Consider the following 139,773-nt stretch of genomic DNA (forward strand, 5'->3'; position numbering starts at 1 on the left):
TCCAGGACGGGATAGAGAAGGCTCTGCGCCACTCCCGCCGCCTTTGCAGGCTTCTTGGCCCTCCCTCTGCGGTCCAGCGACAGAGGCCCGGCTGTTCCCCATCTCCAGCCCCCTGGCAGGGACCGCTCTCCCTCCTCACCTCCCTCTTCCGCCCTCCTCCAGGAAGCCTGCCCTGGTTGCTCTTCATTCTAGTGACTGCCCTGCACCGACACATTCCCCATCGATCCTCTGGTTCGCTTGTCCGCGGAGGCTCGTTGTCGTCAGGGGACGAGCTCCGAGGGCGGACCGGCTCGTCTTTCTCAGTAAAGTTGCCGTTCCTGAAGTCCGGACTCGAGTTCAAATTCCTAGCTCGGTGACAAGGCCTGGTGCCTAGGCCTGTGCTCCCCATTCCCAGGGCGGGGGTGAGCGCCTCTGCCCGAGGACGCCCGCCCTACCCGGGCCCCTGGGCCCGTGGCCGGCCCCTCGGGGCTCTGGCCTCCCTCTCATCGGACAACACTGGCTAACAACGGCAAAAAGGTTTATTTGAAAAATTACTATGTATGGAAAATAGACAGTAGAAACGCCGGCCTGGTCCCGTGCGCAGACGCGGCTCCCACCGGCCGCCTCGGAGCCCCCAGTCCCCGCGGGGCCTCCCGCCTCCCCGGACCGTCAGTAGGTGTTGAGCAGGTCCCAGTCCTCCATGGTGAGGCAGACGTACTTCTGCCTGGACGACGTGGCCGCGCTCGGCGCTTCCTTGTCGGGCTCTTCCAGCGCGCGCTTCTTGGCGCTCTTGGGCTCCTGGCCGGCCGCGGGGCCGGCGGCCTCCCGCCTCCACGCTGGCCCGTGGCCCTCCGCCGCCTTCTCCTTGTAGAACTGCAGCTTCTGGCCGGAGCTCACGTGGGCGTCGGCCAGCGGACACTTGGCCGGGGCGTCCGTCCGGGGCCGCTTCCCATCTAGGGCACAAGCACAGAGCGGCGGCTCAGCCTGCCGGCCCGGGCGCGTCTGCCTCTGCCACCACCTCCCTCCCTGCCCACTAGGCCTCCCCGTGACACGGCCTCTTCAGAGGCTCACGCCAGCCTCCTTTCACTTCAAGGGGCCTCCGGACGCCCCGCTGCCACGTGACCCAGACGTCAGAGAGGGCCTGGGCGAGGAGCAGGCCGGCCCGGCTCCTCCCAGCCCGTGGCTCCCGCCGAGCACCAGCAATCAGCCGTGTGCAGAGGACGGCGTGCAGGAGCGCCGGGCTGGCGGGTACATACAGAAACACGATGCCGCCGTCCGGGGCTTCTCCTGGCCTGCAACCGCTCCGGAGATCACGCGCTCCCACTGCAGGACGATCTGAGGGCAACGAGGCGAGAGCCGCGTCACGTGACCCGCCCCCTCGAGAGCACCCAGGCCTGCCAGGGCTCCCCGGGCAGCCTGCTGCCACCGTGCCGGACCGCCAAGAACCTGGTCCAGACGGCAGCGGTCGGAGCAGGGCCTGCTGTCCTAGACTGGGCGAGACGGCAAACGGGGGGCCCGGGGACTCTCCACCCAAAGCGAGGCACACGCTGCCTTGGAGGGTGCTCGGCCGGGGAATGGGGAGGGCACAGGAAGGGAGGAAGGGAGGAGGGAGGGAGGGAGGGGAGGGAGCAGGGAAGGAGGGAGGGAGGGAGGAAGGAGGGAGGGGAGGGAGGGAGGGTGGGAGCGAGGGAGGGAGGAGGGAAGGAGGGAGGGAGGGAGGGTGGGAGCGAGGGAGGGAGGAGGGAAGGAGGGAGGGAGGGAGGGTGGGAGGAGGGAAGGAGGGAGGGAAAGAGGAAGGAGGAAGGAGGGAGGGAGGGAGGGAGGAAGGGTGGGAAGAAGGGAGGAAGGGGGGAAGGGAAGGAGGGAGGGAGGGAGGGAGGGAAGGAGGGAGGGAGAGAGGGAGGGAGGGGAGGGAAGAAGGGAGGAAGGAGGGAGGGAGGGAAGAAGGGAGGAAGGAGGAAGGGAAGGAGGGAGGGAGAGAGGGAAGGAGGGAGGAAGGAAGGAGGGAGGGAGGGAGGGAAGGAGGGAGGGAGAGAGGGAGGGAGGGGAGGGAAGAAGGGAGGAAGGAGGGAGGGAAGAAGGGAGGAAGGGGGAAGGGAAGGAGGGAGGGAGAGAGGGAAGAAGGGAGGAAGGAGGGAGGAAGGGGGGAAGGGAGGGAGGGAGGGAGGAAGAAGGGAGGAAGGAGGGAGGGAGGGAGGGAGGGAGGGAGGGAGGGAGGAAGAAGGGAGGAAGGAGGGAGGGAGGGAGGGAGGGAGGGAGGGAGGAAGAAGGGAGGAAGGAGGGAGGGAGGGAGGGAGGGAGGGAGGGAGGCTGGCTGGTTCGGAGCCTAAAGAGGGGTCTCATGACTGTAGCCCCCTCCTCTGGCCAGACTTACAGGGCAGACCTGATGGGACTGGGAGAGCTGCATGGGCGCTGCATGGCCTCCAGGACAGGCTCTAACCAAACCCTGTCTGAGGCTGTCCCTAAGTACAGCGGGGAACCCCAAGGAAAGATCTAAGACGCCCTCCCTGGCTTCCTGGCAGAGGTGGGGGAAGACAGGGGAGGAGCACAGCCTACAAGGCCAGATCTTCAACATGTGAAGCTTGGTTGGACCACTTTTCAAAACGCAGCCCAGCATCCCCGAGGCCCAGTGGGCAGCACGCGCAGCACAGGGCCCACCAGGGGAAGGGGACGGAGGCTGGGGGCTGGAGCACTCCAAGGCCCTCGGAGATAAGTGATGGGAAGCCAAGTGGCCCAGTGGAAAGAACATGAGGTTTCTGGAGTCAGGGTGACCCTGGGCGAGTCACTCCGCCTGTCTGCCTCAGTTTCCTCTCTAAAATAGGAATAACAATGACACTTCCCTCCCAGGGGGTTGTTGTAGGGGTCAGATATTTGCAGAGGGAGCTCTCTACAGGCGAGCCTGCAGATTCCTGCTGGAGCTCTGAGAGACGGCGGCCCATTTCACAGGCTCGGGGACAGAATTCTGGGCAATCCTGGAGATTCATAGGGAGCCGCAGCTGCCCTGGGCCGGGGGAAGAGAGCGCTCCGGGGCCGCCGAGGAAGGGAAGTGGCAGGGTCTGCCCTCGGGGAGCGCGCAGGCTGACCCGGAGACAAGCAGCCCATGTCAGAGGCCGAGTCGGGAAGGGGAGCTTTTAGCAGGGATCCAGGAGGCAGGGCCAGAGCCCGGAGGGTCCCTGGTGTCAGGAGGCGGCCTCGTCCTGAAGCCAAGGAGGGGATTTCCTATTGGGCTCCGGAGGCCCCAGGGAGCCACCACGGCTGCGGAGGGTGATGGAGGCGGGAGGGCTGAAGCAGGCCCGGAAGCAGGGCAGAAAGGAGAGCCCTGGCTGCCTGGGGAGGCGCCGAGCAGTCTGCAAAGGGGGAAGGCTGGAGGGGACAAAGCGTGGCTAGGGGACAGCTGCTGTGAGAGGGCTGAAAGGGGGGAGCCCGGGTGCTGAGGAGATCCATGAACGAAGGGGTGCAGAGGGGCCAGGGGACCCCCACTTCCCCATCATCTGCAATGCTTTCTGATCAAAGGATCAAACCCTCGAGGGGGGCAGGCAGAGATCCCAAGTTCACCTAACACTCATCCGCCCCCCATCCCCCACCAGTCTTTCCCCCTCCCTAATAAGACCCTCACCTTCCATCTTAGAATGAGTACAGAAGAGTGGTCAGGGCCAGGCAATGGGGGTGAAGTGACTTGCCCAGGGTCACCCAGCTGGGAAGTGTTTGAAGCCAGATTTGAACCCAGGACCTCCCCTCTCTAGGCCTGGCTCTCCCTCTGGTCCCTCCCAAGCAAGATGGGGAGCAGCGGGGTACCTGGTCTGCCCAGCCCTCCGTCTTACAGCTGCTGTGGTCAAACTCCTTCAAAGGCACTTTGGAGTGAACGAGGCCGATGTGGGTCTGAAGCTTGTGCATGACGGCCTTGACGTCCTGCGCGGGGCAGACACAGGAGGGGGTGAGGCCCCCGCCGGCCTCCCCCCCCCGCTCCCCCCCGAGAAGCGAGGGCTCACCTGAAGGCCCGTCCCGGAAATATCCAGGCAGTTCAGCTTTCTAAAAGAAAAGAGGTAGCCGATCCCGGCGTCTGTGATCTCTGGGTTACCTAGAAAGCAGACGAGAGCCGGGCGTCCGTCAGGAGCCTGAGAAGCCCCCACTTACCAAGCCAGCCCTCCCCCCGCCTCTCCCTGCAGCCCTGAAGACCCGTCTTCCTGCCCCCCCCCCCCGATTCTCCCAGAAGCCCCTTCTGCAGAGCCCCAGCGCCCAGCGGGCCCTTCAGAAAGGCCTGCTGAGGTGAAGTCATGCAGCTCTGGCGACCTCGACGGCGCCCTCCCGGGAACATCCGGTTGTTTACAGTCTGGGGGGGGGGGGGGCTGCGGGAGCCACGGACCGCCCTAGGCCGGGCCCAGGCGAGCCCCTCTCAAGCCCGGAATGGAACCCTCGCTCAGCCCCAGAGAGGCGCCTCGTCCCCTTTCCAGGGATCCTCCAGAGAAGACGGGCCTTTCTCTACGGCTCGCTGGCCTGGTCCAGCTTCCGCTTGTTCTTCCCCAAAGACTCAGCACAGAAAGGGGGGAGCCTGTTGGTGCCGCTCGGAGCCCGGAAAGGGCACGCGGCCGACGGCCGAGCGAGGCCTGCTGGGAGGGATTCGGGATGGTGGCGAAGCCTCTCTGAGCAAGCAGGCAGAGCCCAGGAGCCCGTCGGTGCAAGGGCCAAGAGGAAGCCTGACTGGGGAGCCCAACGACGCCCAAAGCCCAGAGAGGAAGGCCGCGGAACAGGAGGAGGAGGGAGGGAGGGAGGCCTCTGGGCCGAAGCCTCGCGGAGCTCTCCTGGCCCTGAAGGCGACGACTCCCCTGAGAAGTTCCGAGGCGCTGCCCGCAGCCTCCCAAGCAGCCACAAAGTGTGCAAAGAGGAGAAAGCCAAGAAGCCCCCGACGACCACCAACCCCTGCTGACCAGACTCTGGATGGACTGAAAACAGGACTTTGGATCCTGAGCCTTCGCTGAGCTGATTCTGTGAAAGGAGGCCCTGTTCCTGCTTCTTTTCTGACAGGAAGAGCTATGTGACTGGCGTAGAGAAGGCAGGCAGCCTCCTTTCTGCCTGAGAATCGATACTGGCTCTCGGGCACAAGAGGGATCGGGCCAGGCGATGGCGTCTGCGGCCAGCTTTGAACCCGGGACCTCCCATCGCTTGGCCCGGCTCTCCATCCACTGAGCCACGAAGCTGCCGCCCAGCCTCGGCCATTCCTGTCATTCATGTTGTTCCCTGGTACAGGCGCCCTCACCGACGTTCTGCCCGAAGGACCCTGGACGACGCTGCCTCGGGCTGCCCCTTGACAAGTCTCCAGTACATTTTCCAAGCGTGTGGACTGTCAACAAGGACTGCAAAACCCCGGAAAAAGGTCAGGGAAATGGCACAGAAGAGGAAAAGGTCACTTCAGCCCCGTGACAGTCGGAGCAAATGAGAAGAAACCAGAAAGACGGATTAGAGTAAAAGCTGCCCTTCACAATAATAGATCTAGGAAACCCTCACAGTCTGGCCATTCTCTTTCAAAAACGGGACCCTAAAAGCTGCCCAGAACTTGGTCCTGATGGCAGGATGAAGACACCAAGAACGCACGGATGGCCTCCTAAGAGGAGACCCAGAAGTAGAGTCTGAGGACCAGGAACCACGCCAGAATCCCGCACGCCTGGTCAGCTTCGATGGCACTTGGGCTCTCCCTACAGACAACAGATGGAGACTTGGGGCCGAAGGGCCGAACCGGCAAGGCTGAGCACAGCCCTGTGAGGGGAAATGGGTCTTGAATGGCAGAGAAAACTTGCAAGCAGCCATGATGAAGACACTGAGCTGAGCTGGGGCGGTGACGGCCAACACAGGAGGGACACAAAAAGCAGCTTCCGGGAGCAACTGGAAGGAGCTAGAGACGGTCGAGGCCTACCCGGGTGGGGACGAGACGTGGGCCACGCGGACTCTTCGAAGACGTTCTCCGTCCCCCGAGAACGAGCTGTCGCAGTAGGATGCAGAGGAAGCACCTGGGTTTCCACTGAGTTTATTTGGGTTTTGTTTACAGGATTGTCTCTTACAGAAACGACCACCACGGAAACGTTTTGTGTGATAATAGAGGTAAAACCCCCGTCGAAGCGCTTGTCAGCTCCGGAAGGGGGGACAAAACGGATGTGGAAAGTTGTTGTTTCTTAGGAATTAAAAAAAGAATCTTCTTGTCTTTAAAGGAAACGAAGAAAGTGCAACAAGATCATCTCAGAGTAAGTGCGATCTGTTCTAAGGAATCGAAGAGGGATAAAAGAAGACGGCAAAATGAGGCACACACTAGCGGGGAAAGGAGGAAGGAGGGCTCGTGCTCTCCTAATTGGGGTGCAAGAAGAATTCACCAACATGGAGGGGGAGGGGGGCTGCTGGGGGTTCAGCGGATGGAGAGTCAGGCCCAGAGAGGGGAGGTCCTGGGTTCACATCCTGGCTGGGTGACCCTGAGCGAGTCACTTGACCCCCATGGCCTGGCCCTGACCACTCTCCTGCCTCAGAACCAATACACAGTATTGATTCCAAGAGGGAAGGTGAGGGTTAAATAAAATGCAATGAAATGACCACAGGGGCATGGACGAGAGCCGGTCTGAAGGAAGCACCAGAGCTGTGCCCGGAGCTCTCGGGGCAGCGTGGCGGGGGGGCGGGATGCCAGGGAGGCAAGCCCCGGCGGGCGCCCCCCCCCCCCCAGCCCTGGCCTGCCCCCCAGGCCTCCCTCGGCGGCACGGCCACACTTACAGGACAAGTCCAACAAGGCGAGGTTTTCCAGGCCTCTTCTCATCACCCGGACGGGGGCCGTCATTCTGCGGACGCCGGCGTCGGAGAGGCAGTTGTCCTTCAGGCGCAGCTGAGTCACGCTGTTGGGGCGAGGCCACAGACGCCCGCGCTGACTTTGGGGCTCCCTCCCGGACCCTGTGCCCTGGCCCCCCCTCCCCGGCCTAGTTAGGGTTTGTGCTGCAGACACGCGTCCGTACACACCGGGCTGTGCCCGGCCAGCCAGCACGGTGCCAGGCTCTGAACGCCTAACGGGGTGTCTTCAAGATTCTCAAAAGTGGCGGATTTGGTCCTTCATCCTCGTTCACCGGGTAACATGGGCCTCCCCCTGCCCTGCTCCCCGAGCCCCGCTCGAGCGGGCCTCCAGGCCGCCCAGCCTGCAGAGGCACCACTCCCTGCCCCAAGCCCCGCCCGGCTGTCTGCGAGGCTGTCAATTCTCTCAAAGCTAACTGGCCCCCTGGGGGGGGGGGCACCGGTGCCCGCAAAATGGCCGAGCAGCTCCCGCTGTGCCACACAGAGAGAGTCTCACCAGGCAGAAGCCACGAGGCCCCAGCGCCAGGCTCTGTGCCCGGGGCGTCTCTGGGTGACCCGGAGGAAGGTCCGATGCGCGTCCTTGTACCAGGCCTGCGGCAGGGGCAGGGGAGAGCGGACGCCCCCGAGGAGGCTGTCGGAGCACCCAGGCAGGGCGCTGGGGCAGCGGGAAGGGCCCTGGCTCTAGTCAGAGGCCCTGGATTCTAATTCTGCCTCTGGTACCTACTATACCTGTGCGAGCTAGGCCTCAGTCTCCTCCTCTGTAAAATGAGGGCCCAAATGGCCCTGAGGTCCCTTCCAGCTCTAGGTGGACGAGCCTAGGAAAGGCTCGCTCTGGACTCTGGCTGCAGGGTGGGATGGCCGCGGTTGTAGCATGGCCGGCAGGCCCTACCTGGACAGGGCCTCATTGGTGAGATGCTCCAGGAGCTCATGCTCATCTCCAAGCTTACAGCAAGAAAGATCCAAGCAGCTCAGCTCCCGGAAAGACTTGATCTCTTCGAGCTTTTCGGAAATCACCAGGTACCTGCAAGCAGGGGGAGGGGTCGGCGCGGGGCCCCCCGGGGGCTCCCCCCCCCCCACAGGCGGCCCCAGGCCTCAGGAAGAGGGTCCGCTGGGAGGAGGAGCCCCTGGACCTGCCTCATTTGCCCCGCCCTGGCTTAAGGGCCCTGTTGGGCCTTGGGGGGAGGAGGGCCTACAGCCTGACAAAGTGGCTGCACGAGGGCCTAGGCGGGCCCACAGGGCCGGATCTGGCGCCGGACTCCCCACGCCCTCCCTTTGGCTCCCCCGCCCAGGCCGCGCACCTGTTCCGAAGGCAGAGTGAGCAGAGTACCAGGCGCCCGTAGGCCTCGGTAAACTTCTGCAGCGCGCGCAGGCCTGCGCCGGGCTCCGTGAACTTGTGCCTGGCTTCCGCGGCAGAGAAGAGCTTCTCGGCTATCTGTTCGGGGAAGCCGATGAGAGAGTCGATGTGGTCAACGTTGTCAGAGATAAAGCCCAGCGCGAGGCTGAAGAGGGACTTGGCGGAGTAGCGCAGGTTCCCTTCCCGCGTGTAGGTGAAGATGAAGTGCTCCGTCTTCTCCTTCCTGGCCGCGTCATCTTCCCTGTTCATGCACAGCTCCACAGAGAAGCCTTTGGGGAAAAGCCTCAGCGGCTTGGGCTCCCGCAAGCCGCTCGCGACCCCGTCCAGGGCGAGGCTTACCATGTGCAGGCGGCCATTTTCCCTGACATAGATAGGACCTGGATCCGGGCAACTTCGTGATCTGAGGTAGCAAGACATTCCTCTGGCTGAGCCTGCGGGGAGCAAGACCCAAAGTGAGGAGGCTGGCGCGGGGGAGGAGGCTGGAGGAGGGGAGGAGGCTGGCGCGGGGGAGGAGGCTGGACCTGGGGAGGAGGCTGGACCTGGGGAGGAGGCTGGCCCCACCAGCAGTCATAGCTTAATGTCCCGTGCAGGACAAGGGAAACACGCTCAGGGTCTCAGGGCCTCTGTCTCCCTGACGCCAAAGGAAAGGGCCCCCCTGCTGGAAGTGCTTCTGATGCCTTCTCACAATAGCAAAAACAAACATCCCAAAGCATTCCGGAAGCCCCATCTATGGAGGCCCTCAGCGCTTACAGCTCAGCCAGCCAGGCCTGCCTGCCCTGGAGGCACGAGCCGCTCAGTGGACAAGGTAAAAGACACAAGCAGTCAAGAAGCTGTCCCTACTATGTGCAGCGTGAGGGGCTCCCGACCCCCCGCAGGACAGCCGGCAGGCGGATCCACGAGCCCCAAGGGCCCAGAAAATTAAAGCTGTCAAATGGAATCTGGGTCCAAGAAGCCTCAGAGGGAGGGCGTGGAGGCCTCGGCCTCAGCCTCTTCTCCAGTCCGAGATGTTGCTGCGATGGTCGGCCACTTCCTTCTCCAGCTCATTTACAGATAAGAACGGAGGCCAGCAGGTGAAGTGACTCGCCAGCAAGCGTCTGAGGCCGGATTTGAACCCGGGGCTCCCGGGCTCCGGGAGCCGCCTGCCGCCTCGTTTCCTGTAGAATGAAGGCCGTGGGGGCCTCTCCAGCTCTAGGCTTACAATTCAGCAACATCCCAAGAAGCTTCTCTCGGCCTGAAGTGTGCCTTGCGGGAAGGGCCCAAGAACGCTCGCAGGCAGGAAGGCCCCAAGGGAAAAGCCCGCCTTTTCCATCAGCAGACAGGAAGTCTCCGCTCCTCCTTCCCGGCCTGCTCAGAGCTGGGGTGGCCCCAGAGCCCAGCAAGCCCAAGATCCAAGGAGCAAACGCAGCGGAGGTCGTCGAGAGGGGCAGCCCGGCCGGCGCTCCTGGGGGTGGGACAAGGGAGCGGCCGAGGCGGGCAGCCCGTGCCCGTGGGCACTGCCAGGGAAGGGGGCCGGCTCCCGGCAGCAGCGCCCTCTCCCCGGCTCTTCTGCTCTGGCCCAGCAATGCGCCCCTCCAGCCCGGGACCCCGATCCTCTAGGAGCTTCAGGGGGGCGGGAACTCTGCCCGTCTACACGTTTATTAACCAACGACTGTATACAAGGTACCGCGAGCAGTTCTGCGGGCCTACAGGCTCGGTCTTCCAGGAAGCCTCTCCATTTCTGTACCAGGAAAAAGCAACCTAAGCCGGCCGGCGGAGGCTTCCCCTCCTCACGGCCCAGCACTCACGACTCCAAACTCCGCCTCCCAGCTGGGGCCTCCGCAGAGCTTCTCGGCCAGGGCCTGCACACAGCAGGCGCTTAATGAGGCCCCCCCAGGAGTAAAAAAAGCTTTCCTTTGTGGAGAAGCTTCCAGGAGGAGGCCGGAAGGAGCAGCCCTGGCTCTGCCCTGGGCCCCCCCGGCTCTCCTAGTCTCCCTGGCCGGGTCCTGGGCTATCTGGGGAAGGCCGGAGGGGCTACTGCAAAGCCCAAGTCCAACCATCAGGCCACGAATGGCCTAGAGAGCTAGAAACACCGGAAGTGCTCGAGAGCTCAGCAGGTAGCAGGTAGAGAGGGGAGGTCCTGGGTTCAAATGTGGCCTCCGATACTTCCCCGCTGGGTGACCCTGGGCAAGTCACTTCCCCCGCCTGCCTAGCCCTTGCTGCTCTTCTGCCCTGGACCCAATACACAGGACTAAGACAAGGGGGGGGCTCCAAGAGGCTTGTGGACCAAAGTCCGATGACGCAGAAGTGACCTACCCAAGGCCACGCAGGTACGAAGCGGGCCCCCTGCCTCCAGCACCGCACTGTACGGGTCCCCCAAAGGAGCGGAGCCCAGCTCAAGGGCTCGCCGATTTCTGGCCGGGCCTAGAACCCAGGACGAGCCTCCAAAGGCAGGAGCCGTCGCCACCCCCTGCCCGGAGCCCCCGAGCAGCCGCCAAGGGTAGGGCTCGGCCTCCCGGCCTCCTGGCCTCCCTCCTGGGCCCCACATGGGCCAGGCTGGCTGGGCTAACTGCCAACTTCCTGGCAAACTGTCTACACCAGATAAGCAGGAAAAAGAAAAGCTCTCCTTTTGCTCGTTTTCAGGCCCCACGAACAAGCCCCCCCAGCCTAAAGCCCGTCCGTCTCAGGGGCTCCAGGGCAGCCCAGGCGCCTCACACGTCCCGCCTCGTGCAGGGCCCACAAAGGAGGCTGCTGGGAGCCGGCGAGGCCGCGGAGAGGCCCTGAACGAGGGTTCAACAGGAAGAAAGGGGGAGGCCCCGGGCGCCTGGGGGGGCCACAGAGTCCAGCGCCCGCACTTGGCCAACGAGTAAACCGAGGCCCCAAGAGGGGCAGCGACCCGGCAGGCTCCGAGTCTGAGGCAGACGAAGAATGGAGAGAGACTAGCCAGAGTGCCCAGCTCAGACTTCTGAAAAGGAGCAGAAGTTGGCAGGCCTGGGCAGGAGGTCCCGGGTTCAAATCTGCCCTCAGACATTCTAGCCGGGTGACCCTGGCTGCTCCGGGGTCTTGGTTCCAAGCCAGAACGCGAGGATCAACCAAAAAGCCACGCAGGCTAGGAGAGCACAAAGAGCTCATTCCCGCGGGCCTGGGGCGCAGACGTGCCAGCCCCCAGGGCTTGAACCCCAACTCCACCACTGGCTGTGGGAGGCGGTGGGGGCTGCAGCGTGCTCTCTGCCGAGCCCCGTCCCCCCCAGGACGAAAAGGAAGCCTCCGGCAGGCCGCCAGCTGCTCCAACGAAGGGCCTCCTCCTCCAGGAAGTCGCCCCTGATTTCTGACCAGACCTCGGTCCTCCTCCGATCTCCGTCCCGCCGTGCACACGGGCTCTGGGCCTTCCCCCTGAGCTCTCCAGGACCCGGCCCGACGGCGGGGTGCCGCCTCCGGTCTTGCTGCTGCCAGCGATAATGCGGCTCCTCTGCCTCCAGAGCCGCCGCCCTGGGGGGCTTCTTCTCCCACCTCCCAGCGGCGCCTCGCTGCGGTGCCCCCCCAGGCTCTGCCCTCTTCTCTCGTGCGACCCCAGCTGTCGGCCTGAAGCAGGACGGCCTACCTGGAGGGGGCTCCGACCCTCCATCTCAGACAAACGAGGGTCCCCTGGCGGCGGCCCTTCCTGAAGGCACCATCTCGTCTGTGCGCAGATGACTGCGGTAAGGGCTCTTCTTACCCCGCTTCCCAGAGGGGGACTTTGGGACAGCCGCGAGGGGAGTCCCGGGCCCAGGGTCACCCCGCTAGCACGCGTCTGGGGCGGGATTTGAACTCGGACCTTCCTTACTCCAAGTCCAAAGCCCTGTGCGCTCCGGCAGCCTCTGCCTGCCCAATCCCCCTTTCCCCAAAGCACTTCCGCCCGGCCCGCTTGCAAGGGCTCCCCGTCCTCTAGCCGTAGCCTCTGGGCCCAGCCCAGGCGTCCTCGGGGGCTCCTGCTGAGGGCCGAGTGCTCCGGGCAAGGCCTCGGGGGCCGCCCCCACCCCGGCACGGCCTCTCCAGCGGAGCTGGAGGGCCCGAGGAGGGGCCGAGACTTGGGCCCTCTTCCGGGATCTCACCACGAGGACTCTGTTCCCCGACACTCCGGGGTGCCGGGCGGCCCCGTGGGGGGCAACCCCCGCCTCCTCCCTGGTAGCACCTCCTCAGAGCCGCTCCGAGGCTCGGACGCTCCCCGTCTCCACCGCAGCGCAGAGGCTCTTCTGGACCCTCCCGGCTCTGCAGGCCCCATCCTGGGGCTCCGTCAGACCCCGGGACCCCGGGCCGCTCCGGCTGGGAGGGCCCCGCTTCTCCAGGCCCAGGCGGCCGTGCCCGTGAGCCGAAGCCATCCTCAGGGACGGAAGAGCCGAGCCACTGTGAAGCCTGCGATCAGTCCTGGGCCGCTCCCGGCTGACATGGGGCGCCCCCCCCCCCCCCGGAGCGGACGAGCACACCGGGGCCCCCACTTCATCCGCCTGGACAACAGGCCCCCCACTGGCCCTGGCCATCCTGAAATCCTCTGGGGGGACGGAGGCTCCTTGCAGGGGGGCGGCGGGGCGTGTCGGGCCGTGTCTCCCCAATAACAGCTGGCTGTCCTGCCCCCAGCCCGGGGACCAGGCCCGGATCCACAGAGGCGGCCACTCTCCGGGAGAAACAAGCCGCCCTTCTCTGCCTGCCCCCCCCCCCCCCCCACGCCTGCTCTGTCAACGGGGGCGCCAGGTCCGAGGCTTCTGGGGCTCCCGAAGGATGAAGGATGGAGGCGGAGGCCTGGCCCAGCTGGGCCTGCTCCCCCCCCCCCCCCCAGAAACGGTCCACGTTGGCACTCAAGGGAGAGCGGCTGCCCGAAGCGGCGTCCCAGCCAGAATTCAGGGAGAAGAGCCGCCGTGGCCGGCCAGGAGGGGCTCCAGCCTCCCACTCCTGGGTCAGGGTCAGGCTTCCCTCCCTGGGAGCTAACAGCGGCCCCAGGGACGTCCGAGCTTCTCCTGACCTCGCACTCCTCTCATCACTTCGCCTTCTGGGGCCACAGCCTAGAACCCCTCCCCCTCCCAGGGGGCTGCCCATGGACCCCGGCCTCCTCCCAATGGCCAGCTTGACCTCTCCTGCTACCTGGGCCCAAATTCTGCTTTCTTTTCTTTGGGGGTCCCCAAGACCCCCAAATCTCCCCCAGCCTCCTTTCTCCTTCCCTTCCCCCTCGGCCCTGCTCCCCTTCTCCTGGGCCCCCCAACCTCCAGCGTCCAGCCTCATTTCCCACTTGGCCTCCCTCCCCACCCCCCTGCAACCTCATTTTTCCCCTCCGCCAGGGCCCTTGGCCTTGGTTCAACCTCCCAGGGTCCACAGCGCCCCAAGCTCGGGGTGGGAGCCCTCGGTGGTCCCCCTAGACCCCCTGCTGCCCTTCTGGGCTTCCCCCAAATGCCCTCTGTAGGGGGGCTCCCCAGGGTGGGGCCATAAACAGTAGGTGCTTAATTCATGCCGCTGAGACCCCTTCCCCCCAAATGGCCACACCCATTCTCCTCCCCCAGCTTCTCTCAACGAACACTCAGGACCCCCCCACCCCCATGACCACCCCATTCCGCCCAGCTCGCCTTCCCCCACCATCAGGTGCTACCGGGCACACAGTTGGGGGGCTGGTGTCTGGGGGGGGCCGAAGCGAGGTGCTGGGATGACCTTGGCGAGTCACCCCACCCCTGGGCCTCAGGGTCCCCGTAAAGGGGGCGGTTGGCTCCCCAGGCTCCCCCCTACCGCCCCCGAGCAGCGCCCCTCCCCCTTACCTGCGCCCGGCGGGCTTGGGGGCAGCTGCTCGGACCCCGGCTTTCGCAACCTCCTCCACGGCTTCGGCCTCGTTCTCCTCGCTTCGAGGGTGGCGCTGGCTCTGGTCCCTGGCCTCCCGCTTCGGGTTCGCCCTGTCGGTCCGCCTGTCGGGCCCCGGGACCTGGCCGAGGGCAAAGGAGTAGGGGGAAGGCAAGGGAAAGAAGGGGGGGCGCGGGCGCGGACGCGGGCGCGGGCGCGCGAGCGCGCGAACCGGGCGGCCGCGGGCCCGGGTGCGCGGGCGCGGCCGGCGGGGCAGAAAGCGGCAGACGCGCAGGCGCGGCAGGGGCTGGGACGAGACGCAGAGGAATGAGGGAGAAGGGTGGCACGTGCGCGGCTTCGTGGGCCGGGGAACAGCCCGGGCCAGGACCGGGACCAGGACCGGGACCAGGGGAGGGCGGGGCTCGCCCGGAGGGCGGGGCACGAGCACGTGTGCGTGCGGCGATGAGCCCTCCCTTCTTCTTCTCCTTCGGCCCCTACAATACTCCTGCGTACACGCGTTCGGAAAGAGGTCGGGAGAGAGGGCGGAGCTGCGAGGGGGCGGGGCGGGGCTGGGAGGGGGCGGGGCAGGGCAGGAGGTGGGGCGGATTGAGCTCAAGGACCGCGGGAAGTGCCGGGGCGTTTGGAAGATCGGGGCTTGTCTGGAGGCGAGCGGCGGGACCTGCTGAGACGGGCTGGACCGGGACAGAACGGGAAGGGGCAGGAGGGAGGCCCGGCCTGGGATCAGAGGGTTCCCGGGCATGGAGGAGGGGCCGGAAGCCGGAGGCCTGGAGAGGCGGAGACCGAGGCCGAAGCCCTGGATCCTTGGGCGGGGCCTTGCGAGGAGGGAGGAGCCGGGGGCGGGGCAGGGTCGGCCGAGCGAAGCGATGCGAAAGGAGGTGCGTGCCTGAGGGCGGGGCGGTGACCAAGGACCGCTGTGGGGCGGGGCTAAGATAGTATCGAAGAGGGGATTGGAGAGAACTTGTCGGGGGCGGGGCCAATGTGGGAGGTACGCGCTAAGGGGGGCGGGGCGGAGATCAAGGACTTTCGCTAGCGCGTGCCCAAGAGGGCGGGACTTGGAGCAAAAGGAGGTGATTGGTGAGCAGGTCTGGGGGCGGGGCGCAAGCTAAGGACGGCATTGAGCGTAGGCCGGAGGAGGGGGGCAGGGCGAGGGAGCCTCGAGTCTAGGATTGGCGTGGTGAACAATGTGGTGGGGGGAGGATCCTGGGAAACCGTTGGGAGCCCGGGAAAGCCGAAGGGGAGTGGGCAAAGGAGGGCCGCTGGGGGAGGGGCCTGAAGGAAGGCGGGAATCGAAAGAATGAATGAAGGGAACATTTTTTTTTTAAACCCTTACCTTCCGTCTTGGAGTCAATACTGTGTATTGGCTCCAAGGCAGAAGAGTGGTAAGGGCTAGGCAACGGGGGTCAAGTGACTTGCTCAGGGTCACACATCTGGGAAGTGTCTGAGGCCAGATTTGAACTTAGGACGTCCCGTCTCTAGGGCTGGTTCTCAATCAAAGGGAACATTTTTTAAGCGCGTACTCCGTGCTCTTAGCTGGAAATACAAACCCCTCTGGGGCTCACAGCCTAATGGGGGAAATGACAATATGGGGGCTCCAGCTGTGAGCCAGATGAAAAGCTCCCCTGGCCCTTGGGAGGGGGGCGAGCAGATAGCATCTTCTTTAATGTCATTTTTACTGATAAAAAATCTTATCCGTTTCTGAAGTTACCATCTGACTTGAGGGTCAAAGACTGTGGGGATGACAACTTTCTTCTCGGGGGCTTTTCTAGCAATGGCTCCTGGAGAAAGGCTTAAGGAAGAGGAAAGGGGTGGGCTGGAGGTTCTTGTGGGGGAAAGGCAGCAGAGGGAAGCTGACTTGGTCTAAGACTGGATCCCCAGATAGGCAGGCTGGAGGAGAGAGCCTTTCTGAGTCTGTTGAGCAATTTATAAAAATTCACCTTGGCTCTTCGGGTATGTTAGCCCCCCATTGAAGGTGTGCCTCGAGAACCTTCACTGGAGGAGACTCTGGAGACTGGCTTTTGAGCTATTGGGTAGTAAGCAGCAAAGCTGATCTAAATCCCTTGAGGCCAAAACCATCACCTTCCACTGCTCCTTTTAGGAACAGGAATCTTGAGACCCAGAACTGTGTCTTTTCTTTGTATCCCAAATCCTAAGCACTGTAGCTGGCAGATAGTAGGTGCTTAATGAATGTTTATTACCAAAAAGTATCATGATATATTGGTCAGAATTCTAGATTTTGAATGGAGAATTTGGGGTGCCAGTCTTGCTTCCTCTACTTACAACCTAAGTGGCCTTAAGCAAATTGCTGTTTTTACAGTCCCTCATCTGCAAAACGGGAAGGGGTGGATTAGAAGGTCTCTGAAGTCCCTTTCAGTTTGAAACCTATAATTATTGTCATCTCTCCTGTTAATAATAGAGAGGCAATCAATCAAAAGCAAACTAGGTATGAATAAGCATTTAACCAATTTGAAAGGCTCATTGGGGCTTTGAATCATTGTCTAAAAGTGCATATAGCACTGCAAACCAGTTCAGAATTAAGATTCCAGTAGCCTGTCAATGGAAAAATAGATGAATCCAGTGGTCCAAGGACTGCTGGGAGGAAAAAATTGCCATGGGGCAGAGAGAATATGGAGTTCCTCCCCTTCCCCTGGCCTTTGACTACTTGATGTCTTTAAGAACCACAGAAGATCCGGGGTTCTCATAAAAGAGGATAGCAGTATATCCAGAGCAGTGATAGTAAATCTTTTAGAGACCAAGTGCCCAAATTGCACGGGGGAGGGGGAAGCAGCCCCACTCTGTATTCCTCTGGCTTTCTAGTAAGAACTCTGTTGAATTCTGTGTGGGGGTGATGGTGAGCATGCCCATAGAGAGGGCTCTGAGTGCCCCCCTGGCACGTAATCCACAGGTTCACCAACACTGACTAGAGCAACAGTGACCAAAGTCAGTAACAAGAGCTGAAAGATATACAGTTAGGACAAGCAAGACACACTGAGAGACGAAAGCCCTACAGAGAGCAGAGTTCCCAAACGGAGCTAGCTACATGAGGACACTACAAAGGGAGAGAAAGATTTCTGAGAGTTTTGGGCAGTTTGAACCCACCCTTCCCCCAGGATCTTGTATATGCAAAGGGAGAGTGAATTCCTAGTTGGGGGGAAAGTTTTATAACAATTGTTTTGCTATTCCTGCTTAGTAAATTATCCTATCTAAAATCTAAGTCTAGCTAATAACCAATGTGGAGTGAACTCATTCAGGCTCATGAACAACTAGCCCCTCCTGATTATCCCTGGAACATTGTAGAGAGTAATCAGCTGCCTTCTGGGGACCTGGCCTATCTCTGGGAGTTAAGAAATGGGGGACAGAGGGCAGCTGGGTAGCTCAGTGAATTGAGAGCCAGGCCTAGAGATGGGAGGTCCTAGGTTCAAATTTGGCCTCAAATACTTCCCAGCTGGGTGACTCTGGGCAAGCCACTTAACCCACAATGTCTAGCCCTTACCACTCTTCTGCCTTGGAACCAATCCACAGTATAGATTCCAAGAGGGAAGGTAAGGGAGGGAAAAAAGAAAGAAAAGAAAGAAAGAAAGAAAGAAAGAAAGAAAGAAAGAAAGAAAGAAAGAAAGAAAGAAAGAAAGAAAGAAAGAAAGAAAGAAAGAAAGAAAGAAAGAAAGAAAGAAAGAAAGAAAGAAAGAAAGAAAGAAAGAAAGAAAGAAAGAAAGAAAAAGAAAGAAAGAGAAAGGAAGGAGGGAGGGAGGGAGGAAGGAAGGAAGGAAGGAAGGAAGGAAGGAAGGAAGGAAGGAAGGAAGGAAGGAAGGAAGGAAGGAAGGAAGGAAGAAAGAAAGAGAAAGGAAGGAGGGAGGGAGGGAGGGAGGAAGGAAGGAAGGAAGGAAGGAAGGAAGGAAGGAAGGAAGGAAGGAAGGAAGGAAGGAAGGAAGGAAGGAAGGAAGGAAGGAAGGAAGGAAGGAAGGAAGGAAGGAAGGAAGGAAGGAAGAAATGACCAACCCTGAAAGACAAGCTATATTATGAGTCAGTCACAGCTAAGTTTAACTTCCAAATTCATGTAGTCACATAATGCCTCTCCAAAATTCTCAGAATTTTTGGTGGGTAAAAAAAGGGTTTGAGATGACAATAAATGAAAAATTAAAAAGCAGAGGGCAAGAGTGGAACCTTGGAGTCATCCTTGCCTTCATTTAATAATATCTATTCATTTATTTGATAAGTAGTAAATCCCTACTGTGCACAGAATAATGCAAAGGTCCGGTGAGATCATTCCTTCTCTAGAGGTTAGAGTGTAGCCAGGGTATAGGGCATAAACATAAGGAGCAATAGTATGCAACATTTCATAATGATTGCCTTTAGAGAGATCTTTTTCCTCCTCTCTCATTTCTCTCCTACCAGATTCAGGTCCTCAGCTCAGACCAGACTGATCGCAAGTCTCCTCACTGGTTTTCAGACTTGTAGTGTCTGCCTGTCCAAATCATCCTGGAACACTACAGCCAGATTAGATTTGCACACTTCAGCCCCTCTGGTTCAGAAGCTTTTTTTATGTCTCGTCATTGCCTTAGAATGCTATCTTTACCCTTTCGCCGTTCCAGGTCCTTGGCACAGTGTATTTTGTACAGTAGATGCTGTTTGCATTCATTATTTAAGTCAAAACGTTGGCCATCACCAGTCACTGAGGATGATGTAAAGATACTCCCAGCTATATCAAAACTTTATCCATCTAAGCTCGTGGAATTTTCTAGCACTGGCTATACCCCTTCCAGCAGCAGCCAGGTGGTGCTGTGGATAGAGTCCGGGGCCTGGAGTCAGAAAACTTGAGTTCAAATCCAGCTTTAGACCCTTCCTAGCTCTTCTACTCTGGACAAGTCACACAACCTCAGGTTCTTCGTTTTTAAAATGAGCTGGGAAAGAGAATGGCAAACCTTCTAATACCTTCGCCAAGAAAACCCTCCAAAGAGTTGGACAGGCCTGAAACAACAGAATAAAAGCATTGCCAGTGAGGTTAAACTGGCCTCCCTATCACCTGGACTTCCTTCTCAGTGGCCTCCCATCTCCAATCCGTTGCCAAGGCTTAATGATTTAGTATCTCTGGTATTTGGCCCCTTTTCTACACTCACACAACTACCCCCCTTCAGGCCCTTCTTGCCTCTTTTTTGGATTACTACAAAATCCTTCCCATCAGACTCCTTGCCTCAATTCCCTTCCTTCTCCATTGCATCCTCCACAAGGCTACCCAAAAGATTTCCCTAAAGTACAGGAATAACCAAGTTATTGCCCTGCTCAGGGAGCTCTAATATTGCCTCTAAATCAAATACAAGTTCCTCTGCTAAGAATTTTAAACCCTTTATAATCTGACTAGGACCTTCTTTTCCAGGTTCATTATTTATTACTTTTTTTTTAACCTTTACCTTCTGTCTTAGAACCAATACTGTGTATGGATTCCAAGGCAGAAGAGTGGTTAGGGCTAGGCAATGGGGGTCAAGTGACTTGCTCAGGGTCACACAGCTGGGAAGTGTCTGAGGCCAGATTTGAATCCAGGACCTCCCATCTCTGGGCCTGGGTGTAATCCATTGAGTCACCTACCTGTCCCATATTCATTACTTTCATGAACTCTATGGCCCAGCCAGATAATGGTCTATATGCTATGCCCTCCTTCCCACCCTCCACACACACAATATATTCACTCTCTGACCTTTGAATGGAGCCAAGCATCCTAAGAGGTGAAAGTGAAGATGGAGCTCATTCCATGCATGAGCACAGCCTGGGCAAAGGCACGGAGATGAGAAATGCAATATTGTGTTCATCTAAAGCATGGGCTGAGTGCTCTGTCACACTCTTGGATGAGCCTAAGCATTCGCCCTTCATGGGAGAGACGAATGGAAGTTCTGGTCCCAGGTTGAGCCAGGATGCCTGGCCCGCCTCTGTCCACTTACACACACTTCCATTTCCCATCCCCAAGCCTTTGTCCAGGCTGTGTCCCATGCCTGCAATGGGCTCCATCGTCGGTTTTACCCCTTGCATCCTACTTGCATTCAAAGTTCAGTCCAGAGGCCACCTCTGACCTGAGGCCTTTCAGGTTCCCTGCCCAGCTCCCCGAGCTCCCCCACCCCAGTTACCCTGAATGTATTGTTCTCTAGGACCAAATGTCATCTCCTTGGACCTGAGGACCCCTCACTTACATCCCCAGGAATGAGCACAGTCCCGACCATCCGTCATCAGAGCTGGTGTCTAAGCAATGCTTGAACACTTGCCAAGCGCAGACCGATCCCAGGAGCTACACACTATTAGTGTCCCCACTTTACAGAGGAGGAAACCGAAGCCGAGTGAGGTTAAAGTGACTCACCCACAGTCTCGTTGCTAGTGAGTGTCTGAGCCAGAATTTGAACTCAGGTTGGACTCTGGGTCCAGGATTCGCTCCACTTCCCCCCCGGACACTCTGTGCCTGACTGATGGTTTGGCACCTTGGGATCAACTAGTTCACCCTAAAACCATGGAGAGGGCATGAAGGAGAGTCCTGGGAAAGGAAGCTGGAAAGGCCGGGGCCAGAGCAGAGAGGGGCCCTTCATGTGGGCTTAAGGGTCTAGATTTTAACGCCTGCTGCCTTCCAGAGAAGACCACTGAAGATTTCTGATCCGAAAAGGGCCTCTGTGGGGTGCCGTGGAGAGAGTGCTGGGCCTGGAGTTCAGGAGAACCCGAATTCAAACCTGCCCTCAGACACTTCCTCGCAGGGGGACCCTGGCCAAGTCACTTCACCCTTAGTGTCTTCATCCGTCAAATGAGCTGGAAAAGGAAATGGCAAACCAGCCCAGTGACTTGGCCAAGAAAACCCCAAACAGGGGCACGAAGAATGGGACCCAACTGATCACCAAAAGAGATGTGAGTAGAGCCGTGTGAATAGGATTTGAAGAGGAGACCAGCTCCGGGGCTTTTACAAGAGTAATAAAGGTTTGAACCCAGGGACGGAAAGGAGGGGAAAGGTTCAAAGAACTGTGATTGGATTCTAACTCTAGAGCTAAACAAGACCTCAGAGGTCATTTAGCCCAACCCCCTCATTTATAGATGAGCAAAAAGAGGCCCCAAAAGGGTCACACAGGCATCTGAGGTGGAATTTGAACCCAGGTCCTCTGACTGCAGAGCCAACAAATACCCTGTCCTCTGCACCACATTGTCAGTAAAACAGGCCACATGTCTTTATTGTTTCACAGTTTCCAAAAAGAGCATTCTCTGCTCCATAACTCCCATTTCCCAGATAACAATAATAACAGTGATGAACAGTGACATAGGTTTGCAAATCACTGTAGCCAGGCTGTCTCCCTGGAGGGGAGCTGCCTGGCCAGGGTCACCTCCTTAGTGCTAGAGGGGTGGGATTCTAAGCCAGCTCCTCCTTCCTCCAAGTCCGGAGCACATTCCACGAGGCCCCTGATGCCTCTAAAATGAGTTCTCTCGATCAAGAAATGGAGAGAAATAATGAACAACTTCAGCAAAGTCCCTGGATACAAAATAAATCCACACAAATCATCCGCTTTTCTATTTACCACCAACAAAATCCAGGAGCAAGAGATAGAAAAAGAAATTCTATTCAAAATGACGCCAGACAATCTCAAATCCTTGCCAAAACAAACGCAGCAGCTATACGAACACAATTACAAAACACTCTTCACACAAATAAGGTCAGATGTAAACAAATGGAAAAACATTCGTGAAAATACCTGTTCAGGACCACATAACCAAAGCACCCAAAATGATTTCATAGGGTGAGAAAAAGTAACCGTAAGAACCAAAGGCCAAGAATATCAAGGGAATTGATGGAAAAACATGAAGGAAGCAGACCTGGCCGTCCCAGATCTCAGACTACACTCTCATGCAGTAATAACCAAAATGGCTAAGCAATAGAGCGGTGGATCAGTGGACTCCATTACATACATAATCAACACATGGCTGTTAATGGCCGTAGCAACTGAGTGTTTGATAAACCCCCAAATCTAGGTTTGGGGGGAAAGAACTCACTATTGGACAAAAACTGCTGGGAAAACTGGAAAGCAGTAAGGCGGAGGCTGGGCGTGGACCAGCATCTCATACCACACAGCAGGATAAAGTCGAAATGGCTACTTGGTCTAGAAAGAAAAGGGGGACATGGCAAAGAAATGAGGGGGACATGGAAAAGTTTACCTGTCACACGTATGGATAAGGGAAACATTAACGGCCAAACAAGACATAGAGAACATTATGAAAAATGAAATAGATACTGGCAATGCATTCGTGTCCTCATTTCGCTGCATCCCCTCCAGCATTTATTACGTTCCTTTGCTGCCATGTTGGCCAGTCCACTAGGTCTAAGGGGGTACCTTTGGCGACTCCTCTTTTAAAAATTCAGGACATTTTGCTTCAACAACAAAAAAGAATTCATTCTTTTTTCTTAGCAGGCCAGTGAGGGGCCCATTTGTTGTTAGCAAACATATACATCTGTTCACAAACAATATTATTCCTGGAAAAATAAAAATAAAATGGCGTTCTCCTTGGAAAGTTACCTATGGCCTTAGAACCCTCAATAACTCAGAGCACTAAGAGAGCGGAAAAATGGACTGGCCGAGCTATGACTGCTGCTAAGTGATGAGGACGGTGGTGGTGGTGACGATAATGATCTTCGGAAGTCTCTGGAGGAAAGAAGAGGTGCCGCAGGACTGGAGAAGGGCAAATGCCATCCTGATTTTCTAGAAAGGAAAGCGTGAGAGTCCACAAATGACAGACCAGCAAGCTTCCCATTTAATTCCAATCAACACTTGGATGGGCATTATTGAAGGGACGTCCTCAAGACCAGGCCACAGCGATTCGCCTTCTTTTCTTGGGCCAAGGTGGCCTGGCATCAGATCATAGAAATGCCATCCATTTCACCAAAGGAGCTGGCAGTGTCGTGCTGCAGAGATGGGCTAGACAAAGCTCGACTCGCTGGATATTAGTGAGTGCAGAGAGAGAGGGAGATGTTTAAGATGTGAGTATCTTAAAAAGGAAATGGCGGTTGCAAAGCCTGGCTTCATTAGTAACAAGGCATGCCCTATTAACCTCATTTTATTTCTGGACAGGGTTGATAAAGCCAAATTAATAACTATAGACACTTTAAAAACCCCATAAGAGAAGTTCACAGTTTTACATACAATCTTTTTTGTGCTTTAGATATTGAAATGCTAACTTCAAAAAGAATTTTTTTTTTTTACAAAATGACTGTTCAAAAAGGGCAATATAGCTATATTTACTTAGATTTTAACAAAGCAATTGGCAAAGGGTCTCATACTATTTTTGTAGAATAAGGGTTAGAACATTAAATAATGATAATAGCTGGCATTCATATAATAATTTAAAGTTAAACAATCATTTTACACACATTTTCTCACTTACCAACTCTTCCAGGTAGGTCCTCCTAGAACTATTATCCTTATTTATAGATAAAGAAACTGAGGTTCAGAGAGGTCAGTGTCTGAGGGCAAATTTGAACTCAAGTCTTTCAGAATCCAAACCCATTACCATCCTACCCCAAAGGCTTGATTAATCATTCCTGATAAAGATGAATCATTAATGGTGTCTGATAAAAATTAAAAAGAAGTCTGTGCCCCAAGGATCTACAGTTGGCTTTGTACTGGTTAATATATTTTACCAATGACTTGTACAGAATATTTACCAAATTAGCAGATGACATAAACCTAGGCAAAATTAACTAATTGGCTGACATAGCATCCAGATGGTTTGACAAACTGGAACTTTAAGTCTTTTTAAAAAATTTTTACTCTGGACTTATGATTTCATAAGGAACTCTCAGTGTGGGAATTTCCATCCTCCGTTGGAGACCAAACAAACCAACATTTGTTGAGTGACTGCTATATGCTTTATGTACTGAGGATTGTTGTTGCTGTTGTTGTTTTTAAACCCTTATCTTCTGTCTTAGGATCAATATTAAGTATCCCTTCCCAGACAGAAAAGCAGTAAGGGCTAGATATTGGGGGTTAAGTGACTTGCCCAGGGTCACACAGCTAGTAAGTGTCTGAAGCTGTAGTTGAACTCAGTCTTCCTGATTCTAGTCCTAGTGCTCCCTCCATCCATTATACAATGAAGCTGATTATAATCTTTAATCATTTCAAATGCCCTCTGATGACCCAGAACCTTGTTCTTTATCTATATCATGACTTCTATGTCTTCATAGCTAAGTTCTTTCTCAGGCTCACTTCCCTTCCTTGTCTTGAACCCTTGGTAAATCAATCCAACTTTCTACTCTCTTCTCTTTGGAATTCCTAGTCCCAGTGCCAATCACTCCTTCCCACACTTCATTTTTGGATTACTCCCACCATCTTTATCCCTTACTTCTGCACACAGGGTATTGAACAAACCTAGAGGAAGTCCCCGAACTGTTCTGACTGGGTCCAATGTGGCCTAATCTCAACTCACTGAAACAAGGCAATGATTCTCTTCCTCCCTAACATACAAACACACACACACACACACACACACACATACACACACACACACACACACAAAGACAGAAGGCAAGGGTTTAAAAAAAATATAGATAGATAGATAGATAGATAGATAGATAGATAGATAGATAGATAGATAGCCTTCTGTCTTAGCATCAATTATAAGACAGAAAGGCAAGGGCTAGACAAAAAATGACTTGCCTAGGGTCACCTAGCTGGAAAGTGAGGCCATATTTAAACCCCTGTCCTCCCAACTCCAGGTCTGGTGTTCTCTCTATTCACTGAACCACCTAGCTGCCCACCCCCCAACAGATTCCACATTTTCTCTTCTCACCTCCAACTTCCCATCACAACCTTTCCCATGGGCCTCTCAGCTAAGAACTTTATCTCATATGTCACCAAAAATATTGAGGCCATTTATTGAGAACCCCTTTTCCCCTTCTCCTCAGCTTCCATAATTGAGATACCTTTTCCTACTATCTCCTCCTTTGCTCCTATCTCACATGCAGAAGTGGCCCTTCTCCTTGCCAAAGCCTTTTTTTACCTGCACAAGTGACTTCATCTTTTCTAGCAGATTGCCCTCTTCCTCTCATCCCTATCTTCTCACTTCTCTCCAGTCTCTGCCAGTCCACTCTCTTCTTCTGGGCCTTCTTTTTCCCTCTTTCAGCTTCCTTTCACATCTTGTCTTCTCCTGTTGGAATATAGAATTAGAATCTTCCCCTTTGAATGTACAAGGTCACCTCTAAGCTTTGACATCTCCATCTTAGGACAGATACTCACTCTCTTGAGATTGTAAAGATCAAACATAATAGGAAAGGGAAGCCAGGGTCCCAGGGGCCAGTTTGCTTAGCCAAGACTACCATACTGGGATGGAGAAAGGCCAGTCCATCTGCTTAGCCTGCTCCACTGAAAGTTACATGATACTGCCCAGAGTATCAAAACAAGAGCATTGGCCTAGCTCTCTCTTCTGTTAGTACAGGGCAGAGACAAACCAAAGAAACACTCAGGGTTTCCCATGTCATTCATATAAAAATACATAGTCCAGTTTTTGTTGATTATGTACCTGCTATATGCCAAGTGCTGCTGTGCTAAATACTGGGGATACAATTGATAAGGATAGTCTGCCTTCAACAAACTTTCAATTTACAGGGAGAGACAACATAGAAAAAAGAGACAAGAAAGGGTGGGATGGAATATCAGGTGATCCCCAGTTCAATGTAGTTGAGTTCAATGGAGACTGGACAAATGCAAAAAAGGAGTAAGCTGAAGTCCAAAACCAGCCCTCCATAAAGGAAGGCATTGGGAGGAGCCCAGCCTGCCAATCATAGGGGAGAGGAGGTGAGGGAGGTAGTAGCAGCAAAGACTTTAGCAAAGAGTTAGCATCAAAGTTAGGCAGCTAGGTAGCTCAGTGGGATTGAGAGCCAGGTGTAGAGATGGGAGGTCCTCAGTTCAAATCTAGCCTCAGATACTTCTTAGCTGTGTGACCCTGGGCAAGTCACTTAACTCTCATTGCTTATCCCTAACTACTCTTCTGCCTTAGAACCAATACATAGCATTGGTTCTAAGGTGGAAGGTAAAGATTAAAAAGAAATAGAGTTAGCAGGAAAATGGTGAGTTTAGAAGTGGTGAGCTTATCCTGGGAAAAGCATTTTGTTCTGTGGCAGTCAGGATAGCAAATGCAAAGTGGAGTGACTTGGGGAAAAGCAGACTGCTAAACTCTCCTACAGTTGTATGGAACCAGAATGTTCAATTCTGTGAATCCTCCATGGGATGGATGTGTAAAGGTACTGAATGAGAGGAAAGAAAGGAGATTACTCTTCTGATGTCTTCCTGAACTGATGAGCTCATGCTGAAAGGGGAGGCAGATCTAAGAGTGGGCCCATCACATACAATAGCTAGCCCAATTCATATGAAAGGCACTCCCCTTTCCTTCTTCATCATGTGCAGCTCACAACATCTTTAGCCTAGAGGGTGATGGTTTGGTTTACATTGGAAAGCTCTCTCTGCCATGTCTCTTTCCTCTCATCCTGACCTAGCTGAGGAATATCATCACAGGCTAACCACAGGCTAGTGATTTCCCAGGGGGGAACAAATGATTACTTTGCTGTGTCACTAAAGGGCTATATATGTCTTCCACTTCTATTTAGACTGTCTGTTGTTGTTGTTGCTGTTGATTTCTGAAGTGTAAATCCTCACACTGAAAATTTAAGAGTTGTTATATGAACAGGCTTTAATTAAATACACAGCACAATAATATTAGTAATTTTTAAATAGTAATTAGAGAAAGAAGAGAGGGGGAAGGGAGCAGTTGGGGTATATTCACAGTCTATAGGCTTCTCTAAACTCTTTCTCAGGGAGAGAAATTGAGGCAATTGCTTCCAACTCCAACTTGGAATTAGAGGAGAAGGGATATTGACTTTCCAAGAGAGCTAGGCCATTCATCTGATTTTTTCTTGTTCAGCCATTGTTCAGTTGTATCTGGCTCTTTATGACTTCATTTGGGATTTTCTTGGCAAAGAGAAAGTGATTTTCCATTTCCTTCTTCAGCTCATTTTATAGATGAGGAAACTGAAGGGAACAGAATTAAGTAACTTTCCTACAGTCACACAACTAGTGTCTGGAGCTAGATTTGAACTCAAGATAAGTCTTCCTGACTCCAGCTTTGGTGCCCTATCCATTGCACCACTTAGCTCAACTAGTACAATCAGCTCATCAAACACATTCATAACTTCAGCCACAATAATAGCACTTGGATATAATGGTTTTAGTCTCTTTCTTTGGGTTGGACATTGGTGAGTAGAATGTCCTGGCCACATAGTCCCATGAAGAGGGAGCAAGTTAAATGATCATCCTCCATTCTACTTCTTCTCTTCTGGCCTCTTTTCCCCTGAATTCTTCATATAAACTCTCTCATTATTCCCCAGTATTAGTGCTCATGAATTCTGGAGAATCTGCCTCCATCTCTATGGTGGCTGTAATGTAGAATTACATCTATAACTTAGAGTCAAACTAAATCAAAAATATTGATTAAACAAGCACCTTTGAGGCCATATACAAAAGGCTGCTCTCAAGGAGCTCAAAGTCTAATAGAGATGCAGGCAAATAATTGTCTATAAACAAAGATAAACTGGGAGAAATCTCAGAGGGAAGGAGAACTGGGATAAGCATCTTATAAAAGGTGGGAGACTTTAGCTGAGACTAGGAGGAAGCCAGGAAGCAATGATAAAGAAATGGCTGAAGCCAAGAGATTACGTAAGTTGTTTCTGGATCACCCAGGAGGCCAGTGGCACTGAATCTCAGAGTATGTGGAGGAGAGTAAGGCTGAAAGAAGACTAAAAGGGTAGGAGGGGCATAGGGGATGAAGGGCTTTGAAGACCAAATAGAGGATTTTATATTTGATCCTGGAGGTGATAGGTAGCCTTTGGAATTTATTGAATAGAAGAAGGTGATATAGTTAGACCTGAACTTCAGGAAGATCACTCTGACAAATGAGTGACAGATGACCTGGTGTGGCAGAAAGACTCAAGGCAGGCAAACACCCCCACCCCCACCCTCCATAGCTTACTGCAATAGTCCAGGCATGAGACAATGAGGAACTGCATCAGGATCTGGGCAGTGTCAGAAGAGAGAAGAGAGCATCTTGAAGGGATGCAGTCAAGGTGAAATCAACAGATCTTGCCAATAGCTTGGATATGAGGGGGAAAGGTGAAAGACCACGTGAGGAATCCAAGATGACTCCTGAGGAATGGAGAGGAAGGCATTGCCTCTGTAGAAAAGTTTGAAAGGGGGAGATTTGGGGGGAAGGGACATAATGAGCTCAGTTTTAGACATATTGAGTTGAAGATGTCTACTAGAATTCAGTTTGAGATGTCTGAAAGATATTTGGAAATGGGAGACTGGAGGTCAGCAGAGAACCTCAGAAATGATAGGTAGATATGAGAATCATTAGCAAAAAGATGATAATTAAATCCATGGGAGCTGATAAGATCCCTAAGCAAAGTAATATAAAGGGAGAATAGAAGAAGTCCTAGGTCAGAACCCTGAGGGACACATAGTAAAAAGGTGTGATCTAGAGGAGGATCTACTAAAGGAGGCCAAGAAGGAGCAGTCAGAGAAATAGGGGGAAAACCAGGAAATGGGGGTTGAGTGGGATGTTGTGTCCTGAAAATCTAAAGAGAAGAAAGTATCAAGGAGGAGAGAATGATTAACAATATCAAAGACTGCAGAGAAGTCAAGGAGAATGAGGACTGAGAAAAGGCCTAGCAACCAAGAGATCACTGATAATTGCAGAGGGCCACTAAAGTGGAATGATAAGGTCAGAAGCCAGAATTTAGGGGGTTAAGAAGAGTGGAGCAGAAAAAAAAACAAAGGCCCCTGGTATAGAGTTTAGTTGCAAAGGGCAGAGGAGTCATAAGAGGAGAACAAGGATGGGAGATCAAGGATGGATTTTTTGAGGATGGGGGAAGCATGGACATGTTAGTAAGCAGGAGGAAGGGAGCTAACAAAAAGGAAGAGACTGATGATAAGTTTAGAGAGTGGGGATGACAGGATCAGGATGTGAGGGTGTATATCTATGTGTAGATACATAGGGAATTTGTTGGAGATGACAAGATGGAGTGGGCTCACTTGTGTAAGTTGAGGCGTTAGCCTTGGAAAGGAGTATGGCCACCTCTTTCTTTGAGCCCAGAGGGAAGGAGAAGAGAGTGGCAGAAGTCATCAGGGTGATGGGAGATGAAGAAGATGGGAGGAGTAGGAGCTCATGTCAATTGGCCTCAATTTTTTCCATAAAAGATGAGGAAAAATATGAAGTTCTCAGCTGGGAGAGTAGGAAACAACTTATTCCATCTCAGCTGTAAAGTTTTGGAAGAGCTGCTGGGGAGAGAGAGAGAGTGAGTTGACAAAAGAGGTAACATAGGATTGCTGAGCAGTAAAGAGGGCCCATTTGAGGAGGCACAGCAGTTGATAGATCATGCTGGACCTGGTGCCAGGAAGATTAATTTTCCTGAGTTCTAATCTGGCCTCAGATACTTACCAGCTGTGCGACCCTGGAAAAGTCATTTAACCCTATTTTCCTCAGTTTCTCAACTGCAAAATGAACTAAAGAAGGAAATCGCAAACCACACCAGTATCTTTGCCAAGAAAAACACTAAAGAGGTCACAAAGACTTGGCCACAATTGAAACAATTCAATAATAACTACAATAACATAAATTTGTAGCAGAACAGCCAGAACAGTCTATGATTTTTTCCATTAACCAATGTTAGAACAGAAAGAGACCTTAGGAAAGAAAGTGAGTACTGGATAATAATGAGACAACATATCAAAACTTTTGGGATGCAGCCAAAGCAGGAATCAGAGGAAAATGTGTATCTCTAAATGCTTAACATCAATAAAATAGAGAAAGAGCAGATCAATTAATTGGGCATACAAGAAACTAGAAAAAGAACAAATCAGAAGTTCCCATTTAAGCACCAAATTGGATATACTGAAAATAAATTAATAAAGTTGAAACGTAAGAAACTCATTGAATTAATAAGTAAAACAGGAAATTGGTTTTATGACAAATTCAATAAAATAGATAAACCTTTGTTTAAAGTGATTTTTTAAAAAAGAAACTAAACCACTAGTATCAAAACTGAAAAGGTTTAATACATCACTAATGAAGATGAAATTAAAGTGATTATTAGGAGTTATTTTGCCCAATTTTATGCCAATAATTTAACAATCTAAGTGAAAAGGAAAAATATTCACAAAAATATAAACTGCCCAGATTAACAGAAGAAATAGAATATCTAAATAAACCTGTTTAGAAAAATAAATTGAATAGGCCATAACTGAATTTTGTAAGAAAAAAAGCATCAGAACTGTATGGATTTACAAATGAATTATATCAAATATTTAAAGATCAACTAATTCTAATATTTAAAAAATTATTTGTATTAATTGGCAAAGAACTCCTACCAAACTCCTTTTATTGAATAAATATAGTACTGATACCTTAACCAGGAAGAGCAAAAATGGAGAGAAAATTATAGACCAATTTCATTAATGAATATTTATGTAAAAATATTAAATTAAATATTAGCTCAGAAACCATGACAATATATCACAAATATCATATATTGTGATCAAATAGGATTTTTACCAGGAGTGTAGGGCTGCTTCATTATTAGGAAAACTTTTTAAATTATTGATTATATCAATAACAAAAATATTATATCAGACCAAAACATCACCATATCAATTGTATCATATCAACAATTATATCAATACATTCAGAAAAAAAACTTTTGACAAAATATATACTCATTTGTATTTAAAAAATACCATAAAGGCATGGAACAAATGGATTTTTCCTTAAAATGATAAAAAGCATCTACCTGAAACTATCAGCAAGCACTATCTTTAATGGGGGAAAATTTGAAACCTTTCCCAAAAGATCACGAATGAAACAAGGGTGCCTATTATCACCAATATTACTAATATTGTATTAAAAATGCTAGCAATAGAAATAAGTGAAGAAAAAGAAATCAAAGGAATCAGAATGGACAATATGGTAATAAAACTTTCTGCAAAAAATATGATAATATACTTGGAAAAGTTAGAGATTCAACTAAAAAGTTAATTGAAACAATAATTTTAGCAAAGTAGCAGGATATAAAATAAACTCATATAAATCATCACCATTTCTATGTATTGTCAACAAAGCTCTGCAAGAAGAAATAGTAAGAGATAGTTCATTTAAAATAACTACAAATAATATAAAATACTTGGGAGCATCTTTGCTAAAACAAACCCAGGAACTATAGGAATATAATTATATATAGTAGTAGTAGTAGTAGTAGTAGTAGTAATAGTAGTAGTAGTAGTAGTAGTAGTAGTCTCTCGGTAACCGAGGATGACGATTGTCTTTGTGCGTTTTCATCTGTGATGTAGATGAGTGTGCACAAAAACACTTGTGTGTGAAGGAGATTTAAGTGCACAGAGACAGTCCCACTCTCTCGGCGTTGGAAGCCTGGGTCCATTAGCACAAAAAATCGTTACACCTGGAGACTTCCTCAGCTGCATTGGATGGCCGTGTTGTCTTTTGTGCTCCAACACGCCCATAGCACTCCACAGTGCTTTGCTGCGTTGCCCTCTCAGCTGTTGAACCTTCTTATTGGTTTAATAAAATACTTTTTATATAAATTAAGTTAGATTTCAATAATTGGAGAAATATTTATTTTTATGGACAGGGCAGACAATATAATAAAAATTACAATTCTACCTAAATTAATCTACTTATTCAGTATCATCCCAATTAAATTACCAAAAAAATTATATTGAGCTAGAAAAATAATAACAAAATTCATTTGGATGAGTAAAAGATCAAGAGTATCAAAGGAAGGAAAGCAGGAGAAATGTAACAGAAAGGAGTATAGCAGTGCCAGATCTTAAATTGTTGATAATTAATAAAAAAAGATTGATAAATAAGGTGATAATTATCAAAAATATCTGGTACTGGTTAAGAAATACAATGCATGTAAGTGATTATAGTAAATTTGTGTTTGATAAAATAAAGATTTAAACTTTTAGGATAAGAATTCAGTGTTTGATAAAAATTATTGAGAAAACTGGAATGTAGTCTGGCAGAAACTAGGTATAAACCAATATTTTACACCATTTAGCAAGATAATATAAAAATGAATGCATGACCTAGACATAAAGGAAAACATAATAAGCAATTTAGAACACAGAGCATATTACCAATCAGATTTATGGGTAGAACAATGTGAACTTTAGATTACTCTACCCTACTTAGTCTAACAAAATCAGGAATGTCTACATCCATACTTAAGGATTAAGTATCTATGAGGATGGCCTATGATAGCTATGTGCTAGCAAATGACAAATCAGAAACAGCTGACAGACCCCTGGGCTGTCCTAAGTCAAGCTTAAGCTACCATTGGTACAAGTGAGAAGCAGGAAAGTGATGTAAAACCGTCTATATATTTCGCATTACTTCCTCTCTCCAGCCTCTTTTGCCGTAGAGAGGTGGCTGGTGGCAGCATGCTGAGCCTTGGTGTCTTGGCATGGCGGCAGCTATTGGCTGGTTTAGCAGTTTAGCAGTTTTCCTTGATACCATATTGGAGGAAGCCTAGAACCTAGTTCAGGTGAGGCATCTTCTCTGAGCTCTCTTGGAGTTTAGGCTGATTTGTCCTCCATTACCTTCCAAACACTATCCACTTAGATGCCTCTAATCTTCTTCAGAAATCTTGTGGTGGAGGACTTTGAATTCTCCCTGGCACAGGCCTGGTGGGAGAAATCCTATACCCTTTCCCTCCCTCTTCTCCTTGATTTCTCCCCTCTATATTGATTAAACCACCATAGATTTCCAAACTGACTTGAGTATTTTATTTGGGATATCCCCTGGTGACCAAAAATTAAATACAGACTAGATCACTACCCTAAAATTATCCTTACAACAACCTGTGAATAAACAAGAGATAGGAGAATATTGTGAGATGTAAAATGGATAATTTTGACTATATAAAATTAATAAGTTTTTGTACAACAAAACAAATGTGGCCAAGTTTACAAGGAAAGCAGAAAATTGGGGCATGTGTGTATAATTTTGATGGCAGCTTCTCAAAGGCTTCATGTCTCAAATACATAGAGAACCATGTCAATTTTATTAGAATATGAGTCATTTTCCAATTGATAAATGCTGAAAGGATAAGAGCAGGCAGTTTTTGGAAGAAGAAATCAAAGCTATATAAGCCATATGAAAAATTCTCTAAATTATTGATTAGAGAAATGACAATTAAAACAACTTGAAGAAATCATCTCCCACCCAGGCTGTTCCAATATATTTATAGCATCTCTTTTTGTGGTGGCAAAGAGCTTGAAATTTAAGAGACGGTTATCAACTGGGGAATGGCTTAATACATTGTGATATATGATTGTGATTGAATACTACTATGCTGTGAGAAATGATGAGCAGGTGGATTTTAGAAAAAACATGGAAAGATTTGCATGAAATAATGCAGAGTAAATGAGCAGAATCAAGAGAACTGTGTATACAGGAAACAGCAATATTGTTTGAAGAGTAACTGAACGTCTAAACTAATCTGAATTGTATAAATATTCAGATTAACCACAAAGGACCTAGAAAGGAAGGTGCTATCTACCTCCAGAGAAAGATCTGTTACGTGGAAGTATGTATTGTATGGTTTCACATATAGATCTGTGTCAAAGTTGACCTCTAATACGGATTTGGGAGGCAGGGAAAGAAACAGCTTGGAAGAAAGAAAAAAAAAAAAACCAGGGCAGGATGGACAGGACCTGCTAATAGCTCCGAATATGACCTTGGCCTAGTGCCTTCCCTTCCCTGGGGCTTTGCTTTTCTCAACTGTGAAGTGAGATAGATGGTGTTCAATGACTTCTGAGTCCCCGCCCAGGGCCACTGTATGATGCTATGTTCTCAGAAGAAAGGATGCTAAAACTAAAGGATTTTATGTCACGGCGCCTTAAAGCAGAGAGGAGCCTGAGAACAAGGAATGTCAGAGCGGGGGAGGCCCTTAGAACAGGGAGTGTCCGGGCAGCGAGGGAGCCGAAAACTGATCTGTCCGAGCTGGTTGGGCGGAGCCTTACACTCAGAACAGACTGGCCCAATCCGTGCTCAGTTCCAGTCCAGGCCGGAGAGGGAACGCTGGTGCGAAGGGCTACAGACCCGGGCGGAGGCCTTTCACTGAGACTCCAGCCTCAACTCCCATTTCAAAGAAGGCTCCTTCCTCCCGGCGCTTCCGGTTTGTTCTGACGTCTTCTGGCTCGTTGGGTACCGCCCCCTGCCCCGGGCCCCAAAGCTCTGGCACCGCCCTCAGTTACTAGGAGACGCGTCACCACCCTCCCTTTCCCACTGGCTTCTCTTCGGAGCCTTCTCCGGTTACCCAGCCTCCCTCTCGCACCTCCCGCCCTCCTCACTTTGGCACCACTCAGGGGCCTAGCTTTGGCACCGCCCAGCAGCCTCGCTCTGGCACCGCCCCCTGGTTGCCAAGCAACTGCTTCCCTCCCCTGTCGCTTGGCCTCCTTACTCTGGCGTCGCCCCCTGGTTGTAAAGCGACTGCTCCCCAGCCAGGGGCTTCACTCTGGCCCCTCCATGCGCGTGGTTGATCTCTCCCTGTCCTCCGAGGGCACTGAGGTCATTTTGGCCACATCCAGCGATGAGAAGTATCCTCCCGAGAACATTATCGATGGGTGAGCCCGGGGAGGGGGCGGGAGAGCTGGCCGCGGCCTGGGCGGAAAAGGAGACCAGGCCCCAGCGATGGACACGCGGGGAATGTGAGGTCGGGCCAGGGAGGGTCCACGGTGAGGCAGAGCTTGAACCCAGAGCCCGCTGGCCTCGGTGCTTCTCGTCCTGGCCGCCTGGGCCCCTTCCAGCGCTCACATCCCCTTCCCTGGTCCCCTAAGGAGGACAGAGCATCCTGCAATGGATGAGCCAAGCGGGCCTATAAGGGAGGATGAAGCCTGGCTTTTGCCTGACAGCATCCTTGCCCAGGAGAAGGCATTCGAGGCCCTTCTCCAGCCCTGTGGCCTCTTGCCTGCTCTCCTCACTTCCAAGATCACTCATCCCAGCTCAGCTTCACACCCACAAACTCTTCTTTCACTGGATTCGGCTTTAGGTCTGGCAGATTGAACTCATCGAGGGCAAAGAAAACAAGAAATGCGCCCATGAACCATAATAAGTAGACACGCAGGGCAGCATAAAGGGTCATTGTAGCTCGTGGTTCATTGGGCCTTGTATGTTTGTAATTTGCCATTGATTTAATTAAAAAGAGGAAGAAGGTACAAAACAGCTTGTGCAGAGGCAGCCTGGAGTGGAAAGTAAGGCCTGGGTTCACACCCCATCTCCGAGGCTTCTTAGCTGTCAATCCTGGGCAAGTACCGTAACCTCTCGGGCCTTCAGTCTCTTTGCCCTTCCCAGGAGGCTTTTGGACTTGGCCTCTGAGCTCCCTTTCAGCTACAGACCTATGTCCTTTGGGCCTAAAAAAAGACCCAATTATTTAGAGTGAGTGTCTGTGTTTCAGCAATGCCAACTTAATCTGAATTTAGTGCTATACCAGCTTCCTTACTCAAAAGATGCTGTATAGAAGGAACAAGATAACACAAAATTGATCTGCAAGAAATTTTAATTGAAAAGATAGGAAGGATGTCAGATATGGGATTTCAAACTTTATTCCAAAGCAATAATGATTAAAAACCATCTGCGACGAGATTTAAAAAACAAAAATAGCTCAGTGGAATTAACTAGATAAACTTAGCCCAGGGCCTGGCACATAGCTGAGGCTTCACCAGAGTTTATACCTTGAAGCCCTGCTTTGTAGCTCATAAAAGGAGTCTAAATGAAGTGAGCTGACATGAGAGAGAGGAAAAAGAACCCTGGGCTTAGTGACCAGTGGGAGAGCCGTGTCTAGGCCAGTCTTAGGACCGCCTGTCATCCTCAGTCTCCTCCTCTGTGAAATAGGGACAGTAATATTTGCAAACTTCCCCTGAGGAGTCCTTGAGATGGTGCTGTGTAATGGTAGAGAGCTAGGCTCTCTCAGGCTCCCTCTGTGGGCCAGGCAGTGCTCAAATTCTAAGTGGAAGAGGTGGAAAGCATTTCCTCCCTGGGGATTCCCTAGACCAAGAAGCCCCGGTATGCTCAGGCCACACACTGTATGTGAGAGTCCTTTGTCCAGTCTCGCCTCTCTCAGTTATAAGAACCATTACTTTGTGGAATTGCATTATAGGCCTTGCCCAGCCTCTTCAAAAAGCCCCCCTCTTTGTACCCCCAGGAATGCTGCCACATTCTGGACCACCACGGGGATGTTCCCCCAGGAGTTCATCATCTGTTTTCACAAACACGTGAAGATCGAAAGGCTCTCCCTCCACTGCTATTTTGGTAAGGGTGGCCAAAGACGAGCCTTTCTGAAGAGCTCCGCGGAGGCATTTTTACTGCGCATTCACTTGGCATCAGGGCCCAATTCCTGTTTAAAGCCGAGAACCCGTCTGGGGCCCCAGAAACGTGCCTAGCCAGAAGGGAACGCAGCAACAAGGATGCCCGTGGGAGTGGGTAGAATTCCTTGGGGTGTTTGGGTTTAGGTTCTGGGAAGACCCCAATTCTGGATCATCCCTGGATCTAGCTGTTTTGGTCACACCCCCTAGTCTCCTTCTGGGGGTGGACAGAAAGATCCTCTCTGCCAAACCACAGCCCAGAGATGACCCCAGGCGTGGGAGGCTGAGTGGACGGATGGTGGCCCAGAGAGAAGTAGTGAGCTCAGAGGCCTGGGTTTGGGAGAAAGATAAGAAGTTCAGTTTGGAGCCTGCGAGCCGGCTTCCAGGGACAGATCCTCTAGGCCAGCAGAAGGAGTGGAGCTCAGAAGGCATGCGCCTTGGAGAGCGCTCCTCAGAAGGGGTCATTGACATGTGGAGCGGGTGAGAGGACCCCGGAACGGGAGGTGAGGACCGAGGGAAGGACTTCGACCAGGAGCCTCTTCACCTCCCACCCTGTCCTCCCTTATTTGTTGGCTCCCCGAGGCTGTTGGGAGTCCAGCCTCCCACGCGTCCTCCTCAGCACTACGCTGGGCCCTGCTGAGCCATCGCCTGCTTCCTTTGCCTTGGCTTCCTCCAAAGTCAAGTTGGGGCTTTTCAAGCAAAGCTATCCTGGGGGCCGCTGGATGGCTCAGTAGAGGGCGAACTCGCCCTGGAGATAGGGCAGCATGGGGGGGGGGTCCTGGGTTCAATTCTGGTCTCCGTTACTTCCTAGCTATGGGCCCCTGGGCACGTCTCTTAACCTAAGACTGCAAGGTGAGGTCCTGCTGGTGATCTGCATCCGTACATCTGATCTAAGGGAGTTGTTGGGGGCAGGCCTTGGTCCGCTGCCTAGTCGACTTCCCATCAGGAAGAGGGGAGGCTGGCTCCTTGGGATTCCCAGGCACAGAAGGAAGGACAGACCCTCCATTCCCAAATGCACCGGCTGGCTTTGCCATGGGCCACCAAAAACCACGCGGGGCCCTACTGGGCAAGACGGACCTCCCCCAAAGGGAGGCTTGCCGGGGCCAGAGCCCGAGAGGGGGCGGCGTGTCACAGGGGAGAACCTGACAGCCGGTGAGCGGGGGCGGCCCAGCCCCCTGACACCGTGCTTGTTTCTGTCCTTCCCTCGGCAGTGCGCAGCTTGCGGATTGAGAAAAGCAACGCCAAAGAGCCGGTTGACTTTGAGCGGTGGGTAGAAAGAGGTAAGTGTGGAGAAGGGAGGCCCCTGGGGAAGGGTGAGGGTTTGCGCCTTCCCACCCCTCTGCACGAGGGCGCTTCCTCCGTGCAGTGGAGGGAGTCCTGGTCCCGTCCCCTGAGAATGAGGGAGTCGGCCACGGCCCTTCAGCCGGGACTGGCTCCAGGGGCACCCTCTGTCCCAGGGGCCTTCCGGTTCTGAGCTCCCTCTCGGCGCTGGCTCTGGCTCAGCCCGGCTTCTAAGGCCCCCCTAACCCGGATGCAGGCTGAGGCCCTTGGAATGACTGCTTTTCTGTAGGAACCCACTTCATGGACATGTTGAGTAACCCAGTGGGAGGAACTTCTCAAATTGCCCAGGCGGGGTTTAACAGCCCCCGATCCGGCTTGCCTGAAGACCCCCCCGTGCCCCAGAGCCGCCGGGCTGGCCGTTAGGCCCTCACCCCGAGCCTCCCTTTTCATCGAGGTCATCTTGGACTTGTTGAAAGTCCCATTTGGCTAAAGCAAAGGCAAGACCCTTGGCAGGCCTGGGCCTGCAGAGCCAGGCTTCGGAACGCAGGAAGCAGGGAGGCAGAGGAGAAGGGGTCTGGGCTGGGGGGCTCGAGGGCTGCCCATGACCGGGATGGCCGTCTTCGTAACGCTCTGCCTTTGGATGACTCTTGCAGACCTGGTGCACACAGAGGGGCAGCTTCAGATTGAAGAATTCATGGTAAGCTCACGCTCGGGCCCGGCTGGTTCAACGGGCACGCACGTGTCCCAGCCCTGCAAACCAGCGGAGGCTCCTGCAGGCCCTTCACGAGGCCAAGCCCACAATCCGCGTCCGGGGCAGCGCAGCTCCCAGGCCTTTGGGGCGCCTCTTTCTTGGGGCCCTGCAGAGCTCCCTGTGTCGCCCCAGGACTAGATCACGGCACCGGGCCTGAAGCGTTACGTTAAGGGCCGCCACACTAGGCCTGACTTTGGCCAGAGGGCCTTGCTCCTAGAATGCCACAAAATATAACATTATATAATTTCGTTGTAGGGGGGAGTGTGAGGGAGAGAACATATTTTTGTTCATTGAAAAAAATTGATCTAAAGAAAAAACTCAAAATTAAAGAAATCTAACAGGGAGGCGAGCTTCCGTCAGACCCAGAGCATGACAAAAAATTGGCCAGAAAGTCACAGAATCCTTTTCAGATGCTCAGTCGGCTCTGGAGATGGGACCCCAGAGGCTTTTTGGAATGGGGGGAAGGTGGGGTGCTGGGTACATTCCTACATTCGATTTGGGTTTGGAGGCCCTGGGCCGGAGGTGCAGCTCTGCTTGTGTGCTCTGGGTGGCCTTGGACAAGTCACTTCTCTTGTGTGTGCCTTAGCCTCCTTACCTGCAAGGTGCGAAGGACACGGACTCGGTGGTTTCTAGGGTTGATCTCCTTCAGCCCTGCCTCCCGTGATCCCGCAAAGGGAGGAGAGTTTGACTGACATAATCATAAGCGGTTGGGGAAGTGAAAGGTCCAGAGATTCTGGGCCGGCCGAGCTCAAGGGAAGGCCCACAGAGCAGGAGCAGGACTGCCTGGTACCTGCCAGTGGGCTGGCGGGTCAGAGAATCGGGACCTGTGGTGGGAGATCCTGCTCTCCGTTTTGCTTAGGCCCAGCACCAATGCCAGCCTCATTCCTTCTTGGCCAAGTGGGCTTCGGGTTAAAAGTCCCCCTAAATTCCGTATTTCACCCTCTGCCAAGTCCGACCAGCGGTTCTGGAGGGACTTTTGGAGAGGTCAGCGTAGGCTTCTGAGGCCCAGCTATGGGCCGTTTGTGGGGGCAAACAGAGGAGTAGAAGAAGCCCTTTGACGTCTATCCTCCTTTCCGAACAGGCTCCCTGTTCCCACCCACATCCCCTTGGTCACAAACAGTTCTGAAGCACCCACTATGTGCAGGACCTTGGGATGGGGCTGGGGGTGGGGGGGCACCTGGGCGCTGCCCTCCAGCAGACTAGAATCAAAGAGGTCAAGTGAGCCGTGAAATCTGAGAAAGGAAAGCTGATTTCTCCTGGAAGGATTAGGGAAAGAGACAGAGAGCTGCCCCGGCAGCCAGAAGACCGTGACTCGAACCCAGGCCCTACCTCTTGATGACTAGGACCCTGGTCAGTTACTTCGATGCTCATCCCCAGTTTCTTCATCTGTGAAATGGGATTAGAGATGCGCATGCTGAGCAGAAGAGATGCTGGTGTATGTCAGTTGTGTTCATAGGGCTGTCCTCCCCCGTCCCTGTAAGGCAGGCCCGGAGAATTGGGACAACTGGCCTAGGGTCCGCCGGACCTCTCTCCCCTGTCACCTCGCATTGGCTAGGCCTCCTGCCGTGTGTGTGCTGGCACGACCCCGGGCCCTTCCCCCCACCCTCAGGGCGGCACCTGTGCTCCAGCCCCTGGCCTGAGGGCTCACCCTGGCAGGGCCATCTTGGAAGGGGCTGGAAGTCCAGGGAGCCTGGCGGGCTCGGGCTGGCAGGTGGGCTGCCAGCGTGGCTGTTGCCAGTGCTGCTCGCTGCTTTCTCTCCCACAGTTCCGGGACGGCTACGCCACCCACTTGCGGTTCATCATCAAATCGGCCTACGACCACTTCGTGTCTGTGCACAGAGTCTCCATAGAAGGGATGAGCGTTTCGGCCATCACCTAGGCGTGCCGGAAGCCCGCTGCCCGTCTGCCTGTACTGTTTGTATAAATAAAGCGAGCCTCCTAGCCATGCCGGTACGTTCTGTAGTCGTTCTTAGAGCCACGAGAGGAGTGTGGGGTCAGCTGGGCTCTGCGGTCATCGGCCAGAGTCCGCTCTACCCACCGCTAGCCTGTGTCCCTCTGGGTGGGGGGAGGCTGGCAGGAAGGGCCTCGTGGCCCCTCCCTGGCCTGGCCGGGCCGCCTTTCTCTGAGGTGCCCTTCAGGAGGGGAGGACTAGCCGCTCGGGTCTGCCCCGGCCCAGGGAACCCTCCTAGGCCGAAGGGGCCCGCCTGCGGGCAAGGAGGAGGCTTCTCCCAGAGCTGACCGCAAAGAGCTGGCCCCCGGCTTTCCTTGTATTTGGGAGTTCTAACTTCTGCCCCTTCAGACCTTTCTGTGCCCATCGAGAAGGCAAGAAATGGGGTCTCCAGCAGGCAGTCGCCCAGAAGCCTTTATTAGCCCCGTTTCCCCTGAAAGCCAAGAAAATAAGGGACGGTCAGTCCGTCAGTCATGCATGGCTCCCTCGAGCCTTTCTGGGTGGGAGAGGGAAGGGGAGAGGCTTCTTGGGAACTCCGAGTCCCTTCCACGCGTGCTCGCTGCCTCTTACAAACTTTTTCTCCCGTCGAATCCCAGCTGCCCTGAGCTTTAGGCTGTGATTGTCATAAATAAATATTTGTAGAAGCAGGATGGAAATGCACGCGATGGCTGCCTCATGGACCTCCCGAGCTGGGGGAGTCTGGAAGAGGTGCAGAGACCCTCGTGGTCAGAGGGGGCTACTGATGCCTCTGGGGCTGGGGCTGGGCCTGGGCTCAGCCAGAACATCGGGCAGGAATGAGGGCCGACAGGGTGGGAAGCCCCAATCATCTCTGCAGCTGGAGCAGAACATCCCCAGGGTTTATCTGCTCAGTGTTTCCAAGACGGCCCGGACCTCTTCTGGGTTGTAGCTCCAGGGGCCTGGTCCACCCTGAAAGAGGAAGGCACCATCGGAGGTGGACTGGCCGAAATAGCGCTCTTTGCTCCTTACTAAAGCTCTGATGCTTAGAACTGGAGGCACCCTGCAGACTAGCGGGCCAAATGCTTCATCTTCTTTTCTAGATCTGTCTTAGAATTAGTACCAACGGGGGCAGCTGGGTGGCTCAGTGGATGGAGAGTCAGGCCTAGAGATGGGGGGAGGTCCTGGGTCCAAATCTGGCCTCAGATACTTTCTAGCTGGGTGACCCTGGGCAAGTCACTTGACCCCCATTGCCTAGCCCTGACCACTTTTCTGCCTTAGAACCAATACAAAGTATTGATTCCAAGATGGATGGTAAAGGTTAAAAAAAAAAAGATTTAGTACCAAGTTTCAGGTCCAAGGTAGGAGAGTGGTAAGGGCTAGGAAATACGAGTTCAGTGACTTGCCCAAGGTCACACAGCTAGGAAGCTGAATGCTGGACTTTCCACATCCAGGCCTGGCTCTCTATCTCCTCAATCACCTAGTTGCCCCCAACCTCTTTCTTTTACAGGGGAGCAAATTAAGGCCTGGGCAGCTAGGTAGTGCATTGGATAGAGCATTGACCCTGGAGTCAGGAGGACTCGAGTTCAAATCTGATCTTAGACACTTTCTAGCTAGGCAACCCTGAACAAGTCACATCACCCTATTTGCTTCCATTTTACCATCTATAAAATGACCCGGAGAAAGAAATGGCAAACCACTCCAGTGTTCTGGACAAGAAAACCCCCAAAGGAGTCACTAGGAGTGAATGAAAAACAACCGAATAACGAAGCAAGGCCTGGAGAGTAGTCAACGCCCAAAGTGGGCAGCAAAGCCAGAACGCAAACCCGGATCTCCCAACTCCCAAGATTTCTACTTCAAGTCAAAATCTCCTTCTGCAAGTTCTGCCCTTGGCTTTCTTCCTGCGGCACGTCTTCAGAAAGTGGAAAACAGGGATCCTGTCCCTCCTGTCCACCCCCCCATATCACCAATGTGCAGTTCATAATTTAGAGTACCTTTCATTGTCCTCTGCACCCCTCAAAGCCAGGATTAGCAGAACTATCAGGGGTTCAGCAGAAGCCCTGCCCCCTGCCCGAGGGTGCACAGTGGAAGTGGCTGCCAAGTACCCCAGGAAGGAAAGGAAAGAGGATCGCAGCGCTCCAGAGTAGGAAGCCTTCAGGCGTCATCTTGTACCACACCTCCATTTTACAGATGAAGAAACCGAGGCCTCGCCATTTGTCCAAAGTCACCCCGGTGGGAAATGCCAGAGCTAGCATTTGAGGCCATCTCTAATACCTCTAATGCCACCTTGGCCCCAGAACTGGGGATTCCATCCTGATTTCTTGCCTCTCCCTCGGGAGGCTGTTCAAGATTGAGAGAAATACAATGGGTCTGCCTTGGCACTTGCTTACTTTATGTACTTTGGCTATCTGTAGGACACAATGCGAGTTGGGACCACTGAAGAGGAAACAGATTAGTCTGTATTTAGGTTTTCCTTAACTCTTACCGTCTGCCTTAGTATTGATTCTAGAGTGGCAAGGAGTAGGCAATGGGGGTGAAGTGACTTGCCCAGGGTCACACAGCTGGGCTGTGTCTGAGGCCAGTCCTGGCACTCTCTTTACTGAGGCCCCTCCCTGCCCTTGTCTGTATTTCTCTTAGCACTTCCCAAGAGTATATTAATTTTGTAGATCGCCGCGGCATCTTGTTAACTCCCATGGGGCTCCCTCAAACCGACAAGTTCTCTATCAGAGCACCCAGGTGAAGCCAGCCCCATACCTTGTAGAGGATGTGGCCTTCCAGAAGGATATAGAAGCGCTCTGGGAGGGCAGCATATTTCCTGGTGGCCAAGTTGTCCATGGTGTCTACAACGATGGGGCACAGCGGCTTCCTGTCCATCAGCAGCCGCGCAGCCTCCATGCGATCCTGGAGGGTGCGATGCTGCTTAATGTCTATATTGTTCGCAAAGGCCCAGCCGTCTAGAAGAGAGAGACAAGTCAGGTTAGGTAGGCCTGGAGGACTTCAGTCTGAAAAAGAAAGCCTTTAGGAGAGAAGCAGTGGGCGGCCGGTCCTGGAGGAGCCCCTTCCCCCACCCGAAGTCCTCTAGGGCACCTCTCACCCATGCAGTTGCTCATTTGGGAAGAACTAATAGGAATTTGCAGTATTTGGAGACAGACAACCATTGAGTTCAGAACCTTGGTAGGAAACACACTGTCGAGGGGCCCTCCAGAAGCAGGCTGAGGGCATGTGAGCACGACAGGACTTGGGGAGTCAGAAGACCTGGGGTCTGCCCGTTATAGGAGCAGCTAAACCGAATCATAGATTTAAAAGAGAAAGGGACCTTCAAGATAAGCTAGCTGAGGGAGTTTTTAACCTGGGTTCCCTAGATAGATTTCGGGGGGGGGGCCTACAAGCTTAAATACATATATACTTAAAAAAAAAGTCCCTTACCGTCCATCTAAGAATCGACACTGAGTATTGGTCCCAAGGCATACCCGTGGTAAAGTCTAGGCCCTTGGGGTTAAGTGACTTGCCCAAGGCCACATAGGTAAAAAGTATGTGAAGTAAAATTTAAAGAGAAGAAAGAAAGAAAGAAAGAAAGAAAGAAAGAAAGAAAGAAAGAAAGAAAGAAAGAAAGAAAGAAAGAAAGAAAGAAAGAAAGAAAGAAAGAAAGAAAGAAAGAAAGAAAGAAAGAAAGAAAGAAAGAAAGAAAGAAAGAAAGAAAGAAAGAAAGGAGGGAAGGAGGGAAGGAAGGAAGAAAGAAAGAAAGAAAGAAAGAAAGAAAGAAAGAAAGAAAGAAAGAAAGAGAGAGAGAGAGAGAGAGAGAAAGAAAGAAAGAAAGAAGAAAAAGAAAGAAAGAAAGAAAGAAAGAAAGAAAGAAAAAGAAAGAAAGAAAGAAAGAAAGAAAGAAAGAAAGAAAGAAAGAAAGAAAGAAAGAAAGAAAGAAAGAAAGAAAGAAAGAAAGGCAGGAAGGAAGAAAGAAAGAAAGGAAGGCAGGAAGGAAGGCAGGAAGGAAGGCAGGAAGGAAGGAAGGAAGGAAGGAAGGAAGGAAAAAGGAAAGAAGAAAGGAAGGAAGAAAGAGAGGGAGAGACAGAAGGAAGGAAGAAAAAGAAATAGTTTGCTTCAATCTGCATTCACATTCTATCAGTTCTTTCTCTGGAGGAGAATAGCATTTTTCATCATGCCTTAGATCATTATATTGCTGAGAATGGCTAAGCTTTTCACAGTTGTTCATGTTCTCTTGGTTCTGTTTATTTCACTTTGCAACTGTTCATGTAAGCCTTTCCAGGTTTTTCTTGTTCATCATTTCTTATAGCACAATAGTATTCCATTACAACCATATACCACAACATTCTAGTCATTCTCCAGTTGATGGACATCCCCTTACTTTCCAGTTCCTTATTACCACAAAACCAGCTGTCATAAATGTTTTTGTACAAGTAGGTCCTTTCCCCCCTTTTTTAAATCTCTTTGGGATACAGACCAGTAGTGTTATTACAGGATCAAAGGGGGTGCACAATTTTATAGCCTTTTGTGCATGGTTACACATTTTTCTCCAGAATGGTTGGATCAATTCACAACTCCACCAACAGTGCATTAGGGTTTCTATTTTCTCACATTCCTGTCAACATTTATCATTTTCCTTTTCTGCCATGTTAGCCAATCTGAGAGGTGTGACATGGTGCTTTAGAGCTGATGTAATCTGCATTTCTCTAATCAATAGTGATTTGGAGCATTTTTTTCCATAGGACTACAGATAATTTTGACTTCTTTGTCTGAACACTGCTTTGACCTTTTGTTCTTTCAGGTGAATTCTATTATTTTTTCCAGTTCTATAAAATAATTTTTTGGTAGTTAATATCACATTGAATAAGAAAATTAATTTGGGTAGAACTATAATTTTTATTATATTAGCTCTGCCTACCCATGGGTAATTAATATTTTTCCAGTTGCTTAGATCTGATTTTATTTGTGTGGAAAGTGTTTCATAATTGTGTTCATGTAGTTCCTGGCAGGTAGATCTACAAGTATTTAATATTGTCTACAGTTATTTTAAATGAGATTTCTCCTTCTAGCTCTTACTTTGTTGGTAAAATAAAGAATAATTAATGTCGGTTTATTTTATATCCTGCAGCTTTGCTAAAGTTGTTAATTATTTCAACTATTTTTTTAGTTGGTTCTCAAAGATTCTCTAAGAATACCATCTGCAAAGAGTGATAGTTTTGCTCCCTCATTGTCTATTCTAATTCTTTTGATTTCTTTTTCTTCTCTAATTGTTATAGCTAGCATTTCTAGTTCAGTATTCTGTGAATTAAAGAAATATATTTTGCTAAATGTATATCAATGTAAATGATGGATTTTATTTTATGCACATAGAAAGTGGTCTAGTTTTCAGTAACTAGTTGCTAGAGGGGTCATGACACACACAAAAAGTGAAGAATCTCCTATCTAGTCCAAGGAAGGTTCAGAGATGGGAAGGAATTCTACTAGTAAATATTTAGGCAGTAACTAACAGTGAGCCTGAAACTTTGGTCCTTTGATTCCAATCCAAAGGACTTCTCATTCAAACTAGCTGTTTCAGGTTTGAAGCTGGTCTAAATATCACCCAAAAGGAGCATTTTTTTTTTTGTATCAGGGCTTTGTGGAAAGATGCTAATTACCAATAAAATATGTTAAGTAGCCTAATATTTAGTTATTTAAACTGGATTTTATTTTTTTAATCAACAAAAATCCACCTTCTCTCTCTCTTCCCCCCCTTCCCCTCACTGCCTTTCCTACCCCTTTGAGGATGAAAGAAAAACAAAACCCCTGTTACAAACGTGTATAGCCAAGCAAAATGAATATCAGCATTTTTCTTTGTTAAAAAAGAAGTATTACATGGAGACTATTGGATGGTGAGATATAGATGGATAAATATAATAGATATAATAATATAATGTAAAATTAATTCTATATATATTATATATAATAATTAATATTAAAATTAACAAAATAATAATTAAATAATAAAAATTTATTTAAAATAAAATTAATTAAGAATATTTTTCCATGGTTACATGAATTCATATTCTTTCCCTCTCCTCTTCCCTCCCCCCTCCAATGAGTAATTCAACTGGGTTTTACATGTGATAGATATAAATTTAAAATTAAATTTTATCAATTAAACCTTTTAAAAAATTTGGTCTTTCCTACATGAACTGATGGGGAGTGAAATGAACAGAACCAGGAGAACATTGTACACAGGAACTGAAACATTGTGGGATGATCAAAGGTGATAGACTTTACTACTAAAAGCAATTCCTGGACAACTCTGAGGGACTTAGGAGAAAGGATACTATTCATATTGAGGGAAGGAACTGTGGGAGTAGAAATCCAAAAGAAAACATATGATTTATCACTTGTTTGTATGGGTATGGGATTTGGAGTTTTGGTTTTAAAAGATTAATACAAAAATGAATACTATGGAAATAGGTTTTGAACAATGATACATGTATAACCGAATGGAATTGCTTGTCATCTCTGGGAGGGGGGGAAGGGAGAAGGGAAGGAAGAGAACTAGAATCATGTAATCATGGCAAAAAAATTTAAAAATAATTTTTTAAAGGGAAAATGAAAATAAAAAGATGGTCTTTGGGGGCCCCTCATCTCCGAGAGTGTGATATACAGCAGCTTCAAAAAAGAGAATTAGGGGAAGGAAAAAAGCATCCATACTATATGCCAGGCCCCATAGCACTTTATATATAATCTCATTTGATCCTTATAAAAACCCTGGGAAGTAGGTGCTATTTATAATTTCCATTTTACAAATAAGGAAGCAGAAGCAAAGAAAGATGAAGTGAGGCGCCCAGAGTCTGAGGTGAGATTTGACCTCACGTCTTCTTGACACCTGACCCAGCCTTGAGAGTTGGAAGGGACCTCAGAAACCATCTTTTCCAACATGCTTCTAAGAGTCCCCCCTCCCCCCTCCCATCCTTGGTGGTCCTACAGGCCTCCTTAAAAGAACACAGTGATAGAAACCCAGACGTGGGCCGGCTGGCCAGCCACCCACTCAGGACTGTGGCTGTGTACCTGTGGCATGCGCTTCTTCAATGTAGATAATGAGAAAATCTGCTACTGAGCTGAAGTCTTCCATGATCCTGTGGAACTGGTCAAATTTGAAGATAAAGGAGGGTCAGGTGCAGCTGCCAAAACTCAACACCAAAGGCCTGTTGCCTGCAACAGAAAGACACGCGTGAAACCCTGGAGTCCACTGACAGGGCGCCAGGCAGCGAGAAGCCTCCGGGCCTCGGCTGCATACAACCTGGATCATCAAACGTAAGAGCGTCAGGGCTGGGAGAGACCTGAGAACAGGGGAGTCAGAGCGTGGAGGGGACCGAGTACGAGGGACGTCAAGGTGGAGAAGGACCCTAGGTCGGAGAATGACAACTGGAGAGGAGCTCAGAGCACAGAATTCCAAAACCGGAGAGAGGATGTCAGAGCTGGGAGGGACCACAGACCCGAGGATGCTAGACCGCATGCTGGACCGCACAATCCTGAGTATAGAGGAGAAAGCGGCCGTCATCATTTTTTCCAACCTCTTGGTTTTACAGATGGGGAAACTGAGGTTCATTTTGTGGCAGAGCTGCAACTAAAGGGCCCTCTGTCCAGAGTGGGGTGGAGAAATAGAAAGCTGCCCCATGTCCTGTGAAGTGAATTCAATTCAGCCGGTACCCCCTTGGTGCCAGCCATTGTGCTAGGTGCCGAGGACACTTCATCATAGCGTGGGGACAGGCGGGGCTCCGGCCTGATCCGCCCAGGGTGATTCTAACCACCGGGCTACCAGGCAAGGCGAGTTAAGGCAGCTCTGGCCAGTCCATCTGCCCATGGCCCCAATGGGTACTAACGATCATATCATAGCATTAAGGAAGCTTCTTTAGCCCAAAAAGCAACTAACATTTTCAGCAGGGACTTGGCCCAAAATGTCCGGGACAAGTTTAGTTCTGAGATTTCCAGGGTACGCCCAGTGGACCTCTGCAGCCTGGCGGAAGGGCAAAAGGCCAGGATTGGAGGCCCAGAAAGCTGGGTTTGGACTCCAGGCTCTGCCCTCTGGGAACTGGGTGACAGGCAGGCTGGCCCCTTGGCCACCAGGAGTCTCGTTTGCTCCCCTATAAAGTAGGAGGGGAGGAGTAGGGCTGGATTAGAAGGTTTAAGGTCCATTTCCAAGGAGAGGCTGGCATTGCTCCCAAGCAAGCCGCCATCCATAACTATTTAATTAAGCCTGTCTTTATTTATTAAAAGAATCATCCACCCAGCTGCCCCCACACCTGTCTTTAAGTCAGTGCTTTCTGGACTGGGTCCTGTGTGGCGGCCTTGGGCTACGAAGAGATGAATCGAAGCCTGGCCACTGAGCAGTCCCTAAGATGCTCTCACAGACGGTCACCCCGGGTTGGCCCCACAGCCCACCGAAGGAGGCCATTTCCCTACTTTGAAATTGGGGAATCGTGACCAGCCTGGCAGCAGGAGCCGCCCCTCCCCTGGCCCGCTCGGACCCTTCACTGACCGTGCATGAAGTCCCAGAGGCGGCGAGGCTGTCCCCGCAGGCTGACCACAGGGCAGTCCGGGGCCGGCCCTCCCTGCAGGGCCTGGTCCTCCAGCCGCTGCCAGCGGACCCTCAAGACGAAGAGGAAATAGGGCAGCGTGAAGAACGTGGGCCCCCAGTTCTCATACTTAAAGTTGGGGTTCTGGAAAATGCTGCTCTTCTGGCCCATGCCCAGGATGTGCTGCTTCATCCTGTCCGGGGACAGCATCTTCATCAGCTTCCCCATCAACACATGCCCCACCACCTGCAGCAAGACCCAGAGGCGCTGGAGCCTGAGCCAGAGCCAGAGCCAGAGCCGCAGCAGCTCCGCCATGGTGGAAACGGGCTGCAGCCTGAGCAGGAGGTGCCCGGAACGGGGATCAAAAGGGCAGCAGGGGGGAGGGCACAGCCCAGGATGGGTGTGGAGCCCGGAGCTGGGTGCTGGCCCCGTCTGGGGCCCGACCAAGGGCCTGGGGGTGGGAGTGGCAAAAGAGAGGACCCGGAGAGGTGAGGGAAGGCCTGAGGTGGCTCGCCAGCCATTTGTAGGAGAAGAACAGTAAACAAACTCTAAGTAAACATCCTGGAAGAGGCTAAACACTGGGGATGCAGAACAAATAAAGGCATCCCTAGGCTGGGAGAGGCTGTGCCTAGGGGACCTGTGGCGCAGTGGTGCTTTTTTTAATATCAGGAAAAATCTAATTACGTCTGTCCCCAAATAGAATGGGCTTAAAAAAATGTGGACATTTTTATTTAATTAATTAATTTAGACTAGTATTCCATGGTTCCATGATTCCCGTTCTTTCCCTCTCCTTCTCCCATAGCCCACACAATTCCACTGGGTTTTACATGTGTCGTTGATCAAGATCCATTCCCATATTATTAATATTTGCACTAGGGTGATCAGTTAGAGTCTACATCCCCAATCCTATCCCCATCGACCCATGTGATCAAGCAGCTGTTTTTCTTCTGAGTTTCTGCTCCCACAGTTCTTCCTCTGGATGTGGAGAGCATCTTTCCCATAAGTCCCTCAGAATTGTCCTGGGTCACTGCGTTGCTGTGTAGATTTTTTTTTAATTAGAAATTTTTATTTAATTAATTAATTTAGAATATTTTTCCATGGATCCATGATTCATGTTCTTTCCCTCCTCTCTTCCCACTCCCCTCCCATAGCCAAGGAACAATTCCACAGGGCTTTACGTGTGCTATTGATCAAGTCCTATTTCCATGTTATTAATATTTGCATTAAGGTGATCGTTTAGAGTTTACATTCCCAGTCACATCCCCATCAACCCATGTGATCAAGCACTTGTTTTTCTCTGTATTTCTGCTTCCACAGTTCAGAGTGGTCCTCAGAGGGATGGGGTGACCCAGCAACACTCCACAGGGTGTATGGCCCAGATTCGCCCTGAGCCAAAAAAGCCAGCTTGATTTAGGCTGAACTAAAAGAGATATAGATGGTGTCCCATATTAGGGAGGTGAGTATACTACTGTTCTCCTTTCTAGTTAGATGATGAAGCTTCACAAATGCTTATAAGGCCTGGACTTGATGGCCAGTCTTCTCTCTCTCACTGTCTCTCTCTCATGTGATCTCTCTCTTTCCTCTGTCTCTGTCTCTGTCTCTTTTCTCTGCCTCTGTCTCTCCTCTCTCTCTGTCTCTGTCTCTCTCTTTCCCCTGTCTTTCTCTGTCTCTCAACTCAGAGCAAAATAAGTTTATTTGGGGCAGCCAGGCCTGGAGATAGGAGGTCCTGTATTCAAATTTGGCCTCAGACATTTTCTAGCTGTGTGACCCTGGACAAGTCACTTCTTCCCAATTGCTTCTCCATTCTGCCTTGGAACCGTTACTTAGACACAAAGTGAGGGTTTAAGAAAAACATAACACTATTCTACAATAGAACATTAAAGTAATAAAAATCAAATCAAATGTAAGCAAGAAAAAATGATAACATCCCTTTTTCTTGACCAGTAAATATTCTATACAAACTACATATGTATTAAAAATTTATATTTACATTAGACATATATATATAAATATATAAACAGCCAACATATTATAGAAATATATTTTAGTCTACACCCCTATTCACCTGATTCAAATGACAGATATCAAATGAAAACTAAAACAGAGACAGGAGCCATCTAGGGCTGGGGCCATTGGGGTAAGCAATTGTGATAGAGATACAACATGCAGCCCAAATGTAATTCATATGGTCCAGGACAGCCTGGAATATCTCTGTACTCTTCCTTAAACTATAATCACGTTAATAAGTGAATCAAGGGGGCAGTTGGGTGGCTCAGTGGATTGAGAGCCAGGCCTCGAGATGGGAGATCTTGGGTTCAAATTTGGCCTCAGACACTTCCCAGCTGTGTGACCCTGGGCAAGTCACTTAACTCCAGTTGCCTAGCTGTTATCACTCTTCTGCCTTGGAATCATACATAATATTGATTCCAAGATAGAAGGTAAGGGTTTAAAAAATAAGTGAATCAAGTTAATAATGTGCATAAAAGTCCTTTATGAAGTATAAAAAACTGGCCCTGGCCCCTTTCCATTGTGAGGACCATTGTCAGTTCACTGGGTAACTACAGAAATGATGCCAACATTGCTCAGAATCCAGAGCAATAGTTGACTTACAGAATTTGACCCAAAGGATATGCAGAATTGAAATGAAACTATTATAGCTACAATGTCAAAGTCAGGAGAAGGGGGAAATGACTTCTGTATTCCAGGATTATAGAAAGGCTGAAACAGTCTTGAAAAAGAGGAGCAAAAGAAAGAAATGGCTCAGCTCTCTGGACTAGAGATGACAGGCAGAATATTTTACTGAGTGGATCCACAAATTTCAAGAAACATTATGAAATAGCTTACTGGGGGGAGAAAAAAACAGGCTCCAAATTATCCCCTGACATCAACATTGTAAACTTAGAGGTGGAAACAGAACTTTGTACTCGAGTTTGCTGATCCAAGGACATTTTCGCTCTAAATCAGTGTGTCGGGAAAAAACAACAACAACCCACAACTTGAACTTCTCACTTAAAAAAAATTCTCTTCTTTATCTTTAGTCAGATTTATGACTTACAACCCTTATAGAAGAGTGATAAGGGCTGGGCAATGGGCATTAAGTGATTTGCTCAGGGTCACCCAGCTAGGAAGTATCTGAGGCCAAATTTGAACCCAGGATTTCCTGTTTCCAAGTCTGGCTCTCTATTCACTGAGCCACCCAGCTGCCTCTCCACCATTCATTATGTACTAAAGATGGATGCTGCCACTGCCTCCAGAGCTATGTATTGTGACCGTGGAACCATATCTGTGAGGCTCCAGTACACCAGATCTCACTCACATCTCAACAGATAGTGTAAGGGGTAAATTTTATGGTTGGACTGGATATATATTTTAGTTGGTCGCCAGGGATTTAAATTCTAAATCCCAATGAATATTAAAGTCAGAATGGAATTTTCTGGTGGTTTATTTACAATAGAAGGAAGAAATTAAGAATGAGAGAGAAAGAGAGGGGATCTGCTCCGGCCTAGTCTGAGCCAGGCAGGAGTTCAGAGGCCTTAGCCAAGGGGTCTCTCCAGAAAAGCCAAGGAAAAGGGAGTCAGCCTTATAATTCATCATGTGATCATCTAAGGGAAGCAGTCTGAGGTCTCACACTCAAGCTCTTCCAGGGTCAAGTTCCATGGCCAAGCCCCTCTCACAGGAAGTGCCGCAAAATATAAAGGCAGTTTTTTTATGTCACTTCCTGTGTCTTACATGTACCAATGGTGGCTTTAACTTGGCTTTGAACAGCCCAGGGGTCAGTCAGTTGTTTCTGATTTGTCATTTGCTAGCACACACTGGTCATAGATCTTCCTCCCCCACACTTAATCCTTAAATGGGGGTGTATACATTTCTGGTTGCTAGAATTCTAAAGACTAAGCAGGGTTGAGTGAAACTAAAAATCACAATTCCCTCTGATAATGATTGAGGGACTAGTCTCCCCAATTGATCACTTAACATAATCATCTTGTACCTCTAAAATCTTCTAACTGTAGGTGCATACAAAATTTCACCTTCTAAGAGGAAACTACAATAGTTAGAGATAAGAGGGAAACAGAAGAGAGAGAGACAGCAAAACCAATGTTTGCTGGGCACATTGACAAAAACCAATTGGGAGCAGTCCCCTTTTGATATAAGAGTAAACATTCAAATAAATGTTCAATCAAACTTCACCCCAAAGTTCATTCTGTATGTAGTGTAGGTTTTTCAGGCATCTTTCTGCAAACAGTTCATTCTCTGGATTTAGGAGTTAGCAAGCCTCTTTTCCTTGAAGATCTTTCTTGAACAAAAATTTTAAATCTTGGATTTTATGAAAATACAATCTCCCCTGAAGTGGGTGTTGAGAAACACCCAGTTCAGCTCAGGATGCAAGGTTGAGTTATGGGATGTGTGAGTCAATAATCAAAAGAAAAACATAAAAGAAAAAACTGAAGAAAAATTAAAATTTTTGGAGAAGGAAAAATTCAAAATCAGAATTGAAATATCAAAAATCTATGTATTCAAAATTTTTGAGTAAGCAAGAATAAATTCATAATAGGCCCTTGTATTAGGGATTAATAAATTTCTAACGGGCCCTTGTATTAGGGTCCAATGAAAGTAATTTCTATCCCACAAGTCTGTAGGACAGAATGCAGTAATATTTCACTTACCTATTTGCAGTCAAGACTACAGGAAGTTGCTATATTATAAGAGAGAAAAAAGGACCAGATTTTTGTGTGTGATATGGAAGTGCCATTCCCTGGCCCGATTTTACCTTTATTCTCAGGGACAGGGGGAGCCAGGATGATAGCCAAACTTCGGTACTTGTCTGTGACAATTTCTTTTTGTTTATTTCTGTTTTTTCTATCAAAGGGAATGATCCCATTAGCCATTTTTTATTTTGTTTTTGTTTTTTGTCCAGTCCAAAGATCATTTCCTGTTGAGTTCACCTTGTTGGACCCAGATACCAAGCAGCTATTGGCACAGAAGGAACTGGGAGAAGTGATTGCTGAGTACTTTGAAAGAACGTGAAGGACAGGAGAGGAATCAACCAGACTCAACAAGTGCAAATTTTGTTCAGTTTTGTTTTGTTCTCTTAAGTAAAAAAATGAGATTCTGAAAAGTAGAGGTCACTGAGCTTAAATTCTATTCCTGTCAAAAATTAAAAACCCTTACCTTCTGTCTTGGAATCAATACTCGGCATAGATTCCAAGACAGAAAAGAAGTAAGGGCAAGGCAACTAAGGTTAAATGACTTGCCCAGGGTAACACAGCTAGGAAGTGTCTAAGGCCAGACAGATTTGAACCCAGAATCACCTGTCTAGGCCTGGCATTCTCTCTACTGAGCCACCTAGCTGCCCTTATATCATATTATTGTTTTCTATTTTATAGATTGATTTTATTTTTTAATAACATTTTATTTTAAAAATATTTTCCCATGGTTACATGATTCATGTTCTCTCCTTCCCCTCTTCCCTAATTTCCAAATATAAACCACCTCTTTCTTCCTAAAAAGCCATCCTTTGCAATCAAGAATAAAAAAGAAAATGGTTTAGCAAAATTGCCCAATGTATTAACCAAGTTGAATAATGCTATATCAAACACACAGCCTATAGTGTAAGTCCTGCAAAACTCTCAAGTGCTGCCCAAACCAGATTTAAATACATATGGGAAATATTCCACAAAATAAATATATAATGTTAATATATGGTTTTCTAAATCACTATGTACCCACCGAGATCTTTACTATGGCTTAATGATTCCTATATATACATATATATAATGTATAAATTATATATATATATATATAAATATTTATATTTATTCCTATTTTTATTTGAAAAAAATTTTTTATTAGAATATTTTTTGGGGGCAGCTGGGTAGCTCAGTGGATTGAGAGCCAGCCCTAGAGACGGGAGGTCCTAGGCTCAAATCTGAATTCGGACACTTCCCAACTGTGTGACCCTGAACAAGTCACTTCACTCCCATTGCCCAGCCCTTACCACTCTTCTGCCGTGGAACCAATACACAGTATTGATTCCAAGACGGAAGGTAAGGGTTTAAAAAAAAAAAAGAATTTTTTTCCATCGTTACCTGATTCATGATTCCCCCACCCCCTGCTTTTTCCTCCCCACTCCCAAAGCTGATCAATAGTTCCACTGAGTTATATATGTATCATTGTTCAAAATCTATTTCCATGTTATTCATATTTGCAGTAGAGTGCTCTTTTAACATCAAAGCCCCATCATATCCCTATTGAACTATGTGATCGATCATGTTTTTTTCTTCTGCATTTCTTCTCCCACAGTTCTTTCTCTGGATGTGGATAGCTTCTTTCTCATAATTTTCTCCGGATTGTCCTGGGACATTGCATTGCTGCTAGTAGAAAAATTTATTACATTCAATTGTGTCATTATGTATCAGTCTCTGTCTATAATGTTCTCCTGGTTCTGCTTCTTTCACTCCGCATCAATTCATGGAGGTTCTTCCAGTTCACATGGAATTCCTCCAGTTCATTATTCCTTTTGGCACAATAATATTCCATCACCATCAGATACCACAATTTATTAAGCCATTCCCTAATCAATGGACACCCCCTCATTTTCCAACTTTTTGCCACCACAAAGAGCGTGGCTATAAATATTCTTGTACAAGTCTTTTTCCTTATTATCTCTTTGAGGTACAAACCCAACAGTGCTATGGCTGGATCAAAGGGTAGGCATTCTTTTAAAACCCTTTTTGCATAGTTCCAAATTGCCGTCCAGAATGGTTGGACCAATTCACATCTCTACTAGCAGTATATTAGTGTTCCAATTTTGCCACATCCCTTCCAACATGTTGTGGAAGAGGCTTGAAGAAAGAGGATTTGCAGGACAAGCCAGACATGCAGACCAAGGTGAAGGACCTGTCTGTCAATCAAGGCAAAGATTCCAAATGGAATGTTCCCAGGAGAGGCAGTTGGGGAGCCTGGCCAGAGGAGAGAAACTGGGACTTTGGGCTCTGGGTTACTGACCAAAGGAGAAACCTCTTCTCTGGGTTCCTGATCAAAAGAGAATGGCTTTTCCTGACCTAGGCAGAGAGAGAGAGAGAGATCTTTTGTTTTGGGATAGAGTCTGGACTTGAGTTACTCAAGCAGAGATTATCTGACTAAAGAAAGAAGAAAAGAAGAAAGATATTTGTCCACCAAACTCTCTGATTGTCCTTGAGTCACTGCTGTGACTGGACTGACATTTTCCATAATCTTCCTAATTCTCCTTATCGATTAGGGAAACCCTATCCCTTTTACCTCAATCTTCATCTTGTTTCCCAATAAACCTTCTTACCTGAGAAAGGAAAAGAAAGGAGTTTTTCCTCATAAATCTTATAGTCCACTCAGGGGGGAGGGAGGAAGCCAGAAGGCTTCAAGAAGAAGGTGGTTAAGGGAGGGGCAAAATGGAGGAGGGTAGGAGAACATATTGATTCATTAGGGATCAATAGGCAGCTCCAGAGTAATCCTCTCTAGTAGTATCTTTCTCTATCTCTCATCTATCTCCATTATAACTATGCAGCCTCAGGTGTCCCCTAGTAACAGCTCTCTAGCAAGCCAGAGTTCATTCCAGTTAATAATTTCACACAGATTATCCATTTATTACATTTGGCACCTCGAAGTCTGACTGAACTCCACAGTCCTCATAAAGACAGGCACGGTAGTAAAGGAAGAAAGACAAAATGTTCAAACAAATTGTTTTTGGAGTGGCGGTCATTGCAGCCATTGCTGGTTTGGGGGTTTACCACATTTTGTATAGCAAACTTACTCATATGGTAGTGGAAACTTTGGATTATGTTGGCAACATAACGATGTCTGTTTTGCAGTTGCCATTCCAAAATGAACTGGTACTCTGGCAAGTCCTGGGACAAGTATATGTGATTTTTATGGCTGTCCTTCAAACTCTGACTCAAGTGAAGAAAATATTTAGATTTGTGGTTCCCCTTAAGGCAGATAAGATCATGGCTATTGATAACAACCAGGAAGGCATGATTAAGGCTCTGTTTGAGCAATTGATTAAGGAAAAAGGGCTATATTTGGTTATGGGCAAGGGCAATGGACAAACAGAGGATGTATCTAAGGAAAATGAAGGTGGCAATGAAAACAAGGCTGTTTGTGAACCTGAGAAAAACCTGTTCTTTAAAAGAGGTTACTTGGGGGCAGCCGGGTAGCTCAGTGGATTGAGAGTCAGGTCTAGAGATGGGAGGTCCTAGCTTCAAATCTGGCCTCAGACACTTCCCAGACCCTGGGCAAGTCACTTGACCCCCATTGCCTAGCCCTTACCACTCTTCTGCCTTGGAGCCAATACACAGTATTGACTCCAAGACAGAAGATAAGGGCTTAAAAAAAAAAAGAGGTTACTAAATAGTAATGCTGGTGTTATACACTCTAAAGCCCATAAACAATTCACTCCCAAGGAACTTGAATCCATAAAGTGCCATTTCCCAAAATTTGTAGAGAATCCCTTCAAATCACAGAAGGAGCTTAAATGGGCTTTCAGGATCTTTGATCTGGATTTCGAAGATGTCAAGTTCCTACTGTCAGAACTGTTCAGCCCCCATGAACAGAGGCAATTTTTGAAGAAAAATAGATCTGATAGCAATTTAACTAGCTGGCCAACTACAGAGCAAAGGATAGATATAGACTTTGCTAATCCTACTTGCATGTCATACCTTAGAAAATGTAGGGAGGATTTACTACAGGCCATAAAACTATGCCTTCAAAACCTAATGCATGGGCTACGTTTGACAAGATTGTGCAGAGCAAAGGGGAACATCCAGCCACATACATAGACCGTCTGTCAGAGATGGCAGATTCCATCTTAGGTCTAGAAGCCGATAGTGAAGAATCAGTTAGCCATGTTCGTAGGCAATTTCTAAGGAGATGCACACCTAATTAAAAACTTTTTTTCAAAAACTATTTCCCTAAGTATGACTCAGTTGGTCTGATCGAATTGCATGACACAGCAAGTTACTTGTTTGAAAATAATTCAGAACAGAGCAAATAAGTCCAAGACCTAAAGGAAAAATTAGAAAGGACAGAGAATAATCTTAAACAAAAGGAGATTGAAGAAATCAAGAATCTGAACACAGTTAGGACTTACACAAAATCTAATTACCAGAAGCCTAGTTATAAGGAAAAACCAGTGCAGAGAGAGACTCGGGAATGTTTCTTTTGCCACAGGAAAGGTCACTTGATTAGAAACTGCTATTTGAAGAAGAAACATGAGATTACTAATAAGAACAAACGGGGGCAGCTCGGTGGCTCAGTGGATTGAGAGCCAGGCCTAGAGACAGGAGGTCCTAGGTTCAAACCTGGCCTCAGACACTTCCCAGCTGTGTGACCCTGGGCAAGTCACTTGACCCCCATTGCCTAGCCCTTACCACTCTTCTGCCTTGGAGCCAATACACAGTATTGACTCCAAGATGGAAGGTAATGGTTTAAAAAAATAATAAGAAGAAGAACAAACAAAATGCACAAACTAGGTACAAGAAGTCCATTTGTTGTTCACACTGCAAAACAAACAGTCCTCAAAACAAACTAGTGATTTGCAAGACATGCAAAATACAATTAACTCTGGAGCCAAACCTAAATACTCAGATATGGTTAGAAAAGAGTTATGAAGCCAGACCCATAAGCTATATAGTGTGATAAAATGGAGATAGAAGAAATAGTGAGAATGAGGCTGCAGTTGAAAATAGTAGAAAAAAGTGGGGGAATAGTGAAAATTCAGTGCAAGAAAGTGAATCTGTGGATGGTAGCCATTGCAATAAAGCAAGAGAAAGGCAGAGACAGATTAAAGAAATTGAAGCAGAAATTATGGAAATAACATCTCAAATAGCAAATGAGCTAAGAGACTTTGATAAGAACTGTATTGTAACCAAAAAGGAAAAATGTTTAAAAGAAATCAAATCTTCCTTAGAGAACTTTTTCCAGGGTAGAGTGGATAATGGGATTGAATTATGCAAAAGGGAAAAAACAATAAGTCACAAGAACTCAAGCAAAAGTTTGTGACACATACAGAGACACATAATTTCAATTCCCTAAAGGTTACTGTTGCTAAAGAAGAAGATATAAAGGCTTTGATACCATTCACAGATTTGTATCATGACGTCCCACCAAACTTAGTTAATTCTCCCAATAGTTTTATGGCACAGTGTGGTAGAGGCATGGAGAGAGAGAGGACTTGCAAGACAAGTATGCAAGAAACAAGTTGGGACCCTGATCTGAAAAATCAAGGAGAAGGTTCCAAACGGAATGTTCCCAGGAGGAGGAGGCAATTGAAGCTGACCAGGGGAGAAACTGGGACTTCTGACTGTCTCTCTCTCTGGGGGTTGACTGACCAGGAGACTTTGGCTCTCTGGGATTTTTCTTATCAAAGGAGGCAAGCCTGACTGTAGGGGGAAGAAGCTGAGAACTAATATTATTTAGTTTCTGTCCCAAGCTGAAGGACCCTTGAGGGGAGCTTCTGAAATTAGGCTGAGAGACCTTGGCAGCTTTGTGAAGAAGAAAGAAGATTTAACTGTTGTCCTCCATCTCTCTGATTGTCCCTCTGCCACAGTTGTGACTGGACTACTTTCCCAAACCCTCAAATTCTCCCTCATTATAGATTGGGAAACCCTCATCCCTCTTACCTCAGTTTCCCAATAAACCCCCTGACTTGAAAAAGGAAAAGAAGAGAGTGTCTTTATAGTCCACTCAAGGGGGGTAGGGGGAAGAGAAGAAACCAAAGGCTTCAAGAAGAAACTGGAAGGAGGCAGGAAGGAGAGGGTGAAAGAGGGAGGGAGGGAAAGGGAGGAGGAGGTTAGGAAATAGATTGGTCTATCAGCCATCAATAGAGATCAGTAGGCAGACCCCAGAGCATTCCATTGTAGCAGCATCCCTCTATCTCAAGCAGAATTTCTCATTTATCCCCATTGTAACTCAGCAGCCCTCAGGTGTGTCGCCTACCAGCAGCTCTCTCTAGCCTGCCAGAGTACACCAGTCACTGCAACAAGAAATAGTTTCCAAACAGATTACCATTTCTATTACAACAACTACCCTTAGAAGAGGTATTTAATTTGAATCCAGAAGCTGAAACTTTCCATCCAGCAATGAATGATATATATATATATATATATATAAGAAAACAAACTAACTGAAGATGAAGCTGAAATTACTTTTGAACACAATAGTCATATTCAAAGTAGTGGAGGTGACACATCAGTTAAATTTGAAAAGGAGGATGGAACGGCAGGCTTAGTAACAACCAAGGATTCAGGTGGTGGCACTGTTCTAAGGGGCAAAGGGGGACCTGGCCAAAGCAACTGCTGTGATTGAGGTTCATGTTCCATAGGGATTGAATCAAATCAAAAAGAATTAACTGAGTTACACATGAATCTGGCAGAGGGTAGCAAAGACATGAACACTGAGTCAATAGTTATGAACGCCTTAGCTACAAAGCCAGAAACGGATATATGTTGTGATGTGGGACAGACCGAAGACACACATCCTGCTGATGGTGCGCGGAGACATGCCAACTTATTCCCAGTAGAAAATAATGAATTAGAGGGAAAGATTCCTATCTCTACACAGTCAAACGAGAATGAAGATAATAATAAACCTCAGACTAGTGGTAGAGTAGGATCTCGGATTATTAATATTATGGAAGATCTGCATAACTCCATACCATCAAGTTTACCAATTCTAAATGAAAATCTTAAGCGTAGTAGTGAGACGCATCCAGGAACTGATTTGAAGCTGGTGACATGGGCTTAGATCAAAACCCAAAGCCCGAGTTACCAACATAGGACAAAAGTTTACATGGCATTGAGCAGAATCTGAAGAACATAGTGATTGGATTCAGTGATTCAGATTCAGATACGGAATCAGAAGGAATACCAGAAGGCGTGATAATAATGGATGAAGATGAATTAGCAAATGCCTTATCAGTTTTATAAGCTTTATGAAGAGGTAGACAAAGAAGGGGACGTGTGGAACACTAGTGAGAAGATAGAATACCTGGAACCAATGAAAACAAAATCTTACCAAGACTATGAGGAGGTATTATTCTTTGGGCACAGAACAAGTTGCATACCATTGGAAGAAATTTGTGCAAGCTTAGGGGCTGATAATGAAGATGATTTTATAGATAAGTTGAATTGCATGGCTTATGCAGATACAGATTTTGAATGGGAAGGAGAATATTAAGAAGCATACTGAGAACTGGAGGAGAGATACATACACAATTTCATTTCTATTCTCCAACTTCAAAAACATGACAAGTACCATTCATGCTGTAACAGTGAATAGTTGGCTTGAAGAAAGAAAGGATTTGCAGGACAAGCCAGGCATGCAGACCAAGGTGAAGGACCTATCTGTCAATCAAGGCAAAGATTCCAAATGGAATGTTCCCAGGAGAGGCAGTTGGGGAGCCTGGCCAGAGGAGAGAAACTGGGACTTTGGGCTCTGGGTTACTGACCAAAGGAGAAACCTCTTCTCTGGGTTCCTGATCAAAAGAGAATGGCTTTTCCTGACCTAGGCAGAGAGAGAGAGAGATCTTTTGTGGTTTTTGGACAGAGTCTGGACTTGAGTTACTCAAGCAGAGATTATCTGACTAAAGAAAGAAGAAAAGAAGAAAGATATTTGTCCACCAAACTCTCTGATTGTCCTTGAGTCACTGCTGTGACTGGACCAACATTTTCCATAATCCTCCTAATTCTCTTTATAGATTAGGGAAACCCTATCCCTTTTACCTCAATCTTCATCTTGTTTCCCAATAAACCTCCTTACCTGAGAAAGGAAAAGAAAGGAGTTTTTCCTCATAAATCTTACAGGCAGCTCCAGAGTAATCCCCTCTTTCTCTCTCTCATCTATCTCCATTATAACTAGGCAGCCTCAAGTGTCCCCTAGTAGCAGCTCTCTAGCAAGCCAGAGTACATTTCAGTCATCACAACCAGAAATAGTTAATTTCAGATTATCCATACTTTTTTTTACAATATATCACTTTCCTTTGCTGACATATTAACCCATCTGCTAGTTGTAAGGTGGTACCTCAGAGTTGTTTTAGTTTGCTTTTCTCAGTTCAGGAGGGATTTAGAACACTTTTTTATGTTTTTATTGATAATTTTTATTTCTTTATCTGAAAATTGCCTATTCATGTCCCTTGCCCATTTATCAATTGAGGAATGGCTTGATTTTTTGTAAATTTGACTTAGTTCCTTGTATATTTGGGAAATGAAATCTTTGTCAGAGTTTTTTTGTTATAAAGATTTTTCCCCCCAATTTGTTGCTTCCCTTCTAATTTTAGTTGCATTGGTTTTGTTTCTACTAACCCTTTTTAATTTAATGTAATCAAAATTATTTGTTTTACATTTTGTAATTTTTTCTAACTCTTGTTTGGTCTTAAAATATTTCCTTTCCCAAATATCTGACAAGTATACTATTCTGTGTTCACCTGATTTACTTATAGTTTCCTTCTTTATGTTCAAATAAACCTTTTTTATAGACTGTATGCTCATTAAATCCTTCTAACAGGAAACCCTGAGGGATAGTAAATTGAATGCCACAGTCAGGATTCAAAAAGTCTCAATAGGCTAGAACATTGGATCATGGTGAATTATCAAATTTTTTTTTAAATTTTTTTTTAAACCCTTACCTTCTGTCTTGGAGTCAATACTGTCTATTGGCTCCAAGGCAGAAGAGTGGTAAGGGCTAGGCAATGGGGGTCAAGTGACTTGCCCAGGGTCACACAGCTGGGAAGTGGCCACCGGATTATCAAATTTAAGAGGATTCAATATAAAGTCCTACATGGGGGTTCAAAACCAACTTCCTAATGCTATATGGGGAAGCATGGCTAAAAAGCAAGTCATCTGAAAAAATCTGGGGATCTGGCAAGACCTCAGAGGCTGCCTGGTCCAGGATGCAGAGCCCATGTGTCTACAATGTGTTCATAAAATTATAGTACAGACTCTGTGGGCAGTACTCCCCTGAGGAGGAGCTCACAACCTCCTAGGGCAGTTCATTCCACTTTTGGAAAATTCTCATTTTTAAATTTTTCCTTGAAATCTACCTTCCTTCCTGCAATTTAGAACCCTGGATCTAGGGTTGGAAGAGACATTAGAAGCCACTCATTTCACAAAGGAGGAATCTGAGGCCCAGAGAGGTTAAATAACTTGCTTTAGGCAATTAGTCAGCTGGGCCTGATGTCAGGAAGACCTGAGTTCTATTCTAGCTTCATCTACTTACTACTTACTAGGCAATCTACTTACAAGGCAAGTCACTTAACCTCTGTTTGCCTCAGTTTCCTTATTTGTCAAATGGGAATAATAATAGCCCCTGCTTTCCAGGGTTGTTGTGAGAAATAAATGATATAGTCATTGTAAAGTAGTTAGCATAATAGCTGGCATACAGTAGGCATTATAGCTGTTATTATCGCCCAAGTTCATTCAGAGAGAAAATGTCAGAGATCGAACTTGAACTCATCTCTTCAGAATCCAGTCAGTGTTCTTTCCCCTGGACAACCTCTTCAACTTTCCCCCTAGTATTCATACTTTGGCACCCTCCCCACATCCCCCACAGGGCATCTCCCAGGCCAAGCAGAAGAATCCCTCTTCCCCATGGGGGCCCTTCTAATACACAAAGACAGCAGCCATGTCCCAAGGCTGCATATCCCCATGGGGCCTAAACCCCAGTGCCTTCCTTCCATATCTTTCCTTAACTGTGGTGCCTAGAATTGCGCCCAGTGTAGAGGGCAGAGGGACTGGTCTAGTATAATCTAGTCCTCGTACCTCTCCAAAAAGCCTGGGATTGCATGACCTAATTTCCTTTTCCAAGACTCTAATTTCTACTTATGCCGTTTCCCCATCAAAACCATGTCAGGGAATACTGTAATTAATCACTAGAATCATCTCAAAAAAAATGATGTAATTAATTAGGAATTCAATCCTCTTTTTCAACAAAGAAAAATTTGGGCCCAACCCAAGGGACCAGGCCCATGGGTTTGATGGTTTATGTGACCTCCCTCACCTTAGGGAGAGGAGGGAGGGCTGCTTAGTCCTCTCTTCTCTGGGAGCAACACTGTACATTTCTGTCTCTCGAAACTGAATGAAACTTTAGGGTCGACCTCACTGACACGATTTGATGACTGTGTGTGTTTCCTTTTCTCTGCATCCATACCTTCCTAAGTAATTGTCGTTGCTGTTGTCCCAGGAAAATGAGCTAAGTGGAATGTTCTCCTTGCTACCGGTCTTTTATCTAACTGAAATCAGGTTCCAGACTGCAGTTAGTGTCATGGCAGTGAGGGAGCCACAGCTGAGTAGAATGCTGGGAGGAGGAGATCCAGGTGAGAGAAGGGGCAAGATGAGTCCCAGGTCTTTTCAAACACTTGCAGGACATATTCTCACCCGCATCTTTTTGAGTTGATGCCTGGGGCGAGCAGGTGCAGGTGAAGAAACCATCAGGTAGCGTTTTCTGCGGTAAAACCAGAATGGCAAGCCAGGTAGGTAGATGGTTAGGGGTTTAGTCAATGATAAGTGCCCAGGCCAGTCCCCCCAGGGGAAGCTCATGCAGTGCCCTGGCAAGGCTGGCTGTGGGACACAACCTCAGAGGAAAAAAGGCTTGGTTTGATCCAGGTTCATTTGCTAGACTCTTTTCCCCTGCCCCCTCCCCACGCCTGCCCTTTACCCATCCCCAGGTGCCCAGGGTCTATGGTTCTTCCGTCTCTTCTCTGCCCCTTGCACCTGCTCTTAGAACTTTCAACTTCAACAAACATTTATTAAATACCTACTGTTTGCAGAACAACAGGCTGGGGGAAGACACAAACTTCAACTGAGATGGGGCTTTTGTTGTTGGGAAGCTCATAGTCTAGAATTGGGGGAGAGGGAGGAGATAAGACCCAAACACTAAAATAACTATTACACAGAATGACAAGATAAATGTACTAGAGAGGGATAAATAAAGTTCTCTATGAGGTCCAAGGGCAGAGCTGGCATGTAATTTGGACCTTAAAACTGGTAGCAATGCAACCAGCTAGGTAGCAGAATGAATAGAGAGCCAGATCTGATAGTTCAAATCTGGTTTCAGATATTTCCTGGTAGTGTGATTCTGAGCACATCAATTAACCCTGACTGCCCAACTCTTGCTGCATTTTTGTCTTAAGACCTGACAGAAAGTAAGTGGGGCAGGGAGAGAAGAAAGAAAGAAAGAAAGAAAGAAAGAAAGAAAGAAAGAAAGAAAGAAAGAAAGAAAGAAAGAAAGAAAGAAAGAAAGAAAGAAAGAAAGAAAGAAAGAAAGAAAGAAAGAAAGAAAGAAAGAAAGAAAGAAAGAAAGAAAGAAAGAAAGAAAGAAAGAAAGAAAGAAAGAAAGAAGAAAGAAAGAAAGAAAGAAAGAAAGAGGGAGGGAGGGAGGGAGGGAGGGAAGGAAGGAGGGAGGGAGGGAGGGAGGGAGGGAAGGAAGGAAGGAGGGAAGGAAAGAAGGAAGGAAGGAAGGAGGGAAGGAGGGAAGGAAGGAGGGAAGGATTGCTGTAAGGACTAGACAATGGGGGGTTAAGTGACTTGCCCAGGGTCACACAACTAGGAAGTATCTGAGGTCAAATTTTAACCCAGGTCCTTCCATATTGACACTCTACTAAGCAACCTAGCTGCCACTAGTTTTATGCTTTAATGAATTTTCAACTACATTAAGACCTTTGGTATGCTCTCTATCATGTCTCCTTGTCTTGTCTCGTGTCTCTGTTAGAATATGAACTGTTTTCAAATAGTAATTATTTTGTTCATTGTACTTAAATAACCAATGGCAGGTACATAGGAGGCATTAATAAACAAACAAAAAAAAAACAATGCTATCCTCCTAGGAGACCCCTCATCTCAGAGGAAGCCTCGTGACTGGTAGCCGAGCTAGATTGAGAAGTCCCCTTGGCCTAGGCCTCTGAAATCCTGCCTGGCTCAGTCCTGGCTGGAGCAGTTTAAATTCTCTCTCTCTCTCTCTCTCTCTCTCTCTCTCTCTCTCTCTCTCTCTCTCTCTCTCTCTCTCTCTATCTTCTTCTTCTTCTTCTTCTTCTTCTTCTTAATTCCTTCCCTCTATTGTAATTAAACCACCACAACAATTCCAAACTGACTTGAGCATTTTATTGGGATTGAATAATTAATCTCTGGTGACCACCAGTATAATATATTCAGTTAATAACCCTTAATTTTACCCCTCACAAAGGGGAAGATGCTGACCTCGGCTCCCCTGACCATGACCGTAGAAGATGGATGGAAGGTTCTTGGTTATCAAGCTAAACAATGTTTCTCTTTGGAAATACTAGATCCAAATCTGGCGCCTCTGAATATCTGGGCCCCCTCTGAATTGGGCAGAGTGCCTGGTTTTCTAAAGAGAAGAAAAATAAGAGATAGACTATCACAGAAGCACAAAATGGCTGAGCTGCCCCACATTGCAGGCTTTGAGAGTTGGAAGGGACCTCAGCAGCTATCTTGTCAAACATACCCCAAAGGATCTCTGGTAAGTGGTCTAGACTTTTCTGGAAGACTGCCAAGGAGGGGCAATCTGCACTTTGAGATGGTTCTAATTATCAGGAAGTTTCTCTCATTTTCAGGCTATATCGGCTTCCTGGAAACATCTCCCATTGTTCTTGGTTCTGCTCTCTGGGGTTGAATTTGAATTCCTCTTCTTCAAAGCAAACTTCCAGATATTTGAAGATGGCTTTCATGTCTACTCTGAGTCTTCTTTTCTCCAGGTTAATAAGGGGCAAGATCCTTCAATGATCCCTCCATTGACACAAATTGCTGGCTCTTCCCTGTCTTAGTCACTCTCTTCTGAATGCAAAGTTGGAGTCAGGAAGGCCTGAGTTCTACTCTGACCTTACCCTAGGTGTGTGACCCTGGGCCAGTCAATTAACCTCTGTCTCATTTTCCCCAACTACAAAATGGGGTAATAATAGCACCTTCTTTGTAGTGTATTATCAAGATCAAATGAAATATTTGCAAAGGGTTTAGCATACTTTACTGGCATACAGTACTCTATTAATAAATGCTTAATCCCTTCCCCTTCTCTCTTCTGACACTGCCCCTATATGCCCTGTAGGCCTCCACCCTCTACTGGACAATTGTAGTAGTGGTTGGCAGGTCTTTCTGCCTCAACTCTCCCATTTCCAGTCTACTTGGCTATCAAATCAATCTTCCAAAATTGCCAGTTTGACCATGTCCTCTATCCCCTATTCCAGAAACTGCAGTGGCTCCCTATGGCCTCCAGGATCAAATACAAAATGCATTCCAAGTCCTTCTTTACCCAGCCCCCTCCTACTTTTCTAGTCTTTTTAAAAAAAATTAAACCCTTACCTTCTGCCTTAGAATCAATACCGTGTATTGGTTCCAAGGCAGAAGAGTGGTAAGGGCTGGGCAATGGGGGTTTAGTGACTTGCCCAGGGTCACACAGCTGGGAAGTGTCTGAGACCAGACTTGAACCTAGGACCTCCCATCTCTAGGCCTGGCTCTCAACCCATTGAGCCACCTAGCTGCCCATCCTTTTCTATTTGTCCTATACCCATTGGCTTCTTGGATGGTCCTTGAACAAAACTCTCTGTATCTCAGCTCTGGGCATTCTCTCTAGTTGTCTCCCAGGTCTGGAATGCTCTGCCTTCTCATCTCTGCCTCCCTGCTTGGCTGGCTTCTTTCCTGTCTGAGCTAAAAGTCTCCAGGAAGCCCTTTCCTCATCCACCTTAATTCTAGAGGCTTCTTCTCTCTCTGGTAGATGCCAAGGTACAAAGACAGCCCAAAGCTGTCTGCACACTGTCTCCCCAAAAACAGCTTGAGTGCCTTCAGGGCAGAAACTATCTCATGCCTCTCTGCATCCTCATTACTTAGAATACAGTGCATGACAAATAGAATAGGCAAATAATAGGTGCTTATTTTTTTTTTTAACCCGTACCTTCCGTCTTAGAAGTCAATATTGTGTATTGGTTCCAAGGTAGAAGAATGGTCAGGGCTAGGCAATGGGGGTGAAGTGACTTGCCCAGGGTCACACAGCTGGGAAGTGTCTATGGCCAGATTTGAACCTAGGACCTCCCATCTCTAGGCCTGGCTCTCAATCCACTGACCTACACAGCTTCCCCCAATAAGTGCTTATTGACTGAGCCCATGGCTCCCAAGTCCCTGGTTTCTACTGAGAGCCCCAGTATCCTTCCCATGCCCCATTCCTAATTTTCCAGAGGAAGAGACAAGGTCCAGGAGCTGAAGTGACTTGTCCAAGATCATGGCAGAACTGGGACAACCCACTGGATGGGTTCCCAATATGTAAAATGGCACCATCAAGCACTGGGGCAAAAGCACAGGGCCTCTGAAGTGGGGCACTTCGTGATGTGAGTCCAGACACCCAGCAGTTCAATGAACAGAACAGTATTATTTATAGTGATGCCTATCTAACTGGCCAGGGCAACCTTCCTAGTGAAAGCTGCACCAGTCTGAGATGCGAGATACAAAGCAAGAAATGTCGTTATGAGACGCAGTCTTAGCATCTACACCAAGGGTCCCAAAACTTTTTACACAGGGGGTAAGTTCACTGTCCCTCAGACTGTTGGAGGGCCAGACCTAACCCTAACCCTAAATTCGTGCAGTATACACAGTGTGGAATCCCCTCCCCCAAATTGCCACTCACCATGCTGACCATTGTGCAGCCCCATAATCCTTTGCACTGTGCCTCCTTCTCAGAACAGGGTGACACACAAAGGATTATGTCACTGGAAATAGTACTGTACGTGAGCAATGCCACGCTTTGCAGTGCCACCACATACAGTTCTCCTCTCACTGATGACTGTAAGCATAAATTTTAGGGTTGTGACTTAATCAACATTTAATTGGTCACCAGGGAAAATCCCAAATAAAATACCCAAGTCAGTTTGGAAATTTTATGGTGGTTTAACTAATATAGAGGGGATGAATTAAGAAGAAGAGAGAGGGAAAGAGTATAGGATATCTCCAGCCTAGCCTGTGCCAGGGGGAGTTTCAAGACTCCTCCACCAAGAGGTCTTTTTCAGAAGATCAGAGGCTTCCTAAGAGGATAGTGTTTTGGAAGGTAAAGGAGAAAGGAATCAGCCTAAACTCCGAGAGAGCTCAGAGAAGATGCCTCGCCTGAACTAGGTTACTAAGCTTTCCCCAGTAGTGTATCAAGGACTCTCACCGCCAAACCTGAACAATAGCTGCCGCCATGCCAAGATGCCAATTTGCTCCACATGATGCCTCCAGCCACTGCTCCGCCCAAAGAGCCCAGAGAGAGAAAGTGACACTAAATATATAGACCGTTTTGATCACTTTCCTGCATCTCACATGTACCAATGGTAGTTTAAGCTTGACTTAGGACAGCCCAGGGGTCTGTCAGTGGTTTCTGATTTATCATTTGCTAGCACTCCTGTCTTAGGCCATCCTTCTCAATACTTAATCCTTAAGTAGGGGTGTAGACATTTCTGTTTTGTTAGACTAAGCAGGGAGGAGTAAATCTAAAATTCACAATCCCCCCTGATGCTGATTGGGAGACTAGTCTCCCCAACTGATCACTAAACATAATCATCCTGCACCTCTAAATTCTTCTAACTGCAGGTGCTTACAAAATTTCATCTTCTAAGAGGAAATTACAATAGTTAGATAGAAGAGGGAAATAGAAGAGAGAAAGACAGCAAAACCAATGTTTGCTGGGTGCATTGACAAAAACCAATTAGGAGGTAGTCCCTGTTTGGCACAAGAGTATACATTCAAATAAATGTTCAATCAAACTTCAGTTCAATCAACCACACCCAAAGTTCGTTCTGGATCTTCTTGATGTAGTGTAGGTTTTCTGGCATCCTTCTGCAACTGTTCATTCTCTGGATTTAGGAGTTAGCAAGCTTCTTGAAGATCTTTCTCAAACAAAATTTCAAAATCTTGGATTTTTATTAAAATACAATCCCCCTGAAGTGGGTGTTAAGACACATCCAGTTCAGTTCAGGATGCATGGTTGAGTTATAGGGGTGTATGAATCAATTATCAAAAGAAGATAAAAACAAAACCAAAAACATAAAGAAAAAAATGGAAGAAAGTTAAACTTTTGGTAGAAAGAAAAAAATTCAAAATCAGAATCAAAATAACAAAATCTATGTATATAAAATGTTGAGTAACCAAGAATAAATTCATAATAGTCCCTTGTATTAGGCTTCAATAAATTTCTATTCCACAAGTCTGTAGGACAGACTGCAGTAATATTTCATTTACCCATTTGCAGCCAAGACTATGGGAAGTTGCCATACTATGAGAAGAAAAAGAACTAGAATTTTATTTTGATAGAGAAGTGTCATTCCCTGGTCTGATTTTTTTTTGTCATTCTCAGGGATATGGGGAGCCAGGATGATAGCCACACTTTGGTACTTGTTTTAGTATTTCACAAAGAGTGTAGATACAAGGAAGTCCTATGACTTAATATATGTCAAGTGTTGCAACCTTGAGTCTCACAGCTTTTCAAGGTAATGTTTTCACTGTTTAACAAGGTTATTTCATACCTTATAATTTGCTGATCTGAGAATGCCTGTGTTCTTGCCTTAGCAACAATGCTTCTACCTCATGTGGGCACATCATTTTTAATGGGCATCCCAACAGTAGATCAACAGTTTTTGTCACTAGTAAGGTTGTAGCAGCTACTCCTCTAAGATATGGTGGTGCTCCTGATGCTACTGGGTCCAGTTGGGCAGAATAATAAGCAACTGGGCACTGAAAAGGTCCCAAAGTCTGAGTTAAAACACCTGAAGCTACCCATCTTCACTCATGTACATACAAAGTAAATGGCTTGTTGTAATCTGGGATGCCTAGAGCAGGGCAGACAGGATAGCTTGTTTTAGATCTGATAGAGCTGACAAGTGTTCTTGTTCTAATTTGAGGGTTTCAGGGACCAAATCCCTTGTTAGTGTTATAAGGGGTTTAGGAATTTCCCCATAGCAAGGAATCCATTGTCTACAAAACCTGTTGCTCCTTAAATTGCTCTCAACTGTTTCTTACTGGTAGGAGCACTCAAATTTTGAATATTTTCAATTCGTTTTGAAGAAATAGAGCAGGCACCTGCAGTTAGGATGAACCCCAAATATTCTACTTTAGGGAGATACCACTGAACTTTATCTTTGAGATTTTATGCCCTCTTTTGTGCAATTCCAAAAGAAGGTGTTTACTATCTTCCTGACATGCTTCTGTGTCTGTTGAAGCCAAGAGCAGCTCATCTGTGTATTTGATTAATTTGCTATTTTTAAATGTCATCTAATTTGTGTCTTGACTCAAAATTTGTGAGAATAAACTCGGGCTTTCCACATAACCCTGGGGCAGATGACTCCATGTATCTGGGAGCCTTTCCAGGTGAAAGCAAAGATATGCCTGGAGTTCTCATGTATGGGTATGGAAAAAAACCCACAACAACTGAGCACAAATTGACTACTGTAAAGTATGTAGCTGTGCTAGGAATAGAAGAAATAATTGTATGTATGTTGGAAACTATGGAGTGTCTCTTTATAACATGGTTGTTCACAGCCCTCAGATCCTGTACGAATCTATAGAGGTATTTGCCATCGGGTCCCCTTTTTGGGTTTTCAACTGGCAGGATTGGCGTGTTGTATTCAGATTTGCAAGGGATTATTATTCCCTGATCAATTAATGAGTTAATAACTGGTGTAATACTTTCAATTGCCTCTTTTGAGAGGGGATACTGAGGAATGGAAGGAGGTGGGCTAGATTTAGTTTATATCTGCACACTTAAGTAAGCCTACGTTGGAAGAAGATGTGGCCCAAAGAGACTCTTGTATATCCGTAGGTATTACAAAAGTGGCAGGCTCTTTTGCCTCCTGGCTCTCTGAGAGAAGTACAGGGAGTAATTTTAAAGATTCCTCAGGTACTTCCAATGATAAGGAGCCATCTGGGGTGCAAATTATTGGGGCTTGTAGTTTGCATAGTAAATCCCTCTCCAGCAAGTTTGTGGGGGCCCCAGGCATTAAAAGAAAAGAATGTTCAACAGTTAGGGGTCCCACGCATACCATGCGAGGAGAAAGTTTTGGGACCTTTGAAGGTTTTCCTGATACACCTACTACATTTAGAGAGCCAATAGAGTCACATTTTGCATCTGGTTTGTTACCAAAACTGACCTAGATGCCCCAGGGTCCAAAAGACAATCATAATATGAATTTCCCACCTTTAAAGTGACATGAGGTTCCTTACTATGTGTGTGGGGGGGGCATTATAGGGATTAATGACATTAAAATATCAGGGTCTGGAAAATCAAAGTTTTCACTCTTTGGTTCCAAGGCCTTCGTCCCCCCCCTTCACACCTTCATAAAGGTGCTTGGCAGTTTTCTGGGATCCCCCACACTGATGGGGATTCTCACCTGGAGTATAGCGTGGACAAGCTCCATTTATGGTGATTTAATTAATATAGAGGGAAGGAATTAAGAAGAGAGAGGGAAAGGGTATAGGATTTCTCCCTCCTGGCATGGGAGGGCGGTGAGACCACAAGGCCAAAACCCTGACTGCATTGGGGCACCAGGGGACATAGGACAGGAGGCGATAGATGAAGCTGGGGCCACACCAGGCCTCTGGGAGATGGCACAGGGGAGGGGCTCGGAATAGGAGCTGTGCTGGCAATGCAGCCTGCTTATCTTGTAGAACAAGCTTTTTCAGGGTGCCCTGGTTTGACCTCGTGAGCCCTGAAGAGGTCTGTGAGGGCAGCCCCAGACCTCGGCTTGGTCTGTCTCCCCGGGCAGAGGTCGCCTGCCCCCGGCTGTACAGTGAAAGTGACCAGGCATGTGGCAGGGTGTGGGCCCCAACATCCGCTCCCCATGTATGTCACCCACCAGCCCCAGTAAGAGCAGGGTCTGCAGGATCCTCCCACCCATCCCAGGAGACTTCACTGTCTGCCTCAATTCCCCTCTACCGGTAACGGGTTCAAAGCTTGACTCGGTGGCAGGTAAGGGCCAGAGTGAGCACAAAGACTTTTCCTGCCTATAGTATGCCTGAAAGCCTTCTACACTCTGGGGATGACACGTCCCAGGTCACCCCCTCCTCCAAACATCTCTGGGAACAGGCGATGGTTCCAGGCTGCTGTGGCTTCTTCAGAGCTCAAAAGGGCACAGAATCCATGGGGGGAGGGGGGTCTGCAGCCAGTGCACAGGTCCTGACTGCTGGGGGACCTGAAGGACCCATCCAGTGACTGGTACCCTTGACCAGCAGACAGCTCACGAGGGCGGGGGGGGGGGGGGGGTCGTCAGTCTCTAAAGCAGACTATAGAAACCAGGCCTGGGGCCCAAACTAGAGCAACAGAGAAAGACAGGGAGAATTAGTACAATAGAGACAGATATTAAACATTATCCTTTGGGGATTGGAGCCAACAGACTTCGCCTCCAGAAACCATCCTTGGACAGATGTTGATTCCTGAGTTTCATTTGCAGGATTGACAAGTGATGTTTCTGTTAGAGAATATTCCTGGGGGCAGCTGGGTGGCTCACTGGATTGGGAGTCAGGCCTAGGGACGGGAGGTCCTGAGTTCAAATCTGGCCTCAGACACTTTCCAGCTGGGTGACCCTGGGCAAGTCGCTTAATCCTCATTACCTCACCCTTACCACTCTCTTGCCTTGGAACAGTATTAATTCCTAGATGGAAAGTGAGGGTTTAAAATAAAAAAGAATATTTTTTTGCAAAGCCCACATTTACATAGCAGGAATAACCAGCTAAGGAGCCAGATTTCAAAGATGTGCTTCTTTACTCTAGATCCTGAAGGAAATCCAGAAAGCTTTGGGTTGTTTCTTTTCCAAGCACAAAATCCAAACTTTAATCGCGGGAAATCAAGGCTATACACACAAGCCATTTAGGGTTAACTCTACCTGGTTCTCAAAGTATGTTCCTGAACAATTGGATCATTTTCAATTAGTAAACAAATAGGTAGTTTGGGGAAATGGAAACTTTTATTTCTACAATTTGCCTTTTGTGCCAATGATGGGAACTCGTCACTAAAAAGAAGACAGACAGAGAAAACATGTCCTCGTGTCCCAAGGGGCTTCACGTACAGGCCAAAGCTGTCCCTGGCTCATGCCATCGCTGTCACAGGCTAGCTGGTTAGAAAAGGTCCAGTCCAAGGTGAACCTGGAATCGCCGCCATAACCATCCCAGGACGTTCTCTGTCCTTTGTATACCATCATACAAACAACACTCCATTTGGTATCCCTGCAAGTGCTATTCAAAAAACTCTAAAGAATCCTTATAGAAAGGATTATATTATTGAAACTCTGTATCTTTAGCATAGTGCTCATCCATTTCAACTTTAGGTTGTATCGCATCGATTCCCAGCACAGTTGTAAAATGGTGGGCCAGCACATACACCATTTTCAAAATCCTGCCTGTCTCTTGACTACCGTACGGGCCCAAAATGAATCAAAACATCAGCTAACATCTGGGGGTCTCTCGAGTTCTTTTACCAAAGTGGTGTAGAGGTAACTCATCGATTACAGATTATTTCACTTATCTTCTTATTTGGGTCCTCGAATGCTGGCATTAAGATTCTATAGCGTCAAGCAAGCCGTTTGGTAGGCAACTGTGAGTCTTTTGACCATCTCCTTAAAGCTTCTGAAGTACATAATTAAAATGTCCCCGTCTTTAAATTCTATCACACTGTAGACTCTAAGCGATCACTCTACTGTAAATATTCATAATATGGAAATAGGTCTTGATCAATGACACATGTAAAATCCAGTGGAATTGTGCGTAGGATACGGGAGGGGGTGGGAGGAGGGGAGAGAAAGAATATAAATCATGGAATCATCAAAAAATATTCTAAATTGATTAAATAAATTTTAAAAAATTAAAGATAAAAAAATAAAAAATAAATTCTATCACACAGTAGTTGTCAACTCGGTGAGGTGATACTCATTTATTGCTTTGCTATTTTAGTCCCCGAGAATCAATTTGAAACACTTATAAGTACTTCTTTCTCCCTCCTGTGTTTGAGCAATTCATCCCAAGGCTGATTGGCTTGATGTAGGTGTTTATTACTTAACAACTACAAGGGCCCCCAGCAACCATTGCGCAAAAGGAATTCCTAGTGGGTGGTAACTTGAGGAGGAGAAAGAAGTCCGGAGAAAGGCTTAATAAATCGAGAGACACAGACAAATTAATTGTAATAAAGGGCGGCGCTTGCCGCTTTAATATCTTCCTTTATAGGGTGTTCTGTGAAGGAAGAGACGAACAACACAGAACGCGTGGAATAGGAGATTACTAGATAGGAATAGAGAGCAAGCGTGAGAATAGAAATCAGAGTTACAAGGGAGAAGCTTCCAAGCAGGAGGAAACAAATGGTAAGGTCTTTAGAGACCATAGTGGGGCTCCAGAGAAGGAGCTATCCAGATGGCAGAAAGCCAGACTCAGAGAGAGAGACAGAGAGACAGAGAGACAGAGACAGAGAGAGGGAGGGAGAGACACAGAGAGAGAGACAGAGAGAGGGAGGGAGAGACACAGAGAGACAGAGAGAGACAGAGACAGAGAGATAGACAGAGACAGAGACAGAGATAGAGACACAGAGAGAGACAGAGAGAGACAGAGAGAGAGAGAGGAAGAGAGAGACAGAGACAGAGAGATAGACAGAGACAGAGATAGAGACACAGAGAGAGACAGAGAGAGAGAGAGGGAGAGAGAGACACAGAGAGACAGAGAGAGACAGAGACAGAGAGATAGACAGAGACAGAGACAGAGATAGAGACACAGAGAGAGACAGAGAGAGACAGAGAGAGAGAGAGAGGAAGAGAGAGACAGAGACAGAGAGATAGACAGAGACAGAGATAGAGACACAGAGAGAGACAGAGAGAGAGAGAGAGGGAGAGAGAGACAGAGAGACAGAGAGAGACAGAGACAGAGAGATAGACAGAGACAGAGACAGAGATAGAGACACAGAGAGAGACAGAGAGAGACAGAGAGAGAGAGAGGAAGAGAGAGACAGAGACAGAGAGATAGACAGAGACAGAGATAGAGACACAGAGAGAGACAGAGAGAGAGAGAGAGGGAGAGAGAGACAGAGAGACAGAGAAAGAGGGAGAGACAGAGAGACAGAAAGAAACAGAGAGAGGGAGAAAGATAGACAGACAGACAGACAGACAGACAGAGAAGAGAGAGAGAAGGGAGGGAGGGAGGGGCAGCACAGTTCTTGTTTTTTATTATGGCAATGACTGGGAGGTACGTAATACATTTGTAACAAGGCATAGTGGATACACATTGGTTTGAAATGTCAATGACGTACAAGATAGAGGGATGGGTAAATTCCGCCCTCACTTTCCAAACTCTTAGAACAAAGAGGCATGGCCCGCTCAGAAATCATGCATTGGAATGCTACAACAACCTTGTCACTCATCCCTCATTGACAAGAGGGTTACCACAAATGAAAATGTTGCATGTATCAACCCTTTATAATAATTAATCTCAGCGGAATTTAGTTTGAACTCCACACCTCCAAATAACTTTGATTAAGTCCTTTAACAATCTTTCATTATTTAAACAAATGAAGCCCAAAGTATGTACCCTGGCTCCTTTCAACCCTCTGTTTAAAGCAGAATAAAATTTCCAGTTCAGTTTCATTTTACCTCAAAACATTGCAACACACCTGATTAAATTCCATCAACATTATTCCGATTTTAAATTTGTGATGTCTAACTCATTCTAGACTTTGCCCCTAGTATTTGTTTATTTGATTTTTAACTTATTTCTTCTGCCTTCTCTTTACCGTTATTGCAGGTAGGGAAAAGAAAGGTACCATACTTAAAACAACAACAACAATAAACCTTGATTTCAGGGCTGGTCAATTGTTCCTGGTCAATTAAAAATGAAGGGTTTAAAAAAAAAAGTAACATCTCATTTGAAGAAGTCCCAAGTTGAATTCTAGAGGAAGTTCTTCTCTACAATATTACAACTTTTTCTGAATGACTTTTTTTTCTTTTTCTTTTTCTTTTTTTTAAATCCCTTACCTTCCTTCTTGGAATCAATACTATGTATTGGCTCCAAGGCAGAAGGGTGGTAAGGGCTAGGCAACGGGGGTTAAGTGACTTGCCCAGGGTCACACAGCTGAGAAGTGTCTGAGGCCACTGAATGACTTTTACATGTACAAGGTAGCCAGGACATTCCCTCTCTGTATCAGGCTGGCTATTAATCACATTAGACAATTCTCAAATTCACGGAAACCAGAAAGCATAGCAAGGTGGAACAGAAGAAACCTCTAACCATGGGCTTCTCTGCTCAATAAATCTGGCTGACATTTGACAGTTACCACGATGAATGAAATTGCATTGTACCATGTCCAAACCATTAGCAAGTTGCATACACCAACCCTTAATAAAAAACAAAATTTTAAGTGAAAAATGACCTCAAATTGTGGAGTAAAATCTCCCTTTTCTGCTCTGAATTTTTCTCCTTTTGCTCCCTTGGGGGCCCATCCAAGGAAGAAGGAGGACAAAATCATCGAACAGGTATTTGCCTGGAAGGAAGCTTGCTGCTGGAGCAGGTACAGCCTCTCCTGTGTAGCCTGCCGTGCTGGAGTTTGGAAGGTTTGGGATGTAGGTGGAGGGAGCGGGGAACAGCCACTACGAAGAAATTCCCTTTTGTGAAACTGCACCTTGAACTCTTTTTGCCTCTTCCTTCTAATCTTCTAGCCAGGCACACAAAAACCACAAGGGATGCTGATATTTCCAATTGCTGAGGAAGTCTCCAGGTGTAACGACTTTTCGTGCCATTGGACCCAGAGAGTCCAACGCCGAGAGAGTGGGACTGTCTCTGTGCTTCGGCTTTTCCACTTAAATCTCCTTCACGCACAAGTGTTTTTGTGCACACTCATCTATCATAGATGAAAGTGCACAAAGACAATCGTCATCCTCAGTTACAGAGAGACTACTACTATATATTTAATGGCTGTAAATCCTCATCCATCCTGATGTAAGAGCAGTTAGGAGGTCACAGCTGTTTTTCCTTCAGCCTGACTTAAATCGTTTTTTTCCTTTTTCTTCTTTATTTTTTTAACATTATTTTTTTATTTGGTCAATTCCAAACATTATTCCTTGGTTAGAAAAATAATTTTCAGGAGACTTCCAGTCAAGATGGTGACTTAGAGAAAGCTAAAGTTCAGATCTCCGGAAACCCTTCCCTACCAATCTCAAGCTATATGCTCCTAGGGCACCGAAATTCAAAACGAACAACAGCATAGACCCCGGGAATCCTCCTCCTGGACCTGGATCAAAAGGTATGCCCCCCCCCAAAAGCCAGAACCTGAGCTCACTCGGATCTAAGGGATAGGCAGAGGGAAGGTCCCAGGACCCATCCCCCCCAACACAGAGCTCTGAGTCCGAGGCAGCATAGGGAACCTCAGAGCCTCAGGGCTGGCTATTCTGAAGGCCACCTCCTGAAAACAACCTGACTCAGTCGAGGGGGCACTCAACACAGACAGCAGGGAAACAGAGAGAGACAGGGGGAGCCTGTAACCCCCTGGCTGGATCCTTCCATCCGAGTCTCATGGAGGGTCCCTGCCTCAGGGCATACTCAGTTCAACCCAGGGAAAGTTAATCCTATCAGGAGCCCTCTGAGCTCCAGGAAGCTGCGGCCCCTCCCCCCTCAGAGTTCAGGCTCTTCTGGCCGGCTAAGGCATTGAAACAAACACCTTGCGGAAAGGGCCAAGCCAGGCTCAGAGCGTGGAAGTGGGGCAGCAGAGAAGCATTGGGAGGGAACTGAGGAGGGCAGTAACATGGAAACACCAGCAATTCCTGGCTTCCTGGGGAAGACAGAACAACAACTGCATAGAACGGACAATTTACCTAGGGCTAAAGCCTCTGAACACCAGACAGAGATAAGAAAAGCTAAACCTCCCCACTCAGATAGAGATGGCAAACTCCACAGAAAAGCCTCAAAACTCCAAGAAAAACAAGAACAAGGGGGAGACTTTGGACATATTTTATGGAGCAAAAATACAAAATACAGAGGAGATGGAAGAGGAAACACAAGCAAATGCTCCAAAACCTTCCAAAGGAAATGGAAACTCTCCACAAACCCATGAAGAATTTGAATCGGGAAGGATCAAAAAGATGGAAGCCTACTGGGAGGAAAAGTGGGAAATAATGCAAAAGAAATTTGCATCTACAAAACCAGTTTGACCAAAGTGAAATGGAAAACCAGGCTTTAAAGGTCAGAATTAGGCAACTCGAAGACAACGAGCAAGAATTAATAAACCAAAGCCAAAAGACCAAGCAATTAGAAGACAACATAAAATATCTCACTGACAAGGTCATAGACTTGGAAAATAGAGGGAGAAGAGACAATTTAAGAATAATTGGACTAATTCAAAATGGGTGAGTGACTTAAACATAAAGAAGGAAACCATAAGTAAATTGGGTAAACACAGAATAGTATACATGTCAGACCTTTGGGAGGGGAAAGGCTTTTAAAACCAAGCAAGATATAGAAAGAATCACAAAATCTAAAATAAATAATTTTGACTACATCAAACTAAAAAGCTTTTGTACAAACAAAACCAATATAACTAAAATCAGAAGGGAAACAACAAATTGGGAAAAAATCTTCATAGAAACCTCTGACAAAGGTTTAATTACTCATATTTATAATGAGCTAAATCAATTGTACAAAAAATCAAGCCATTCTCCAATTGATAAATGGGCAAGGGAAATGGATAGGCAGTTCTCAGATAAAGAAATCAAAACTATTAACAAGCACATGAAGAAGTGTTCTACATCTCTTATAATCAGAGAGATGCAAATCAAAACAACTCTGAGGTATCACCTCACACCTAGCAGATTGGCTAACATAACAGCAAAGGAAAGTAATGAATGCTGGAGGGGATGTGGCAAAGTAGGGACATTAATTCATTGCTGGTGGAGTTGTGAACTGATCCAACCATTCTGGAGGGCAATTTGGAACTATGCCCAAAGGGCGACAAAAGAATATCTACCCTTTGACCCAGCCATAGCACTGCTGGGTCTGTACCCCAAAGAGATAATGGACACAAAGACTTGTACAAAAATATTCATAGCTGCGCTCTTTGTGGTGGCCCAAAACTGGAAAACGAGGGGATGCCCATCAATTGGGGAATGGCTGAACAAACTGTGGTATATGTTGGTGATGGAATACTATTGTGCTAAAAGGAATAATAAAGTGGAGAAGTTCCATGGAGACTGGAACAACCTCCAGGAAGTGATGCAGAGCGAGAGGAGCAGAACCAGGAGAACATTGTACACAGAGACGAATACACTGTGGTATAATCGAACGTAATGGACTTCTCCATTAGGGGCGGTGTAATGTCCCTGAACAACTTTCAGGGATCCAGGAGAAAAAAAACACCATTCATAAGCAAAGGATAAACTATGGGAGTGGAAACACCGAGAAAAAGCAACTGCCTGAATACAGAGGTTGAGGGGACATGACAGAGGATAGACTTTAAATGAACACTCTAATGCAAATACTATCAACAAAGCAATGGGTTCAAATCAAGAAAACATCTAATGCCCAGTGGACTTACGCGTCGGCTATGGGGGGTGGGGGGGAGGAAAAGAAAATGATCTATGTCTTTAACGAATAATGCTTGGAAATGATCAAATAAAATATATTTAAAAAAAAAAAAGAATAATTGGACTACCAGAAAAGCTAGAAATAAACAGCAAACTCGACATCGTAATACAAGATATAATCAAAGAAAATTGCCCAGAGATCCTAGAACAAGAGGGCAATACAGGCACTGAAAGAGTTCACAGAACACCCTCTACACTAAATCCCCAAAAGACAACTCCCAGGAATGTAATTGCCAAATTCCAAAGCTTTCAAGCAAAAGAAAAAATCTTACAAGAAGCCAGAAAAAGACAATTTAGATATAAAGGAATGCCAATCAGGGTCACACAAGACCTTGCAAGTTCCACTCTGAATGACCGTAAGGCATGGAACATGATTTTCAGAAAGGCAAGAGAGCTGGGCCTTCAACCAAGAATCAGCTATCCATCAAAACTGACTATATACTTCCAAGGGAAAGTATGGACATTCAACAAAATAGAAGATTTCCAAAGTTTTTACAAAGAAAAGACCAGAGCTCTGTGGAAAGTTCGATATCAAAAAACAAAGAGCATGGAATACCTGAAAAGGTAAATATGAAGGAAAGGGAAAAGGAGAAAAATGATATCTTTTTCTTTTACTCAAACTCTCTTCTATAAGGACTACATTTATATCAATCTATGTATACTAACATGTGGGGAAATGTAATGTGTAAATAGGGGGAAAATAAAGACCAAATAGAATAATCTTTCTCACACAAAGATTCACACGGGAAGGGGAGGGGAAGAAAACTCCTATAAGAAGGAGAGGAAGAGAGTTTTTACTTAAACCTTACTCTCAGGGAAATCAACTCTGAGAGGGAAGAACATCCAGATCCATTGGGATCTTGAATTCTATCTTACCCAACAAGGGAAGGGAGAAGGGAAAACCAAGGGGGTAAGGGGGAGGGAACACAAAAAAGTGAGGGAAGAAGAGGGGGCAGGGGGAGGGAACAAAAAGGGAGGGACTAGAAAGGGAAACATATCAAGGGAGGGAACAAGGGGGACTGATTTAAATTAAATCACTGGACTAAAAGGTAGAGCTGAAGAAGAAAGGTTAGAATTAGGAAAGGATATCAAAATGCCAGGGAGTCCACAAGTGACAGTCATAACTTTGAACGTGAATGGGATGAACTCACCCATAAAACATAGACAAATAACAGAATGGATTAGAATCCAAAACCCTACCATATGTTGTCTTCAAGAAACACACATGAGGCGGGTAGACACCCACAAGGTCAGAATTAAAGGATGGAGTTTGACTTTCTGGGCCTCAACTGACAGAAATAAGGCAGGAGTGGCAATCATGATATCTGATAAAGCCAAAGCAAAAATAGACCTGATCAAAAAGGATAGGGAAGGTAATTATATTTTGTTAAAAGGGACTTTAGATAATGAGGAAATATCACTAATCAACTTGTATGCACCAAATAATATAGCACCCAAATTTCTAATGTAGAAACTAGGAGAATTGAAGGAAGAAATAGACAGTAAAACCATATTAGTGGGAGACTTGAACCAACCATTATCAAATTTAGATAAATCAAATCAAAAAATAAATAAGAAAGAGGTAAAAGAAGTGAATGAAATCTTAGAAAAATTATAATTAATAGACATATGGAGAAAAATAAATAGGGATAAAAAGGAATACACCTTCTTCTCAGCACCACATGGCACATTCACAAAGATTGACCATACATTAGGTCACAGAAACATGGCATACAAATGCAGAAAAGCAGAAATAATAAATGCAGCCTTTTCAGATCACAAGGCAATAAAAATAATGATCAGTAATGGTACAGGGAAAACCAAATCAAAAACTAATTGGAAATTAAACAATATGATACTCCAGAATCATTTAGTTAGAGAAGAAATCATAGAAACCATTAATAATTTCATTGAGGAAAATGACAATGGCGAGACATCCTTTCAAACCTTTTGGGATGCAGCCAAAGCAGTAATCAGAGGTAAATTCATATCCCTGAGTGCATATATTAACAAACTAGGGAGAGCAGAGATCTATCAATTGGAAATGCAAATAAAAAAAGTCAAAAGCGATCAAATTAAAACCCCCCAGCAGAAAACCAAACTAGAAATCCTAAAAATTAAGGGAGAAATTAATAAAATCGAAAGTGATAGAACTATTGATTTAGTAAATAAGACAAGAATCTGGTACTTTGAAAAAACAAACAAAATAGACAAAGTACTGGTCAATCTAATTTAAAAAAGGAAGGAAGAAAAGCAAATTAACAGCATCAAAGATGAAACGGGGGACATCACCTTCAATGAAGAGGAAATTAAGGCCATCATTAAAAATTACTTTGCCCAGTTATATGGCAATAAATACACCAATTTAGGTGATATGGATGAATATATACAAAAATACAAACTGCCTAGACTAACAGAAGAAGAAATAGAATTCTTAAATAATCCCATATCAGAAAATGAAATCCAACAAACCATCAAAGAACTTCCTAAGAAAAAATCCCCAGGGCCTGGTGGATTCACAAGTGAATTATATCAAACATTCAGAGAACAGTTAAAGAACTTCCTAAAAAAATCCCCAGGGCCTGATGGATTCACAAGTGAATTCTATCAAACATTCAGAGAACAGTTAATCCCAATACTATACAAACTATTTGACATAATAAGCAAAGAGGGAGTTCTACCAAACTCCTTTTATGACACAAACATGGTACTGATTCCAAAACCAGGCAGGTCAAAAACAGAGAAAGAAAACTATAGACCAATCTCCCTAATGAATATAGATGCAAAAATCTTAAATAGGATACTAGCAAAAAGACTCCAGCAAGTGATCAGAAGGGTCATCCACCATGATCAAGTAGGATTTATACCAGGGATGCAGGGCTGGTTCAATATTAGGAAAACCATCCACATAATTGTCCACATCAACAATCAAACTAACAAGAACCACATGATTATCTAAATAGATGCAGAAAAAGCCTTTGATAAAATACAACACCCATTCCTATTAAAAACACTAGAAAGCATAGGAATAGAAGGGTCATTCCTAAAAATAATAAACAGTATATATCTAAAACCATCAGCTAATATCATCTGCAATGGGGATAAACTAGATGCATTCCCAATAAGATCAGGAGTGAAACAAGGATGCCCATTATCACCTCTACTATTTGACATTGTACTAGAAACACTAGCAGTAGCAATTAGAGAAGAAAAAGAAATTGAAGGCATCAAAATAGGCAAGGAGGAGACCAAGTTATCACTCTTTGCAGATGACATGATGGTCTACTTAAAGAATCCTAGAGATTCAACCAAAAAGCTAATTGAAATAATCAACAACTTTAGCAAAGTTGCAGGATACAAAATGAACCCATATAAGTCATCAGCATTTCTATATATCTCCAATACAGCTCAGCAGCAAAAACTAGAAAGAGAAATCCCATTCAAAATCACCTTAGACAAAATAAAATACCTAGGAATCTATCTCCCAAGACAAACACAGGAACTATATGAACACAACTACAAAACGCTCTCCACACAACTAAAACTAGACTTGAGCAATTGAAAAAACATTAACTGCTCATGGATAGGACGAGCCAATATAATAAAAATGACCATTCTACCCAAACTTATTTATCTATTTAGTGCCATACCCATTGTATGTACCATGTACACACATGTACATACATGTACATGTACAATGCTACATGTATTGTACCATTCTTATGGTACAATAGTATTTCATTACAATCACATACCATAACTTTTTCAGCCATTCCCCAATCGGTGGGCATCCCCTCAGTTTCCAATTCTTTGCCAATATAAAAAGAACAGCTATAAAATCTTTTTGGACAAGTAGGTCCTTTTCCCTTTATAAAAAATCTCTTTGGAATGACCATCCTACCCAAACTTATTTATCTATTTAGTGCCATACCCATTGAACTACCAAAATACTTCTTCACTGATTTAGAAAAAACCATAACAAAGTTCATTTGGAAGAACAAAAGATCAAGGATATCCAGGGAAATAATGAAAAAAAAACACATATGATGGGGGCCTTGCAGTCCCTGACCTTAAACTATATTACAAAGCAGCAGTCATCAAAACAATTTGGTACTGGCCAAGAGACAGAAAGGAAGATCAGTGGAATAGACTGGGGGCAAGCGACCTCAGCAAGACAGTATACGATAAACCCAAAGATCCCAGCTTTTGGGACAAAAATCCACTATTCGATAAAAACTGCTGGGAAAATTGGAAGACAGTGTGGGAGAGACTAGGAATAGATCAACACCTCACACCCTACACCAAGATAAATTCAAAATGGGTGAATGACTTGAACATAAAGAAGGAAACCATAAGTAAATTGGGTAAACACAGAATAGTATACATGTCAGACCTTTGGGAGGGGAAAGGCTTTAAAACCAAGCAAGACATAGAAGGAATCACAAAATGTAAAATAAATAATTTTGACTACATCAAACTAAAAAGCTTTTGTACAAACAAAACCAATGTAACTAAAATCAGAAGGGAAACAACAAATTGGGAAAAAATCTTCATAGAAACTTCTGACAAAGGTTTAATTACTCACATTTATAAAGAGCTAAATCAATTGTACAAAAAACCAAGCCATTCTCCAATTGATAAATGGGCAAGGGACATGGATAGGCAGTTTTCAGATAAAGAAATCTAAAACTATTAATAATTCCATGAAGAAGTGTTCTAAATCTCTTATAATAAGAGAGATGCAAATTAAAACAACTCTGAGGTATCACCTCACACCTAGCAGATTGGCTAACATGACAGCAGAGGAAAGCAGTGAATGCTGGAGGGGATGTGGCAAAGTAGGGACATTAATTCATTGCTGGTGGAGTTGTGAACTGATCCAACCATTCTGGAGGGCAATTTGGAACTATGCCCAAAGGGCGCTAAAAGACTGTCTGTCGTTTGATCCAGCCATAGCACTTCTGGGTCTGTACCCCAAAGAGATAATGGGGAAAAAGACTTGTACAAGAATATTCATAGCTGCGCTCTTTGTGGTGGCCAAAAATTGGAAAACGAGGGGATGCCCATCAATTGGAGAATGGCTGAACAAATTGTGGTATATGTTGGTGATGGAATACTATTGTGCAAAAAAGGAATAATAAAAGTGGAGGAATTCCATGGAGACTGGAACGACCTCCAGGAAGTGATGCAGAGCAAGAGGAGCAGAACCAGGAGAACATTGTACACAGAGACTGATACACTGTGGTACAATTGAACGTAATGGACTTCTCCATTAGTGGTGGTGTAATGTCCCTGAACAATCTGCAGGGATCTAGGAGAAAAACCACTATCCATAAGCAGAGGACAAACTGGGAGTAGAAACACTGAGGAAAAGCAACTGCCTGACTACAGCAGTTGAGGGGACATGACAGAGGAGAGACTCTAAACAAATACTCTAATGCAAATACTAACAACATGGCAATGGGTTCGAATCAAGAACACATGTGATACCCAGTGGAATCACGCTTCGGCTATGGAGGTTTAGGGGGGGGGGGGAAGAAAATGATCTTTGTCTTTAATGAATAATGCTTGGAAATGATCAAATAAAATATCATAAAATTTAAAAATAATAATAATTTTCAATTCCTCCCTCCCCTCCCATAGCCTACGGGCAATTTCATTGGGTATTACTTGATCAGAACCTATTTCCATGCTGTTGCCTAGGATGTTCATTTAGAGTCTACATCCCCAACCATATCCCTTCGACCCATGTAATCAAGTTGTTTTACTTCTGTGTTTCTACTCCCACAGTTCTTCCTCTGGATGTGGTTAGCATCTTTCTCATAGATCCCTCTGGGTTGTTCAGGATCACTGCATTGCCACTAATGGAGAAGTCCATTACATTCAATTGAACGGATTTAACCTGATTGCAAAGGCTTTTGTCTCTCTTTATGGACTTCCGTTTGGAGCAGAGGTGTCTCTTCCATGATGTGAGATTATCTTGTCTAGGCCTCTCTGGCCTAGGCACGTGTTTCTTATCTTGTATTTCTTTAATCCTTAATCTTTAATAAACCTCTAAAAATATAATACTCCTTGCAGAGAGAAACTAATTTCTACCTGCCTCAGTCTCCCCTAAATTTTAATCTTTACATCCTGATAATGATGTTAGTCTAAAACCAATCACAAGAATACAAGTTCAAATGTTACTTGCACAATATCTACTTTGGCAATTGAATGTTGCAAAGTTTGTAGGTAAAATTGATAATTCTATTCCCAGGACCAAAATCTCTTCAGTTATGGATTGAGATGTGATCGTTTAAGAATAATAACATGATGTTGATAATGCTGTGCATACTTTCACTGCATCACATTAGGAAAAAGCAGAAGCTCTATAGCAGACAGTCATGCCATGGTGATACATGCACAGTCTAGTTTTTTGCAGAAAGCAGAGTTGACTGCGGTTAGACACAGGCACAAACTTGTAAAATTATATGTGCTTCATTGTATGTTGTTTCTATGGTGATTGGTTTAAAAGGTGACTATTAAACATCTATGTATGCTATCTTGCAAAGTCAAAGTGAAAACTTTATAAGACACATTTACTCTGACATGAACCTTCCTTAACTTACATAGGAGGGAATTTCAAGAGTAAATGGCATAGCAGCCACTCCTTTTTAGCAGGCAGATCATTCGCACTCACTACTATATCAGAGGGCCAGGTCTATTGTACCTCAATATTCTATGCAAACAGGTGAAATTACTTGGCAGTGTAAATTTGGTGGAATATATGATGTCACTCATTCATTTCAAAGAGGTATCTGCAGAATTTTAAGAACTGCACAATATGGGCTAAGGGATGCATTACAATATGCTCCTGGTGTACAAATTGAAAACGAATATGTGATTGGAGATAATTTCTCTCCTGATGTATGAGATTAAGCTCAAAATGAAATGGTATACAGAGTTATTGCACATCTTATAAATAATCTGGCACATTTGACCATTCCAAAACAGTTTTGGAATAACAGTGCTTCTACCAGCAATCGATGGGCTAAATTGGATAAATCATGGAACTTATCTCATAAGACTGAGAGTCCAGAAAATTCTTAAATACAAGCAATTGGAGAAAGGGCTCACAGAAATTTAAAAGCCCAAATTCAAAAACAAGAAGGATATATTTTCAGTCACTTTCTAAATGAAAAAGACCCAATATGTCTTTCATTTAGAGTGAGATTTTGTTTCTATTTTCTCAGATGCCAGAAATCCATGGAGGAAAACCGAAGGTATCCAGCATAAAGAAAGTCAGCTCAGAAAGAGGAGAATGCAGATGTCTGTCTAGCACCAACCACAGCACAGCACAGAGGCCAGACACCAGAAAAAACAGCAGAAAAACAAACAAGGCAAAACCACTGCCTTAGGGACAGGTCTAATGCACTATCCACATAAATGAACTTTTACTGAGAGGCAATTTACCTACAGAAGACTATCATTAATTTGCTCACAGATATTTTAATCTAAAAGTACATGGGTATTTGTAAGATCAAGGTTGATCACGTTCTTGAAAATTTCAAATGGTATTTGTACAATATGTAATTTGCAATTATTTTATTGGAATTGTTCTATGTTACCCAAATTTGATCAAATAACAAACTGTGCAATTGGGAATGCTATGACAGTACATTGGATACTGTTCAATTGAAGCAGAAATTGTTTCTATTATCCAAAATGTATGTATGATAATTGACTTATATGATTCATTTTATATTTTCAAACAACAGTATGTCTTTATTAGAATCAGACTTATTTAAGAACCAATTTTGCTGGAAATGGCATTTAAGCCTTTAAAAGAAAAAAGGGATGTAATGGTACTCCTATCCATCAATCACTTCTCCATCCCAGAAGGGATATAGGCTAATCCTATGCAATAACACTTTGAATGTAATCATAAAGATTACACTGTATGATAGCCCTGGATTGGGTCGAATATTACCAGGAGATTAAGACTATAGGGAACCCAATAGGATGATAATATTGGGTTGAGGGTTTGTTTGTATTTCTACAGATAGTGAAAACATCTGGTCACCCACAAAACACACCATGACATGTGACACGAGACCAGGAAGAGAAGCAGACAAACAGCACTGCTGACATCAGTTAGCTGCACACCAGCCACAATCCAGACACGCTGGACGAAAACATCACTGGTGACTACACACACACACACCAAAGACTGACATTACACTCCTCTTAATTATATTCACAATCATTACCCTGATGGACACGTGTCATGCTGACATCTATTGGTCTATTATACCTAAACCAATATTAAGAATGTTAACTTGTATGGACTGACCCCCACTTTTGTATGTTAATGACACCAGATAGATCCCATACTCCAAAGACTTTACCATGGGATCAGAAGGGACAAGCTACAATTATTTGGACACTACTTTATACCCTTCATTTTGTATGTTTATGCTATATACTGTCAAAAGGATTTTATGTTCTATACATTGTAAAATTTCAAACTTGTATTGTAAGAAATGCTGCGGATAACAATTGTATAGGCATTGGTATGGCTCCCTTAGGAGAAGGAGATAGAATTTTTCATTCACAACATAGACCTAGTAACCCTGACAACAAAGAATTGTGTTTAAAGCAGGAAGAGATACTGCACAGGGATTTATCTTGGACAGATTGTCCTGGTCAAACTCCTAGAAAGGATGAAATGTCAGGCTGAAAACACTTTGAAATTTTTAATTAGGAACCTAAATTACTGAAATCTGTCATCTATATCTATGTATAGATTATGTTCATGACAATACACATATAGCTATTATGTACCAACAATCATTGGTGTGGTTACATGTTGATTGTAAGAACATGGACATCTACTCCAACTGTCTATTTTGTTTACAAACCATTTTCAGTCATTACTCCTGAAACCCCCATCTTTTGGGTGTTATCTTTATGGGAACTCTTTCATGCTTTCTCCCACCGGCCCCAGAGGTCAGGCAGGCAGGCCGCTGGATTTGGGGTCTATTGGCTTCCCCTTCTCATACTGGAAGACGTTCTGGTATGTGGGAAGTATCACCTCAGTGGTAAACTGAGTGCTCAAGGTTGGACAACCTCTGTGGATGCACAGTTGTTGACCCTCCTCTGTGGAATTGGCTATTCCACACCTACATGGGTCAGAGGCAAAGTATACACCAAGATTCCCCTTTGGAGTATATACTTTAAAATTATAAAAAATTGGCACTAAGAAGCTTGTAGGAAAAGCACATTGGATATTATACATTTACAACAAGGAATTAATAAGTTACATCAAATTCTATATGAGCAAGAAGCTGTAGAAATTGCTTCTACAATCAAAGAAACTTAAGCTTCTATTAACCCAAAAATTGGTTTGGTAGAGTGAATTTTTCAAACATTGGCAATGTTATATTCTTGGTTATTGTATTGATTCTTTTATTTCTACAGAAGTAGAGATTTAAATAAGGCTTATATAAGAAATACGCAGCCAGAAGTTGCAATGTCACTTCATTATCATCATTCTTGTTATTTAAACAACAATTCAGAATGTAATGTTTATGGGAATATTGGTACTTGTTAAGAATTTGCACTAATTGTTGTATTTATATTTTTGTAAAATTTTTACAATGTCAATCTTGGTCAACATAGATTAAGGAAATAGAAATCATTTTTGAATGTAAATTCTGATATTACACATTGGCTCAGCTACAACTATGCCACATGATATGTGAGCCATAAGTTTGAAATTTTGTATTAATTTTATGGTCATTTTCCATGATCATTTTCTCAGATTATTTTTCCCATATATCTTCTTTGAAGTACTAGAAGTACATTCCAAGTACTATTAATACTCTGATCCTGAACTATGAATTAACTATGAATATGAACCTTTATTTTTGTACATACTCCAAAGCTTGAGACTGTAGGAACATGACAGCATTTGTTAAGCTTCCTGGGACTATTCTGAGTTATTGTGTCTGATTGCATAAGAAGGGATTGCGATGGATACCTTACACTTGGCCAGACAGCCCAAGCCATAGACAGATGTATATTCCATAGGGGATGGATATAATATATTGGTTGATAAGGTGGGAGGTAAAAGGACACGGTGTTTTGATACCCTCATTCACAGGTTGGCCTGGTACCAAAGGTCCAACCCTATATCTGTGTGGCAGGCATCTTGGCTTCTGTATCCCTAAGACTATGCATGATCAGTACCAGGGAAAGAAAAGAATTCCCTCCCATCTCCTGATATTGTCCTTTTCTTTAACTATTAAAGGTCTGACAACTTCTTATAGTCCTGGCTGTACATGGGTAAGATGATATATTAATGCACCTGTCCTATGGACTATGGGACTGATATCACATTAATTCAGGATCACCAGAGTGAAGATCATTTTATTATTTTTTTTATTGGTCTTTGATGAACTTGTTTCCTTTGACTTTACCAGATGAGATAAAAATTCATTTTTATCTTCTCATTTTTATAGGATTATTACTAAATTAATTTTTACTTTTATTATTAATCCTATATAATCTTTACATTTAATTTTTTCTACTTGATTTGGAATTCATTTTGATTTATTAATTTTGCTACACTCCCTACCATTTTTATTTTTTTATTGAGTTCATAAATTTTATTTTTTTGCTAACATAATACACTCTTGCTTTAATTTTGAAACAAAAAGGGGGATATGTAGCATACCAGGCATGTTGGCATCTGGAAAGTATGGTTGATGTATTGATATTGTATCATATATATTCATTTACCAGATACATGGTCAGATCGGTTAATGATCATTGTCTAGAATTTACAGTCCAAAGGGCAAGAGAATTCCTGAGTCGTCACAAAGGCCTAGCTCTCACCTTATCAAACCACATTCCTTTGAAAGGTGCATGTCAGGTTAATCTTCACCTCTTTGATCTTATCAATGTCAATTCAACCAATGTTAAGACCTAGGCCATGTTGATCGCCTCCCAATTCATTGATCGCCTCCCAATCCTCATTCCTAAAACCTCTGATAAATACTGGGAAACAAGCACTAATCTCTCTCTCTTACTTCCCTGGATATTTGGAGTCTCTCTGTCTTAACCTTTTCCTGCTGATCTTTCTCTTTCCTGGCATTGCTCTCGCCCCATGCCTCCTATTGATGCTCAGACTCTCTTGTCTATAGGAGACATCAAGGAGTTCTTACTTCCCAAGTGCTTTCTTATTTCTCATGTTTTCCTTTAATTAATTATCCAAGGGAAAACATTAAGGAGATAGCGCCTCTCCCCATATTTTTTACTGGTTGTCTTTGAGTCTCTTTTATTCATCCATTCCTTAGTCTCCCTTCTCCTTCTCAGGTTATTACCCACAGGTAAAAATTATATAACAACCGCGGGCAGGTTGTTATACTATCCATGAGCAGTTGATCTTTTTCCATTTGCTCAGATCTAGTTTTAATTGTGTGGAGAGTGTTTTGTAGCTGTGTTCATATAGTTCCTGTGTTTGTCTTGGCAGAGAGATTCCTAAGTATTTTATATTGTCTAGGGTGATTTTGAATGGAATTTCTCTTTCTAATTCCTGCTGCTGAGATGTTTGGATATATATATAAATGCTGATGACTTATGTGGGTTTATTTTTTTTAAAACATTATTTTATTTGGTCATTTTCAAACATTATTCCTTGGAAACAAAGATCATTTTCTTTTCTTCCCTCCCCCCCCACTCCTCCCATAGTTGACGCGTGATTCCACTGAGTATCACATGTGTTCTTGATTCGAACCCATTTCCATGTTGTTTGTATTAGGGTGTTCATTTAGAGTCTCCTCAATCATGTCCCTGCAACCCCTGTAGTCAAACAGTTGCTTTTCTTCGGTGTTTTTACCCCCACAGTTTGTCCTTTGCTTGTGGATAGTGTTTTTTTCTCCTGGATCCCTGCAGAATGTTCAGGGACATTGTATTGACACTGATGGAGAAGTCCATTATGTTCGATTGTACCACAGTGTATCAGTCTCTGTGTACAATGTTTGCGTTTCCCTGCCCACCGGGGTTTCAGGGGGAGGTCTTTGGTGGCCTTAGTCAGCTCCTAAGGACCTAGAGGTGCCCCTTGCTCACTCTAGAGGTGTCCCTCACTCACTCTCTTATGGTGGTGCACTCTGGCTCTGATTCTGGCTCCATAGGTGGGGTGGGGGAGGGCAGATCGGCTCAAGTTTGGGTGGGAGCTTTTCCACACCATTATAGTGCTCAGATCCCATGTACCTTCAATGCTGAGCCCTACTGTCGGGTCCCTCCGTTCTTATGAAAATGTTTTTTTTTTTGTCTTTTGAGGTAGTCTCTATCAGTGGGTGCTGGGGAGAGGAAGTTTTCAGCATCTAGACTGCCACCATGCTTACCCAGAAGTCTCCTGACTTAAATCTTGAGTGTAATGATAAGGGTATGAGATGGTCTAGTTGTGGGAGGGGCCCCTGTTGGGAGAGGGGGGCACAGGGGGTTTGATGGGGATGCTGATGGTGAAGATAGAGATGGAGAAGGGGATGAGGAGGGTAGGAAGTGTGCGGGGAAGCGTGGAGAGGGTATGGGGGTTTCTTACTGACATAGTGCGGTGGTTCCTCAGGATCTTCTTGGAGCACAGGAGGAGGAGGCTTGCTCTTTTCTCCTCAGGGAGAGGTTTGCTCTTTTCTCCTCAGAGACCGAGGTGGCTAGTAGAGCAGCCTCTTTTAATAGAGTAACTTGGCCCCAAAAGTCACCTTTTCAATTTCCTTGGGGTGTCAGTAAATAAATCAATCCAAATATCTATGTAGGGGATCTGATCAGGGTAGCCTAGTGTTCCAGACACCTTTCTCTGGACCACATAGGCCATGGAGAGATGTGTAATCCCCTCGGGATACCATTTAACCTTGAATGTGGGCCACTCCAACTCACACAAGGTGTGGAGGGCACCAGAGGAAACTCGAATTCCATAATCTGCTGCTGCCTTCTTAAACAGCTTAAAGTTCTTAAGAATGCACGTTAGTGGGTCTGAGAGTCTGATGATAAGGACTGACCCATATAACAAACAACACAAAGACAAAGATCCAGCAGAAATGTCCAGGACACACAATCAATCACACACTCATACCCTAAAAGGGTTCTCTGCAATGCCAAGAGACATCTCTTCTTGGGACTGGGGCTCGGGGCTTAGCGCCGTGCCGTGTCTGGCGTCCCAGTGGCCTTGACTGTATTTAGATTTCCAGAACAGAAGAGAACACTGGAGTGAAGACAGATCTCAGGGCAATACCAGCACTCCTGGGTACAAGACCTTCAGAGCTCTGAGAGCAGAACCAGAACCAGAGCTCTCAGGTACCAAAACCCGGGGAGCGAAAACAGCACCCTCAGATACCCTTAGAGCAATACAATATCAGCGCTCCAGATTAACCTTAAGGCAAACCGGACCATAGCTCTAGAGCATCACGATTTGCCAGAGCAGATGGTTCCAATACTTATCAAAATTTGTCCGGGATCTCAAATACCAGGAGCAGGGGAGGGCCCCGGAGAAGGCACATTCGTTTCCTTGGATTTCTGATCAGATCCCTCGCTGGAGTTGGAAAGTGCACGCTCTCCACGTCCGTACTCAGAAACACCCCGAAGGGGATGAGTTCAAGACTCCTTCACAGGCTCCAGCTTAGCAAAAGCTGCCCACATATGATTTGGGTTACAACCCCAGCCATTTAGCCATATGCCGCGAGCCTAGAGATCTCCCCCCCACACTCAAGCACCCTCTCTGAGGTCCTTACCTCCCCCTCCTGGGCCTTGAGGTCTCACTGGGGGGCCTCCATCTGACGGGGAGCACTTCATAATGTGAGTCCGGACACCCAGAAGTTCAATGAATGCAACCAATATTATTTATTAGTAATACCTACCAAACTGGCCAGAGCAACCTTCCTAGTGAAAGCTGTACTGAACTGAGGTGCAAAATACAAAGCAAGCAATGTTCATCATGGGACCTAACCGTGATGGAGCGAGCAGCCTTGTCGTCTAGAAGCTACACTGGTCAGTGGCGTGGGTACAGGTGTAAAAAATAGACTCGACCCCAGGACTACAATCCCCATGAGCCTTTGCTCCACTTCCCCAGAATGCCTTGTAATCTCACCTGGGCTGAGATCGAGAAGGTATTTAAGCTGATTCAAAGGCTTTTGAGGGACTCTTGGACTTCCATTTTGGGGCAGGCCTGGCTTTTTTTCATAATGTAGGTGAGGTTGTGTCTCGGCCTCTCTATGGCCTAGACACGTGTTTCTTATCCTGTATTTTCTTTAATCCTTAATCTTCAATAAGCCTCTAAAAAAATATAATACTCCTTGCAGAGAGAAACTAATTTCTACCTGCCTCAGTCTCCCCAATATTCCCTAAATTTTAATCTTAACACAGGGCATTCCTTGTATGTTTTCCCAGCTGCCAGCCCTAAGGGAGTTATTTTTTCTCATGGAGTTTAACTATTCTGAGCTAACTTACCTTCACAGGAAAGTTCATTTCTGATTTCTACTTTCTCAGGGGAAAAAGCTTCTTCTGGTCAATGACTTAGTTTACCTCCTCCAGGAAGCCCTTCCCTCAGCCACCTTGATTCTAGAGGCTTCTCTCTCTGGGTTAATGCCTCGGTACAAATATACTCCGATTGCCCAAAGCTGTTTGCATGCTGCCTCCCCAAGAACACCATGAATTCCTTCAGGGTAGGGACTGTGACATTGTGACCCCATTACTTAGTACATTCAGTGCCAGACAAATAGAATAGGCCGTTATTAAGTGCCTATTGACAAAGCCCATGGCTCCCAAGTTCCCTGTTTCTCCTGAGGGCCCCAGTATCCTTCCTGTATCCCATTCCTAACTTTCCTGAAGAAGAGACGAGGTTCAGGAGCTGAAGTGACTCGTCCAAGATCATGGCAGAACTGGAAGAGCCCCCTGGATGTGTTCACCGTCAAGCACTGGGGGCAAAAGCGTGGGGCCCTCTTCATGTTGGAGCTGGACGATGCTTCAGCCATAGCTTGACTCTACATGGAACGTAGAGGTTTCAGTGGGGGTCTCCTGCCTTAAGGAATCTGGTGGTTTTGTGGCTGGGGGCTTAGAGCTGAACTCTGTGAATAGGTATTTTACAAGATGACTATTCATCATTACTGACTTCCTTTGTAGTCCTGTACATCTTATTTTATGCATTTAAAAACCAGGATTTCCACCTGGGATTTATAAGCTGACCCCAGACTGACTGCCCAAGGGTCCAGGATACAAAAAAGATGAAGGCTTCTTCTCTCCAGCCACACAGTGGTAAATGCACCCAGATTCGAAGCTCAGCCAGGAAAGTCCACCTTTCCTGATTCTCCTTTCTCCAGCTGTGTTTTCTGCTGTGGCTGGAGATGTGCCTTGATGACTGCAGTACTTTCCAAAGACAGAATGCGGTTTGGGGAGAGTATTCTGTGTCTAGAAAAGGCCCTGAGGAAAGATCTGGAGGGGGGAAACTTGGAACACATTTGGGGAGATGCAAATAGCCTTGTTTGACTGGAGAGCTGGAGTAGTTGGGGGACAGGGAAGGAAACAGGCATTTCAGACAGTTCCAGACAGCCCTGGGCAGTAGATGGCTATTATTACCCCTGTTTGCATTTAAGGAAAATGAGGCAGTGATTTATTTGCCCAGAATCCTAAAAGGGACAGGAAGTATCTGCGGCAGCACTTAGAACTCAAGTCTTCCTGGTCTGGTTCAGCACAATGGTCAAAGTCCAGGTTTCGTTCAGGATTTGCCTTTTTTTGTGCTATGGGAGTCAGCCTAGGTGGGGGTAGGGCAGGGGCAGAGATAATGGAATACTTTTTGGGGGGACATTCTACGCTTTGGTGGTGCAATGGATACAGAAAAAAAAAAAAAGAGTTCAAATTCTGCTGCAGATGCTTGCTTAAGCTGGACAAGCCACTGCCTCAGTTTCCTTTCCTGTAAAACAAAGGTGATCATAACAGTACAGGGCTAGTGGGAAGATGTCTGCCTTGCAAAGGCTGGCTGTTAGGTGGCTATCTTACTCCACCTTTCCTTACTTGGTCCGGGATGCCTTCAGATTCTGGTGGGGAGAGAGGCAGCAAAAGCTCCGAGGTAGGAGATCAAAACGTAATCCCGTAGCGGGGAACCTTGGGGTTCATCTCGGCCAAACAGTACGTGGCCGCTGGGGATACTGAGGCTCAAAGTCACTTTGGCACGACTGGACCCTGGCAAGGCGGAGATACGATGGATTCGGATTCGGGGGGTCAGACCTCTGGAATCGCAGGGAAGTCACGAACCCTCTCGGGGCCACGTTTTCCCCTTTGGTCAAATGGATGGGGTGGGACGAGGGGAGGGTTCTCCGAGGTTCCTTACAACCTATGGCGAAGGGGCGGCATTCAAAGCCCACTACGTGCTCCGAAAACCCTCTGCTCCTCCTCCTTCGCCCCTTTCAAGCCCGGGCGGGGCCTAGCGAGGGGCGGAGGCAGAGGGCGTCCCCCGTCTCGCCCTACCCAGTCTCTTTAAGAGGCCTAGCCTCCAGTCTCCCGGATCTGCCATTGCTTGCGGAAGTGGAGTTCTGGTTCGCCTACGGGGCGGGGCGAGATGAGGAGAATGTCAGACCGGAGAGCTCCTGTCTGTCTATCTGTCTCTGTCTCTTTTTAAATTTTATTTGATTAGATGATTTGGAGTATTTTTCCATGGTTACAAGACTCATGTTCTTTCCCTCCCCTCCCTCCACCCCCTTTCCCTATCTGACGCACAGTTCCACTGGGTTTTACACATGTCATTGATCAAGACCCATTTTCATATTATTCATATTTGCACCAGGGTGATCGTTTAGTCTACACTATCCCCATCGACCCATGTGACCAAGCAGCTGTTTTTCTTCTGTGTTTCTGCTCCCACAGTTCTTCCTCTGGATGTGGATAGTGCTCTTTCTCCCAAGTCCCTCAGGATTGTTCTGGATCACTGCATTGCCACTAATGGAGAAGTCCATTACATTCGACTGTGCTACAATGTGTCCCGTCTCTGTGTACAATGTTCTCCTGGCTGCTCCTCTCATTCTGATTCAGTTCCTGGAGGTCGTTCCAGTTCACATGGAATCCCTCCAGTTCATCATTCCTTTGAGCACAATAGTATTCCATCACCAACATATACCACAATTTGCCCAGCCATTCCCCAACTGATGGGCATCCCCTCATTTTCCAATTTTTGGTCACCACAAAGAGCGCAGCTATGAATATTCTTATACAAGTCTTTTACCTTATGATCTCTTTGGGGTACCAGCCCAGTAGTGCTATGGCTGGATCAAAGGGCAGACAGTCTTTTAGCACCCTTTGGGCATAGTTCCAAATTGCCTTCCAGAATGGCTGGATCAATTTACAACTCCACCAGCAAACAGTAAATAGTAAAACAGTGTGGGAGAGATTAGGTTTGGATCAACATCTCACGCCCTACACCAGATAAACTCAGAATGGATGAATGACTTGAACATTAAGAAGGAAAACTATAAGTAAATTAGGTGAACACAAAATAGTATACATGTCACGCCTTTGGGAAGGGAAAGATTTTAAAACCAAGAAAGATTTAGAAAGAGTCACAAAATGTAAAATAAATAATTTTGACTACATCAAATTAAAACGTTTTTGTACAAACAAAACCAATGCGATCACAATTAGAAGGGAAGCAACAAATTGGGAAACAATCTTCATTACAAAAACCTCTGACAAAGGTCTAATCGCTCAAATTTATAAGGAGCTAAACCAGTTGTACAAAAAAAATCAAGCCATTCCCCAATTGATAAATGGGCAAGAGACATAAATAGGCAATTTTCAGATAAAGAAATCAAAACTATCAATAAACACATGACAAAAATCTCTTATGATCAGAGAAATGCAAATCAAAACACCTATGATGTATCACATCACACCTAGCAGATTGGCTAACATGACAGCAAAGAAAGTAATAAACGTTGGAGGGCATGTGGCAAAATTGGAACATTAACTCCTGTCTCTTTAAGACCCCGGTTCTTCCGAAGGGTGGGTCAGGAGGGCGTCTCCGGTCGTCCAATCCTCGGCGGGGGGGGGGGGTGCGCCCTCTTTAAGAGGTCGGGTCTTCCAAGAGGCGGGGCTGGAAGGAGTCCCCAGGATCCTCCTTGGCCAAGGTTCCTGTTTCTTTAAGATGACGGGCCTCGGAAGGGGCGGGGAAAGAAGATCCCTACTTTCACAGGCCTACACAGCGTTCTGCGGGCCAAGACTTCTGTCTCTTTAAGAGCGTGATGGGTGCGGTGGCGGCAGAGCTGGGTAAGACAGGGCTCTACCCTTGCCCCGCCCCGCGCCACGCTGCGTGTGCCGAGGAAGAGGAGGAGGCAGAGCGGACAAAGCTGAAGATTTCCCCACCCCGCTCAGGGCCCCCCGCCCCCCTACCTAGCCTCGTCCCGTCCTGCCAGAAGCCGAGTTGGCGCAGGTAAGAATGGGGGTTCCATCACGCCCCGCCCCCATTCCCCCCGCTGCCAGGCCTTCCCCCTCTGCGCTTCTCAGGGCCTTGAATGCCACGACCACTTTCCCAACTCTCTCGGACTTTCCCTTGAGGGGTCAGTTGAGGATTGGACTTGGGGGTGGGCCTTCGGACTACGTGGTCTAGAAGTGGGGTCCGAGGCTCAGGTTTCCAACCTCTATCCTGTCTTCGGGCTACGTCAGTTCCCCTCCCCGTGCCTCAGTTTCCCCATCTGTAAGAAAAAGCGGGTTGACCTATACTCTACACTAGAGGGTCCCTGAGCCCCCTTCCTTATCTGAGCGTGTGACCTGGCGCACCACGCACCCCCCCCCCTTTTCCCTGGATTTAGGATGAAGCTCGCCGAGCCCCTCCTCCTTCTCGTCTCCTTTAGGATTACCCAGGAAACCCGTAAATTGTAATGCAGTTTGCTGGGGGCTTAGTGGTCATTTGAGCTGTGGTCCGCCTTTCCTTGTTGGCTCTGGCCCGCTGCTGGGACAGCTTGGCCCGCACTGCTCTCGCTGCGGCTCTCCGATAGGCCACCCCGCCCCCTTCCGTTCGGAGCTGGGAGCCGGGCTTAGCCATTGGCCCTGGCTGGGACACGTCAGTCTGCGCTGCTGTCTCCGCTTTGGAATGTCGCCTCCTGGTGGCCAGGGACCGTCATTGCTTTTGCATTTGGCCTAGACCTTAGCAGGGGCTGTTTGGCTCCTTCCCTGCCTCTCTCTCCCTCCTGATAGCAGGTGTCGAAGGGGGCGGGGCCGGGGCATGTGGGGGAGCTGATGATCCCTTCGGCGGGCCTTGGGAGTCCTCCTGCTTGGAGATAGGAAGAACGTAGCCCAGGAGGTCAGACTGAGGCACCGGGGCACCCTGTGACCGGCAGGAATGGGGGGGAGCCGAGGCCCGCCTTACAAAGGGCCCCGGAAATTCCTCAACAGAAATGCAGCCGGTTTGGGGCCTGGCCGAGGAGCAGCTATTAGCTAAAGGCGGGTGATGCCCTCGCGGAGCCTCAGTTTCTTCTCCAGGGAAATGGGCACAAGGCAGCTTCTAAACCTCCAGGACCTCCCGGTGGCAGCACTTCTCACTGATTTTCTGGAGTTTCCCCCGTTTTCCTTCCTCTAGACCACCCCGGCTGCGCCTCTCCTTCCGTAACTGGGCCTGCCGCCGCCGGATGAATGGCCACCGTGGATGACCTAAAATTTGCAGGTGAGGCCCTTCCCTTGGGACCCAGCCTAACAGCCCCTGCCTTTGGCAGAGGGAGCCCCGAGGGGCCCGGCTTATATCCCCGCAGGCTTTCAGGGTTGTGGCGTTTCATTTAAAAATATAGAGTGGAAGTTAAATAACTAGACATTTTAAATAAAAATGATCCCCCTTTGGGGATTCCACGTCTAGAGTTTACGTGCCCCCCTTTCTTTCTTGGGGTTCTCATCTGCAGAATTTGGCGATTCAGCCAACCTGCTGCCAGTGCCTGGCGATGACACCACGGTGACCATCGAGGATCCCGGCCAGAAGCCGCCAGCCTCAAGAGGCCTCCCAAGAGGTGCTGGGAGGGAGGAGGATGAAGAACTCCTGGGCAACAGCGACTCTGATAAAACAGAGGTGAACAAGCCTGCCCTTAGGCAATGTTGGGGCGGGGCAGAAGGGGCAGCATTTTGGCAAGATCCTTCATGAAAGCAAGGCCAGGGGGCAGCTGGGTGGCTCAGGGGATAGAGCACCAGGCTTGGAGTTGGGAGGTTCTGGGTTCAAATTTGACCTCAGATACTTCTTAGCTGTATGACCTTGGGTAAGTCCCTTAACCCCTATTGCCTTAACTCTCTTACCTCTCTCCTGGCTTAGAATTGAGACTAAGATAGAAGGTAAGAGTTGAAAGAAAGAAAGAAAGAAAGAAAGAGAGAGAGAGAGAGAGAAAGTGAGAGAGAAAGTGAGGCCATACTTCTTCACCATGTGTGTCCCTGACAATTGGCATTTAAATTGGAAGGTTTTCTTTGTTTTTGTTTTTAAAGCCCTTCCCTTCCCTCTTAGAATCCATCCTGGGTATTGTCGTCCCTCACTATATGGCGGTTCACTTATTGTGCTTCGCTGTATTGTGGGTTTAAAAAAAGAATCTAATTCTGTATTGTGGAGTGACACTTATTGCGGCCTACTATTGGCTGATGGAATGAAAGGCGACCAACCCCAGCGCTGAGGCCCCTCTCCTGGGCTCTGACTGGCTCTGTGACTGCAGGTTAAGAAGAGAGTGGGAAGGTTTATAAAGCCTTAAAAGATATATAAAGAATAAAATAAATATAACGCCTCAACTTCACAGATTTTCACTTATTGTGGGGGTCCCTGGAATGTAATGTAACTGCCACCATAGGTGAGGGATCGCTGTATTGGCTCCAAGGTAGAAGAGCCAGAAGTGCCAGGCAATGGGGGTTAAGTGACTTGCCCAGGGTCACACAGCTAGGAAGTGTCTGAGGCCAAATTTGAACCCAGGCCTGGCTCTCCATCCACTGAGCCTCTTAGTTGCCCTGTTGGAGTTTTTAAAATATTGAATTATCCTTACTGTAGGAACTATTGAGTCCAGCCTGTTCCTGACTAGGAATCCCCTTTTCAGTGGCCCTAAGAACACAATATCAGGCCTCATCCTGAAGACATCTCATGAGGGGGAGCTCACTACTTCCCCCTCAGGCTGACCTTTGGTCATAAAAGAGGAGTGGATCCAAGGAGAGGGGCTCAGTCACTTTAGTAAGGTGGAGGCTCCCTCAGAGCAGAGCTGGTCAAGTCTGCCCCGTACCCAGCCCAGGGCCTGGCACCTTGTTAAAGGCTGGCAGAATGGATGAAACACTAAGAGAACAGCGGGGAGAGGGGGAGGTTTGCCCAGTGTGGGCCACCCCCAGTACGAGAACAGCTATTTCTTCCCATCTGGATGATTCAGCAAACATGGTGAAAGGGTCCCAGCCCTGGGTGGGCATTCATGGGGTGTGCCTGTCTCTCCCCAGCAGCTCCTGGCAGGACAGAAGAAAAGCTCCCCGTTCTGGACATTTGAATACTACCAGACATTCTTCGATGTGGACACCTACCAGGTTTGTGCCCTGGTCTCAACTCTCGTGTGTCTGTGTCTGTGTTGGGAGAATGGCCCAGCCAGTGTCCGTGTGGGCACAGGAGGGGGTCAGGAGAGTGCTCTTGGGAGCAGTTTACTGTCTGAAGAGAGGGAAAACCATTTCCAAATTTCAGATGAGTGAGTGCTTGCCTTTGCTTGGACCCTGGGCCCTTTGATAGGCAATCTGGTGACGCCCAGGGACCCTTCTTGGAGGAATGTTTGCAAATCATTGAAGGAAAATGCCACGTTTCAGTTAGAAGTCAGTGGAAGTAACAGTGACATTTTCCCCCCTCCAGCTTCACAGACTCCCTGCCCTCTTCCTAGACCTTTTTGGGGATTTGTGAACCCCAAGAAAAGAACTCCTGATTTAGACTTTACTGGAATTGGACCCTGCGCACACGTGGTTCCCACTCCCACTCACCATGTGACTGTCGTCAGCCTTGTCCAAGGTTCCAATTCCTCCTCTCTAACTTGGGGGAAATGATATGTTACCGATGACCTCTGAGGGTTGTTCTGTGCCACCTGTGGCCCAGGAGGCTGCTTCTGTGGCCTGGATTCAGTCCGGGGATCTCTTTGTTTCTTTACTCCTTTTGTCCCCACTCTGAGTTCTCCTGAGAGATGTCAGATTATGGCCATGTCGTGGGTCGTTTCTAGGTCTCCCCACATCCAAGAGCTCATGCCACAGGGTTGTAAAAGGGTCAGGGGCCCATGGGCTCTTACTTTCCAGTAAAGATGACATAACATTAGTGCAGTAAATAGCAGGAATGGGATTTTGACCTCACTTTATTCACTTTAATTTTGGATAGTACCATAGCATGTAGAGTGACTTGCCCAGGATCACACAGGAAGTATCAGAGGTCAGATTTGAACCCAGGACTTCTCATCTCTGGGCCTGGCTCTCAATCCACTGAGCCACCCAGCTGCCCTCCTCAGATTAAACTTTAAAATTTGTCACACATACAATATTTTTATTCTTGAAAACTGTTAAATATTTACCAGCACACCCCTGCTTTCAACACCAAGCTAGCATACTTTTCCTAGAAATGACCAGGCTTGAGTCTTAGCATTCTACGATTCTGCCATGATTTGACTCAGTCTGATCCACTGCAGTGAAATTCAAACATACTTTTGAAAATTGGAGTATATAGCGACCCCCCATGGGAGTCCTATATTATCTGTGGGTAATAACCTGAGATGGAGAAGGGAGACTAAGGAAATGGGAGAATAATAAAGACTCAAAGACAGCAAGTTAGAAGATAAGGGGAGTGATGTGAACTCCGAGGAAATATGAGGAATAAGAAAACAAGTGGGGAGTACCAATTCCTTAATGCCTCCTATAGACAAGAGAGTCTGAGTATTAGTAGGAAGCATTGGGGTGACAGCATCGCTAAGAAAGAGAATACATGGGGAGTCACAACTCCTTAATGCCTCCTATAGACAAGAGAGTCTGAGCATTAGTAGGAGGCATTGGGGTGACAGCATCGCTAAGAAAGAGAATACATGGGGAGTCACAACTCCTTAATGCCTCCTATAGACAAGAGAGTCTGAGCATTAGTAGGAGGCATTGGGGTGACAGCATCGCTAAGAAAGAGAATACATGGGGAGTCACAACTCCTTAATGCCTCCTATAGACAAGAGAGTCTGAGCATTAGTAGGAGGCATTGGGGTGACAGCGTCGAGAGGATCAGCAGGAAAAGCTAGGACAGAGCATTTGGAAGATACAGGGAAGTAAGAGTGGAAGAGGAGGGAAGAGGGAATTCACACTTGTTCCCCAGTATTTATTGGAGGTTTTAGCCCTGTGGATTGGGAGGAGATCAACGAATACTTTACATGGCATAGGTCTTAACATTGGTTGAATTGACAATGACAAGATCAAAGAGGAGGAGATTAATCCAACCAGAGCTTTGCAGATGAATGTACTCCCAGCCAAGGCATGGCTGTCAAGGCCCAGCCCAAGAATTTGCCCATCCTTTGGTAGTGCTTCGGACTGTCCCTTTCCATACAATGAACATCAAGTGATCTGACCATGCGTTTGGTAAATGCATATACAGGATACAATATCAATATATCAAGCATACTTTCCAGTTGCTAACATGCCTGGTATGCTACATATCCCCCTTTTTGTTTCAAAATTAAAGCAAGAGTGTATTATGTTAAAAAATAAAAAATTATAAACTCAATCAAAAATGAAAATGGCAGTGAGTGTAGCAAAATTAATAACTCAAAACTAATTCCAAGTCAAATAGCAAAAATTAAATATAAAAATTATGTAGGATTAATAATAAAAGTAAAAATTATCTTAGTAACAGTGCTGTAAAAATGAGCAGAAAGAATGATCTTCATATCCACTTAGCAAAATCAAAGGTAAAAAAGTTCTATCAAAGACCAATAATACTAAAAAATAATAATAAAATGATCTTCGCTCTTTGGTGATCCTGAATTAATGTGATATCAGTCCCATAGTCCATAGGACAGGTGCTTTAATATATCATCTTACCCATGTACAGCCAGGACTATAAGAAGTTGTCAGACCGTTAATAGTTAAAGAAAAGGACAATATCGTGAGATGAGAGGGAATTCTTTTCTTTCCCTGGTTCTGATCATGCATAGTCTTAGGGATACAGAAGCCAAGATGCCTGCCACACAGATATAGGGTTGGACCTTTGCTACCAGGCCGACCTGTGAATGAGGGTGTCAAAACACTGCGTCCTTTTACCTCCCACCTTATCAACCAATATATTATATCCATCCCCTATGGAATATACATCTGTCTGTGGCTCAGGCTGTCTGGCCAAGTGTGAGGTATCCATCGCAATCCCTTCTTATGCAATCAGACACAATAACTTAGAATAGTCCCAGGAAGTTTAACAAATGCTGTCATGTTCCTACTGTCTCAAGCTTTTGGGAATGTACGAAAATAAAAGTTCAAATTTGTAGTTCAGGATTAGAGCCTTACTAGTACTTACAATGTACTTCAAATATTACCAAAGTTGTGAAAAAAGAAAGGAAAATGAATAATAAAAAGTACTCAGCAAAAAGAAAATAAAGGAAAAGTACGCCAAATTAAAAATAAGAATAAATATTTTTTTTGTGCCAGGTGGCAATGTGTCAATTAATCCATATCGTGATAGGATGCATCTCCATGCCTAATATTAGACGGTCAGTATTCATGGAGCAAGCATATCAACTATATTAGCATGTAACAAACTTTCCACAACATTAATGTAACTCTTTTTTTTCTGCTTTTTATTTTATTTATTTATTTTTTAAGTATATTTTATTTGATCATTTCCAAGCATTATTCGTTAAAGACATAGATCATTTTCTTTTCCTCCCCCCCACCCCCCAATTAATGTAACTCTTAAAAGGTACTATCATGTTCTCAAACATCACGTTCTGAGTGACTGTAGTTCAATGTCATCAGGCAATAAACGACGAGAATGACGAGGCCGCGCCACTTCTGGCTGCATATTTCTGATAGAAGCCTTATTTCTCCAACCTTTCCTGCAAAGTAGGATTAAACCAATAACCAAAATAATAGAGATTGTAATATTGCCGATGTTTGCTAAATTGATTCTGCCAAACCAGTTACTAGGATCCGTGGAAGCTAAAGTTGCTTCCCATTTGGATGCAATTTTTACCGCTTCTTGTTCATATATAATTTGGTCTCACGTATTCCCTTCTTGCTGCAAAGTGCTGCGATGATGTCCCCAAGCACCTTTAATGTGCTGTACTACGGATCGCCATCCATGAGAGATGTCATCACATTTCAAAGGTGTAATACAATACCCAGTTTGACTGACATGACATGGATAAGTCATCCCAGTGCGGAAAGCTTCCACCTCTTTTCCTAACCAAATACGGCGTCTTTCAGTTTCCAATGGATCCTGAAAAGCGAAGTCAGGACTTTGCTGTGTGTGCCACAATTCAGACGAGTGAGAGACACCGTCTTGTAGAAAATCTTGGTTCTGAATGGAATTAGTGCTGTGGTTGCTGTAGTTAATGCCGTCCTCATAGCAACGATGGACGCTGCTGCTCCTACATTGTTTTTATACGGATACTAATGACTTTGATGAAAGCCAAATACATTTTTAAAACAAAGGAATGATCCTCTTAAAGGAAGTGCAGCCAGATCCCAGGGAAAGGCTTTGCTGGTGGTTATCCGTGCTGCGGGCCCTTCCTTTCTGGTTGGCCGCGTTCACGTTGGGTGGCCACGGGGCTCGTTTAGGCAGTTTGCACTTTTATAGCTACTCCTGCTTGGCTTCCAAGTTCCTGCTTTGTTGGCAGGTGACTCGGGATGGCAGCCCCTGGCCATCTTGTCACTCTCGGCTCCTTTTCATCTGGTTCTGGGCCGTGCAAACGCCCTGGAGAAGCGGGCCTCAGGCCCAGAGGAGCTTGCGTTCTCCTGAGAAGGAGCCCCACGTAGGGCTGCCGCCGGCCTCATTCTTCCCAGCTTGGACGTTGAATAGAATCGCCTGGCTGGCATGACCTTTGTTTGAGGTGATCTTAGTACGTCTGCCGACCCCGTCCCGGTGCCTCGGCCCCTGGCGAGCATTCGCACTTGGATCTTCCCTTGGAAGGTCAGTGACTCCTTGAGCCCATCTGAAAGAAACCTTCACCCCGAGGCGTTTCCACGCCATCGCCAGTCGGCCAACTAGCATTTCTTAACTGCCTCCTTGTGGGCCAGGCCCCGAGGGTGCAAAGAGGTGAAGGAGGGCTCGCGGGCAGACGGCCTGCTTGGGCCACCTCTGATCTCTGATCTCTGACCTCCGGCGTCTTGTTTCAGGTCTTCGACAGGATAAAAGGCTCCATGTTGCCCATCCCTGGGCGGAACTTCGTCAGGCTGTATATCCGGAGCAATCCAGATCTCTACGGTGGGTGCTGTGCGGCCACACGTGTTTCCGTCCTGTGGGTGGTGCAGGGAGGGCGTGAGAGAAGCCCAGGAGGGGGCTGGCCACTGCTATGGAGCCAGTCTCGGGTGGTCCTGGAGCGGGAAACAGGAAAAAGGCACCATTCTGACCCCCGGTCACGGCTGCTGTGGTGTGGAGGGCCCACGGCTAGGGCTTGAGGTGCCTGAGGCAGACGTCGGGGGCCAGACCTGGGACAGCCACTCGGTTTCTCCTTGTGTGAAACAACAGCATCCCATTTTTCAACGAATGGATGTTTTGGCCTCTGTCTACAGCAGCTTAAATGGTTTCTGGTATTCAGGCCACAAAGCCGTGAAAGGTGGGTGGATAGAGAGCCCCCTGGGAAGTCGGGGAGCCCTAGGCTCAGGTCGTGACTGCGCCACCTTGGACAAGTCATTTTAGTCCCCAGGCCCTGGGCTGTGTCTAAGACTCTCCTGTTCCCAAGCGCCTTCGGATTTGAATTGGGGCAGGGAGTCTTGTGGACGAGGCAAGGAGGGGTCTCCCCGGGCTGGGGAGCCTGGGAAGGCTCGGGGGGAGAGGCAGTGGCATCCTGCCTTCAGCACCTCAAAGGGAGGGAAGGATCCCGCCGGCCAGCCCAGCAGGCGTGTTCACTAGACACCTAGCAGGGCCAGGCCCTGTGCTTGAGGAGCTCCGGCCTGGTGGGGAGAAGGGAAGCAAAGCTCTGGGCAGAATGCAGTTTGGAGAAGCCCAGGTGCCAGCTGAAGGACTTGCATTCCATCCTGTGGCTGACGGGGAGCCCTAGGAGGCTCTGGAGCTGGGGAGTGACGTGGCCAGCTCTCGGTCCTTAGTGCCTGCTTTACACCTGGTGCTGTGCTAACGATGGGCATACAGAGAAAGGCTGCGAAGCCCTTTTACTGCTTTCGGGGAGGCGCTTACGTGCTAACGAGGGAGACGGGAGTAAAGAACAGGGCCCCTTCGAGCTGCCGAGGGACGGCATCCAGGGAGGGGGCCTCGGAAAGGCCTCCTGCGTGAGGTGAGAGTGGAGTCAAGTCTCAAAGCCAGGAAAGCCAGGAGGGGGAGGAGAACATCCCAGGCCTGGTTAAGGCAGAAGAGAGGAATTCAGAGCTGAAAGGCAGCTTGGACTTGAACACAGTCCTTCTGCAACATTCCTTCATGAAGACCTTGAGTGATGGGGAGCTCACTACCAGCTGAGCCCGCTCTTGCTCTTTGGAAGGGTTTCCCAATATTCTTCTCAGATGCCTCTTTCCAGCTTTTCCCAGGTGTTGTGTGTTCTGTCCTCTGGGGCCAACGGAGCGAGGCTTATCCTTCTCCCAAGCCTGGGCCCGAGAGCTTCTTCAGGTGCCCAGAGGCCTGTCTTGTGGCGGAGGGGCTGTGCTGGGCCTGTGCATACAGGGAGATTTTGAACCCCAGCCGTCCTTGGTATTTCCCAGAATTCCCTATGATCTCTCCCGTGCCTCCACCTTGGCGAGATCACACGATTGGTACTCAGCGGGCAGTAGCGCCTCCCTCGCCCTCTCTTCTTGCAGGATGCAGAATCCGCAGTGATGGTGGTGAGGGGGGATGGCTGAAGTGGCTAACCAGCCATGGGCACGTGGCTTTTCCTTTGGGCCCTCTTCGTTCCTCCATCTCTAGTGAGCTTTAATAAGCCTCCTAACTGATGATACTTTTATCATTGGAGATAGACATCTAATTTTTACGCCTGGCCCCAGGGGGCAGAACGGGGGGGGGGGGCCGTGTTACCTCGTCTTCATTCCTCAGAGCCCCCCCCCTCGTGGGCCCCCACTCGGCTTCCTCCCAGGCCTGGCCGAGGGGCTGCCTCTGGCATCTGTGAGGCCGCAGGCTGTTGTTCCTTCTCGCATTGTGTCCTCAGGCTCTTGGCCCTGTCAGAGCCTGCCTTGCAGCCAGGAAGGCCCCAGGACGCCTGGCTAGCTCAGGGATCCCGGGGGTCCCTTCTGCCTCTGGGGCCCAGTGTCTGCGGTCCTCTGCTGGCTGGGACTGGCTCGGCGTGGTGCGGACAGGGAGACGCTGTGGAGGAAGAACCCAGGGGAAGGGAAACCATTTGGGTCATTGTCTGAACCAGGCCGGGATCCCTGGGCGCTGGGGCAGAGCCCAGGGCACCCGCCGCCCAGCGGGCTGGAGTGGGAGGCCTGGAGCTGTGTGCCTTCGAGGCTGACCGAGGCGGCTGGCGCTCAGTCCTGCTGCCCTTTCTCCTTCTCAGGGCCCTTCTGGATCTGCGCCACCCTCGTCTTTGCCATCGCCATCAGCGGGAACTTCTCCAACTTCCTCATCCACCTGGGCGACAAGACTTTCCATTATGTGCCCGAGTTCCGGAAAGGTCGGCCGGCCTGCTCGGTCTCGGTGGTGGCGTCCCCGGGGCGGTGAGGGAGGGATGGGCGCCTGGCAGAGCCCGGCGGGGGCGACCAGGGGACGGTGGGAGAGGCGGGACGAGGCCTCGCGGCGAGCTGGGCCTGGCCGGCCTGCTCTGGGCGTCGTCGGTCACACGGCTGCGTGTCTCCCCAGTGTCCATCGCGGCCACAGCCATCTACGCCTACGCCTGGCTGGTCCCTCTCGGGCTCTGGGGCTTCCTCCTGTGGAGAAACAGCAAAGTGATGAGCATCGTCTCCTACTCGTTCCTGGAGATCGTGTGTGTCTATGGCTACTCGCTCTTCGTCTACATCCCCACGGCGGTGAGTCAGGCTGCCCGCTGGCAGCCCTCCTTGGGAAGTGGATTCGGGACATGAGCAGAGGAGCCTGGGGACAGAGTGCTGGGAGGGGACTCGGGAAGACCCGGGTTCCGATCCTGCCTCTGCCTCCTCCTCCTTGTGTGACTCTGGGCAAGGCACTTCCCAGAGTCCCAGAGTTAGAGCTGAATGAGACCCTCGAGGCTGCCTCGTGTTAAGATGAGGAATGGAGGCAGGCAGCCCTACTAAGGGTCTGAGGCCAGATTTGAACTCGGGTTTTCCCAACTCCATTATCCAGGTCAGTGCCTGTGGTTCTTTGTTCCCCACAGCTAGGGCCTATCCGAATTGGGAGGCCCAGCCCACTGCTGCCCCTCGAGCAGCCCCGATAGCCCCCTTGTCTCGGGGGGCCGGGCCCATGGAGCCACAGTGCTGGCCTCGGGGCATCGAGGGGCGTCTCCACCCTGTGCTGGCCACGGGAAGGGCAGGCCAGCAGAGCCCCCTAACGTTGATAATCGTCCTCTGGACGCCCCTGGGACGCCCTTTGAGGGGATCCGGCCCGCTATTGGCTGACGTCCTCACGGTGGAGAACTCCCTGTGCGGAAACGTCCTCTTCTCTTGCAGATTGCACCTCGTCGACGTTACTGTCTCTCCCCCCCCAAAACCCTCTGACTTTGCTCCTTAGAATCAGTACTGGCTATGAGTGCGAACGCAGTGAGGCTCACGCGACCCGCCCAGGGTCACCCAGCCAGAATTGGGGCCTGGCTCTTCACTGGGCCGTCTAGCGGACCCCAAAGCTGACTTTTGAAAAGTTGAAGGAAGTGCTTCCTTGCAATTGGGGTTAGTGAAGTGAAGAGGGAAGGTTTGTCCCCTCTCCGGGCTCCCGGAACCCCTGAAAAGGTTTCCTTAAGCTCGAGACGGGAGGGAACTTGTGTTTCTGGAGGAGAAAATGAGCCTGACAGAGTCTCGGGCGGTGGCGCCGTCTGGCGGGCGCCAGCGTTTGCTTTTGCTGCCCAGGAGACCCCCAGCAGGCCCTCTGAGGGCCTCCCTCCCCCTCTCTGTGTCTCCTCTCTGTCCCCCTCCCTCCGCCTCTCTCTGTATCTCTGGGTCTCTGTCTCTAGATCCTGTGGATCATCCCCCAGAAGGCCGTGCGCTGGGTGCTGGTCATGGTCGCCCTCGGCCTCTCGGGCTCGGTCCTGGTGATGACGTTCTGGCCGGCGGTCCGGGACGATAACCGGAGGGTTGCCGTTGCCACCATTGTGACCATCGTCCTGCTGCACACGCTGCTGTCTGTGGGCTGCTTGGTAAGGGCTCCCCCGCTGTCGCCGTGGTTACCAGGCATCAGCATCCTCTGGAGAGCCGCGAGGGTCCAGAGGGAGCAGCATCCAGCCGTAGGCTCCCGCCCGAGCTGGATGGGGGAGCCGGCCTTGAGCCTGGGCGTCTTTTGGCCCAGGGCCTGCCTCCTCTCTAACCCTCGGCTTCTCGGTGGTGCCCGTCCTGGGAGGGCTGCAGAGAGAGGCCAGGCGGCCCTGTGTCGGGCACGTCCTGATGGGGGCCGACGTGCCGGACACGGGCAGCGAGAGACGGCGAAGGCCGGGCCCACGCCCTCCTGCCTGCCCTCCTGCCCTCCTGCCTGCCTGCCCGGGAAACAAATCCAGACGACCGCGGTCTCGTCGGGCTGTGCGGCGCCGCGGGGGAAGGCTAGATTTGGCAGAGGGAGACCCGGGTTTGAATCCTGGCTCCGCTTGTGCTCTGGGTGGCTTCGGCCCAGGGAGGCCCCAGGCCTGGGGATCCCCGAGCTGGGTCTCCACCTGGGCTGGGTTTGGGGTTCAGGGGAGCCTGTGCTCAGGGAGGGAATCTGAGGAGAGCGCTTTATAGATGATAATTACAGTGACGGCGCCCACTGGTAGAGCCTCTCCTTTGCTCCCCGTAACCACTCTGGGAGGCAGGCACGGTTATCAGCCCCATTTTACAGATGGGGAAACTGAGGCAGACAAGGTTAAGAGGCTTTCCCAGGGCCACGCAGCTAGCCAGTATCGAGCACAGAGTTGATCTCTGTTGTTCTGACTGCCGGCCGGCCGGCCCTCCAGCGGCCTCTGATTCTTCTTCCAATCGTCATTGCGAGCTGTACCAAGGAAGCCTCCTCCTTTGCAGGCCTACTTCTTTGATGCCCCGGAGCTAGATTATGCTCCCACCCTGAGCCCGGCTCCTCCTCTGAAGCAGGCAACCACCATGGTCAAGGCCATTTGAAGAGGCTCCCGGCCGGGCGATGAGGACCGTAAGTGTCAGAGAGCCCAGACAGCTTGTGGTCCACTAGGAACCTGGCATCCCTCGGCCCGTCTCCAGCCCTCTTATTTCTTCAGGAAGGAATGACTGGGACGTGGAGCTGCTGCTGATTGGGGCTGGGGAGCTGAAGGGTTCAGTTCTGGTCTTGGGGGACTCGGGTTCTAGTGTGGGGCCACTCCCTTGGCCGAGGTCCTAGCTCTCAGGAAGGGAGGGATGGAGCATTTATGGAGCATCGCCTGCATGCGGGCCGAGAGCTTTCCTGATACGGGCACCATGGGGTTGCCGGACAGAGTCCTCCCTTCACACCATCTCTTCCATCCTCTTCCTTCTCTGTCCTCCTGCGGTGCAGCTGCTCAAGGGCCCCAGAGGGCCGAGGAGGGGTTCCCGGAGCCCCAGTCCAGGCCACTCCCTCATCTGCTTCAGAGGCCCCTGAGCAAACCCCAGGATAAAATTAAGCTCCCTTTTGGCCCTTAGAGTCCCTCACAACTTGGCTCCGGCCATCCCTGCTTCTTTCTTTGGACCTTCTCTGGGCGAGTCACTCTATTTCCTGCCTCTGTGCCTTTGCCCAGGCTGTCCCTCCTCGCCCTAGCCACTAGATAGTTCCTGCAGAGATCTGAGCTGTTCCTGGGCTGCTTCTGACATTCGTGAGTCCTCTGACCGCGGTCCATGCTTGGCCTCTCTGAGCCTCCGTTTCGTCCTCTTTAAAAAGAAGTATAGAAGGTAGTTGTGAAGACCAAAGAAAACGTGGGTCCAGAAGCCCAAAGCGGGCCCCAAAGGTGGAGGGGCCCGGCGGAGAAGCCCCCCCCCCGCTCCTCCACAAGGGGTTGGGGGGACCAGTACCGGCACGTTTTTCTCAGCACGACGACCCATCGATTTGCTGGTTCTCTCCTCCTTTTTTCCCCTGTACGTGACATAGTTGTTTGGGGGGCTTCAAGAGGAAGCTTAGGCGGGTAAAGACAGAGGTTAATAAGGTGTTGTTGGCTTTAAACCCTCTCCTTCCTGCGAGGCAGTTCTGTGTATCAGTTCCAGGGCAGAAGAGCGATAGGGGCCGGGCAATGGGGTGAAGTGACTTGCCCAGGGTCACACAGCCAGGAAGTGTCTGAGGCCAGACTGGAACCCAGGACCTCCTGGCTCGCCATCCACTGGGCCATGTAGCTGCTCCCCCATATAAAATTTTAGAAGGAAAAAGGAGTTAAAGCTCTTGACAGACCGTGAAGCCTTCTGTTAGTGGCCGTGCTGTGCCGGCTCTGGGTGTCTGGAGAAGGCTGCGGCCCTCCAGCCACTCACGGCCGCCTCCAGATGGACTGTCATGGCCCAGGGCTACTCCGCCCCCCCCCCCCCATCACCTCCTTCCGGGGTCTGAGCCCCATCTCTGCCTGCTGCCGGCCCAGATCGGCATCACGCATGGACGGTCGTCCTAGAGCGGGGCGCCGAGCCGGCCTGGGGAGGCGAGGCGCGGCGTTAGAGGAGATGTCGGTCAGCAGGCACTTCTTACTGAGGGAAACCCTCCCCTCCCTCCTCCCCCCCGCGGGACAAGGGAGAAAACGCCTGCCCTGGCTCGTTCGGCCCCCGGACCCCCCCCCGAAGCGGGGCGGCTCCTTCCTGGGCGCCAGTTGTTAAAGTTATTTTTATGGTTGTCTTTTTAATGTTTTGAGCGTCACCGTCACTCCCCGAGTCTCCCCTGGGATGCCCCTCCGTGGCCCTCTCAGCACCCAAAAGCATTTGTAAAGGGCGACAAAAGGAACAAAAGGAGCCGGAGTGCTCCAAGATGTGTGAAGGGGCGGCCCGAGAGCAGGCCCAGGGGAGGAGGCGGCCTCGGCCCCTGCTTTGGAGCTTGCTCTGTTGGGGGCTGTTTGCCCATTCGCCTTGGATTATGTGCGGGCGGAAGTGAGCCGTTTCTCTCTGGGCACCCACAGCTCGCTTCCCGACAGCTGTCGTCTCCATGGGCAGCATCGCCTCCTGCTTCTGCTCTGCTGTCCATCCCCTTGGTCCCTTCTCCTGGGCAGCACGCCCTGTCCTGCCCATTCAGATCCCCTCAGACCCCAGGGCTGAGCCCCCCCTCAGGCCCCAGGGCTGAGCCCCCCTCAGGCCCCAGGGCTGAGCCCCCCCTCAGGCCCCCTCAGGCCCCAGGGCTGAGCCCCCCTCAGACTCCAGGGCTGAGCCCCCCCTCAGGCCCCAGGGCTGAGCCCCCCTCAGACCCCAGGGCTGAGCCCCCCTCAGACCCCAGGGCTGAGCCCCCCTCAGACTCCAGGGCTGAGCCCCCCTCAGGCCCCCTCAGACCCCAGGGCTGAGCCCCCCTCAGACTCCAGGGCTGAGCCCCCCTCAGGCCCCCTCAGACCCCAGGGCTGAGCCCCCCTCAGACTCCAGGGTTGAGCCCCCCTCAGGCCCCAGGGCTGAGCCCCCCTCAGACTCCAGGGCTGAGCCCCCCTCAGGCCCCCTCAGACTCCAGGGCTGAGCCCCCCTCAGGCCCCCTCAGGCCCCAGGGCTGAGCCCCCCTCAGACTCCAGGGCTGAGCCCCCCTCAGACTCCAGGGTTGAGCCCCCCTCAGGCCCCAGGGCTGAGCCCCCCTCAGACTCCAGGGCTGAGCCCCCCTCAGGCCCCCTCAGACTCCAGGGCTGAGCCCCCCTCAGGCCCCCTCAGACCCCAGGGCTGAGCCCCCCTCAGGCCCCCTCAGACCCCAGGGCTGAGCCCCCCTCAGGCCCCCTCAGACCCTGGGGCTGTGCAAATGCATCCTTTGGGGAACGGAGGAGCACAAGAGGTGGCTGGGCTGTAAGAAAAGGCTCTTTGGAGACGAGCCTGGAGAATGCTGGGAAGCTGCTGGGCCTGCAGTCGGGGCCTGAGCCACAGCCGGCTTCCTGGGCGTGCTTTAAAGCTCTTCCGTACATTTTGTCTCCTTGGTTCCTCACAACAGCCCGGGAGGGGCCCTGCTGGCCCCATTTTACCGATGAGAAGACTGAGTTCAGGTCCCCGGCAGACACTTCGCAGCTGCCCGACTTGGGCTCTTCCCGTCGCCTGGACTCGGTTTTCTCATCTGGGAAGCGGGAGGGATCGTAACCGTTTTGGAGGCTGATGCCTGGGGTTCCGGGCCCCTGGAGTGAGCTTTCTTCCCGCCCTTCTGCATTCGCAGGTCTGCTGTCTTGTTTCTAATTTAAGGGAGACCAGGACGGGCGCCTGCGGACTCCGGGCTCCTGGAGACCCGCCGGCCCTTCAGCCCTGGGTGCCGCCCAGCACTGGCAGCCGCAGCCGGGCGGGCTGGACGCCGCTCCTTCGCCCCTTCGGAGGAGATGCCGCCACGCCACGGCGCCTGGACTGAAGCTCGGCAGTTCTTAGTGCCTCCTGTCAGGAGGAGGGGGGCCCCCGGGGGGCTCCCAGGGGCCCCCGCAGGGCTGGGACTGGCCGGATTGCTGTCGCTGACTCGAGCCGTGGTGCAATAAATACCTCTCTGAACTCCCCTCTCTGACCTTTCTCTTGGGCGAGGCCTGAAGACCCTGAGCCCGCTGCTGCCTGGCGGGCTGGTGGCCGTGCTGGCTCTCTCTACTGCCCCGATTGGACGCCGTTTGTTTCTCCAACCGTTTTTTCAAAATCAGTACTAAGTATTGGCTCCAAGGCAGAGCAGTTGCGGTCACACAGCCAGGAAGTATCTGAGGTCACATTCGAACCCGGGACCCTCCCCTCCCCCCACCAGGCCTGGCTCTCAATCCACTGAGCCACGTAGCTGCCCGTTGAGGTGTACTTTTTCTACTTTATTATTCTTGGTTTTTACGTTTTTGTTTTATTTTTTGTCTGTGTTCTCTTTTGCAACACGGCTAATATGGAAATGTTTTGCATGAGCGTCCATGTATCACGCCTATCAAACTGCTTGACTCCTTGAGGGAGAGAACTTGGAACTCAAGTTTTATAAAAGAATGGTCAGCATTTTTGCTTACATGTAATTAAGGATTAGATAAATAACTACATTAAAAACAAAACCCTTACCTCTATCTTGGAATCAATACCAAGTATCTGTTCTAGGGCCGCAGAGAGGAAAGGGTCAAGTGTGGCCACTCCTCTGGGCCCCCTCCAATTCATCTGTGTCCTTCTGAAAGTCAGCTGTAGAACTGGACACGGTATTTCAGATGTGGTCAGAGCAGGGCAGAGGCCAGGGCCATAATCAGGGCCTTCCTGATTCTGTGGAGTGAAGCTCTAAAAACCTTTGGTTCCATTGCCGGGGGCTGGCTGCCCAAGGATACCCCCTCTTTCCTAATAGCCTTGCTGCTCGGGTAGCTCATTCTGCCAGGTGGCCTGGGGGGTCTGGAGGGGAGCCACAGACACAGTCCGGTTGCTGGAAGGCTAGCCCCTCCTCCCCAGGCAAGGGGAGCATCCCCACTATGCCTATGGGCTCCGCAGCACCTTCACTGCCATTAGGTTTCAGAGAGCAGGAGCAATGTGAGGTTGGAGGAGATCAGAAAATCAATCTCAAAAATGGCAAAAGCTATTAAAAAAAACAACCCTTATCTTCTGTCTTAGTATCAATTCTAAGACAGAGAGAGGTAAAGGCCAGGTAATTGGAGTTAAGTGAATTGTCCAGGGTCACACAGCTAGAAAGTTTGAGGCCAGATTTGAACCCAGGCCTTCCCAATGCCAGGCCTGGCACTCTATCCACTGTGCTATGTAACTGCACAAAAAACACTTGTTAAGCACCTAGTATGTACCAGGGTCTGGAAAGTTTGATTTAGCCACTGAGAATTGAATTTGTTACAAAACCCCCTTTTTCCCTTCTGTAGTCATTGGACAGTTCTCCCCCCTCACCTCAAAGTTTTACCAGTATTTCCTGAGTATCCAAAATGCATTGGGTATTGTGATATTCTAGAGGAATAAGATGCCTTCCCTTCACTGGATCATAAGAGTGTGGAATTAAAATTGGAAGCAATCACAGAGTCCATCTATGGTACCTCACTTTACAGATGAAGAAACTGAGGCACAGATTGGTTTGGAGGCTTGTCCACTGTTCTAAGGATAATAGGGAGCAGAGAGCTGGGATTTGAAGCTCAGATTCCATCTCCAGTTCTCTTTCCACTTTACAATCTAGAGCAAAACTTTTCTCACCCTATTCATTTCCTGAAAATCTGATGGTCAAGATAACCCTGTGCTAATATCACTACTGGGTCTATATCCCAAAGAGTTCAGAGATAGGGGAAAAGGACTTACTTGATCAAAAATCTTTTTAGCAGCTCTTTTTGTAGTGGCAAAGAATTGGAAATTGAGAGGGTGTCCATCGATTGGAGAATGGATGTCCAAATTGTGGTATATGGTAGTAATGGAATACTATCAAACCACAAAGAACAGTGAATAGGATGAGTTCAGAAAAACCTGGAAAAATTTCTATGAACTTATGCAAAGTAAAGTGAGCAGAACCAAGAGAACACTGCAGCAATAGAAATATTATACAGTGTTCAATTGTGAAGGACTAAACCATTATCATCAAAACAAGTCTCCAAGATAACCACAAAGGGACCCAAGATGAAAATGCTCCCCACAGCCAAAGAAGTCTTAGTGCAGATCAAAGCAGGCCATCTTCCACTTTATTTCCTTCACAAGTATTTTGTTTTGAACATGTGATATATGTCTTCAGTCATGACATGGGGAATATGGAAATATATATTGCATGAAAGCACTGATATAAATTGTAATAGACCACTTAGCTTGGGGAGGAGAGGGAGAGAGGGAGCGAATATGAATTACAAAATGTCAGAAAAAAGTCAAAAATTATTTCTATGTGTAATGAAAAAAGTAGAATTCACTAAAAAATAAAGTTAAAAAAGATAAACCTGTGCTGGGAACTAAAACAAAGGTCAGCAGCTGACTGACAATTCCTGCCCTTGGAGAATTTAGAGCCAAGTTGGAGAGGGGGTGGGATACTGAAACAGGTATGTATATTATTACAGATTGGAATTGACTGAGGGGATGACAGGATTCCTAATTGCGATATTTTAGCACTTAGCACAGTGCCTGCCACACACAGCAATTCCTTGTTGACTGGCTGATATCCTTAAGGATCCTAGAGATGTGGAAACTGAGGCTAGGAGAATGAGGTTAATGGGGTCTGCAAGAGTAGCCCCCAAAAGACCAAAAATGGAAAAATTAAAAGAAGCAGATAGACCCCTGTCAGCATTTTTAGGAAACAGATCTGGCTTCTCTCCCCCAGGAGATCAAGCTGTTTATGCAGATAACAAACTGGTTTCTATTTAGCTGGGGGGGGGGGCAAGAGACAAAGAGGAATTTCAGGAATATTAAAGGGTCAGCGAACTAACATTTGGCTAAATGAAGATAAACACTCCTTGGATAACAGCCCACTCATAAATCTAAGGGTTGCCTCCTCCTCTTGGACCCCACATTCCTGTGTTAAAGTTTGTTTGTTGCCAGATAAGAACTTGTATTAACTTGTATCTTGTAATCCTATATAATCTGTTCCTTAATGTCAAAACCCACGCAGTTTTCTGTTAGGGAATTCTGTCCCAGCTGGTAGATTCTTTAGTTCTCTCTTTTATTAATAAATTGCGGTTCCAATAATTGAAATTCTAGGTGACTGAACTAATTTGTGAAGTGTACCACTTCAGAGCAGAGATAAGAATCCAGGACTTGTCAGACTCAAGATTCTGCAGGTCTTGTCAGTAATTGTGCTGTGTGACTCTGGGCAAGTGCTTTTTAGTGTATGGTGGTGTGGAGAATAGAGGGGAGAGAGAAAGGGAGAGGGAGAGAGAGGAAAGAGGAAAGGAGAAAAAAGGAAAGGGTGGGGTGAGAAAAAAAAGAAGAAAAGGAGGGCTGGAGAGAGGAAATAAGAGGTGAAAGAAAGAGCATGAGATTGTGTTTCTAATCCTAGTCAATTGCACTTACAATTCGGGGAAACTCCAACTCCCAGCGTGCATTGGGCCCAAAGTCCGACGGGCGCGTGGGATTGACCGCTTCTCCTTTAGCTCGCCTGCCCATCCCTCGTGCTTCAGAAGTCCCGGCGCGCATTTCGTTCCGTCAAGGAAACTTCAAGTCCCAGTGCGCATTGTGTTCCCTTAGGTAAATTTCAAATCCCAGCAAGCATCTCCCCTCCTCAGGCACTTCACTTCTCAGCAGCTCAGTTAAAGTTCCAAGTGCTGCATGCATAATATACGAACGCGAGCTGGCAGCTCTAAGACTACCCTTTCCTCTCTCCACTTGCTTTTAGCCGGTTGCGGACTTCAAATCCCGTCAGGCTTCACGCGGCGGCGCGAACTATAGCTCCCAGCATGCCGCTTCACGGCTGCTGGAGCGTGAGATGGAGGCGAGAGGCAGGCCCCGCCCCCCCCCTCTTCTCCAGTCAGGCGGCGCCACGGGCAGCTTGGGTCCTCGTCTGGGTCCTCGCGCAGCCCGGCCTCCTTTGAACGGCTGTGGCGGGCGGGCAGCGAGCGGCCGCGGCTGCTGCTGCTCCTCCCGGCACCATGGCCACGGCCTCGGCCGCCGTCAGCGCCCCGGCTCCCCCGGCAGCCCCGCCACCCTCGGCTCCAGGCCTGGGGTCCTCCCGCTGCCCGGCCAACGCAGAGCGAGACCTCCTCTGTCGGGTGAGCCATAGGGGGGCGCGGGGCGCGGGCACGTGGGGGGCGGGGGCGATCCCGGCCCCGGACCTTGGTACCATCTGAGCTCGCTTACTTGGTACTGCCTGAGGGCTATTGCGGGCTCTAGGAAGGGCCGATCGGCTGTCTGTCCGTCTTCTCCCCGCTTCCCTTCAGCTTTTTTCTCTCTCTGCTTCCACCCTTCCCCCATGGGGTCCTCCTGCCTTCCAGCCCCCCCTGTTTGGGGCGGATGGGGAGGGTGTCTTGCTCCTTTTGGCCGACCTGTCTTTCCGGTCTCTCCATCCTCTGCCTCTTTCCTCTCTTTGCCTCTGAAGTCTTAGCGGTCCGGGACTTTGGCTAACCCACCCTCTAGTCGCCCCATTTGACAGAAGGGAAAACTGAGGCCTAGGCATTACTTCGCTCCTCCATAGAAGCCGCTGCTTCTTCCTTTTTGGGTTTCCCTCTTCTATTCACGCACTCTTCCCAGGATGGGAAACTGAGTCTTAGGTAAGGGTGCTGGGACCAAGGGCAGGATGCTGCTCGCCGCCACCCCCCCACAGCTCACGCCCATTGACCAGAGAAATGTCTTAAGCGCTGAGGGAGTCCAAGCTGCGGGTCCTTGCAACCCGTGGGACATCTCTCTGACAGGCACCCTCCTTGCTCCCCTCCTCGACCAGGAGAGCCCTTGTACTGAGGGTAGAAGTGCACAGACACCTCCGTGGGTGGGTTTGGGATGGGCCCCTCTTGATCTCCCCTGGAGAGGTCATCTAGCTCCTGTGCATTCTGGGTTGCCTCCCACTTCCCTTAAACAAGTTCACAGGTAGTTTCAGGCCATCCCACATATGCTCTTGTCTATGTTGACCCTGCAGCCTACTTGGGCCTCCATGATGCCCCAAAGGCACCTGCCCTTTCCATCTCAGTGCCCAGGAACTCAGGGCCATCCCAGAACGAGGTGCTCTGGCTTTCGCCTTAGCTCAGCTCAGTCCAGCTCCGGTTGTGTCTGACATCCTCCAGACCCACAAAGCCCCCAGGCTTAGGGTAGGGACAGAGCCCACCTACAGAAGCACATTGACACAGAGCACCCCCAGCATCTATGAATGGGCTTCTCCGCCTCCTTCTCTCAGGATTGATCCTTTAGAAGGGGGTTGGGTGGGTGGGGAAACATTTGAAGTGAAACTGAGAAGAGGAGGATGTTCTGTGTATGGGCAGTACCTTTGCTTGGGGTCACTTGGTATAGAGGGGCTCCTGCATGCCCAGCCTGTGCTCACTGTTGCATGCGTGGCCTGGTGTAAATGGCAGAGCCCAGCCCTCACTCCTGGGTAATGCCCTGCCTTTAGAGAGGGGCAGCATAAAGCAGGACTGTCTGGGTGGAGGGTGTCCTTAAGAGAGGACAGTCCTTCTGGCAACCTCAGCAGCCCCTGGGCCTTTGCCAAGGGGAGCAGCTGCTTGTCCATCATAGAGCTTACCTTCCAGCTCTTGGGGCTTTTCTCAAGTTTGCTGGATCTGCTCCATGGAACAGACCCCAACAGGAAGCAGACTTGTTTCTGTGGTCATGTTTTTGTTATGCCTTTGTGGTCAGTAAGATCACAGGCACAGATAGATGGTCATTGTGATGGAGGGATGGATGGAACCATTTAAAAAGACCTTGCAGTGACCTTTGTTCTGATGGAGAAGGGCAATGGACCAGCCACTGTCTACTCTCACCCAACTCCAGTGTCTAATTTCTTTTTTTTTTAAACCCTTTCCTTCCGTCTTGGAGTCAATACTGTGTATTGGCTCTAAGGCAGAAGAGTGGTCAGGGCTAGGCTAGGGAGTGAAGTGACTTGCCCAGGGTCGCACAGCTGGGAAGTGTCTGAGGTCAGATTTGAACCTCCCATCTCTAGGCTTGGCTCTCAATCCTCTGTGCTACCCAGCTGCTCCCGTCTAATTTCTTTTTAAACCCTCACCTCCTGTCTTAGAATCAATGCTGTGTATTGGTTCCAAGGTAGAAGAGAGGTAAAGGCTGGGCAATGTAGTGAATTGCTTGGGATCATATAGCTAGGAAGTGTCTGAGACCAAATTTGTACCCAGAACCTTTTGTCTCTAGGCCTGGCTCTCTATCCATTAAGCTGTCTCTCTGCCCACTATGGTCTATTTTTGCCAGGTATTTGTTTAATGCATGCAGCCCCTGACTGGGCACCTGTGCTTGCCTGTGAGTGAACCTGACACTGTCCCCTAATTGTGTCCTATTATTAGTTGTGGCCGCTTGCCGGATCATTGGCTGCCTTGACAAGTGACTTGGTTGCAAACCCTGAACCCTGGGGGGCAGTGCACCAAGGAAGTGGATTTGGCTCACTTGTTCCCTCTTCTGCTCACTTCCTGATGGGAGGATGACTTTTGGTTTCTGCCCAGGTTCTTGGCTGGAGGATAGTCAACAGCATCATCTGGTCTGTCCTCCTTCTCCCCGTCTGCACCATGGCCTTTGTCATCTTCAGCAGCCTCAACATACTCCATCCAATCCAGTGGATCTCAGGTGGGTAGTTTTACACTTGGATCTGTTTCTCCCTTTTTCCTTCTCTTGCCTTACAGCTGGGGAGCCATCGTCACAGACAGGGAGAGCTCTGGTCTATATAGCTCCTCCGGGCAGGCCTCTGGGCCCTGGTTGTTGCTCTTGCCTCAGAAGGTTCTGGTTACTGGAGCTTTCCCAGGGCAAGCCAGAGGCTGTGTTTGGGGGCCATAGTGGGTTTCACTGGTAGAGACCCCTTTGATTCTTTCCCCTTCAGTGACTCCATGATTTTATTTAACATTTTTTTCCTTCTGAGTGCCTCTGGACCAAAGAAGAAATCCATAAAGAGCAGCTTGTAAAGGGTTTTCTGTTTTTATTTAAAGAGAGAGACTTAGAATGCTCTACTCCTCTTTTCAGATTAACTACAGAGTATACTAAATGATTGTCCACGCATGTCTGACAGAATGTGTTTCATCTAACGAGCTGATACTCTTAAGGCCGTTAAAGCGTGCCTGCCATGTTGGTCTCTCTCCTTCCAACCTTCCAGTAGCCCTTGGAGGCTACTCTTGGTGGAGGATTCCTTTATGTGGAGGTTGGACCAGGGCTCATGAAGTTCCCTTCCAACCGGTTTACAGTCAAGGAGACAGACTCCAAGAAGCTAAAAGACCTGTTAATAAGGGTCTGAGGCAGGATTCTTCAGGCCCCTGCAGACCCCAAGTCCCACCCTCTGGCCCCCACAGCACAGAGCCTCGTATTTTCATAAACAGCTAAAGAACAGAGACAGGATGGTGGGGAACTGAATAGAAGACTAGAAGGATGGAGGCTGAGAAGCCCAAGTGAGTGAGCGGAACCCTTTGAGGAAAGGATGGACCCTCGGGGCGGGGTGCTCAAGACCCTCAGAGGCAAAGAGCCCCTCGTTAGTTCAGTCCCGGTTCTGCACTTGTTGGAAAAAAGAGGCCTTGATGGGGGCTTCGTTGACGTCCCCTCAGTTGGAGCTGGCCCCCAAGTGGAGGAGCCTGGCCAGTGGTTCAGCTTCTAGGAAAGAGAACCGTCTGTGTAGGCCGGACTGGGAGGACGAGGAAGGACTGATAGGAGGGCCTCAGTTATCTTGTCTCGGGAATGAGGAGATCCGAGTAGTCTCAGCAAGGGGTCCGAGGAAGCCTGAGAGCCCCGGCCAGTGAGTGGGAAGGAAGGGCCTGCCCTTGTTGGTCATTGGCCACACGCTGGCTTTCGGGGGGGGGGGGGGAGCAAGGTTGAGGGGCAGCAGCCAGCCGCATGGCCCTCTTCTGGCCATGCGGCTGGCTGCTGCCCCTCTGCCCCACCTATAGGCTTAGCTTGACGGGCTATCACTGGGGTGAATTGGCCATGGGGAGTCACTTGGGATCATGTTGGAAGCCCTCCTGGTCTGCGCCGTGGTACCCGCCACCGGAGCCCCGGAGCCCGCTGGCTCGGTCACGTGCGGGTGTCTTGGCCAAGGTTCCCACTTGCTTCTGTCCCAGAGGTTCCTTGTGGGGTCCGGGGCGGGGGGTGCCGATGAGCCGCCCTGAGCCCCCCTCTCTCGCTCTAGACGCCTTCCATGATCTCTATGGTTCCTGCGTCATCTTCTACCTCCTGCTGCTGTCGATGGTGATCGTCGTCATCAGCGTCTTCAATGTCGAGTTTTACACGGGTGAGTGCAGGGTGAGTGCCGCCTGGGGGCCGACTGCCTGCTCTGTTTTGTGGGCGGCGGGCGCCTGAGGGCGTGCCCACACGAGCCAGGTGGTCTGGGAGGTGGCGTCCTGCCCAGAGCCGCAGGAGCTCAGGAGAGTCTCCGGGGGGAGGGGCCTGGGCGCTCTCCCCTTGGGCCCGGGGCCTGTCTTTTCTTCCCCTTCCACGCTAGGCCAGGGCCCGACTGCTTGGTTTTGAAGCCTGAGGGGAGCCCCCTGGGCTCATTGGCATCCTCTTAGAGGCTTCTGCTTCCTTTCCTCTCCTGCAGGGTCAGCAGATAACGCTCTCAGGTGGGTGGGGTACCCTAAGCAGAGTCTGCTTTAGGTCACATTGTGGGCATCGTTCCCGTGGCTCGGCCTTTGGGAACGGGGCACGTGGAGCCCGTTTGTCCTCCTTCCAGCCTCTGCTAAGCCGGGAGCCGGCCGCTTCCCGGGATTGTGTCGCTGCCGCCGGCGTTGGCGGATCTGGCTTTCATGTTGGAAGCCCGGCCTTCTCCCATGAGGCCGTGCTGTGCTCTCTCTGCAGTGGTGCCGTCCATCCCCTGCTCCCGCCTGGCCTTGCTTGGGAAGATTGTCCACCCCCAGCAAGTGATGCACTCCCTGGTGCACTCAGCCATGGGCATGCTGATGGTGTGGTGCGCGGCCGTGATGACCAAGGAACAGTACCACGTGCTGGCCGTGCCCTGTACCGACTCCAGCAGGTAATGATGGCGCCTCTAAGGTACGAGGAGCTCCCCAAGGCTGAGGAAGGCCCCGAGGCCGAATGGCACCGTCCCTGAGGGGACTAGTCCCTCCCTGGATGCTTGTAAAGGGCCCTCTGCAGGGGAGCCTGGGCTCACTTGATGGCCGCTCCTGTCCTCACCCCCTGACCAAGGGGTGAAGAGCCGGTCAGGCTGTGCCTTCCCCCTGGGTGGTCATCCCTGGCCACTCTGCAGAGAGGGAGCAGGCCTGGGAACTCCTGGATGAAGAGGCTCCCTCTCTCCTTAGACAGGGCCCTGAGCCCCGGGCGGCCAGGATCTGGCTCTCGGCCATGGGGCTCGCTAGCCACTGCTTCACCCAGCCTTTCCCCAGTGGTATTTAAAAGGTTTTTGGAACACGGAGAGCTTTTATTTTTGCACCGTCATCTCCATTTCCAAGTGTTGCCTTCCTTCCCTCCCCTGCCTTCAGCCTCTCCTCGTCCCAGAGATACATTGACACGGCCCTGCCACCAACCAAGCAGCTTTGGCCATCCCCTCTGCGCGTGCAGGCAGGCTTCCTCAGCCGTAGCCCTCCGCCTGGCTAAGGAGAGGCTGGCACGTTTTCGGGCATTGTGGTGAACGGCCTGGTGTGAATCGCAGCTGGAAGTCCCAGAACGTGCGGAACGTTGGCGTTCTGGGGCTGGCAGAGGCCGCACGCAGGCCGGTGACATCTGCCGCTTTAGCAGGAGACCGCGGAGACGGAGCGGCCCCTGGCCTCCCCCAGGGGGCAGAGCAGAGGGGTCTGGGTTTGTGGCGGTTTTCGCTCTGACCAGGGCCGCCGCCGCCGCCGGCATTCTCAGGACGATTCGTTTTCTTCTTGTCCCTTCCAAACTGCTTCATCGTGTTTGTGAGGCTGCAGGATTGGCAGTTGGTCCCCGGAGAAGGGTCTCTGGCATGGCCTGCTTGAGTTTGTGCTCCCTGGTCGTCTTTAGTGGAGCAACGAGGGCCTCCTCCGGCCGCTGGGCTGCTGCTTCCGCTCTCACCGCAGTGATCTTATTTAGGTCCCCACTTAGTAGAGGAGACTGAGAGGAGGCGGAAGGAGCTCCCCTTCTGCCCTGGGTGGGGCCTTGTTCTCGCCCTCCAGCCTCTCCTCTCTGGAAGGCCTAGCTCTCTCGGGGAGCGGGCCCTGGCAGCTTGGGAATCTGGGCGCCGATGGGCGTCTGACCCAGGAGAAAGCTCAGCCCCAGGTGGGCCTGGGGGCTCCTCATGAAGACCAGCTCCAGGGTTAAGGGGGACACCCACGGCCTGGACCAGGCCGCTTCTGGGTTGGAGGCTCCCCGAAGACTTGGCCTTGGCGCTTTTTGTCTGTTCCGGACGTCCGCTGCTTACTCGGATGGTCTGAGCTCCTGAAGCCCTTGGCGGAGGATGCGGGGGGCGTCTGCAGAGGGAGACACCCCGTTCCAGAGTCATGGCTTGGGCTTGATCCCCCGAGTGTCAGACGTGTCCAAGCTGGCGGCCTGCCCTCGGGAGTTCCAGCTTGGGAGTGACTGTGGGACTGGCCGTGGACCTGCCTGCTCTAGGGATTGGGGCATCGGGCTATGCCTGTATTCCTTAGTTTGCCGCTTACCTTAAATACTCCCCCAGGGCTGCCCTTCTGACCTCCCTGCCCGCCTGCTTCCTTTCAGCTTGGACAGCAAGGCGGCCCAGGCCTGCTTGAACGAGCGTCACCTCTTCCTGCTGCTGTCTGGAGCCTTCATGGGTTATAGTTACAGCCTCCTCTATTTTGTGAACAACATGAACTATCTGCCCTTCCCCATCATACAGGTAAGAGGGAGCGCGGCCCCGGCTCCCTTGGGGAAGGGGGCTTCCTCTGTCCCCAGGCAGCTCTGGGCTTTGGCCCTGGAGCCGAGACTGCTCCCACCGGCTGGCTTCCTACTTGGATTCCAGCCAAGATGCTCCTTCCCCTTCCGTGGAGCTGGGGGGGTACCCGGCAGCTTCTGTGCCAGCGCGGCCAGGAGCCGTGCTGTGTGTGCTCAGAGCCGTGTTCCATGGTAGGGAGCTTCTTGTCTCCCAAGAATTTGCCTTCCAGGGTCTTGGTTGGTTTGGGTCAATTCAAATAATCTTCCAGACAGCCCCAAAGTGGCTGGTCCTAAAGCCCTTCCGGTGGTCCGTTTCATTGATTGCTCATCCACGCTTTGCTGATCCTGACTGCTTTCCCCTTCATTGAGGTTTTAACCCTCACTTTCCATCTTAGAATCACTTATCTTTGTTCTAAGAAGAGTCCTCTGGATTAGGCAGTGGGAGTTAAGTGACTTGCCCAGGGTCAAATAGCTAGAAACTGGTTTGAGGTCAGATTTGAACCCAAGACCTCCTGTCTCAGGCCTGGCTCTATTCATTGAGCCATTTAGCTCTCCCTGTTGAATTCTTAATGACACAGAATGTAGGCAGGTGAAGGGGACAGTCACTCTGCATCTACAACCAGTCAGTAAACATTAATCAGGAGCAGCTGGGTGGCTCAGAGGCTAGAGCACCAGGCCTAGAGACAGAAGGTCCTGGGTTCCAGTCTGGCCTCAGTCACTTCGTAGTTGTGTGACCCTAGGAAAGTCACTTAACCCCCATTGCCTAGTTCTTACTGCTCTTCTGTCTTGGAACTGATGCACAGTATTGATTCTGAGACAGAAGGTGGGGATTTAAAGAAAATAAACATTGGCTGTGTGCCAGGCCCTGGGGATACCAGAAAGGCAGCAGAAGGTCCCTGCCCTTGAGCTCGTAGTCTAATGGGGAGACAGGGCGCAGGCCCTTGTGAGCCCACTAGCTGCAGGTGGATCTAGGAAAACTGAGGGGAGCCGGTGGAGCAGGCTGGGGGGTGACACTCTGCATGACTTCATTAGAGATGGCGGAGGGGCCCCAGCACACCCGGGCCCCTGTCTTCTGGTTTCTTGTCCTAGATGGTAGCCCAGCCCCATTCCTTCCCACACTGCCCTCATCGCACTAGGCATGCCTTGGGGGTTTGCTGGATTCCTCCACAGCCCCGGGCTGAAGCCTCTGAGTGCCTGGAGGCTGGAGTCCAGGCCCCTGGGAGGGTCCAATAGGAGCTGGGCTTGTAGCCCTGAGGCCCCCAGGGGGACTGAACGGAGGCCAGGGTCGCAGCCCCAAGCCCTCTGCCTCTTTTCTTTCTCCTCTCCAGCAATACAAGCTCCTACGGTTCCGAAGAGTCCTGCCCCTGCTCCTCAGGCACAGCGCCGTGGAGTCCCTGTACCTGGTCAGGAACTTCTGCGGCTTCTACTATTTTCTGGGTGAGGATCAGTGGACGGCACCTCTTGCACAGAGTGGGGTCCCGCCTCTCTTTATCCCCAGATTGTCCCTGTTCCGGGGCCTAGGAGGTCAAAGTGCTCGTTTTACTTGTTTGGCAAACACTTATTCTGCCCCTGCTGTGTGCAGATGACTGTTCTGGGCCTGGCCTGGGGTGCCCCCGACTGGTCAGAGAGCTCTTGGCTTCTGCTCCTCTGTCAGGCCCCTGGGAGGGAGCAGCCATGTGACTGGTGCCAGTGGAGGTGCCGGACTTTGGCTAGAGTGCTGGCCCGGTCACTGTCCATGTTCGCTTCCAGTATCAGGTGCTTTGAATCTGCCCCTTTCTCAGCCTCATTAGAGCTCTGCAAGGCAAACAGCTAGAAGGAAGGAGCCAGAGGGAACATCCCCCAGCTTTGCCCTCTCCCGGGGCCTGTGGGGCCATGCAGGCCCTTTGCCCAGGGGCAGGCAGCTGGGGAGTTTGGGAGCCAGGCCTCGAGCCCAGGGCTTAGAGACGGCCACAGGGACCCTTTCCCAATCCTTTGGGCTGTCCATGAGGCCTTCTTCAGTGTGAGCATTCCAGAGGTGGACGGCTGTTCCCAACGGCGTCTGAGGGTGAAATGGGCTCTGCCCTCTGGTTCTGCCAGGTTGGGCCTGGGTGAATGTTCCCTGAGCCAGGGTCACACCAGGGATTCCCGAGTCGTTCTCTGGGGTGGTTTCTTGAGAAGGGACTGCTGGGCATGGTGGAACCCGGAGATGCTGGGGGCAGCCTTTGTCTCTTTCCATTTTACAAGCCGGGAAACCAGGACATGAGCCAGTCAGTCAAGTAGCATATATTAAGTGCCTTCTTGATGCCTGGGCCTGGTCAGCCAGAGACTGACCTGAGCCATGCTGCCCTCTGCTGGCTCCTTCCCTTTGCTGTTGTCCCAGGTCATCCCCATCTCTGCCAGCAGCAGCACTGCCCATGCCCGGGCCACCCCTGCTCTTGCCCCCTGGTGGCCACACTGGGCAGTGTGTTCTTGACTCCATTGCCAGAACTTCCCATTACCCAGGGTGGTGGTAGCTGGTGCTTGTGAGCAGTAGAGTGAGCCTTCCTCCCTCCTCCCTTCCTTTCTCCCTCCTTCCTTTCTTTCTTTTCTCTTTCTTTCCCTCTCCCTCTCCTTTACTTTCTGTCTTAGAATCAATATTGGGTATTGGTTTTAGGGCAGAAGAGTGGTAAGGGCTAGGCAGTGGGGGTCAAGTGACTTGCCCAGGGTCACACAGTCTGAGATCAAATTTGAACCCAGGACTTCCTCTCTCTGGCCCTGACTCTTAATCCACTGAGCCACCCAGCTGCCCCCTGGACCAACCTTTCTTCTTTAAAAGTGCAGAAGGCCTTGGGGAGGAGCACTGTCCTTGTGGACCCCTCTGGAACCACTCAACTCCCTCGAGGCGCCACAGAGGCTCCCCTGGGTCTGTGTTGCTAATGGGGACGGGTATTTCAAAAGTCCTTCCTTCTTCAGACTCCTGCAGTCTCACTTCTGCTTTCTGGGGTCTCACGGCTTTGCCTCTGTTGGGCTGCCCACATTTATAGTTTGGTGTATTTTCCCCTAGGCTATATCCCCAAAGCATGGATCAGCACTGCGATGGACCTCCATAAAGACGAGTGGGTGATCCTCCTTCCTTCCCTCCCTTCTTTCTCCCTCCCCCCTTTCCCATGCCATCTGCAGGACTGGGCTGGGCATATTTGACAATACAGGCTCCTCGACTTCTGGGGGTGGGCATCTGGTGGGGGGGGGTGACATGTAACCAGATCACGGCAGCTCAGTGTGAGAGAGAAGATAACTGGCGATCTCTGCTAACGGGCCTCACCTAGGAGATTCTGGAAAGGCTCTTGATTGGGGCTTTACAGGATAGGGAGAAATTCAGCAGGTGGAAGGGGGAGGGTGCTCTTGGTCTAGGGAGCATCTAGGCAAAGGTGTGGCAATGGGAAAACCTCCTTGAGGTTTTGTATACAGAAGGGACAGTGAGACAGTGAGTAGAAAGGCCATTGGAGCTCCTGGAGATGCACTGGCCATACTGTCCCTTTGGCGGTGGGGGCAGTGCATCCCTGGGCAGAGCTGAAACTTGCTTGAGCAGAGATTGTTGTGTTATTAAATGTTTTTCATTTCCCCTCATTCGTATGAATGACGAAAAAAAAAAGTGAGAACTCCCCGTGAGCGTGAGGAAGAACTGCTGAGTTTGTCTGGGAGGTGAGAGTACTGCCAGGGAGCCTCCTGGGCGTATCTTGCTTTTCTCCTGAACAAGCATCGTTTGGAATATTGGAAAGGCCAAAGCCTGGCCGTGGGGAGCCAACCCAGACAGGCCCCACAGGTGTGACCATCAGAACCCTTGTCGCCTCCTCCTTTCCCAGGAAGCAGCATCCCCTGGACAGCCTGGCCGGGCTCTTGGACCTCTCCTTGCTGTACCACGTGTGGCTCTGCGGGGTCTTTCTTCTGATAACCTGGTACATCACCTGGGTACTCTTCAAGATTCATGCCACGGAGGTCAGTGTTGAGGGCCCAGCCATATTTCAGAGCAGGACCAGAGGCTTTTCCTGCTCTCGCTTCTGGGGGTTGGAGAGTGTCTCCAGACGGGCTTATTCTTGCTCTGCTCTGTCTCAGCTGCCCAGAGCCCTGGAGACCAGGGGCTGAAAGGCCAAGTGCCAATTGTGCCAAGCAAGACCTCCTATTTGCTAGCTCCCCTTGGCGTGTCCCCTCCCTTGCCTGGCAGTGCCAATGAGATGTTGTCAAATTTGGGAGCAGGGCAGGGATCTTGGGGTGGGGGACTGTGCGGCCCTGGGCAGGTTGGGCCCATGGGTGCTCTGGGGCTCCATGTTGCTGCCTGGCCTGATGGGGCAGTCCAGCCTCCTCTTCTGTCTGCTCTGATTTCAGGCCCACGTCTTCCCTGTTCAGCCCATGTTTACAGGAGATTTGGAAGAATGCTTACCCAGAGTCTTAAGTGCCAACTCTCCCCTCATCACAAAGGTAACGGCTCCGAACTTTCCTGGGCCTGGGGCCTTTGTCTTTGGTTAAATGATGGCATGGCTAGCAGGCTGCTGTGGGCTGTGTGAATGCTCTCATGCCCCCTCCTCCATGAAGCCTTCCCTGACTCCTCAAAGTCAGGGACTCACAAAGACTGAGCTGGAGGGGTGGCCAGAGGAGGAATTCAAAGGCAGGGAGGCCCACATGGGGAGTCTGGCCGCGGCAGGCTTTGGGTCCTGTTGTACCACCAGATGACAGGATTCGGTGTTTGTTCTTCTCTTCCCTGCCTGCACCCCCATTTCTTATAGCCCATAGCTTGGACTGACATTCTCTCTGGATCTCACTCGCATTCTCCCCTGCAGGGAGATGACTAGGCCCTTGAAAGGAGAGGCTGTTAGACTGTTCTCTATTTATCTTTATATTCCAAATGGCTAACCCCTGGCTCATCACACACAGTAGACTTTTCTGTTTTTTAAAACTTCTCTTCGTATCAATTCTAAGACAGAAGAGTGGTAAGGGCCAGGCAATTGGGGCGAAGTGACTTGCCCGGTGTCACCCAGCTAGGAAGTGTCCCGGGCCAGATTTGAACCCAGGGCCCCCGACTCCAGGCTTGGCACTCTATGCACTGTACTGTCTGGCTTCCCCTGCCAGTGTGTTTCCGAGAGCAGCTTGGGTTAATTTATCAACTCGGACATTGACATATCCCCGATGGCCTGCCATCGACTTCGCTGCCCATCAGTCAGGCCCAAGATAAACAGGGCAGCGTTGGCTGGCCGTGAACAAGCCGTGGGAGGGGGAGCTTTTGGAGTGAGACGATGACAAATTGTCACTTGGAGCTTCCACGATTCCAGAATCTGTTTTGTGGGAGCAGGTCTGGGGTTGCTAAGGCCAGATATTATGTGTCAGCCTTCGTCACACTAGTTACACGCTAGGAAGAAACACAAGATAGGTCTGCGTCTGAGGTAACAGATCAGTGATGTGGACACACACAGGACCTGCAGATTCTGGGTGAAGGGCTGGCACAGCCTGCCAGCGAAGCGGGGTTGGCGGCAGGCCCTGACGTCTGTCCTCTTGGGGGGCTTTGTTGGGTGCTTTGAGGGCAAATCCAGAAGGCCCGTCAGGTTGTCAAGGCTGCTCATGCCAGCTGCCTACTGGCTCAGGTCCTCGGTGGCCCTGCGACCACGGACAGGGAGAGGCTTCAGTCTGCAGGTTCCGGGCCGGCCAGCAGCTTTTCCCAGATGTTCTCAGGAGGGCTCGCCATAGGACGAAGCATCACAGCTGTTAGTTTTTAGAAACTTGTTTGGTTCTTCCAGAGCGAGGTAAAAGACCTTGAAGGGAGAGGCTGGATAGGCCCAATCCCAGGGTTCCGCAGTCTGCTCTCCTTTGGCTTCCCAGCAGCCTTTGGGGGCACCCTGCCACGTGGCTCTCCAGCCCTAACGCGCGTCTGTCTCTCCCTCAGTATTTGGCCTTACAGGACCTGATGCTGCTGTCTCAGTACTCCCTTTCCAGGCGACAAGAAGTTTTCAGCCTCAGCCAACCAGGTACCTCAGAAACTTCCAGGCTTGCCTGGGCTGGGTGGGGGGCAAGATCTCGGCTCCGCTCTGTTGGCAGAGCTTGTGGGGCACGGCCCAGGCGGCAAGCCTCGGTTGGTGTGTGGGCCTCTCGGGCTCCTCAGCTCGTTCCCTTCCTTTAAAGTCTTTACTCCCTAGAGGGGTAGCTTGAGGGAGGGCTCTGTTAGGAGGGGTGAGCGACTTAGCCAGGGCCGGGGCTGTAAGAGGAGAAGCTGGCAGCACCACCACCATCAGGAAAAGGATCTTAAACCTACATGTTTTATTTTTCTCCTTGGTTCTTTGCCTTTCCTCCACTCAAGAAAGTTACTAACGAGATGGTTTTAGAGAAAAGGAGATGGGGTATCATGGAGTTTTAAAGCTTAAAGAGAACGTTGAGAAATTGTATTTTATATTTAAGGAAACTGAGCCTTACTGAAGTGACTTGTCCAAGGTCACATAGCTGACAAGGGGTAGAGCTAGACTTTACTGGCTGAAGGTTCTTTTTTTTACCCTCTCTTATGGCAGCTGGCCTTTGAGCTTCATTTGAACTCAAGGCTACTAGGGCAAACCCTCAGGGGCCTTCCCTGTGCTCACTAAGCCTGGGCAGTGCTGGGGAGTAGACTGGGCATTGTTTGGCTGGCCTGGATCTTCAGCTCACTTCATCTCTGAGTGTTTCCTCTAAAAGATAAAGGAGGTTGGGCTAGAGAACCCCAAGGACTCTCAGCCCTGGCTCATCTGTGATTCTCTCTCTCGTGGTATCTTAGCACCCATGGGGTCTCCGTGGCAAGGGAGAACAAAAGCAGGCAGAGCTCTCAGAACTTCTTCCACTATTGGAGGAAAACATACAGGCACTACAGGGAAGCTGGAGAGTTTTTTGAAGGAAGCAAGCAAGCATTTATTACATACCTACAGTGTGTCAGGCACTGGGCTAAATCCTGCAGAGCCAGACCCAAGCCAAAAGAAAGGCCCTGCCTTCAAGGAGCTTATGTTCTACTTGGAGGAGGCTGAAGGGAGTGGGAGATCGTTGTTCTCTGACAGGGTGAGACTTCCTGTACTGGTGACAACCTTTTTCCCAATGGCAGCATTGGTGGTGCAGCTAGGTGGCTCAGTGGACAGAGTCAGACCTAGAGATGGTAGGTCTTGGGTTCAAATGTAGCCTCAGATACTTTTCTAGCTGTGTGACTCTGAGCCAGTCACTTAACCCAGTTGTTTAGCCCTTTCTGCTCTTCTATCTTGGAACCGTTACGTTGTATTAAGTCTAAGATGGAAGGTAAGGGTCTAAACAAATAGGCATGGTGTGTGTGGATACCCAACAACAATGATATATAACTGATTTCTCATTTGAGCGTTTACCACCATTATTAGCTTGAAGAGTTTTGAGCTGATTTGTTGAGGACAGAGCATTTCTTCACCCGGAATGCTGTCTCTGGAGTGTTGGGTTGCCCATGCAAAAAGGCAGTCAGTCTCCTTCCGAAGAGACCCCTGGGGTCTCGATCTCAAAGGGATCTTGGCCATCGGCCGGAGGGGGAGGAGCGGCCCGCTTTGCCATGTGACTTGGTGATAGTCCCCTTTGCTGCCAGGGCGAGCCTTCAGCTATAATGGTGGGGACACACCTGGAGACTGCTCGAAGCGGCCAGTTCCCTGACTCCTCGGGGGCTCCTTTGGTCCAGATGATGGGAAACCTCTTTCCCAACTCATCTGCAGGGCTTTGCAAACACTGAGGACAGTGCTGGGGAAACAAGCCCCTCGAGCCTCCCGAGATAATGAGAAGCAGGGAGGCTGCTCTGCAGAGCGCAAACCCTCCCGTTTAAAGCAAGTGACGGAACAGCAGATGTGTGTGTCCCAGCAGAGCTGAGGAGGGGCCCAGCACGGAGCTGGGCCCGAGCCGGGGGCAGAAGTGCTGACGTGGGCCCGAACGGGCAGCCAACCTCGTCTCTTTGGGGGCCCACACAGCTGGCGGGCGGGTTAGGGGAGGCCAGGACATGTTAGTGCCCATGGACATGTTTGCAGCCTGCTTATTACAGCTGATGATGTAACCCTCCGTCTTAAATAGTGGTGCCTATTCCATAGGGTTTGGGCTGGGTTGAAAGGACTTTTCAGGGCTTTGTCTTGTGAAGTGTAGAAGAGTACGTTCTTTGCCAGTGGGGTCCTTTTGGTCTGGGAGGAAGATTTTGGAAAGAAAGATGACCGAATCAGCACCCAGAAAGATCTCAGCAGGCTGGGATGGTGGGCAAGACCTAAGGAGGTGGGATGAATCAGTTGAATGGGAAGCCCGAGTATAGACAGAGGAAGTCAAGCCCTGTCTCAGGGTGTTTGGACAAAGCAGGGGGGGTTGTAGTCAGAGGGGTCAGCTAAAAATCTCAGCGGATGCTGGGCCTCATGACTAGAGCCCTTCTGGCCAGAGCAGGTCGGTGCTAGGTCCCCTCCTGCTGTCATCAGAGCAGTTCTGGGGGCACCACGCTTTAGGAAAGAGGAGGAAAAGCTGGGGAGCATCCCAGGCAGATGAGGGTAGCGGAAAGCCAGATCCCATGAGGATCTGTGGAGAGAAGTGGAGATAGCCTGAGAAGAGTTGGCATGGGGGGTGGCAGGTTGTCTTGTGGAAGGAGAAGTAGACTTGTTTGGCCTGGCCCCGAGGACTGAGCGAGGCGGACCAAGGGGAGGTGGGGGCTGAATGTGGGGCTTTGTTCACAGGCATCTCGCTGTCTGGCTCCCCCACTGCCCGTCTTTCTCTCTTGAGAGCCACACTGTGCCATAGGGGTGTTCTGGTGGCTGCGTTCTTAAGACTTTTATCTGATTTCTAGGTGGGCACCCCCACAATTGGGTGGCCATATCTCGTGAGTGTTTGGCTCTTCTCAATGACCTGACTCAGAAACTCGTGATGTACCAAGAAGCTGCTGCCGCCAATGGGAGAGTGAAGACCCTGGCCAGTCCTGTCGACTCCAATAAGCCCACTCTGGTGGAAGGTAACTCATGGGTACCCCCTGGGCATATTCCCCCTCTCCCCACTGTGGGCTACCTCTCCATTCCCCACCTTCCCTGCAGGCCTCCTTGCTGTCCCTCTTCCCCCAAGGGCTGCCTTGCCATCCTCACACTCCAGGCCTCCTTGCAGTCATCTTCCCCATGGGCTTCTTGCTGTCCCCTCCCCTTTTGTGGACTGCCTCAGTGTCCTCCTCTCCTTTTTTTTTTAAACCCTTACCTTCCATCTTGCAGTCAATACTGTGTATTGGTTCCAAGGTAGAAGAGAGGTAAGGGTTAGGCAATGGGGGTCAAGTGACTTGCCCAGGGTCACACAGCTGGGAAGTGTCTGAGGCCAGATTTGAACCTAGAACCTCCCGTCTCTAGGTCTGGCTCTCAATCCCCTGAGCTCTACCCAACAGCCCCTTCTTCCTCTCCTTCTGCAGGCCATCTGCCCCACCCCCATTAACCAAAGCATTTTGGGGGGCAAAGTGCTTGATCACTGTCAAATGGAGGGACAGAGCAACAGGGGCATGACCAGCAGGTGCCCCTCAGGCTCCACAGTGACCATGTTTCCCCCTCAGAGCTACATCCTCAGGAGCTGCTGATGCATTTTAGGGATGTTTGCTTAGGTGATTACTCTGGTAGTTTCTGAGTTTGAGGGGAATGAGTAACTCCCAGCTACCCCTTCTGGAGAGCTTTGCTCACATGACTCTTAGTATGTGTGTATCTGCCCCATTTTACAGATAAAGAAACTGAGATTTGGAGAGCTTGTATAGTGTGCCTATGTTATCTCACAGTGAGATCTCTACCAGGCTTGCCAGATGCCATGCCTGGTGGTGAGACTTGCACCCTGGGGACCACCCAGAGAGCCAGGGCCCTGATTCCAAAAAAATGCAGCCAGGAGAGGGGATTTGCTGGTTCTTTGAGATCAGTTGCTCGGCCCAGCTGACAGCCCTGGAGGCTTGGAGTGGCAGTCATACCCTGCTGCCTACCACCTCCTGCTCTTCTCTCCTGTTTTTGAAGGCAGGAGGCCAGCTTTTCTTTCACATTCAAGTTTCCTTCGGCCTCACTGGGCATTTGCCTTCACATTACTGTGGTTATTGTGGCCATTTTGACCTGGTTCTATTTAAGTCTGGTCTTTTCTTCAGGAATGCTTGGAAGTCTTCTATTGTATTAAATGACCATATTTTCCCCCGAAAGAGTATAGTTAATTTTGATAGGTAGTCGATTCTTGGTTGTAGCCCCAGTTCTCTTGCCTTTTAGAATATCATATTCCCAGGACTCTGCTCCATCAATGTGGAGGCCGCCAGATCATGCTTGATCCTGATATCTGTATTGTTTCTTTCTAGCTGCTTGTAGTATTTACTTCTTGGCCTGGGAGCTCTTAAACTTGACTATAATGTTCCTGGGAGTTGTCATTTGGGGATTTAGTGCAGGAGGTGATCTGTGGATTCTTTCCATCTCTATTTTACTCTCTTGTTCAAGGATATCAGAGCAGGTTTCTTGGATAATTTCTTGTAATATGATGTCTAGGCACAAAGGGAGACCTTGACCAAATCACTCACTCAAGATGGTTACCTTGTTCTGGGGAGCTTGGATGAAACAAGGCCCCCTCCCCAAGAAGGGAGACTAAACCCACTAGTGATGCCCCTCACAAAGCCTGGCACATATTAGATGCTTAATAAATGTTGATTGTTTGATCAGTGAGAATGTGCTCTAAGTGCTGGAGAACGGAGGTACAAAACCAGAGATTTTGGGGAGAGGTCACTGCCATTGTGAGGCTTGGTGAGCTTCATGTAGGCGGTGACTTTACAGGATGGATCCTCCAGGTGGACACAAGCCTCTGTGGGCCATACACTTTTCATGGCAGTTCTCTAATGCACAGATATGGCTTTTTGTTTGTTTTTGCAGAAGAAATTGCTTTTCAGACTCCCAAATCCAGTGTGATGTCGAAGACTTTGATGCCATCATTATCAAAAGCATCCCTCTTTTCTCCCAAATTTGCTTCCCCTGATGCTTCAAACACAGCCGGCTCTCCTTTCAGCACCAATGTAGCGAATCGAGTAGTGGGGGTCCTAGATCTCAACTCTGCCATGTACGAGGCTTCCCAGAGCCCTTATCTAAGAAGAAGAGGGCCAAGACTATGGACTGCCCTTACAGGTGAGGACTGACCACTCTGCTTTTCTTGCAGCCTCAGTATGACAAAACAGTCAAGTCAGTGGGCATTCGTTCTTCTCTGTGTGCTGGGCCCTGGGATGCTCTCATTCTAAGGGAGATGTGGAGATGTGGTTGAAGAAGTCCAGAGGAGCACAACCTGCCTGGCCTGGGGCTCCTCTGGCAGAGGTCAAAGGGAGAGGGCTCTCGAGGACCCTGCTGTGCCAGCTCTAGGGATGGAGGGAGCTTCCTTCCTTTCTGGCACTGAAGTAGACTTGGGAGCTCTGCATTAGTTTCTCTGTTACTCTAAGGCCGACTGAATAAATCAATATTCCCACCCTTAGATCTGCAGGGTAATGAGCCATCACAGAGCCCTTCCTTGGCCCTTTCCCCTGTTCATCGTGTGGCCACCCATCGAGGCAGAGGCCAGCCCAACATGCTGTATCTGTGGCTGCAGAATAAACTGGAGCAGGTAGGCTGGAGAGCTCATGGAGACGCTGCGGGTTACAGGCAGGCCTTGTGCTCCGGGCACAGAGGAGGCTGACGGCACCACTCTTCCTACAGTGCAGTCATTAAGCACCGTCTGTGTGCCAGGCCACATGTGGGCCCCTGGTGTCTGCTGGGGAGGCACAGGGGAGCAGTTCAGAGGGGTTTATAGAAGAAAGATTTGCCCTGAGGGCTCTTAGCAACTCATTGAGATACAGTGTGGTACAGTGGCAGAACACTGGCTTTGGGTGGTCCTTGGTTCAGATCCCCTCTCTGCCACTTAGCACCTTGGACAGGGCCTGTCGCAGCTCTGCACCTCAGGTCTTTCTTCATCTGTTTCCTGAACGGTTGGGAGCCGATAAACTCTAAGGTCTCTCTTCAGTTTCTCAAGTCCGTGATCTGAGGGGGATTTGACCACTCTGGCTTTTGGAGTTAAAACGTTGGTTATCTGGGGAGGGACAGTGTACTCCAGAAATAAAGGGCAACCAGGGAATTTGGTGGCAAAATCTTGTTTCTGCAATGAACTCTTCTGACCCTGGTGAGTGTTTTTGACTGGCCCAGTTCCATAGCTTCTGTTTCAGAAGGGAGAATGTTGGCTGCGCAGAAATGTTCTCCCTGAATTCTTGTCCCATTCTGTGGAACGCCGTGCATCTACAGTGAGCCCAGTGCCCCAACTTTGGCTTTGCTGCGTCTTCATTAAAGCCTGTGCCCAAGGGCACAGAGCCTGACTTCATTCTGTTTCCTTGCCAGATGAAGAGCTTCCTGTCCAGGCGAGTGTTGATCGTCTACTTCTTCAGCAAGGTGAGAAGGAATGCTCGTGGAGTGGGGATGGCAGAGGAGAGGAGGACGGGTGTGGGCAGTGGCAAAGCTTATTCTTGGGTTCAGGGCTCTCTGCCCCACCTGCAGGGCACAGATCTGTGTCTCTGTTGTAGGAGCCCTTGGCCTACACTTGGCTGATCAGGATCTTTTTTTGGTTGATATTTTGAGGGCAGTTTTCATTCATTCAGTTTCCTCTGTAACCCTTTTTGTTTTATGCATTAAAAACCTGCTTCTGAGATGGGTTCCATAGGCTTTCTCAGACTGCCTGCCCAGGGGGTGCAGGGCATGAGAATCCTGAAGAGTCTTTGGATGAGATCGGCACCTTAGATCCCAGAAGGTCTGGTCTGGGAGGGCCCAGAGAACATCGAAGTAGGAACCTTCCAATCAAAGGAACTTAGGAGTCATTGTAGTGCCCTTGTTTTGTAGATGAAGAAAGCTCAGCCGAGACCTAGGGAGTGGAGCAGGTCCTGGCTGAGCTGAGCCAGCCTGGTGCCATGGTCTCCTTTGGGCTGGTCCCAGTGAGGCCGTCTGTCTGTCCATGTGGGTGCCTGCAGCATGGCTGAGGTCGGCTATCCAGCCCCACCCCAGGGTCTCTCTCTGCTCATCCCTCCCTGGGCTATAGGCGAAGATGCTTGAATTAGAACAAATGTCTCTGAGTCGCTTGTGATGCCCTGAGCTCTAGGAACTTGTCTGCCATCTGCTCCAGCCACCAAAGGAGAATCCACTCTGCAGAGGATGGATTTTCCGTTTTTTTGGTCCAGCCTGAAGGTTTCCTTCCTTGGCTGCTCAGCCAGTGCCAGCCCAGAGCGCCGAGTTTGGTTCAGTGCGTGCCCTCCAGGTACACAGATCTCGGATTCAGTGGTATCTCAGGGCGTCCAGCCTCACTCCTGAGGGCAGGGAACTCCTCTGGAGAGCTTTTCCTCCCATCCAGATAGCCTGTGGCTTCCATTTCTGATTCAGATCAGACATTTATTGTAGGAAACACACACGGCTGGATGCGGAAGCAGCCAGGACTTGACCAGGAGGCAGGTGCTGTGAGGACAGAAGGGCCTGAGGGTCTGGGGGATGCTGGACCCCCAAGCAAGCATGTGGAGAAAGAAGCACTTTGTAAGATGGGGTTAGCATTGGCAGCCCTAGCTGTTACACTGGTATGGGGACACGTCTGTTCCCTCACTTTATTCCTACAGGACCTCGAGGAGATTGGCAGGGCAGGTGTTATTAACTCCGTT

At 48.9% G+C, this 139,773-nt stretch overlaps 5 protein-coding genes and 1 long non-coding RNA gene across 13 annotated transcripts in view; 4 read left to right on the top strand and 2 right to left on the bottom strand.

Annotated features, from left to right (window-relative positions):
- Window positions 1–500: 500 nt before the first annotated feature.
- Window positions 501–14,455, bottom strand: LRRC42 (leucine rich repeat containing 42). Its single transcript, XM_056815096.1, has 8 exons — window positions 13,903–14,455; window positions 8,094–8,580; window positions 7,685–7,816; window positions 6,727–6,845; window positions 3,969–4,057; window positions 3,775–3,888; window positions 1,236–1,314; window positions 501–932 (listed from the first exon to the last, which is right to left on the bottom strand). The coding sequence occupies exons 2-8, from the start codon at window positions 8,564–8,566 to the stop codon at window positions 649–651; spliced, it is 1,290 nt and encodes a 429-aa protein (XP_056671074.1). The 5' UTR covers window positions 8,567–8,580; window positions 13,903–14,455; the 3' UTR covers window positions 501–648.
- A 43-nt stretch (window positions 14,456–14,498) lies between these two features.
- On the top strand, window positions 14,499–40,357 carry IFT25 (intraflagellar transport 25). Of its 5 annotated transcripts, none has more exons than XM_056815101.1 (5): window positions 14,499–14,817; window positions 36,213–36,319; window positions 37,584–37,652; window positions 38,307–38,350; window positions 40,170–40,357. In XM_056815101.1, the coding sequence occupies exons 2-5, from the start codon at window positions 36,244–36,246 to the stop codon at window positions 40,281–40,283; spliced, it is 303 nt and encodes a 100-aa protein (XP_056671079.1). In that variant the 5' UTR covers window positions 14,499–14,817; window positions 36,213–36,243; the 3' UTR covers window positions 40,284–40,357. The 5 variants fall into 5 exon arrangements, with proteins under 5 accessions (XP_056671079.1, XP_056671078.1, XP_056671076.1 ...); XM_056815100.1 differs by lacking the exon at window positions 14,499–14,817 and adding an exon at window positions 34,088–34,187 and having other exon boundaries at window positions 40,170–40,349; XM_001364190.4 differs by lacking the exon at window positions 14,499–14,817 and adding an exon at window positions 34,378–34,635.
- A 391-nt stretch (window positions 40,358–40,748) lies between these two features.
- Window positions 40,749–49,338, bottom strand: DIO1 (iodothyronine deiodinase 1). Its single transcript, XM_007505881.2, has 4 exons — window positions 48,823–49,338; window positions 47,352–47,495; window positions 43,062–43,261; window positions 40,749–41,279 (listed from the first exon to the last, which is right to left on the bottom strand). Exons 1-4 carry the CDS (start codon window positions 49,172–49,174, stop codon window positions 41,211–41,213), a joined length of 765 nt encoding a protein of 254 aa, XP_007505943.3. The 5' UTR covers window positions 49,175–49,338; the 3' UTR covers window positions 40,749–41,210.
- Window positions 49,072–56,174, top strand: LOC103104821 (uncharacterized). Its single transcript, XR_474052.3, has 3 exons — window positions 49,072–49,204; window positions 50,177–50,315; window positions 53,775–56,174. It is a non-coding gene; the product is annotated as an uncharacterized LOC103104821 (long non-coding RNA).
- A 42,436-nt stretch (window positions 56,175–98,610) lies between these two features.
- Window positions 98,611–115,312, top strand: YIPF1 (Yip1 domain family member 1). 3 transcript variants are annotated; one of them, XM_001380860.4, is made up of 10 exons: window positions 98,611–98,901; window positions 100,048–100,131; window positions 100,361–100,524; window positions 101,910–101,990; window positions 106,794–106,881; window positions 109,115–109,231; window positions 109,417–109,583; window positions 110,696–110,878; window positions 111,729–111,852; window positions 114,988–115,312. In XM_001380860.4, the coding sequence occupies exons 2-9, from the start codon at window positions 100,101–100,103 to the stop codon at window positions 111,822–111,824; spliced, it is 927 nt and encodes a 308-aa protein (XP_001380897.1). In that variant the 5' UTR covers window positions 98,611–98,901; window positions 100,048–100,100; the 3' UTR covers window positions 111,825–111,852; window positions 114,988–115,312. The 3 variants fall into 3 exon arrangements, with proteins under 3 accessions (XP_001380897.1, XP_056671080.1, XP_007505942.1); XM_007505880.3 differs by having other exon boundaries at window positions 98,657–98,901; window positions 101,907–101,990; XM_056815102.1 differs by lacking the exon at window positions 114,988–115,312 and having other exon boundaries at window positions 98,638–98,901; window positions 111,729–112,848.
- Window positions 115,313–119,137: 3,825 nt separating this feature from the next.
- Window positions 119,138–139,773, top strand: part of NDC1 (NDC1 transmembrane nucleoporin) — a 30,762-nt gene continuing 10,126 nt past the window's right edge. Inside the window, exons 1-14 of one of the 2 annotated variants that reach the window (XM_007505878.3) lie at window positions 119,138–119,428; window positions 121,811–121,931; window positions 123,472–123,573; window positions 124,137–124,311; window positions 125,973–126,111; window positions 127,475–127,583; window positions 129,169–129,220; window positions 129,968–130,100; window positions 130,488–130,580; window positions 132,037–132,118; window positions 134,929–135,090; window positions 136,997–137,245; window positions 137,584–137,711; window positions 138,476–138,526. In XM_007505878.3, coding sequence (XP_007505940.2) covers window positions 119,309–119,428; window positions 121,811–121,931; window positions 123,472–123,573; window positions 124,137–124,311; window positions 125,973–126,111; window positions 127,475–127,583; window positions 129,169–129,220; window positions 129,968–130,100; window positions 130,488–130,580; window positions 132,037–132,118; window positions 134,929–135,090; window positions 136,997–137,245; window positions 137,584–137,711; window positions 138,476–138,526 — 1,716 coding nt within the window. In that variant the 5' untranslated portion in view covers window positions 119,138–119,308. The remainder of the gene's footprint in view (window positions 119,429–121,810; window positions 121,932–123,471; window positions 123,574–124,136; window positions 124,312–125,972; window positions 126,112–127,474; window positions 127,584–129,168; window positions 129,221–129,967; window positions 130,101–130,487; window positions 130,581–132,036; window positions 132,119–134,928; window positions 135,091–136,996; window positions 137,246–137,583; window positions 137,712–138,475; window positions 138,527–139,773) is intronic. The other variant, XM_007505879.3, reaches the window with a different exon arrangement.

The sequence above is a fragment of the Monodelphis domestica genome, chromosome 2, assembly GCF_027887165.1.
Source record: "Monodelphis domestica isolate mMonDom1 chromosome 2, mMonDom1.pri, whole genome shotgun sequence".
Taxonomy (NCBI): Eukaryota; Metazoa; Chordata; class Mammalia; order Didelphimorphia; family Didelphidae; genus Monodelphis; species Monodelphis domestica.

What these genes read in the sequence shown, in the direction of transcription:
- LRRC42 (XM_056815096.1), bottom strand. Translation starts at nt 8,566, where the DNA reads ATGTCTTGCTACCTCAGATCACGAAGTTGCCCGGATCCAGGTCCTATC. An exon ending in TCACTCTGCCTTCGGAACAG is followed by an intron (nt 7,817 to 8,093) that starts GTGCGCGGCCTG and finishes CCCTGCTTGCAG; the next exon opens with GTACCTGGTGATTTCCGAAA. An exon ending in TTTCCGGGACGGGCCTTCAG is followed by an intron (nt 3,889 to 3,968) that starts GTGAGCCCTCGC and finishes TGCCCCGCGCAG; the next exon opens with GACGTCAAGGCCGTCATGCA.
- IFT25 (XM_056815098.1), top strand. Translation starts at nt 34,538, where the DNA reads ATGCGCGTGGTTGATCTCTCCCTGTCCTCCGAGGGCACTGAGGTCATT. An exon ending in CCCGAGAACATTATCGATGG is followed by an intron (nt 34,636 to 36,212) that starts GTGAGCCCGGGG and finishes TTGTACCCCCAG; the next exon opens with GAATGCTGCCACATTCTGGA. An exon ending in CTCCCTCCACTGCTATTTTG is followed by an intron (nt 36,320 to 37,583) that starts GTAAGGGTGGCC and finishes TTCCCTCGGCAG; the next exon opens with TGCGCAGCTTGCGGATTGAG.
- YIPF1 (XM_007505880.3), top strand. Translation starts at nt 100,101, where the DNA reads ATGGCCACCGTGGATGACCTAAAATTTGCAG. An exon ending in GCGACTCTGATAAAACAGAG is followed by an intron (nt 100,525 to 101,906) that starts GTGAACAAGCCT and finishes GTCTCTCCCCAG; the next exon opens with CAGCTCCTGGCAGGACAGAA. An exon ending in GAGCAATCCAGATCTCTACG is followed by an intron (nt 106,882 to 109,114) that starts GTGGGTGCTGTG and finishes TCTCCTTCTCAG; the next exon opens with GGCCCTTCTGGATCTGCGCC.